The sequence below is a fragment of the Sminthopsis crassicaudata genome, chromosome 5 (genome assembly GCF_048593235.1).
Source record: "Sminthopsis crassicaudata isolate SCR6 chromosome 5, ASM4859323v1, whole genome shotgun sequence".
NCBI lineage: Eukaryota > Metazoa > Chordata > Mammalia > Dasyuromorphia > Dasyuridae > Sminthopsis > Sminthopsis crassicaudata.
Window position 1 is genome coordinate 219,198,507 of NC_133621.1, and position 112,249 is coordinate 219,310,755.

At 41.5% G+C, this 112,249-nt stretch overlaps 6 protein-coding genes across 16 annotated transcripts in view; 3 read left to right on the forward strand and 3 right to left on the reverse strand.

Annotated features, from left to right (window-relative positions):
- CS (citrate synthase) overlaps nt 1-251 on the forward strand; it is a 17,022-nt gene extending 16,771 nt beyond the window's left edge. The window contains exon 11 of the mRNA XM_074270013.1: nt 1-251. This exon is cut by the window's left edge and continues 1,375 nt beyond it. The gene's annotated coding sequence lies outside the window, so the exon portion shown is untranslated.
- A 977-nt stretch (nt 252-1,228) lies between these two features.
- Nucleotides 1,229-4,562, reverse strand: COQ10A (coenzyme Q10A). Its single transcript, XM_074270014.1, has 5 exons — nt 4,208-4,562; nt 3,624-3,770; nt 2,828-3,020; nt 2,566-2,667; nt 1,229-2,043 (listed from the first exon to the last, which is right to left on the reverse strand). The coding sequence occupies exons 1-5, from the start codon at nt 4,333-4,335 to the stop codon at nt 1,876-1,878; spliced, it is 738 nt and encodes a 245-aa protein (XP_074126115.1). The 5' UTR covers nt 4,336-4,562; the 3' UTR covers nt 1,229-1,875.
- A 37,551-nt stretch (nt 4,563-42,113) lies between these two features.
- On the forward strand, nt 42,114-53,668 carry ANKRD52 (ankyrin repeat domain 52). The gene is made up of 28 exons (XM_074270016.1): nt 42,114-42,275; nt 42,602-42,685; nt 42,946-43,024; nt 43,137-43,207; nt 44,120-44,320; nt 44,606-44,693; nt 44,857-44,999; nt 45,227-45,439; nt 45,816-45,894; nt 46,275-46,389; nt 46,527-46,609; nt 46,715-46,832; nt 47,032-47,100; nt 47,238-47,378; nt 47,477-47,557; nt 48,243-48,354; nt 48,516-48,587; nt 48,902-49,103; nt 49,852-49,939; nt 50,031-50,148; nt 50,968-51,187; nt 51,384-51,471; nt 51,582-51,665; nt 51,793-51,938; nt 52,198-52,280; nt 52,548-52,630; nt 52,794-52,885; nt 53,327-53,668. Exons 1-28 carry the CDS (start codon nt 42,249-42,251, stop codon nt 53,575-53,577), a joined length of 3,231 nt encoding a protein of 1,076 aa, XP_074126117.1. The 5' UTR covers nt 42,114-42,248; the 3' UTR covers nt 53,578-53,668.
- Nucleotides 53,669-59,020: 5,352 nt separating this feature from the next.
- On the reverse strand, nt 59,021-64,201 carry SLC39A5 (solute carrier family 39 member 5). 4 transcript variants are annotated; one of them, XM_074270020.1, is made up of 11 exons: nt 64,085-64,201; nt 63,598-63,714; nt 62,726-62,909; nt 61,667-61,829; nt 61,282-61,451; nt 60,902-61,021; nt 60,486-60,576; nt 60,206-60,382; nt 59,902-59,982; nt 59,519-59,709; nt 59,021-59,293 (listed from the first exon to the last, which is right to left on the reverse strand). In XM_074270020.1, exons 2-11 carry the CDS (start codon nt 63,618-63,620, stop codon nt 59,150-59,152), a joined length of 1,344 nt encoding a protein of 447 aa, XP_074126121.1. In that variant the 5' UTR covers nt 63,621-63,714; nt 64,085-64,201; the 3' UTR covers nt 59,021-59,149. The 4 variants fall into 4 exon arrangements, with proteins under 4 accessions (XP_074126121.1, XP_074126118.1, XP_074126119.1 ...); XM_074270017.1 differs by having other exon boundaries at nt 63,331-63,714; XM_074270018.1 differs by having other exon boundaries at nt 63,331-63,714; nt 64,081-64,188.
- An 828-nt stretch (nt 64,202-65,029) lies between these two features.
- Nucleotides 65,030-71,997, reverse strand: NABP2 (nucleic acid binding protein 2). Of its 6 annotated transcripts, none has more exons than XM_074270028.1 (7): nt 71,255-71,997; nt 69,677-69,775; nt 69,169-69,307; nt 69,009-69,080; nt 68,540-68,621; nt 67,675-67,738; nt 65,030-65,548 (listed from the first exon to the last, which is right to left on the reverse strand). In XM_074270028.1, exons 2-7 carry the CDS (start codon nt 69,753-69,755, stop codon nt 65,349-65,351), a joined length of 636 nt encoding a protein of 211 aa, XP_074126129.1. In that variant the 5' UTR covers nt 69,756-69,775; nt 71,255-71,997; the 3' UTR covers nt 65,030-65,348. The 6 variants fall into 6 exon arrangements, with proteins under 6 accessions (XP_074126129.1, XP_074126128.1, XP_074126127.1 ...); XM_074270027.1 differs by having other exon boundaries at nt 69,677-69,778; nt 71,255-71,392; XM_074270026.1 differs by lacking the exon at nt 71,255-71,997 and adding an exon at nt 70,118-70,291 and having other exon boundaries at nt 69,677-69,778.
- A 173-nt stretch (nt 71,998-72,170) lies between these two features.
- On the forward strand, nt 72,171-99,218 carry RNF41 (ring finger protein 41). Of its 3 annotated transcripts, none has more exons than XM_074270021.1 (7): nt 72,171-72,434; nt 75,274-75,458; nt 93,191-93,302; nt 96,653-96,924; nt 97,591-97,726; nt 97,995-98,098; nt 98,825-99,218. In XM_074270021.1, exons 3-7 carry the CDS (start codon nt 93,213-93,215, stop codon nt 99,174-99,176), a joined length of 954 nt encoding a protein of 317 aa, XP_074126122.1. In that variant the 5' UTR covers nt 72,171-72,434; nt 75,274-75,458; nt 93,191-93,212; the 3' UTR covers nt 99,177-99,218. The 3 variants fall into 3 exon arrangements, with proteins under 3 accessions (XP_074126122.1, XP_074126123.1, XP_074126124.1); XM_074270022.1 differs by lacking the exon at nt 72,171-72,434 and adding an exon at nt 72,454-72,693; XM_074270023.1 differs by lacking the exons at nt 72,171-72,434; nt 75,274-75,458 and adding an exon at nt 92,493-92,606.
- Nucleotides 99,219-112,249: the final 13,031 nt, after the last annotated feature.

A 112,249-nucleotide genomic window follows, 5' to 3' on the forward strand; every position in this document is an offset into this window, starting at 1 on the left:
TTGCACAGGATTTTCAGTGATTCAGAATGCTCTGCTGCCTCTTTGAGAAAAGACTGAAATACACTCCTCTCACTGTGTCCCCTTCATCCAACCTCTCTAATCCTGCCTGTGTTTGTGTGGATCCCCTGTCCCTAGAACCAAGCTGTTGAGATGGACATACTGTCTATGAACCCCTGGGTAACTGTCAAAAGTCCTGTTGCAGACTTAAGGTTGTTCTGTATAAACGCAAAATAAATGTTTTTATTAACAAAGCTGGGTCTCGGTGTCATATAAGCCATAGAAGTAAGAAGTAAAAGGCAAAGGCTTATTGATGTCTGGTTCAGGGGGTTTCCTTATCTTCCTTCGATATCAGGAACTTCATTATCAAACAGTGATTTCCAGTTTGTTGGCTGCCTTAGATTCAAGAAGATGCCATGGGTTTTTTGAAATTTCATGTTTTTTCAGCTGATATAGTTGTCATATGTGGGGAGGCTATGAACTTAGTCGAACAGAAATTCCACCAACTTCTCTTCTGACCATCCAGCTTACTGAGTGAAAGGAGTTAAATGAATGGCCTTAGGGGGTGAGAGCTGATAGTTCTGTCCCATTGCCAGAGAATGGTTATAGTATACTATAGGAATGGGGGAAGGGGAGAGGCCTCTGGTACACACAACAGTATTTTAACTTGGGTGGCAAATACTGTAATGCTTTAAGTTAACTTCTTTTAAACCAACTCTTGTAAGGTTATTAGTACTAGAAATCATCACTACTTTTATAGATAAGTAAACAGGTTTGGAAAGCTAGGTAGTGTTGGGAATGGCACTGGAACCCAGGTCTTCTGTTCTCAATGGGGTTCCAAGGTGAATTTCCTAGGACATTTTTCTAGGATTCTTTGTCATAATGCCATCACACACAGACACGCGCGCGCACACACACACACACACACACACACACACACACACACACACACACACACACGGCTCTTGTTCCTGGTCTGGATCCCTTCTTACTTGTGCCTCTAGCGCCCAACTCCTTCCCCCCACTAGGTTCCTGCTACAATTGACCTTCTGAAGAGAGGCTATAAATAGTGAAGAAGGGCCTGGATAGTGAGCCTCAGCCAGGGGAATGTGGGACTATAGTTAGCAGGGACAGTGTGTCCAAAGATGATGTTGTACAGCTACCTCTTTTGCCATTGCTTTCTCGTCCTACTCTGTATTTCTTACCTAAGAAGCAATTCAAAACCAAATTCACACAATTGGTTTATTGGCTCTTCATCAAAACACTCGGCCCAGGTGGAAGAAAAGGTCAGGCTTAGAAGTAAGTGCAGCTTTACTCACAGCCTTCCCCTCCACCCTGGAAGGGGGAAAAGAACTGAACATTCTATACAGCCAAGAGTTGGGGGAGGAATTTACTTTTTTGGAAAGCAGGCTTCAGATAGAACCTTGGATACCTGAATTCCAAACTAGAAGTTACTTTTCCCTCTTAAGTCTTCTTTATCAAGAAAATAAGGACTGCCTCATCCCCTTAGCTCCTTAACCAGGAGAGAAGAATAGTGTAATATAGTTTACTAAAAACCTGGGTCTATTTACTCTTCCAGAGACACTGAGGAACCATAAATTAGGCAGGGAATAAGTCCTAGCTAACAAGATATAATAAAAAATTGACAATTCCAGCAATCCTGAGTCCAGTTTTTGGGACATGAGCATATAAGGTTCAGTTCCTGGAGTCAGGTTAGCCAACTCTTCCTTATCCTTCAGTATCTTCTCACCCCAGATTCCTTTGTTCTCTCTTCCTGGAGAGCCAGAACTATTAGGGCAGGGAGGCAGACATAAACAAGACTTGCCCCAGAGGATGGGGCTATGGATCAAACCAAATAAATAAGTTACAGGGCTGATATCAAGTATGGTGCACCTCATGGAACATGAGTTCACGGGGGATGGCCGTCTCTGGCCCGAACTTCGTGGCGGCTCGACGCTCAAAGGCAGCAACATTCTGTTTAACAACCTCATCAAAGAACATGGTGGCCAGCTGAGAATGGAGCAGTGATCGAAACTCGAAGGAAATCTAGTATTGAAAGCAAAAAGAGAAACAAAAGCTTTAGCTTTAACATGGAAACTTTTTCGAATAAATTCAGAGATGCAATTCTACAAACCTTTTAACCCCATAGTTTCTATTCAAAAACATTTTGCAGTAGATAGAACCAGAAGTGTGACTTTGACTACAGGATAGTTTCCTAGGAAGCATACAGTTTAGGAATATAATAGCAATTAAGTTAAATGCCTTAGGGTCACACTGCTAGTGAGGTATCTGAGGTTGGATCTGAACTTAAGTCCTGATTCCAGGTCCAGCATTAGTAGAAACAAAATCCCTGATCAGAGAGCCTTAGAAAACCCAAATTAAATTTTAATTTTAAATTTTACATTTTTTGCATTTTAAAATTTTACATATTTCCCAATTATATTTTAATCCATTTCAGCCTGTACTGGTGAGTTGATAATAACCACTCAGGAAAATGCTTGCTGAATTGACTTGGAGCTAAGATAATACATCTAGCTACTGTTTCCTAGCTACAACACCTTAACTCACCGAAAAGTCTACTGTGCAAGTTCGGGAGTAGGCAGGAAGACCAGGGCTGAATCTCCAGATGGTCTCTAAGTGGTTGAAGAGTTTGCCATCAGTGCAGACTGCCTGGTAGGAAGGATTGTTGATGTATGATTACACTGGGCAAAGCTCAAAATGTGAAATTACAAAACAAGTCAATTTAAGGTTATGATTAATAATGGAACAGAGAAGTGACTTGTCACCTCACTGCCCTTGCCCTCAAGTTTCACTGGACTGTGTGTCTTACCTTAACCATATGAGGTTTGACCATGGAGACAGCCGAGGTGTAACGTTCCACAACAGGTGGGAAGCCAACCTCCAACTGGGCCTTCAGGTAACCTTTTCGGCTGGACACCACTATGGACTTCTTACACCAAGGCACAAATTCCCTGTACTCCTGGACATTGGACACCACCTCATACATCTCCTGCATTGAGTACCTGGGGGTAATTGGGGTGGGGTGGGGTTCAAAGAGAGGGGCCAAGGGTCTAGGTATTGGGTCCAGTGCCTGCCAACTTACTACAGACTGTTTACAGACATGTACATGTATACACAGCCCATCTATCCCAGGAATTTGGAGATCACCTGACCTCCCCAAACTACAGGGACGAATTCCCCTTATTCCAAACCTAGAGAACACATTGAAAATCAGGCCAACGTGACACTAAAAACTGGAAAAGGGCTGGTTATATGCTCAGGTCACTGGGAAACATGCGAAGGTCTTATGTCTTGACCTCTGATAATTTCGTAGAGGAGAGAGGAAATGAGAGTAGGAAAGATGGCATCAGTGCCCTGGAAGTTGAGAATAGAATAACTTGTTTCTAGAAGGGTCAGTTATCTAATCGTTGTATCCGCTTTCTGGCTAGTACTCAATCTCGGAAGTGAATCGGTATACAAGTTATGCCAGGTGAGCAGGAGCAAAGGCATAGCCACGGTGAGAGACCTCCACGGATGGGGGTGGGGTGCCCTTGCTGGCTCGGCTAGCTTGCATGCTTTTTTTTTTTCCAACACCAGGGGTTAGGGGACCGGCAGGGGAGTCTCACCCCATAATCCTGCGTTCCGAATACGCCTTGCGCTTGTTGGTGAATGGGGAAGCAAAGCCCATAAAAGAACGGCTGTGGGGAAGGCCAGCCTCGGCCCCCAAGGCCTGGACAGCTCTGGGCAGCAAGAGGCTGCAGGAAGGCAAGAGCCTGGGGAGAGAGGAAGGAGGCAATGTTACCCAGTCGGGGCGCCCCTGCAATGAGGGTCAACTACAAGCAAGACCGGACGAAGGGGCGTCTTCCCAGGGGAAAGGTCAGCTGAGCGAGCTCTCTGCTCCCCGCCCCCAGCACCAGCTGCAACCCGCCGAGCCCCCTTGCCAAGTGGTCACGAGTGCTAAAGGTCTGGGGCGGCTGAGGACAGGACCGGGGGAGGGGCTCGGACGCTGCCTGGAGGGGGGAACCGAGGCGCGGGGAGCCGGAGCGGAGCCCCGTGACCACAATAGACTCGCGGTCCCGGGCCACGGGTGTCGCGCTCGGTTCCGTCGGGCCCAGCAGACGCACTGTCCTGCGGGATGGGGCATAGCAGCTGCGCGCGAGCCCCTAGGTTCCCCTAACCCATTTCGGCTCCGACGGGAGAGCGGTCTCACCTCATTGGCTGCAGCCCTCGTAGAGAGCCTGGGGGCGGGGCGGGTTGTGCGCCCGGCTGGAGACAGCAGCAGCGCCGGGCCGCCGCGCGCGTTCCAGCGGGGAGCCGCCGCGCGCCCGCCATCGCCATGCGCGCTGCGCGCCGCGCGCTCCTGCCTTCTTCGCCCTCTCCTCTAGCAGCGGTCTCGCCCTCCCTGCCCCTGCAGGTTGGGAGCGGCAGCCCGGGGAGGAGGGTGCCCCGGGGCGAGGCCGGGCCTAGAGAGGCGAAGGGGTTGTGCTTCCCTAGCACTCCTCCTGGACAGCCCGCTTGGCTGAGACTGAAGCCGGCGGCCGCTGCAACTCCAATTCGGGTCCCTGGGTCACGTCACGCCGTTGCCATGCTACAGAGGGTGGGTGAAGGGTGGAGGAAAGACGGCGATCGCAGAGGCTTCTGGGGATTGTAGTTTCATATGCATATCGGTTAAAAGCTCGGGGCTCATCTAAATGTTTCCTCGTGGGATTCGTGGCTCTGTTCTGGTTTGCTGGACCCCGTGATGTCATTTCACAGGGTTTGGAATTCTGAGGCGTGGGCTTGCTCTTGTCCTAGGGTCGTGGAGGTGTGGTAATTCAAATGAAAGCTTACACTTCAGGCTCCTTGTAGCTCAATGTGAGGTCATCGATGGGGTTCTGTGGCAGTCAGAGGGTTGTGGAAACCTTTGATCGGAGGCGCGGGTCCTTCCTAAAAGAATTCTCGGGCCCGAAGAGTTTTAGGTGGCAAAAATGGAAGTTGTTGGAGGAAAAGCCAGCTCTGCTAAGAGACTGACTTCCTAGTGGCAGAGTCCTATTAGGGAAATGGAGGCTGGCACTGAGAGGAGCCTTCGCAACGGGCGGGGTCCTGGCAGCTACGCCCAAGAGGCAGAGCATGCTACTAAGGACATTCTGCTGAGAAGTAAAAGAGAGCAGAAACTTATTTTATGAGCAGATCTTGTGGGGGGAGGGGAGGGCCTGGGGCACCTTGAGCTGATCGGACCAGGATCTCCCAACTGAACTTTGAAGGCTTTTTCATCCTGAATTTGAATGGAGATCCAGCTATCAGTGGAGGTGATTTCCCTTAGAAATGGCCCAGCCTGAGAAGCTCTCTCACAGACTCCCACAGCCTGGGAGACCAGGAATCAAAGGGGACAGAATTTCAGTGTTAATTTCAAAAGGGAAGACAGTTCCACACCCCATCTCCATCACTTCTCTGGATTCATTATTCACGCTCACCTGAGCCTTATTGCTCTTCGGCCGGTCTAAAGCCACGGGTGCAGGATGGAGAGTCAAGTGAAGTGGTATCCTTGGGAGCTAGGTCTGCATTGCTGGGCCTGTACGTGGTGGGAACCAGCCTCCTCCATCGAGAGCCTCGGAGGCTTCAGCACTGGCCTAGCCCAGCTTGGTGCCTTGGCCAATTCAGCAAGATGTATCAGACAAAAAACTTCTCCTCCCCCCACCGTCACCTGCGGGTTTTTAACTTTATCAGTCTCTGTCTCCTTGGGTTCTAGGAAAAGGTCCAGGGGTACAACTTGAACATATTAAGTATCATCTCAGTTTCTCTTTAACCTAAGCTGGTGAGAAAAAAAACAAACATTGAGATCTCTTTTCCCTTTGACCATCTAGTTTTGTTGTTGTTTTACATAATTGTAAACAGCATAGGCATGAAAACAAAGGAATAAAGATTCTCAAAACACTGGCTGCTTTTTTCTCCTCCATCCCTCCCACAACTCCAAACTTGAATCTGGGGAAAAAACAGGAAATGAGCAATGAATTGGTAAATGGTAGTAAGTGGTTCCCCAATACCAGGGGTAGTGGGGGGGGGAAGAGTTAGTATAGTAAAACTATAACTGCTGAGGAATATTGAGTAATAACCCTCTGCTCCTTCAGCTCCTGCCACTGATTTGCTTCTCTGGGTATCTTAGATGGTCCACTTTTTGTTTCCAAGTAGCCAACACCATCCCCCCCTTACCCCACCACCCATATTCTCATCCTGATCTGTGCAGCTCTTCAGATTGATAAGGTGAAGTCTAGTTTTGGGGGTTCTCTTTCAGGGAACCAAAATATGATGAGGTTTAGGTTTGGGGGTTTCCTTTAGTAGGGAACCAAATGATGAGGTCTAGATTTAGGGAACCAAAATGAGATTAAGGTTTCTGATAGGGAGTTAAATGATAAGGTCTAGAGGCAGGTTTGGGGTTGGAGAGGTTTGGCTCCCCTACACCCCCTTGGGATTCAGTGCAAGGGTAGGGAGTTTTGGGAAACCCCCTTCTGGCAAAAGGGATTCTCTGTAAAGGAATTTACAAACCCAAAAACCTAGATCGATAAAAGAGGCTTATTGGGAAGTAAGGTTAGATATCCTGACAGAGAGGCATAAAGTTTCATTAGAGAAATAGGTGAGGGTAAAGAGGATAGCATTGGAAAAGAATATTATCCAGTGGGCAGAGGCTGCCTTGGCACAACATGGCATAGCATGGCATGTTTAGAACTTCTTCAAAGAGAGGATTTTAGTTTGGCTCTTTTATAATAGGAGCTTTAGCTACAAGCTGAAGGGCGCTGGGGGTGGAGTCCCAAGTTAGCTCATCTACTAACTGGGTTTCCACTTGAGCTGGAATTCGAGTAGAATTGAATGACTTTTTTTTTTTTTTTTTTCCCCCTGAGGCCCAGGGTCACACAGCTAGGAAGTGTTAAGTGTCTGAGATCAGATTTGAACTCGGGTCCTCCTGAATTCAGGGCTCGTACTCTATCCACTGTGCCACCTAGCTGCTCCTGAATGACTTTCTTTAATTCAATGGGGTTGCAATTCTTTTGCTCAGGACTGAACCAATCCCACCTAGATAACAGAATGAAACTGTTTGTCTGGTTTCCCTTGGGCAGGGTCCCTCACTGAGGCAGCGCTGAAGATTTTCTCCTTCAAGAAGTTTTAGAGTTTTGGGGTGCTTTCTTCAAGATCACTTGACTGGTGGCCTTGGAAAATCATTTTCACTCTCAGTACAAAATGAATGAACCAAAAAGCATCTAAACACTGACTATATGGAAAGTACTGTGTTATCCAAAGATGGAGAGAGTGCAAGGGAATAGTGGTGAATGAGAACTGAATCATCAGTTATTCACTGCTAGGAATGTAGAAGAGGAAAACGTTATCTGATCTCCAGGAGCTTACATTCTTTCTTTTTTAAAATAAGATTTTATTGATGTTATTTGGTTTTTTACATACCATAATTTTCTCTAGTACCCTTCCTTTGTCTCCCAGAGATCTATCCACATAATAATACTTTTAAAGAAAAAGAAAAAATCAAAAGACTGAAAATGTGTAATTGATGGGGGTGAATCCTGAAACTTGTCTCCTTTAATCTGTAAAAGAAGGGTGATTGGGGCCTCAGCCTCTCCCCTGGGAAAAGCATATCTTTCCCAGACTACAGCCTCTCCAAGTTAAGTGATTTTATTCAGTTGGAGATCTCAATCTGATAATCCTATTGAGTGGCTCAAAACTCCAAGACAAGTATTCTTGAAGCCTGAGCCTCAGACTGCTAATAAAAGACAACTCTGAACTCCGAATCTTTGCAGAAGTCCAAAACAAGAATTTGCTTTGCCGAGGAAGCTCTCTTCTTGGCAAAGCTGCGTCCAGGACTTTTGTCCACTGAGAAGATGTTCTCTTCTCAGTATTAACCTTTTTATTTCCTTTATAGGACTTTTGCCACTAAGAAGTCAGTCTTCCTAATGATGAAAGAAAGGAAAAGGGGAACCCCATTGGTTGGCGCAAAGATAGATAATCCCATGAAGTGCAGTGTTCCCTGTAAATGAATTTACAGGCCCCCAAACCTAGATTGATAAATAAAAGGTTTATTGTAGAAATTTGGAAGTAAAGTTCAGTTAGAAAGACGCCAGGGCCAAAGGTGGCCGATGGGCGGGCAGGAACCCTTACATGGCCGGAAGGATACCATGTGTTGGGGGGAAGGGCTCCTGCAAAGAGAGAGCTCCAGCTTGGCTCTTTTATACCTAAAAGGAGATTGTGGGCTTTTCAGATAAGGAAGAAACTGTTTGTGGGGCCTGAGAAAACCCAAGCCAGCTCAGATCCGGTGGGGGCTGGGCCGGATATTCAGCCATGGGGGTTGGGAAATCAGAAAGGAATCTTAAAGGAACCTCAACCCCTATCACTAACAGGCTGGCTTCTTAGTGAACAATAAAATTCCCTTTTGCTATACAGACTTTTCAGGTTTGCAAATTCTTTCACATTGGACCTGTGTCGGGGATTCCCACCCACTATCACTAACCTCATCATTTGCAACTCATCATAATGATATATTGGATTACTTGCCATGTAGAAGAAGGAATGGGAAGGGGGGAAATTTGGAACATGAGATTTTGCAATGATCAATATTGAAAAATTATCCATGCATATGTTTTGAAAATAAAAAGCTTTAATAAAATAAAATAAAAACTTAAAAGAAAAAAGAAAAGAAAAGAAAATCTATGTAATTCTTGTGGACTTCCTACCTCTTCAAAGATCTGGGTGAGGATATCTTCTCATATAACTTCTTTTCAGCCATGCTTGTTCTTTATAATTTTGCAACATTCACTTTTGATTTTTGTGTGTGGTTCTTTCCAGTTACATTGTTATAATCATATACATTAATTTTTTTGTCTCAGATTATTTCATTCTGCATCAGTTCATGTAGCTTTTTCCATACTTCTCTATATTCAGCATTTACAGTACAGTAATATTATATTACGTTCATGTACCACAATTTGTTTAGCTATTCTCAGTATATACATATCTGCTTTACTTCCAATTCTTTATTCTCACAAAAAATGTTGCTATAAATATACTGGTGTACTATATAGGGTTTTTTTCCTTTTCGAGGGCCTTTTTAAAGTACAAGCCTACTAGTAAAATCTGGGTCAAAGAGTATGGACATTTCAATCTCTTTGGATGAGAAATCAGTTTTGCTAAGAAACTGACTTCTTAGTGCCAAAGTCTTATTAGGGAAATGGAGGCTGGTACTGAGAAGAGAATGTCCCAAATTGGAGCTCATATTTTTTTTTTTTTCTCCTTGAGGCTGGGGTTAAGTGACTTGCCCAGGGTCACACAGCTAGGAAGTGTTAAGTGTCTGAGATCAGATTTGAACTTGGGTCCTCCTGAATTCAAGGCTGGTGCTCTCTCCACTGCCCCACCTAGCTGCCCCTGGAGCTCACATTTTAATCGGGAAAGAGAGCACGTGCAGGTTTCAGCTGTAAGTCCAATGAAAAGCCCCACTGATCCTTGGGGTATAATTATATAATATACCCCACTGATCCTTGGGGTATAATTATATATATACCCAAGGCAGATGGTAATACATTTTTGGTATCATTTCCATTGATAAAAGTGTAGATCCATATCTGTTTTTGATGTATTCCTTGACAATGCTAAAGGCCTCTGCAGTGTGAACTTCCTTTTCTGGGTTTTCACTAGCTACAACTGCTAAGAGGCAGAGTCTGTAGCACCTACAAGATTAGATGTATAGAAGGATTGCTCTTCTGGATAATGGCTGGGGGAAAGGAAAATTGGTTATGGAGTGAAAGTAGGACTAATGACCTGAATGCCACTGTTCTACACAATGATCTTGTACTTACCTGTCAATTAACAGTTGATTTTGTGTTGGTGGCAAGGATGATAGACCATTCTCCCACCCTTCTGAACCCTTCTGAAATGTTTACTTCCCTTGATGATGATTGCAAGGGTCAGGCTAGAGACAGGGCTAGTGGTATGAAGGAGCACTGATATTCCTTCTTGGTCTAGATCCTAGGCTGTCCCCCACAAAACCCATAGGACACTGGGGAAATCTGGGTATTGTCTATCTATCTATGGGAGGATGTTTCTGGCTCATCAAGTCTCCATAATAATATCTGATGAGAAGCAGGAATTTATGCCCTAACAGCAAGGACACCTTTCTCCTGATCAAAAAAAATTTAACCTGTTACAAAATCAGTTCAGAACTATTTGAAATTTGTGAATGTATGTTACAATCATAAAAATAAATATTATTTACAATAACAAGAGTGATTATCTCAATAACTCATGTAATCATCCCATAGGAATACCTATATCAGATCAATATTACCATGACATGAAAAATGTAATAATTCAGTGGCAAAAGGTCTAAATTACATGCAGGATATTCCAATTTGGTATGTTTCAATCCACATTTAAATCCTATCAATTCTTTCTCTGGAGTTGAATAACATTTATCATCATAAGTCCTTCAGAATTGTCTTGGATCTTTGTATTGCTGAGAATAGCTAAGGCATTTACAATTAACCATCATACAATATTTTTGTTAACATGTACAATGTTTTCCTGGTTCTACTTCACTTGCATCGATTCATGTCTTTCCATGTTTTTCTAAGAGTATACTGCTCATCATTTCTTATAGCACAATGGTATCCCATCACAATCATATACTGTAACTTGTTCGGCCAATTGATAGGTATCTCCTCAATTTCCAATTTTGCTACCACAAAAAATAGAGGAGCATAGTACTTAACAAATTTGTGATAATAGTCACAAAACCCTAGAAAAGCCCGGAATTTGACATGACCAATCCAAGAAAACTTTTATGTCCTCTGGGCCAATGATCATGTTTTTCTGTAATTCTATATGACCCATATAATTGAGGAAGGCTCTGAAAAATTGTTAGTTTTATTGTTGTTCTGTAATTCAGTTGTGTCTCACTTTTCAGGATCCCTAGATCATAATGGCAAGCCTTTTTTCTTCAGTCTTTCCCAATATCAGGGTCTTTTCCAATGAGTCCAGTCTCATTATGTGACCAAAGTATTTAAGTTTGAGCACAAGAGTATAAAGTCTGACACTGCTTCCATTTCTTATTCTATTTGCCAGGAAGTGATGGGACCAGTTGCTATGATTTGTTGGGTTTTTTAAACATTAATTTTCAAGCCAACTTTTAATTCTCCTCTTTAATTTTCCTCCTTTAATCCTCCTCCTCATCAAAAAGATTCTAAATAATGATTAGTAGGATGCATTTAGAAAAAGTTGAAAAGTTTCCTGAGAAGCCAATGCAAAGTAACATGGACTGTGTACAAAGTAACAGCAGTATTATAAGATCACCAGCTGTGAATGATTTAGCAATACTCAGCAATACAATGATCCAGGTAATTCTAAAGGACTTACTCTGAAAAATTCTATTTAGTATGAAAAATTATACATTGAAGAATATTTTTTTTAAACTTTATTTTTCTTGAGGATTTTTTCCCACAACTAATATGGAAATTTTATTTTATTTATGTTAATTATAACTTTTTATTGACAGAACATATATATGGGTAATTTTTAAACAACATTATCCCTTGTGATGAGGTTTATAATTGGGGTACCTAAATGAAATTAGGTTTAATTGAGGTCTAGTGGCAGGTTCAGGGTGCAGGGAGTCAAATAGAGCTCCCCTGCAACCCCTTTGGATTCGGCTCAAGGATACATAATTAAATGAGGTCTAGTAGTGGTGCAAGAGTCCTCTGTAAATAAAATATTAGCAAAGAGATTACGGAAAATCATCCCCAGGATAATACCCACTATCAGACCTGAAAACCTAGATTGATAAAAGAGGTTTATTATGGGGTTTGGAAGTAAGGTTAAAAGGTGTTAGGTAAAGAGAGGAGGGCACCAGAACCAGGGTTCCAGTGGGCAGAAATCCTTTGACATGCCAGACGTAAGGCTGCCATGTTTGGGACTTCTGCAAAAAGAGGACTCCAGCTTGGCTCTTTTATAATAGGGGGCTTTGGCTACAAGCTGAAGGGGCTTGTAGTGGAGTCCCAGGTTGGCTCCAGGCTGGGTCTCAGCCAGGGTTAGAATTTGAATTGAATTCAATGGGTTTCAGGACTGAGCCAGATAACAAAGATGAAATTGTTTGTGCTTAGGGTGGAGTCCCCTCCCAGAGGAGAGTCCAAGGAGGTTTTCTCTTTTAAGGATTTTTCAGAGTTTTGGGGTTTCCTCGTCACTTGCACTCACTTCTGTTCCAACTTTTCCCTTCCCTCCCTCTACCCCCTCCCCTAGATGGCAGGCAATCTTATACATGTTAAATATGTTATAGTATAATATGGAAATTTTTAAAAAGGCTTAAGATTAGAGGACAATTACAAGTGGCTGTAGTACTGGGCCAAAGCTGAAAGGAAGTTCAGCTGTGAAAAGAAGTCATCTGGTGACTAAAGGAAAGTCTGATGCTATAAAGATCGATAATGCATAGAAACTTGGAGTATAAGATCCATGAACCAAAGTAAGTTGGATATGGTCAAACAGATGATGGAAGATTGACATCTTGGATGTCAGTGAACTTAAATGAATGAATTTAATTTAGATAATTACTATACATACTATTGTGGGCAATAGAAGAGGCCTCATATTCAATAAAAGAGTGAGAAAAACAGTACTGAGTTATAATCTCAATAATGACTAAATAATAACGTTTGAATTCAAAACAAACTATTCAACATCAGAGTAATACAAGTCTATGTACTGCAACTACTGATGTCAAAGAAGCCAAATCTGATCAGTTTTATGAAAACCTATAAAATCCTCTAGAAATAATACCAGAAAAAGTTGTCACATTCACCACAGGGGATTAGAATAAGAATAGAGGGCAGCTAGGTGGCGCAGTGGATAAAGCACCAGCCCTGTATTCAGGAGGACCTGAGTTCAAATCTGGTCTCAGACACTTAACACTTCCTAGCTGTGTGACCCTGGGCAAGTCACTTAACCCCAGCCTCAGGGGGGGAAAAAAAAAGAATAGGAATAGGATAGTAGGAAATCAAAAGATAACTGAAACAACAAGTAAATTTGGTCTTAGAATACAAAATGACTAATATAGTCTTGCTAATCTTATTTAATATTTTATTTTTCCCAATAAATGTAAAAACAACTCTAATATTTCTTGTTTTAAAATTTTGAACTCCAATTAATCAATTCCCTAAGAAAAAATCCTAAGGACCAGATGGATTTGTGAATTCTATCAAACATTTAAAGAACAATTAACTCCAATACTATATAAACTATTTGAAAAAATAGGGAATGAAGGACTCCTACCAATTTCCTTTTATGATACAGACATGGTACCAATACCTAAACTATGTAGGAAGAAAATAGAGAAAGAAAATTACAGACCAATCTTCCTAATGAATGTTGATGCAAAAATCTTAAATAAAATATTAGCAAAGAGATTACAGAAAATCATCCCCAGGATAATACCATGACCAAGTAGGATTTATACCAGCATTGCAGGGCTGGTTCAATATTAGAAACTATTAGCATAATTGACTATATCAATAACCAAATTAACAAAAAAGTATGATTATTTCACTAGATGCAGAAAAAGCTTTTGATAAAATCCGGCATCCATTCCTATTAAAAACAACTAGAAAGTATAGGAATAAATGTACTTTTCCTTAAAATAGTCAGTAACATCTATTTAAAACCATCAGCAAGCATCATATGTAATGGTGATAAATTGGAACCATTCCCAATAAGACCAGGGGTGAAAAAAGATTACCCACTATCACCATTATTATTCAATATTGTATTAGAAATGTTAGCTTTGGCAATAAGAGAAGGAAAAGAGATTGAAGGAATTAGAGGGGGCAGCTAGGTGGCGCAGTGGATAGAGCACCAGCCCTGAATTCAGGAGGACCCCAGTTCAAACCTGGTCTCAGACACTTAACACTTCTTAGCTGTGTGACCCTGGGCAAGTCACTTAATCCCAGTCTCAGGAAAAAGAAAAAAAAAAAGGAATTAGAGTAGGTAATGAGGAAACCAAATTATCACTCTTTGCAGATGATATGATGATATAATTAGAGACCCTAGAGCATTAACTAAGAAACTATTAGAAATAATCCACAGCTTTAGCAAAGTTGCAGTATACAAAATAAATCCACATAAATCATCAGCATTCTTATACATCACTAACTAAATCAAGCAGCAAGAGATACAAAGAGAAATTCCATTTAAAATAACTGTGGATAGTATAAAATATTTGGGAATCTTTCTGCCAAGGGAAAGTCAGGAACTATATGAGCAAAACTACAAAAAAATTTTCACACAAATAAATTCAGATCTAAACAATTAGAAAAATATCAATTTCTCTTCAATAAATCAAGCGAATATAATAAAGATGACAATACTCCTTAAGCTAATCTATTTATTTATTGCTGTACCAATCAAGCTCCCAAGAAACTATTTTACTGAACTAGAAAAAATAACAACAAAATCCAACTGGAAGAACAAAAGGTCAAGAATTTCAAGGGAATTAATGAAAAAAAAAAAAAAAAAAAAAAAAAAAAAAAAAAGCAAATGAAGGTGGCCTAGTTGTACCAGATCTAAAATTATTATAAAGCAGCAGTCACCAAAACCATTTGGTACTGGCTAAGAAACAGAGCAGTTGATCAATGGAATAGGTTAGATTCACAGGACAAAATGACTATAGTAATCCCTTTTGGGATAAGAATTCATTATTTAACAAAAACTTATGGGAAAATTGGAAACTAATATGGCAGAAACTAGGCATTGACCCATACCTAACATCATATACCTAGATAAGGTTGAAATGGGTTCATGATCTAGATATAAAGAATAATATTATAAACAAATTAGAAGAACAAAAGATAGTCTACTTCTCAGATCTGTGGAAAAGGAAGGAATCTGTGATCAAAGAAGAACTAGAGATCATTATTGATCACAAAATGGAAAATTTTGATTATATTAAGTTAAAAGGTTTTGTACAAACAAAACAAATGCAGACAAGATTAAAAAGGAAGCAATAAACTGGGAAAACATTTTTATATTCAAAGATTCTGATAATGTCCTCATTTCCAAAATATATAGAGAATTAACTCAAATTTACAAAAATTCAAGCCATTCTCCAATTGATAAATGTCAAAAGATATGAACAGATAATTTTCAGATAAAGAAATTGAAACTATAGAAATAGTTTCAATATGACTAGAAAGTCATATGAAAAAGTGCTCCAATCACTATTGATCAGAGAAATGCAAATCAAGACAACTCTGAGATACCAACTCACACTTGTCTGATTGATTAAAATTACAGGAAAAGTTAATGATGAATATTGGAGGGAATGTGGAAAATCTGGGACATTGATACATTGTTGGTGGAGTTGTGAATGGATCCAACCATTCTGGAGAGCACTTTGGAACTATACTCAAAAAGTTATCAGACTGTGCATACCCTTTGATCCAGCAGTGCTACTACTGACTTATAAGCCAAAGGGATATTAAAACTCATGCATATGTACTGTCAAAATTTTTTTTATAATTATGAAATTAATAAAAAAAACCCAAAAAGATATTAAAGAAGGGAAAGGGACTCATATGTGCAAAAATGTTTGTGGCAGCCCTTTTTGTAATGGCAAGAAACTGGAAACGAGTGGCTGCTCTTCAATTGGAGAATGGCTGAATAAATTGTGGTATATAAATGTTATGAAATATTATTGTTCTGTAGGAAATGACCAACAGGATGATTTCAGAGAGGCCTGGAGAGACTTATATAAACTGATGCTAAATGAAATGAGTAGAACCAGATCATTATACATAGCAACAACAAGACTATACAATGATAAATTCTCATAGACGTGGCTCTCCAACACTGAGATGATTCAAACCAGTTCCACTTGTTCAGTGATCAAGAGAGCCATCTACATCCAGCCTATGGGGACTGAGTGTACACCCCGACATAGCACATTCATTCTTTCTGTTGATATTTGCTTGCATTTTGTTTTCTTTCTCAGTTTTTTTTAATTTTTGATCCATTTCTTCTTGTGCAGCAAGATAACTATATAAATATGCATACATATATTGGATTTAACATAAATTTTGACATATTTAACATGTAATGGACTTCCTGTAACCTAGGGGAAGGGGTGGGAAGAAAGGAAAAATTCAGAATAGAAAGTTTTGCAAGGGTCATTGTTGAAAAATTACCCGTACATATCAAACAATACTAATGCAAACAAGATTAAAAGGGAAGTAACAAATTGGGAAAATATTTTTAAAAGTAAAGGTTCTGACAAAGGTCTCATTTCCAAAATATATAGAGAACTGACCCTAATTTATAAGAAACCGAACCATTCTCCAATTGATAAATGATCAAAGGATATGAACAGACAATTCTCAGATGATGAAATTGAAACTATATCCACTCATATGAAAGAGTGTTCCAAATCACTACTGATCAGAGAAATGCAAATTAAGACAACTCTGAGATACCACTACACACCTGTCAGATTGGCTAGAATGACAGGGAAAGATAATGTGGAATGTTGGAGGGGATGTGGGAAAACTGGGACACTAATACATTGCTGGTGGAGTTGTGAAAGAATCCAGCCATTCTGGAGAGCAATTTGGAACTATGCCCAAAAAGTTATCAAACTGTGCATATCCTTTGACCCAGAAGTACTACTACTGGGCCTATATCCCAAAGAAATACTAAAGAGCGGAAAGAGACCTGTATGTGCCAAAATGTTTGTGGCAGCTCTATTTGTTGTAGCTAGAAACTGGAAGATGAATGGATGTCCATCAGTTGGAGAATGGTTGGGTAAATTATGGTATATGAAGGTTATGGAATATTATTGCTCTGTAAGAAATGACCAGCAGGAGGAATACAGAGAGGCTTGGAGAGACCTATATGAACTGATGCTGAGTGAAATGAGCAGAACCAGAAGATCACTATACACTTCAACAACAATACTGTATGAGGATGTATTCTGATGGAAGTGGAAATCTTCAACATAAAGAAGATCCAACTCACTTCCAGTTGATCAATGATGGACAGAGGTAGCTACACCCAGAGAAGGAACACTGGGAAATGAATGTAAATTGTTAGCACTAATATCTGTCTGCCCAGATTACATGTACCTCGGAATCTAATGCTTATTGTGCAACAAGAAAATGGTATTTACACACATGTATTGTATCTAGGTTATATTGTAACACATGTAAAATGTATGGGATTGCCTGTCATGGGGGGGAGGGGGAGGGAGTAGAGGGAGGGGGGGGATAATTTGGAAAAATGAATACAAGGGATAATATTATAAAAAAATATATATATATAAAAGAAATAATAACCTACATCATTACATAGTTTCTTCCAATTACTCAAATAAATTTACCTTTTTATAAAAAAAAAAAAAGAAAAATTACCCGTACATGTTTTGTAAATAAAAAGCTTTAATAAAAAAAATAAATTTGAGTCCAAAATCTCTCCCTCTCTCTTCTCTCCATCTCCCCCATTTGACCTAGTCACACAAAATTCATTTCTGTATAAGTCATTCTGTGAGAGAAAACATACAACCCTCCCCCCAAGAAAAATAAAGTTTAAAAAAAAGTATATTTGATCTACATTTTGACTATACCATTTGGAACCTTTATCACCTTTCAACATTAGTCCACAGAATTGTATTGGATCAAGCTACTGCTGAGAATAGTTAAGTTATTTATAGTAGAAAATCATAAAATATTTCTCTTACTGTGTTCTCCTGGTTTTGTTTTTTGAAAACATATTGCTCATAATTTCTTAAGTCACAATGCTATTTCGTCATAATCATGTAGTATAACTTATTCAACCATTCCCCAATTGACAGGCATCCCCTCAATTTCCAATTCTTTACCACCACTAAAAGAAGTGTTAGTTTTGTATATATAGGTGCTTTTCCTTTTGTTTTTTATCTTGTTTGGATATAGACCTCATAGTAATATTGCTTGGTAAAAGGAATGCATGGTTTTAGAGTCTTTTGGCCATAGCTTCAAATTACTCTCTTGAATTGTTGAATTAATATACAACTTCATCAATAGTACATTAATATTTTAATTTTCCTACATCCTCTTCAACATTTGTCATTTTCCTTTTCTGTCATATTAGCCATTCTGACAAATGCGAGGTAGTAACTCAGAGATGTTTTAATTTGCGTTTCTCTCATCAATAGTGATTTAGAGAATTTTCTCATCATTTTAGAAAGCTTTGGTTATTCTGTCAGAAAGACCGCCTATTTGTATGCCTGTTCATATTTTTTAAACATTGATCAGTTTCCAGAAGTGTTACATTTATCAGTTAAGGAATAACTCATTTCTATAAATTTGACTCAGTTTTCTATATGTTTGAGAAATGAAGTCTTTATCAGAGAAACTCATTGTAAACTTTTTTTGTTCACCATAATAATAACCAACTATATTTCCCTCCATCCTATTTTCCCCATTTATCCTATTTTCTCTCTCTCTGTTCTCAAAAGTGTTCTGTTTTGTATGATAAGATAGATTTCTACACCTAATTGTGTAGAATTACACACCTCTTTGAGCCAATTCTCATGAGAGTAATGTTCATATGCTTTCTTCCCTATTTCCCCCATTTCCACTCCACTGTAAAATCTCAGGCCTCTTTCATGTCAGATAATTTATCCCATTATACTTCTCCCTCTTTCTTTCTCCCAGTGCATTCTTCTTTCTAATCTCTTAATTTCATTAATTCTTTGATAATCATACCACCAGATTCAACTCATACTTCTGCTTTCTGTCTATATATACTCTTTTTAACTGTCCTAATAGTGAGAAAGTTTTTGCACATTATAAATACCATTTTCCCTTGTAGGGATATAAATAGTTTAACTTAGTGGTCCTCAAACTTTTTAAATAGGGGGCCAGTTCACTGTCCCTCAGACTGTTGGAGGGCTGGACTATAGTAAAAACAAAAACACTGTCTCCACCCCTCAGCCCATTTGCCATAACCCAACAGGCCACATAAATGTCCTCAGCCGGCCGCATCTGGCCCGCAGGCCATAGTTTGAGAATCCCTGGTTTAACTGATTGAATAACTTATGATTTCTCTTTCCTGTTTACCTTTTTATACTTTTTTGCATTTTGGATTGAAAGTCAGATACTCTATTTCTCTGAATATCCATTTTTTCCCTTGAGGGATTATACTAATTTTCTTCTGTGTAGATGATTCTTGTGTTGTAATACTATAAGGGAGAAGCTGCTAAATTTTTTGCTATAATGACTGTGTTCCACAATGTTTTCATTGTTTCTTTTTGGCTACTTGCAGTATTTTCTTCTTGATCTGGAAGATCTGGAATTTGGGTACGATATTCCTGAAGTTTTCATTTTTGGACCTCTTTCAGAAAATGATTGGTAGATTCTTTCAATTTCTATTTTATCCTCTGCTTCTAGAATATCATGGCAATTTTTCCTTGATAATTTTTTGAAAGATGATGTCTAGGCTCTTTTTTAGATTATGGTTTTCAGGGTGGTCCAATAATTCTTAAATTATCTCTCTTGAATCTATTTTCCTGGTTACTTGTTTTTCCAATGAAATATTTCACATTTTCTTCTATTTTTTCATTCTTTTGATTTTGATTGTTTCTTAATGTGTCAAGAAGTTATTAACATTACCCATTTCTAACTTTTAATTTATCTTTTAAATTTTATTTACTTAAAACTTAAATAGAAAATAGAAAAAGAAAGAAAGAAAAAGGAAAAAAACCCACAACATTGCCATATGCACAGCAGAGTATCAGAAGGAATTCAAAATATATAACAATAAATTTCCATTTCAAGAAAGCATATATAATAGTAGAAGACATTTGATTTATGACTGTCCATCTTTTCTTTGATTCTTTATAGGTTTTCTTTTGTTCTCAGTTATGTACTTTTTACTTCATTCTTTTTGTTCCCTTTCATTTCCTAACTTCTCCCAAGCAGGCTGCAGTTAAGCACAGATTTTTTTTTTTTTTTTGATTAAAGCTTTTTATCTTTCAAAACATATTCTTGGATAATTCTTCAACATCAGCCCTTGCAAAACCTTGTGTTCCAATTTTCCCTCCCTTCCCCCATACTCTCCCCTAGATGGCAAATAGTCCAATATATGTTTAAATATGGTGGAAATATGTTAAATCTAATGTATGCATACATATTTATATAATTATTTTCTATATAAGAAAAATCAAATCAAACCAGTAAAAAAAAAAAAAAAAAAGGCAAAATAAAATGCAAGTTAGTAACAAAAAGAGTGAAAATGCTGTGTTGTAAACCACACTCAGTCCCCACAGTCTCTCTCTGGGTGTAGATGGCTCTCTTCACTGAACAAGTGGAACTGGTTTGAATCATCTCATTGTTGAGGAGAGCCATGTCCATTAGAATAGACTATTGTATAGTCTTATTGCCATATATAATGATGTCCTAGTTCTGCTCATTTCACTCAGCATCAGTTCATGTAAGTCTCTCCAAGCCTCTCTGTATTCATCCTGCTGGTCACTTCTTACAGAACAATAATATTCTTTTTTTTTTTTAATTTTTTATTATATATATATATATATATATATTATAATATTATCCCTTGTATTCATTTTTCCAAATTATCCCCCCCTCTCTCTATTCCCTTCCCCCGATGACAGGCAATCCCATACATTTTACATGTGTTACAATATAGTCTAGGTACAATATATGTGTGTGAATATCATTTTCTTGTTGCACAATAAACATTAGAATCCGAAGGTACATGCAACCTGGGCAGACAGATATTAGTGCTAACAATTTACATTCACTTCCCAGTGTTACTTCTCTGGGTGTAGCTACCTCTGTCCATCATTGATCAACTGGAAGTGAGTTGGATCTTCTTTATGTTGAAGATTTCCACTTCCATCAGAATACATCCTCATACAGTATTGTTGTTGAAGTGTACAGTGATCTTCTGCAGAACAATAATATTCTATAACATTCATATATTCATAACTTATTTAGCCATTCTCCAATTGATGGGCATCCATTCAGTTTCCAGTTTCTTGCCACTACAAAAAGGGCTGCCACAAACATTTTTTCAAAGCACAGATAAATATATTTATGTGTACATATGTGTGTACACATGCATATGTATAGACATACATCTAAAACTATTAATATGACTGGCATAATATAGATTTCTTTCTATTGAATTTTTAATTTTGACTTTGAAATCAACGCTTACTACACCTACTTTTTAAAAAATAAATCATATTCTTGATCATTGTTATGTTTGTGTGTATTTCTTATTTTTTATTCTTGCTAATTCTTCTGCTTTTGTTCTACTCCTTAATCTGTCTTGCTATTATTTTTTCTCCCCTCCCCTAACTTTTAAGGAATTATTTTCTTCAGTGATCTTTTACACCTCCTTTTCCATTTGACCAATTCTATTTTTTAAGAAATTCTTTTCAGTGAATTTTTGTGTACCTTTTATCATTTGGCCATTCAGTTTTTTTAAAGAGGTTATTTTCTTTAATATTTTTTAATATGTGCCTCCTTTACCAAGCTGTTGACTTTTTTCATGATTTTCTTGTATCTGTAATTTCTCTTCCCATTTTTTCCTCTACCTCTCTTACTTGATTTTAAAAATTCTTTTTGAACTTTTCCATGGCCTGAGACCAATTCATATTTTTCTTTGAGACTTTGGATACAGGAATTTTGACTTTGTTGTCTTCTTCCAAATGTACATTTTGATCTTCCTCATCACCATAGTAACTTTCTATGGTCAGAATTTTTTTTTCTGTTATTTGCTCATTTCCCAACCTACTTTTTTTTCATTCTAACCCTATGCTAAAGAAGATTCTGCTTCCCAAATGGAAGGATCACTGAACTAAACTTAAGGTTCTTTTGTGCAGCTGTTTTCAGAGGTCATTTTGGGGACCTGTTAGTTTTTGACTTTTCTAAGGTGGTATGATGTAGGGAAAGGTGTATTTACTCCTCTCCTGTACTGTATACTGGTTTGTGAATAAACATAAGCATTCTTTTCAACCATGGAACTGTGACCAAGGTCACTGCTTCCCTGAGGCCACAAGAATTGCTGTGTTAGTGCTCCTTCTCACACTGGGACTAATCCAAATATAGATAATACACTAGAATCCTTTCCCTGGTACCAGCAAAGAGATCCCTGTAAATCTCCTTGAGACCCATTATCTGATCCCTTTACTGTCTATGGGCTAAGAGATCTGGAAATCACAGCTGCCACTGCTGGGGCCTGGTCTGCACTGGAAAGGCCTGCATTGGACTGTACTCCTCTCTCACCTTTTCTGCTAACCTTCTAAGTGATCTTTCTTGGGCTAAAGAATTGTTTCATTTCATATTTTTGTGTATTTTGCTGCCCTAGAATTTGTTTAGAATTGTTACTTAGAGGTATTTGGAGGGGATTAGAGGAGAGCTCAGGTAAGCTCCTGTTTTTTTATTCTTCTATCTTGCCTAATAGAGTTTTGGTAAGCTAATTCATTAGTCATAGCAAATACTCTTTCTCAAAAACCCAAAAGATGGATTCTACACAGTTGTAGAATACTAGATGGATTGTATAATTTGCAGGCAAAAATTGAAAAGCTCTATACAGTTAAAACAAGATCTGGATCTGATTGTGGTTTAAATCATGAGCTTCTTATTGCAAAATTTAGAGAAATTGAAGAAAGTAGGGAAAAATATAAATAACATCCCTTATGAACATAATGTGGATGTTAGGAACAGATTTAAGGGATTAGATATGGTAAATAGAATACCTGGAAAACTATGGACAATATTGTATAAAAGACAGCAACAAAAAACATTTCAAAGAAAAAAAGAGCAAGAAAGCAAAACAGCTGTCTGAAAAGTTAGCATTTGCTAATTGAAAGTTTCAGACAAGGAAGCAGCTAGGTGGTGCAGTGGATAGAGCACCAGCCTTGAATTCAGGAGGGCCTGAGTTCAAATCTGGTGTCAGACACTTAACACTTCCTAGCTGTGTGACCCTGGGCAAGTCACTTAACCCCAGCCTCAGGGGAAAAAAAAAAAAAAAAAAGAGTTTCAGACAAGCTTCCTCTAGTTATCAACACTCAGTCTCTTGCAATGTCTTTCCAAAGACAGTGAGTTTGTAGGTATTCATATCTCTAATCAATTTCTTCACCAGCCATTGGAAAATGACAGATACTCCAGTATTATGCTGGTAAATGCATAACAAACATGTCTGGGAAAGTGTATTTAGGGCACAAATTAAAGTTTAATATACATTATTAGCATTTTCCCTATCACTTTATTGTCTAGACAATAAAACAATATATCAAGTCCTCATTGGTAGCCTTTGATAATTTCCAAGGTATAAATGCTTATATTAAAAATTAGGGGCAGCTAGGTGGTTCAGTGGATAGAGCACCAGCCCTGAATTCAGGAGGACCCAAGTTCAAATCTGGTCTCAGACACTTAACACTTCCTATCTGTGTGACCTTGGGCAAGTCATTTAACTCCAGCCTCAGGGAAAAAAAAATTAAAAATTTAACTTCAATTCCTGAAAGCCAGTTCAAGCTGGCATGGCCTTGTGTGCCCCTAAGTTGAACTGAAACCTACATTTGAGGTGGAAAAATCTCTCTATATAAATAAATGTGGTTTTCTTTTTGTCTTCTTTCATAATAATTTTATAATACCCAATCCAACCATGAGAACCATTAAGTGACTGATGATAGAAAGGGCAACTTGAATTCTTGGCAAAATGTACTGGTCCACTTTGGTTCTCATATTCAAAATTCAATAGTCCATACATTTTCCTAGCTTTACATCCTACATGCATGTTAACATCATGGGTGCTGCACAAGAATAGCTGGACTCTGTGATGATGACATCGACCAGCAGTTTTTATAGATGGTTTCTGAACTCTTCAATTGCAAATAAATTTTTTTTTCTGATCTTTTTGGTAGTGGTTGGTGAGGAGGATGCTATGCATTGTTCCTTAGGCCTACTCTATATCCCAATCATAAAATGAGAATATTTCATCTTTCACCTGAGCTTTAGCCTTAACTTGTCCTTTCATCCTTCTAGTATTGGGAAGTCACCAAATTAAACTTTCAAAAATTCTCTTTTGAATTTGAAAATCTTGACAGGAAAAGATAGTGATGAATGTTAGAGGGGATGTGGGAAAACTGGGACACTGATACATTGTTTGTGCAATTGTGAATACATCCAACCATTCTGAAGAGCAAACTAGAACTATGTTCAAAAAGTTATCAAACTGTGATCCATCAGTGTTTCTACTGGGCCTATATCCCAAAGAGATCTTAAAGGAGGGAAAGAGACCCACATGTGCAAAAATGTTTGTGGCAGCCCTTTTTGTAGTGGCAAGAAACTGGAAACTGAGTGGATGCCCATCAGTTGGAGAATGACTGAATAAATTATGGTATGTGAATATTAAGGGATATTATTGTTGTATAAGAAACAACAGGGTGATTTCGGAGAGGTCTGGAGAGACTTATATTAGCAGAACCAGGAGTCATTATACAGGGCAACAAGATTATAGGATGATCAATTCTGATAGATGTGGTTCTTTTCAACAATGAGATGATTGATGCCAGTTTCAATGATCTTATGATACAGAGAGCCATTTACACCCAGAGAGAGGACTGTGGGAACTGAGTGTGGATCACAATATAACATTCTCACTCTTTTTGTTGCTTACATTTTGTTTTCTTGTTCATTTTGTTTCCTTTTTGATCTGATTTTTCTTGTGCAGTAAGAGAATTGTATAAATATGTTTCCACATATTGGATTTAACATATATTTTAACATGTGTAACATTAAAAATTTTTTTGAGGATCTGCAATGTTCACTAACAACATATCTTTTTATCCTCCTGCAGATTTCTTCACATATTGCTTGAGGGGTCATTGTATACAAGGTGCCAGTATTTGCTAGAACTAGGCTAGATTTATTTCAGTCAGTGAAGGCACTCTAATAATAGTTGGTGAATCTCAACACTAGAACCATGGTATCCGTGTTCCTGTGAAACTAACAATTTCCTTAGAGAACTTTAAGCTTATCCCTTTAATTTATCCCAATTTAGATAGTCTTTGTCACTCAATCTACCAAGTCCTAGCCCTTTCATAAACTGCAAAGAACATTTATTTAAATGTCTCTCATAGATTGATTAAAATGTAGCAGTCTATTAGGAGGCCACTTTTCTAACCTTGATATTTGCTAATATGCTATAACTTGAGTGAGCCAAACTTCTCAGGCTATTCCCAGCAGTTTCTTGACTGAGTAGATTTCAGATTTGGGATAAAAACTTACTTCTCTACAGGGAACCTAGGCTCAGTCTTATCTACAGGCAGAGGAGGCTTTTTCTCACTTAAGTTTGCCTCTATTTTTTCTGCTGGTAAGATGTCTCTACTCATTAAGGTTTCTACTTTTTAAATAATATTTTATCTTTCCCCAAGTGTATGAAAAAACAATTTTTAGCATTTTCTTTTTTAAAATTTGAGTTCAATATTCTCTCCCTTGCTACCCTTTTCCCTTCTTGAGATTATAAAGAATTATATGTAGGTTACACATGTGTCATGCAAAACATTTCTATTTTAGTCATGTTATGAAAGAAAACACAGACCTCTCTCCCACCAAAAAACAAACAAAAAAATTAAAGAAAGTAAAAAATAGTATGTTTCACTCTGCATTCTTTGGAAATGGATAGAATTTTTTATCATAAGTCCTTTGGAATTCTCTTGGATCTTTGCATTTTGAAGAACAGTTAAGTTATTCACAGCTATAATTCCCATCCCCTACTGTATACAATATTTTCCTGGTTCTGTTCTTCTAACTTCACTTTACATCAGTTCATATAAGTCTTTCCACTTTTTAAAGCCAGTCTTCCTCAGAGAGTTCTAAGGTTAGTTTCCCATCACTGTGTCAGGAATTTTTGAAAGGCTATCTTTTCAATAATTTCAGAGCCAACATATGAGTTATTTTTAAAATGATCAGGCTAGATTGGTACAGTCTCTTTCTTTTTATCTCTCCTCAGAAGTTCAGAAGGGTTGAAGATCCACGCCATGGACACATGATCACACTTAGTGTTGAAGTCCTGCTCCAGTAGTGATAAAAGGTGTGTAAAATTCCTTATGAAATCTTCCAATTTATTGGTCAGAGACACAAATATATATATATATGATTCCAATGTTTATAGAATCAATACATAGTACATCTTTGAATATCTTTGATATTCCTGTAGCTTTTCTAACAAACCCAATCTACTAAGATGCAAATGGTTAGGCCCAGATTTTGGCCATTTCAATACAAATGTAAATAGTTGTGATTGTATAATCACAGCAATCAGAGCAAAATTATCCTACCAATGTCTTCAAGTTCGTTTCTCCCAAAATGCCTGTGGTCTCCATTTTGGACTGCCTTTCTTGTTCTAAGTTCAAAGGTGTGTCTTTCATAGTCACAATTTCATGTCATTTTTTTTTTTTTCAATCTCTCTTGCTACTGTTTTTCTGAGAATAAGTTGCCCTGACTATAATTATGGTAGCCAAAGTATTGTATATGTTCAGGAGTGTCATTGCAACAAATATTTGCTGAACACAGACTTCAGTTCTGTTTTTCAGATATGTCGATTTTTTCTAACCTGAAATTCAACCAAAGAATTTAGCTCCATCTTTAAGTTCAAAATTCAACCTTTGCTAAATAGATTTGATGTGCACTGAGATCTTTTTTGGGGAAAATGATGTAACCTTTGGGGGGGCTGGATGTAAATTGTGTCCCCTTTGAGGAGACTCCCAAATCCTGGGAAAAGCATACCTTCCCAGACAGGCCCTTCCCAAGTGGTCTTATTCAATCAGAGAAAAGCCTTCAAATTCCCAGTTAAGTGCTTCTATTCAACTGGAGATTTCTGCCTGATGGTCCTCTATTGATTAACCCACACTGCTCCCAGCTCCAAGCCTCAGACTACTAATAAAAGACAACTCTGAACCCCAAATCTTTGCAGAAGTCTGAAACAGGATTATACTTGCTAAGGAATCTCTCTTCTAGACAAAGCTGCCTGCCAGGACTTTTGCCCACTGTGAGGATGTTCTCTTCTCTGTGATAATCTTTGTTATCTCCCTGACAAGACCTTTTGCCATTAAGAAGTATGTCTTCCTTATTATTGTTCTGTAAGAAATGACCCACAGGTGAATACATCCAGCCATTCTGGAGAGCAATTTGGAACGATGCTCAAAAAGTTATCAAACTGTGCATACCCTTTGACTCAGCAGTGTTACTACTGGGCTTATATCCCAAAGAGATCTTAAAGAAGGGAAAGGGACCTGTATGTGCAAAAATGTTTGTGGCAGCCCTCTTTGTGGTGGCCAGAAACTGGAAACTGAGTGGATGCCCATCAATTGGAGATTGGCTGAATAAATTGTGGTGTGTGAATGTTATGGAATATTACTGTTCTATAAGAAATGACCAGAAGGATGATTTCAGAAAGGCCTGGAGAGGCTTACATGAACTGATGCTGAGTGAAATGAGCAGGACCAGGAAATCGTTGTATACTTCAACAACAATACTATTGATGAGGGTTAGGGTCCCTTTAAGATTTCTTTCTAATTGCCCAACCCATGACTGACCTTGATTCACAAATCCTGGTCAAAGGCACCCTTTGAATATCTGTGCCTAGCCCCCTCAGCTTCCCCCAGCCCTCACCTGATCTGAGCTAACTGAAAAGCCCAACAAGAACTTAGGGGTACCGCCCATCATCTTTTGGGTATAAAAGAGGTGAGCCAGAACGCCCTCATTGCAGGAGCTCTCCCAGCCACACATGGTATCCTTCCAGCCATGTAAGGGTTCCTGCCCGCTGGCGTCTTTCTAACTGAACTTTACTTCCAAACTTCTACAATAAACGTTTTATTTATCAATCTAGGTTTTCAGGCCTGTAAATTCATTTTACAGGGGACACTGTGCCTCATGGGATTATCTGAGAAATGGGGTTCCCCTTTTCCTTTCCCTCATTACTATATGATGATCAATTCTGATGGATGTGACCCTCTTCAACAATGAGATGAACCAAACCAATTCCAATAGAGCAGTAATGAACTGAACCAGCTACACCCAATAAAAGAACTCTGGGAGATTGACTATGAACCACTACAGAGAGTTCCCAATCCCTCCATTTTTGACCACCTGCATTTTTTATTTCCTTCACAGTCTAATTGTGCACTATTTCAAACTCCAATTGTTTTTGTACAGCAAAACAACTGTTTGGACATGTATACATATATTGTATTTAATTTATATTTTAACATATTTAACATGTATTGGTCAACCTGCCATCTGGGGGAGGAGGGTGGGAGAAAGGAGGGGAAAAATTGGAACAAAAGGCTTGGCAATTGTCAGTGCTGTAAAATTACCCATGCATATATCTTGTAAATAAAAAGCTATAAAAAAAAAAGGTATGTCTTCCTAGAAAAGCTGACTTCTCATAGCCAAACTCTTAATGAGGTGTTTTGCCTACTAAGAAAGCTTCTAAGTGAACAATAAAATTCCCTTTTCTGCCATTCAGATTTTCGGGTATGCAAATTCTTTTGCATTTGACCTGTGCTGACCAGAGGGGATTCTCCACCCCAGTTCTCCATCTCTTCACTATCACTAGCCTTCTCATTTGCACCTCATCAGATTCACATTTGTGTGTGTATAGTATATATTTACAGATATCTATATATTCATATACATACATATTTATTTTACATATATTTAGATCTATGCATCCTTTTACACATTTTTGTATTAATATGTTCTATGTGTCAACATGACAATATAATTTTTTCTTATTTCTTTAAGTCTGAAATTTAATGAGATAAATTATAACTTACCTTTTTCATTCTCTTACCTTATCCCCTCTTCAGTATGAAACATATATAGTTCTATACATAATATTTTATTATTAAGTTAAAATGAAAAACAAAACAAAGGTATGTCTTTGATCTATTATATTGCCGAGTTTGCATTTTGCTTCAGTTAATAGGATCTTTATCAATGTATTAACAGGTCTCTCTCTGCTATTGTTTATTGGAAGGGAAATTGGTGAATCAAATTACAGTTTCAAAACCTAAAATGGACTCTTACCTCCTGGCCCTCTACAACATAGTACAGTCATCAGGAATTGAGCTTGTAAAAGAGAGCCTCCACCTTCCCCTATTCTCAGGTCCAATTGATGAGGGTTGGGGTCCCTTTAAGATTCCTTTCTAATTGCCCAACCCAAGGCTGGAATATCCGGGCCCAGCCCCCACTATCATCAGCTCAGCTTCCCCCAACCCTCACCTGATCTGAGCTAACTGAAAAGCCTGCCTAGAACATAGGGGTACCGCCCATCATATTTAAAAAGGCCAAGCCTGAGCCCTCTTTGCTGGAGCCCTCCCAGCCAACACATGGTATCCTTCCAGCCAACACATGGTATCCTTCCAGCCATGTAAGGGTTCCTGCCCGCCCAGCGACCACCTTTGGCCCTGGCGCCTTTCTAACTTAACTTTACTTCCAAATTTCTACAATAAACCTTTTATTTATCAATCTAGGTTTTCGGGCCTGTAAATTCATTTTGCAGGGGATGCTGCGCCTCATGGGATTATCTATGCGTCGAGAAATGGGGTTGCCTCTTTCCTTTCCCTCATTACAATGGCCTAAAGAATTAGGTTTGAAGTTTTGTTCTGTTTCATTTCCCTCTTCAATTACAAGTGCAGGAGGTAGAATCTTCCCAGTAGACCCAAATTTGAGTCACAGCAAGTCTTGGAGTGGCGCCCCATGTTGGGCGCCAAATGCTGGAACTCTATCTTCCCAGAAATCAGCGGGAGTCAGGATCATTAAACGTCTTTATTCTTGATCTTTACCGTCCCCTCCAATGCCAGGTCACGAGTTCGAGAAAGCGTGAGTTCCACGACCCAAGTTTCTTTTCCTCCTCCTACTCCTCCCACACACATCACTTCCCCCCTCTTTGTCCCACCAATCAAGTCAGCACAGAACAGCTGGGGAGGGTCAACCTTCAAACAAGTTAATAGGGAACTGTCCAATTGGCAATTAGTCTCAAGTGCTTCATTATCCAAATGCATTGCTCAGATCTAGCCCTTTACATTGGAGTTAGAGTTCCAGGCAGGATGTTGCTGCCAGGCTATCAAAGACACCATGAAAAGCTAAGATACCTGGGACTCAAACCCAAAGTGGCCTTGTTACTTGAGATGATATTAAATGGTAATGAGCTATACTTTTAACCTAATCCTTTTTCGGAGCATTAGAAAAAGGAAACATCCCCCAAAGACCAGGGGGATATTTTGTTTTCCCTTGCTATATATATCTTTGAAGTAAATATTCCTTTGTAAAAGCTAATGCAACCATTAAGTGGTTTAAAAAAAAAGGAATTGGGGTACACAACACCTTTAAAACTAGAAACAAAATTAGTAGGGGGTCTAGAGTCAATGGCAGAATGACAGGACAGCCCCAAACCCTCTTAAGGGTACCAGAGAAACATGGGGGAGGGGGAAGAAGAGACCAGCCTAATTAATATTACATAAACATCTGAAAAATAGAAAAGACAAAAAGAAAAAAGAAAACTAGACTAAGATTCAGTTCAAACTTTGAAGCATCAACAAAAAAGAATACAAACACACTTAAAAGGCAATTCAAATAATAAAAGAAAGCAGCATTAAAAAAAATTAGATAACATTCAAAAAATTGAAGAAAAAAATCCAAAATTCCAAGACAAATTTTCACAAATAATAGACCCCCATGATATAGTATATATTGACTGAATGGAGTGAGTGAGAAACTAGGCTCCCATTGTACCAGGTGTGTATACCAAGTGTGTGACTTTGGTAACAAGTTGGGATAGGAGCTACAGCAAGCTTCAGTCCTTTCAAAGTCTAGCAAAGCTGACAACAGCAATAAGCCTTACCTGGTTCAGTGTCAATGTTCCCTGAAAGACAATATCAAACCTGACTACCTACAGGGCTTTGGCCTTCCTCATCAGTCCTTCTATATGATCAGAACATAAATGTCATTAAGAATAACAAATATTCTATCATTGAATCTACTTCTATCTAGCCTATGCTAGGAAAAAATTAAAATCCCCTTTCCTTCTAGAGTTAATCTCTCTTTCCATATGATTCTATCCATCATGGGTATACTAGCACCTCTGCTGTAAGGGCTTCCTGAGCCCTTTTCAGGACTATTTATCTCCCTTTGATGTCTATCCAATTCATCCAACTTTCACCTGTGGTTCCTAAGAAGTTGTATAGCATGTGCAGAGCTCAAACCCCATAAAGCCCATCTTGTCAAATGAGCTAAACTAAGTTGAGGATAACTGATAAGTCTCAAACCTGTGGTGGAGTTAGGAGAATGTCTACCTCAAACAAATGAAGACTTTCCCTGGTGGAATAGGCAGAAAAGACCAATTTGTTCTCTGTGAAGCACTTAGCAAAAATACCGAGATCCTCCACTGCATCCCCAGCCATCATCAGTTATCTTGACTTTTGTCCTGCCACTAGACTTTGATGACCCAGGAAGAGAGAGTGAAGCTGAAGACTGTGCAACTCTACCTCACTTGAATTTAATTCATGTTTAAATCAACACATCACTCTATGATATCATTGATTCTTTGTGAAAACAACAGACAAACAACAACACTGCCCCAAAAAAATTCATAATAGAATTCAAAAGAGACTTTAAATTCAAATAAGAAAGATTGAAGGGAAAAAAAATCAGAACAAACCAAGAAAAACAAAAAGATTATGAAAAGAAAGTCAATCAACTAGAAAAGGAGACCAGAGTCTTAAGGAAGGAAATTGCTTCTTGAAATCTTTATCAGGCAAAGAGAAGCCAGCAAAGTAATGAGAACAAGAAATAATACAACAAAATATAAAGAATGTAAACTTCAGAATGTGAGACATCTCATAAGAAAAACAACAGATCTGGAGAACAGAACTAGAAGAGAAGACATAAGGATAATTGGATTACCTGAAAGTTATGATTTAAAAAAAAAAAAGAATCTTGATACAATAGCACAAGAAATAATTAAGGGAAATTATCCTGAAGTGTTGAAAGGGGAAAGTAGAAATAGAAAAAGAAAATCTATTGATCACCACCTGAAAAAAGATCCTACAAGAAAAGCCTACAGGGACATCATAACCAAATTCTGAAACTCCCAGATCAAGAAGAAAATTTTACAAACAAGGAAAAAACAATTAAAATAGTGGACAAGTAAAAGCAAGTCCTTTTGGGATGAAGGGGCTAGTTAAAGGACTGTGGATGGGAGCTAGATTATCTCACAAACTATTATTGTTTTGATCCAATCCTCTATTTATTTCTCTGGCTGGATCCAGCTCTTTCTCCCTTGATGACTTCTTTGGTCAATGATTCTCAACTTCTACCAATCTGATCACCTCCATTGTCCTGTAACAGTAACCATCTGATGAAAAATGGATACAAGCTCCAAACAAGATAGTCCAGATTGAAGTTCATAAAGGCTTTTTGTCTGCAGTCCTCTATGACTGTTAGAAATTGGGTTTGGGAGGATAGTGAAATTTTGATAATAATAAGGAAAGTTAGTAGAAGGGAGTATTTGGAATGAAATATAATAAATTCAGTTTTGGATATTCTAAGTTAGGATGTCTACAGGACATCCAAAAGATAACTGAAGATGTGAGATTGGAAGTCAGAAGTTAGGACTGGATAAGTAGATCTGAGAGTAATCTGCAGAGAATTGATCAATAAATGGAACCTGATGAGATCAAATGAAATAGTAAAGAGGGGGAAGAGGAAAAAAAAAAGGACAGAGCAATAGTTAATAATGACTTCAATAAAGATTGAGGAGGCAGAGAAGGAATGGTCAGACAGGTATAAGGAAAACTAAGAGAGCACAGTCATGAAAATTTAGAGAAAAGAGCACAAGAAGAGGGTATTTCACAGTATCAGAGGTCAAGAAGGATAAGGATTGGAAAGGACATTACACAAGTAATGAGATCATCAATAACTTTAGAGAAATCTGTTTGCATTAAATGAGGAGGTGAGAAGCCAGACTGTAAAGAATTGAGAGAGGAAAGGAAGTGAGACAGAAATGAAGAAGGAGATAGTGACAGAAAGCATCTGGAGATGTGAAATATGAATGGGGGTGGGGAAGAAAAGAAGGAGTTCTTAATGAATAGACCCAGATTTGCTTGTTTTTTAAATATATTTTTATTGTTTTCTTTTTTTCTGGTTCTACATGCACACTAATTTTTTTTAAAGCTTTTTATTTTCAAAACATATGCATAGATAATTTTTCAACATTGACCCTTGCATAGCCTTATGTTTCAGATTTTTCCTTCTTCCCCTTCCCAGATGGTAAGCAATCCAATATATGTTATACATGTTAAAATATATGTTAAATCCAATATATGTAAACATATTTATACAATTCTCTTGCTGTGCAAGAAAGATCAGATCAAAAAAGAAAGAAAATTAGTAAGAAAACAAAATGCAAGCAAACAACAAAAAGAGTGAGAATGTTATGTTGTGATCTTCATTCAGTTACCACAGTCCTCCCTCTGGGTGTAGATGGCTCTTTATCACAATATCATTGGAACTGTCATCAATCATCCCATTGTTGGAAAGAGTCACGTTCATCAGAATTGATTGTCCTATAATATTGATGTTGCTGTGTATAATGATCTCCTGGTTCTGCTCATTTCATTTTGCATCAGTTCATGTCAGTCTCTCCAGGCCTCTCTAAAATCATCCTCCTGGTCGTTTCTTACAGAACAATAATATTCCATAACATTCATATACTATAATTTATTCAGCCATTCTCCAACTGATGGGCTTTCACTCAGTTTGCAGTTTCTTGCCACTACAAAGAGGGCTGCCACAAACATTTTTGCACATACAGGTCCCTTTCCCTCCTTTACGATCTCTTTGGGATATAAATCTAGTAGAAACACTGCTGGGTCAAAGGGTATGCACAGTTTGATAACTTTTTGAGCATAGTTCCAAATTGTTCTCCAAAATGGCTAGATGTATTCACAATCCCAGCAACAATGCATCAGTGTCCCAGTTTTCCCACATCCCCTCCAATATTCGTCATTATCTTTTCCTATCATCTTAGCCAATCTAAGAGGTATAAATACACATTTCTTTATGAATCCTATTAGGAGAGAAAAATCAAAACAAAAGGAAAAAACTACAAGAGAAAAAAAAAACAGAAGTAAAAGGAAAAGAATGTGAACACAGCAGGTGTTGATTTACATTCATTCTCCAAAGTTCTTTCTCTGGATGAAGATGATATTTTCTATCCAAAGTTTGTTGGGATTGCCTTAGATTACTGGACTGCTGAGAAGAACCAAGTCTTTCATAATTGATTACTGTACATTCTTGAGGTTATTGTGTATAATGTATTCCTGGTTTTGCTTGTTTTGCTCAGCATCAATTCACATAAATTTTTCTAGGCCTTTCTAAAAGCAGCTTGTTCATCATTTTTTATTGAACAATAATATTCCATTATTTTCACATACCCTAACTTATTCAGCCACTAATGGGTATCCACTCCTTTTCCAATTTTTTGCCACAACAAAAAGAACTGCTATAACATTTTTGCACACGTGGATCTTTTCCCCTTTTTAATGATTTCCTTGGGATACAGACCTAATAATGGCATTGGATGAAAGGATATGCACAGTTGATGACCTTTTGGTCATAGTTCCAAATTGCTCTCCAGAATGGCTGGATCATTTCACAATAATTAGTGTCCCATTTTTCCACATCTCCAATATTTATCATCTTTTCTTGTTATCTCAGCCAATCTAATTCTATTTTACTGATTCACTACTCTACTTCTTATCTAGTACCAAATGTTTTGGTGACTGCTATTTCATAATTTTAGTTATAGTCTTTGTAATTATTTTCCCCATTAATTCCCTTGATATTCTTGATCTTTTGTTTTTCCAAATGAATTTTGTTACTATTTTTTCTAGGTCTATAAAATGATTTTTTGGCCATTTTATTAGTATGGCATTGAACAGGTAAACACATTTAGGTAGAATTGTCATTTTTATCAATTAGCTTGCCCTTCTCATGACCAATTGCTATTTTTCCAGTTGTTTATATCAGACTTTATTTCTGTGAGAAATTGTAATTGTTTTCAATATAGTTTCTGAGTTTGTCTTGTCAGATAGACACCCCAGTTTTTTCTATCTTTTTCTGCTGGACTTTATCAATAATATATTGAAATTCTAATTATTTGTGAGGGTTTATTTTATATCCTGCAACTTTGCTAAAGCTGTTAATTGTTTCAAGTAGGTTTTGGAATGCTTTTCTAAGATTTTCTAAGTATATCATCATATCATCTGCAAAGTTGTGTCTCCTCATTGCCTATTCCAATTCCTTTAATTTCTTTTTCCTTTATTACTACTAAAGCCAACATTTCTAGTACAATATTGAATAACAGTGGTGATAATGGGCATTCTTGTTTCATCCCTGATCCTACTGGGAATGTGTCCAGCTTCTTTCCATTACAAATAATACTTGCTGATAGATTTAAATAGATGCTACTTATCATTTTAAGGAAAACTCCCTTTATTCTCTTGCTCTCTCATATTTTTAATGGGAATAAGTGCTGTATTTTGTCAAAAGTTTTTTCGGTATCAATTGAGATTATCGTATTTTTGATTTGTTTGGTTTTGTTATTAATATGGTCTATTATGGTAAAGGTTTTCCTGATATTGAACCAGCCCTGCATTCCTGGTATAAATCCCACTTGGTCATAGTGTATTTTCCTGCTGATAAGTTGTTGTAATCTTTTTGATAATATTTTATTTAAAATGTTTGCATCAATATTCATTAGGGAGATTGGTCTAAACTTTTTCTTTCTCTATTTTGGCTTTTCCTAGTTTAGGCATCAGTACCATATTTGTGTCATGGAAGGGATTTGACAGGATGCCTTTGCCTATGGTTACAAATAGTTTACTGTTTGGAATTTACTATTGGAATTAATTGTTTTTTTAAATGTTTCATAGAATTTACTTGTAAATCCATCTGGCCCTGGAGATTTTTTTATGAGGGAATTCACTGATGGCTTGTTCAACTTCTTTTTCTAAAATGGCGCTATTTAAATAATTTATTTCCTCTCCTGTTAATCTGGGCAGTTTGTATTTTTGTAAATATTTATCTATTTCAATTAGTTGTCAAGATTTGCTGTCATGTAGTTGGACAAAATAGCTCTTAATTATTGCCTTAATTTTTTCCCCCTCGGTGGTAAGTTTACTTTTTTCATTTTTGATGCTAATGTTTTTTCTTTTCTTTTTCTAATCAAATTGTCTAATTTATTATTGTCTAAACTATTCTAATCAAACAATTTTATTAATTAGTGCAATAATTTTCTTAGTTTCAATTTTATTAATCTTTTTTTTGAGTTTTAGAATTTCTAATTTGGTATTTAATTAAGGGTTTTTAATTTATTCTTTTTTTAGCTTTTTTAGTTGCATACCCATTCATTAACCTCCTCTTTCTGTATTTTATTCATATAACTAATTAGAGATTTAAAATTTCCCCTTGAAACTGTTTTGGTAAGTTTTAGTATTTTATCTCATTATTGTCATTCTCTTGGATGAAATTATTATTTCTATGATTTTTTGTTTGACCCATATATACTTTAGAATTAGCTTTAATTTCCAATTGGTTTTTAATCTATCTATTTTCTATTAATCTAATCTATCTATCTAGGATTCTATTAGCCTCCCTAGTTTCTTTCTTGTTTATTTTGTGGTTAGATTTATCTAATTTTTGGATTTACACACATATATTGTGTCTAGGTTATACTGTAACACATGTAATATGTATGGGATTGCCTATCATCTGGGGAGGGAGTAGAGGGAGGGAGGGTCAAATTTGGAAAAATGAATACAAGGGATAATGTTATAAAAAAAATTTACTCATGCATATGTACTGTCAAAAAATTTTTATAATTATAAAATTAAAAAAAAAGATTTATCTAATTTTGAGAAGGAAAGGTTGAGGTCTTCCACTAATATAGTTTTGCTGTGCATTTCTCTCTGTAATTGGCTTAACTTCTCTAAGAATTTTTTGTTTGTTTTGAAAATATAAGGAGAGGTTTTCAGCTAAGAGGGTGGAAAGGAGGATCTATGGAAAGTTCAAGGAGGAATGAAAAGGTTTGGAAAAATTGCTGTGATTTGTGAGATATTGAATCAATTGTGGATTTGTAAAAGGAATCCCTTCTGCAGCCCATGTTTTATTGCCTAAGTACCCCTGCCCATTGTGATTCTCCAGTCATAGAGCAAGGAACAAAATTAACTATGACATAGACCATCTCTATGCAGATTATTCTCAGAACCTATGTCCTCATTTGCATTATACTCTGATTTAACTATCATAGATTTCCTTAGATCCCATCCCCCATTATCCTACCAACTTAAATGTTTACAATCTTTCCCCAAAAAATATGTCTGTTAATTACTGCCCTTTGTACTTTCACTCCTAAACTTCTTGCCCCTTCTTTGCCAATTCTGTTAACCATGTCCTGATTCAAAATTCATCTTCTCCAAGAAACCTTCCCTAATTAACTTTACTCCAATTTGATTATCTCAATCTTACTCACATCATCTCTTAATATTGTCCTTTATGGCTTATGTTATTTTAACTAGCATTTTATATTTTATTTTATAAGCCTTTTCTAATTGTTTCTTATGTGTTTATCTCCTTAAGACTAAAAACTACAGTAACAAGTTGCAGTGCTCTGCATACAGTAGTTTCTCAAAAAATAGTTATTGAATGCAAAAATAAATAACTAAATGAAAACTGAGACACAGAAAAAGCAAAATACTCACCTATTTCACTAACTCTGAAATAGAACCCAATCTCTAGGAACAAGTGTTCATAGCTGCTTTGAACTTGAAGTTTTAAACTTGAGTGTCCTTACACTCAAGGACACTTGAGTTACACATCCCCATTCCCACCCCCATTTTTCCACTGGGCCCAGGAAAAAACAGTGTTTATTATCCTCTGTTCCTTTTTTTTTTTTTTTTTTTTTTTTTTTTATTGGTGAATCTTCTTTCTGGGCTGTTTGATGATAAAAATAACTCTTCCTCTTCTTCCAACTGCCCATGGAACCCAGTAAGTGCCTTCTACTCACCTTCACCCCATCCCAGACCCAGACATGTGACCCATGTTCATCCTCTAACAAGAGTTCCTCATATTTCCAGGGGCTATTTTGGGCCACGTCTTTGGGCCAGTCCTGAAGTGATATAGCTAGTTCACTGGTCTCTCCTCTGGGAGATGTCCTTTCTCCTCTACTTCATCCACTCCTCTTTCTGTCTTAAACTCATCATTATTTATCAATATACCAATTATTAAATGCTGAAAAGGAACTAAGAGATTATCCAGGAAAAAATTGCTCATGTTGCAGATGAAACATCTGAGTTCAATACCACATGCTCAAAACCTTGGATGTCAAATTGAAAAGACTCCCATTCATATGATTATAGTCTAAACAAGGGGTTAGAATAGACACACATAAAAGTGATACACAAATGAATGCAATATAAAAGTCCTGTAGCATACATGGCCCTTATATTCCTTGGGAGAAGGGTATTGGTCCAACTCTCACTTACACTAAGGTTTTAAATCCCCCAAATGTTGGCTGTGTATATTTTCCCCTCAGAGTTCTAAAGACACCCCTGAGGAGGAAATGGGTATCTTCCTAATAATATTAGGAGCTTGAGCCCACATTCCAGTGTATCGTTAGTATCACTGATTAGTACCTAAATATCATTTAACTAATCAACAACATTAACTTTTACAAAGGAATACTTATAAGACATAGGAAGAACAGAAATACAAAACATTTTCCCCAATAGCTAGGGACTTAGTCCAATAGTATAGTTTTCTTATGGAGTCATTAACTTCTATGTTTTTCATTCTAATTTTCAAGGACTTTATTCCTCAGATAAGCTCTGTAACTCTTGTGCTAAGTTTTTAGTTGTCTAAGACTTTCTTCCATAGCTCTCATTTCTTTTCCAATATTTCCTTTAACTCTCTCATTTGTAAAAAATAGTTTTGTGATCCTTAAAAAAAAAACAAGGAAAAAACCCATCTTGCCTCATTTATTCTAGGAATTCTAGTTGAACATGTGCTCAAGTTGTGTTTAATTTTGAGCTATGCATGCAGATATTTTGGAACCATTCTTTTTTTTAGTTTGTGTCTAAGGTGTCTCTGTCACCATAAAATCTCTTTGTGGTAAGATTCTATTTTTCTTTCTTTTTAAAATAATAGCTTTTATTTTTTAAAATACATGTAAAAAGTTTTCAACATTTACCCTTACAAAGCCTTGTGTTCCATGTTTTTCTCCCTCCCTCCTCTCTTCCTCCTCTAGATAGTAAGTAATCCAATATAGGTTAAACATGTACAATTCTTCTAAACATATTTCATGCTATCATGCTGCAAAAGAAAAATCAGATCAAAGAAAAAAAATGGGAAAAAACAAACAAACAAACAAGCAAACAACAACAATGTGATCCACATTCAGTACCACAGTCCTCTCTCTGGGTGTAGACTGCTCTCTTCATCACAAGAACTGGCCTGAATCACCTCATTGTTGAAAAGAGCCACATCCATCATAGTTGACCATCACACAATCTTCTTGATGCTGTGTACAATGTTTTCTTGGTCCTACTCACTTCACTCAGCATCAGCTCACATAAGTCTCTCCAGGCCTTTCTGAAATCATCCTGTTAATCATTTCTTATAGAATAATAATATTCTCTTATATTTATATACCATAACTTATTTATCCATTCCCCAACTGATGGACATACGATTCTATTTTTCTTTGCTCATTCTAACTGAAATCTAGACTTAACTTCTGGATTTCAGATTTTGTGTTAGAGTCTTGGTATAGGGTGAAGTCTTATTGTTTCCTTTGTGATCTGAGCTGTGCACCTTCTAATTTGGGTTTGGGTCTGAGCAACACAACTGTGGTCTTGCTCTTGGTCAGAAATCCCAGTAGAAAGTTACAGGATTCAGCTACTGTCAGCAATCCAAAAAACTCTGCAGATTCAGAGTGATAGAATTGCAAGCTTTCCTTTGTCTTCAGACTGATTTGGAGGTAGGATCTGAGACCTGTTGCACTCCCAGGGTCAGAGACACACAACTGCTATTTGCTTCTGTTCATGTTCCTTTTCTACTACAGAACCACAGCCTTACAGGCTCCTTGTTCTGGATGGGCCCAGGTTGTCCTTTCAGTCTGCAGTAGATCTATGATCCATCTCTGGAGTATGAGGGAGCCAGCTCTTCCTGCCCTAGTGTATAGTCACTGGCCCTCATTCAGTCCCTGCTACTAGAAGGCTGTGCACTACGTCCTCCCTAGTTAGGCCCCACCCCCAATATCTGAAGACATTTCTGTTTTCCTGTACCGAGGTTGGAAAACTCAGTGATTTTTTTTCCTTTGGATTTGCCTGTCAGGATTCATTTTGGTACATTTTCTAGATTTTTGTGGAATAATTATAAGGAGAAGACGGCTTAGATTGCTTTCTCTTTATCATCTTGTCTGGCTCCTGAAAATTTACTATGCTTAATTCCTGCAAGCAAAATAATGTCAAGGCCCCTTGGCTCTACATGGTTCATAAGTAAGCTGAGCAGGGTGAAAGCTTTGCACTGGCCCTACAGATCCCAGGCCACATAGAGGAAAATGTGTCCCCCAATTGTTGGGGGAAAGGTTTTCTATCTCCTTGAAGTCTGTGCATCTTAACCCTCTGATTAAGGTATAATCTTGTAAGAAGGGGTCTTCCTGGCTTTCTCCTAGGAGGACATAGTTTGGTGGAAAGAGCACTAAATTTGGAGCCAAGAAGGGGCAGCTAGATGGGGCACCATGAAGTCAGGAGGATCTGAGTTCAAATCCGGCCTCAGACATTTGTCTAACATCTCCTAGCTCTGTGATTCTGGGTAACCCTTAACCCCAATTGTCTCAAAACCCCCAATGGATGGGGTTCTAGTGGCAGCCAGAGAGGTGCGGAAATCCCCCCTGATGGGAGGCGCAGGTCCTTTGTGAAAGAATGGAAATTGCTTTTGGATGCAGGGACACTGCGGTCCTGGGGGCAGAGAGAAAGTCTTCACAGCGGGAAGGCGTCTGGCCCGCAGCTTTCCCAGGGGACCCGCACCGTCCTGCTTCGGACATTCTGCAAAGAACTGGGTGCACAAAACGTACTTTACGAGCACCTGGGGGGAGGGACAGAGGCAGGCCGAGCTGACCATTAGACCAAGCTCTTTTTAAGAGGCGCCCCCACAAAAAGATCAGGGCCTGCTTTTGACCAAGGTTTCCAACTGCATGTGATGTTTCACTTGTCTGGGAGCAAAGCTCTCCCTCAGACTCTGGGGCGTCCAGAAGGCCAGGAATCAAAAGGGACAGACTTTCAGAGTGTCCATTTTACAGACCAAAAGGGAACACAGTCTCAACCCCTCCCCCATTAAAACCATTCCTTCCCCAAGAAACATTTGGAGTCTGAAGACTTGAGTTGGAATCCCAACTTTGTTCCTGGTTGTGTAATCCAAGTGCCTCAGTCTTCCCTTCTGTACAATGGACTGCCTGGTGACTTCAGAGCGGCCCTTTGGCCACTCGGGTTCCTCATCTGTAAGATGATGGGACTGGACTAGATGGGTTCCCTTTGAGGCCTGTCATATGACTGAGAAGTCCGTTCCAGTTTTAAACCCTAGAAGGCTAGATTTCCAGAGCTCCTCCACCACTTCCTGATCCTCTTTTTGATCCTGGGCCCTCTCTGGGGGAGGGTCTGACCCACAAGTGGGGCTGTTTGGCCACTAGGGGCGCTGCTGTCTGGGGTTGGCCACCAGAGGGAGCTGTGCGCTCGGTTTGACCGCCAGGAGCACTGCGGTGCTAGGTCCTGCCGCTAGGGGGAGCCTCAGAGTCGGTTGCGAGACGCTGTGGAGCCAGAATTGGCCGCCAGGGGGCGGAGCGCAGCCAGGTCTGTTCGCCACCGGTGCTACGGGACGACGGTGGGGCCGGCAGGCCCTGTCGGGAGGTCCGGGGGGCCGGAGCTGCGGGGCCCGGTGTGGCCGCCAGGGGGTGCTGCCGGCTCCCGCTCGCCCGCCTCCCGGTAGGCGGGGCCCCGCTCTCCCAGCAGCCGCTACCGTCGCTGCCGCCGCCGCCGCCGCTGCCCCGTGTCCCCGGTGGAGCCGCCGCCGCTGCCGCCGGGAGCTCGATGCGGACGGAGCCTGGGCCGGGCCATGGGGATCCTGAGCATCACGGACCAGGTGAGTCACCGTGCTGGCCGCCGCCCGCCGGGCGCTGCCGCCACGCGAGCTCGGGGATGTGCGGCCTAGGCCTAGTCCGCGCCCCGGCCTCCCGCGGCCCCGGCCCCCCGCTCCTCGGCCCCCGGGCCGGGTCGCGCCGGCCTCCCCGCGGCCCGCCCCGCCCCGCGCCGCCCCGCATCGTGCACACCCAGCCCGCCCGCAGGGCCGGCCGGCCCCGCCTCCGCGGCCCGCTGCCCTTGCGGCGGTGACAGGGCGCCCGCCGGGCCCCTCGAGGCGCCCTCCCGGCCAGCCCCCTGACCCACCCGCCCGCCGCTCTCTCCCCGCAGCCGCCCCTGGTCCAAGCCATCTTTAGCCGGGATGTGGAGGAAGTGCGCTCCCTCCTCTCGCAGAAGGAGAACATCAACGTGCTGGTGAGCTGGGGGCGGCCGGCCCCCACCCCCGCCCCCGCCCCGGGGGGAGGTGCCCAGAAGTGGGGGGCGGGGGGCCGGCCCCGCCCCGCCCGGGGGACCCCCTTCTGGCGGGGTGAGACAGCATTCCCTTTTCTCCCTGTGCACTCCCTGGAACAGAGGCCAACACGTAGGAAGGTGCAGGGCTAAGGCAGGTGATGGAGGGCCCGCCGGAGCGGAGGCGGCGCCAGGTTTGACCCGGCTGTGGCCCTTTCCGTTTCTAGGACCAAGAGAGAAGAACCCCTCTGCATGCTGCTGCATATGTAGGAGATGTCCCCATCCTCCAGTTGCTACTGCTGTCAGGTAAGCGGAGCAGGGCAGCCTCGGGGCTTCTCCCAGAGCGCTCCGACCGCGGGCTCTCAGGCCTCCTCCCCCTCCCCAGTCCCACCGATGGGCATTTCTGGCTTCTCCCCAGGTGCTAATGTCAATGCTAAGGACACTCTGTGGCTGACTCCCCTACATCGAGCTGCTGCCTCTAGGAATGAGGTAGGGTCAGCTGGCTGCTTGTTCCCGCTCCCTTCTGCCCCAAAGGAATAGCTAATGAGGTGGATGGTGGAGCCTCATTGCTGTCATCCCCCTTCCCCGGTCTCATCTCCTGTGCCATCCGGGGAGGAAAGTCAGATCTTGGCTCCTCCCTCCTGACCTCTGGGCAAGGCTGTTTATGGGGGGGGCCGGGCTCTGCCAGCTGATTTGACGTCAGGGGCAGCTTAGCACTCTGCTGGCAGGCTGCAGGGGGCTCCAGTGCCAGGCCTAAATGACTCATCCCTCCCTGAGGGGCCACCCGAGAGCTTGGGCCCCTTTTGGGCCCCTCCCAGGGCTACCCTGGCACTCCCCAGGCCTGAGCCATCATCCAGAGGTCAGGGCGCTGTGCTCAGGACAGTTGCTGAGGCTGATGTGTTGAGGGGTAGAGGGCTGGCTCCATTTTCACTGAGGAATGTGGAGGTCGTCTGTTTTCTTAGGTTGATATTGGTGTTAATTTTAGTGCTTGTGGAAGGGTTGAGAAGGTGGGTGTATACATGAAAGTGGGAGGTTTTATTTCTCCTGGAATTCCCATGGGGGTTGGGAGGATCTGGGAGGCTTTAGGATGGCTAAATTTGCTGGGGGAAGGGATTGAGGGGTATGAAGACTACCACATTTGGAAGAGTAAAGTTAGTTGTGCTTCAAGAAGGGGCTGGGGGATTTAGGGTCTGTGTGTTTACTCTGGAAAGATGAGGAAGGAGGTTCCACTAAGATGGCTGTCAGTATGAAGGTGGTTTTCTTGTTTTCTTGGGGGAATTGGGAGTGAAATTGTGTGGATGAAGGGGTTCTGTGTTTACTGGATAGATGTAGTTGTTTTCAATTTCCCCCCCTCACCTCTTATTCTTTGTTCTTTCTGTCTGGACAAATTCCCACTCACAGAAAGTACTGGGGCTGCTCCTAGCACATTCCGCAGATGTGAATGCTCGGGACAAGCTATGGCAGACACCGCTGCATGTGGCTGCTGCCAACCGGGCCACCAAATGTGCTGAAGCCTTGGCCCCGCTGCTGAGCAGCCTCAACGTGGCCGATCGAAGCGGGCGCAGTGCCTTGCACCATGCCGTGCACAGTGGGCACTTGGAGGTATGGATTCCATCCACTCACTGCCTGATGATAATATGCTTGGGTTGTCCAGACACCATGGTTGTGGGGCATGGTTTTCCATGCCCATCCCTTGGTCCTTTCTCTTTTCTAGTCTTTGCTTTCCCCTTTAGTCCCTGTCCATGGTCCTTTCAGCTGTATTTTCAGTCCTCTCTTCAGTCTGCTGGGAAAGTGGAAAACCTTTAGTATAAGATTGCTGGGGACAGTGAAGGCTGGAAGGGAACTTATGCCAAGCTCTGAACAGCAATGTTCCCTGTTCTCACACAGATGGTGAACCTGCTTCTGAACAAGGGGGCCAGTCTGAATGTCTGTGACAAAAAGGAGCGGCAGCCACTACACTGGGCAGCCTTTTTAGGTGAGGAAGATTCTAGATGGAAAGAAGGTGTTTGGTTTACATAGGCATAGTTTAGAGGTTGGGAGTTCTGGGGTAGTGGTTCTGGAACAGAGTTTATTCTCTGTTCCCTTTAGGCCCACAACGTTTCTAATTTTCTCCTCATTTTCCTTCCCTTCCCTCTTAGGGCATTTGGAGGTTCTGAAGCTGTTGGTGGCCCGGGGTGCAGATCCTAGTTGCAAAGACCGGAAGGGCTATGGGCTGCTCCACACAGCTGCTGCCAATGGCCAGATTGATGTGGTCAAGCACCTGCTGCGGCTAGGGGCTGAGGTCAGGGACTTAAGAAGTGGAGAAGAGGTTGTGTGGGGAGATAAAGTCAGCATAAGGAAGCTTGGGTTTTGTGAATCTGTGGGCAGCAGGGATTTTTGGGAGGGTAGTATTGACAGCCACACGTGGGAGTTGGGGACCTAAGCAGACAGAAACTGGAGCACTGGGATTCTGGGTTTTCTTGGCCAGACAGAACATCCTCCCTATTTTGGCATTCCCCACTATTCCAGATTGATGAACCCAACGCCTATGGGAACACGGCTTTGCACATTGCTTGCTACCTGGGCCAGGATGCTGTGGCCAATGAGCTGGTGAACGCAGGCGCTAACGTCAACCAGCCCAATGACAAGGGATTTACTCCATTACATGTGGCTGCAGTCTCCACTAATGGTGCACTCTGCTTGGAACTATTGGTCAATAATGGGGCAGATGTCAATTTCCAGGTGACTGGGAAGGAGGAGGCGCCAGAAAGAAGGGAACTGAATTATGGTACAGGGATTCAGTTTTGCAGAGACCAAGTTAGAAGATCTTGATCAGGCAAACCCGGAAAGTTCCCTGGAAAATTATTAAAATCCTGGGAAGAACTTCTAGAATTTAAAGCCATAGTTACTCTCTCTCTTCCAGAACTTTATGCAATACTCTGCTGGTCTCTAGAGAAATGTCTACTTATTCTTTATAGTGATCTCACTAAGCCAGGGGCTCAGGGCATAAATGTCTGCAAATTTATTTGACTTTTCTGAACCCAAAGATTGGTCCTCTGGGGGGGAATGTGAGTTAGGTTCTTCTCCGCTTTATACTAACAGATCTTATTTTCTACAGAGCAAGGAGGGAAAGAGTCCCCTGCATATGGCTGCCATCCATGGGCGTTTCACCCGATCTCAGATCCTCATACAGAATGGTAAGTATCCTAGAGATTATGAGCTGTTCTCCTTCCTATAGGAATGCTAATTTTTATCCTCTTTGGGCTTTCAAAAGATTCTGTTATGTTAGTCACTCTTGCCTGTCTTCTTTCTTTTAAATAAGTTTTATTGATAACTTTTGTTTTTACACTGTTTAAATTTTCTTCTGTATCTTTCTCCTTCCTTTTCTCAGAGAGCCATCCCAGATAATAAAGAATACTTATTGCCTATCTTTTTTTTTTCTAATTTTATCTCTTATTTTATGAGCAGGCCCTTTCTGTTATCTGATTTTTTATAGGTTTGCTCTCCATAGCTTGTTATTAATCTTAGTTCTAAGGTCTGTTCTATGTCTGAGTTAGTATGTATATAATTTTCTCAGGTAGTGAGATTGACTGTGCTGACAAATATGGGAATACGCCGTTGCACGTGGCTGCCCGCTATGGACATGAGCTGCTCATCAGCACCCTTATGACCAATGGTGCTGATACTGCCCGGTGAGCTACCTCCCTCACCCCCAGATTTCAGAGGCTAGCTCTGCCATCTTCCCAGCTGTTTGCCAGGTGTATGGTACTGGGACAAATGAGTCTTTTTCCTAACCCACAGGCTAACTGATGTCCTCTCCTTTCTCTAGGCGAGGCATCCATGACATGTTCCCCCTGCACTTAGCTGTTCTCTTTGGATTCTCAGACTGTTGCCGTAAGCTTCTCTCCTCAGGTACATCTTATTTTGGATTTTTAGCTAGGAATTGATGGCCAATAGTATCATCCTTTCTCTGATTATGCCCAGAGGCCTGAACTATGTATATTCTTCCCCTTCCAGGTCAGCTGTACAGCATTGTGTCTTCTCTCAGCAATGAACATGTTCTCTCTGCTGGTTTTGATATCAACACACCTGATAACCTTGGCCGAACCTGTCTCCATGCTGCTGCTTCTGGAGGGTGAGAGCTGGACTGGGTCCTAGAAGTTGTTCTTTTCTCTTGCCCAATCCTATTTATTTGCTTCCAATGATGGAATCTGCAGGGAGGACATGCTTGCTGTTTTTTCCCCATTCTTGGTTCTTCCTTGGGTGCCTGCTTCTTCTAGAGAGTTCCCGGTTTGAGTACCTTAACCCTTGCTTATCCCTCCCCCTTTTCACAGGAATGTTGAATGTCTTAATTTGCTGTTGAGCAGTGGAGCTGACTTGAGAAGGAGAGACAAGTTTGGAAGGTGTGTGGGAAGGGCTAGGTGGGCTCTATGGAGTGTGGGCTGCGGAACATGAGGACGGCTTCTGACTTGATTCTTAGCAGAGTTGAGGTCTTTGTTGTCCTTTGCTTCCCCCTCATCATCTTACCATGCTCCACCAGGACCCCATTGCACTATGCAGCCGCCAATGGCAGCTACCAGTGTGCTGTGACACTGGTGACTGCTGGAGCGGGCATCAATGAGGCTGACTGTAAAGGCTGCTCCCCTCTGCACTATGCTGCCGCTTCCGACACCTATCGGAGGTAAGTCTCCCTGTCTTGTCTCCCCCTGTACCCTGAGTCCCAGCTTCTGCATCCCACCCTCCCTCCGGACTTCACCTGAATCTGCCCTTTATGCCTAGAGCGGAACCGCATGCGGCCGCCAGCCACGACCCTGAAGAGGATGAGCCACTGAAGGCATCCCGGAGGAAGGAGGCCTTCTTGTGAGTAGCTCCAAGGACCCTCAAGTCTCAAGCCTCACTTCTGTCCCTTGTGTGCTGTCTTCTCCTGGACTCTCCCTAGTCTCTTTCTCTACCAATACTCAGTACACATCGAGCAGGGCCCCAGGATCCTCAAGGAGGATGAGGCAAGGGGCTCATGTTCTAGTGAAGATTGAGGAAGCATGAGGGGTCTACACTTGTGAAATATTCCACAATCTGGAGGTGCTTTTAAACAGTTGTTTGTTTGACCTTTTGAGGCATATGAAGGAGGCAGTGTGTGGTCATTGTCTCCATTTTACAGATGAGCAAACTGAGGCTCAGAGATGTGAAGTGAGTGGCCCAGGATCACTATGGTCTATGAATGAGGGCGTGAGACTCACCCACTCATCACTCCAGCTGGAACTCTAGCTTTGGGACACATGAGATTAAGGGAGGAGACCAGGGAGGGCTGGTTTTATGGACAAGCTGGCATCTAAGCTGGCTTTGAGATAGGGAAAGGTATTCCAAGTGTGGGGAGCTACCTGAGGGAAAGGAGGGAGGACGGCAGTGAGCACAGTAGGTGAGAACTTAGCCTGTGTCCTGGGGGTAATAGAAAATATTTGTTTGCATCCTATCCATCAGCCCTTATCTCTAGCCTGTGTTCTAAGTTCTCCTAGAGTCCTTCTCTCATATGCTCTCTTCCCCTCAGCTGTCTGGAGTTTTTACTGGATAACGGTGCAGACCCTTCCCTGCGGGACAGGCAGGGTTACACAGCCGTGCACTATGCAGCCGCCTATGGCAACAGACAGAACCTTGAGCTGGTAGGTAGGGGGCAGTACTGGAAAAAGTTGAGGAGCTAAAGAGATCTGACATGATCCAGGGAGCTTAAATCAAGAAAAGGTGGGGTTCAGGGTGAGGTGGGAGACCCTAGGAGCATCCCTCATGCAGCTCCCCATCCTCACAGTCACTGTATCCTTTTCAGCTCCTAGAAATGTCTTTTAACTGCCTGGAAGATGTGGAGAACACCATTCCAGTCAGCCCTTTGCACTTAGCTGTGAGTCCTTCCTGTGGTCTCCTTCTCTTCTTCCCTACCCAAGAGTGTACTCATAGTGTACTTGGTTGCCAGTGCAGGTTGGGAGCTGGCACCTCCAAGCTCTCTTTCTAGCTTAGATTCCTTTTTTTTTCTTTGGGGGAGTGGCCTTGAGGGTGGCAGTCTGGGTAGGCATAGATGTGGGAAAGAAAAGTAACCAAAACCTGTGGTGTCTAGTGGTTTGGGAGAAATTTTATCAGGGCTCCTCCTCGTTAGGGGTAAGTAATTGGTCACATACATCACTGAGAAGCTCCATTTTGGTTTCCATGCTCTCCCAGGCCTATAATGGTCACTGTGAAGCACTGAAGACACTGGCAGAGACGCTGGTGAACCTGGATGTGAGGGACCACAAAGGCCGGACTGCATTGTTCCTGGCCACAGAACGGGGCTCCACTGAGTGTGTGGAGGTGCTCACGGCCCACGGAGCCTCTGCCCTGGTCAAGGAGCGAAAGCGGAAGTGGACACCCCTCCATGCTGCCGGTAAGGACCTCTCAGAAATTCACTCAGCCATTCTGTACAAGAGAGCAGTCAAGACAGGTCAGGTCAAATGAAAATAGAATTGGAAAATATTGAACAAAATAAAAAAACTACAATAGAACATTGGTAATATCAATATGTGCTTTTCTAAGGCACCTTGCGGCCTGCAGGCATTCTTCTATATAGTTTAATGGTGCCTCTTTTCTGTTTGACGGCACCGCTGGATTCACTGGCCTCGGACTCAAATAGAAGTCTGCTGCTATGATTTAGAAAACCACAAATTAGGATTATCTAATTAAATATATTTTTATTTATTTTTGTTAAAAAATTCCCAGTTACATTTTAATCTGGTTCCAGCAACTGGGGAGTTTTTCAGGTTAGCATTTAAATGATTCTGCTATACCTTAGCAAGTCCCTTTTTATGCAAGTCCAGTGTGGATAGGGGCAATCTGGAGAACACTCAGAACAATCTTTGTCAAGTTCTGTGTCCATTTTCTTTGGTGTTATTCTGAATCCTGTTTTAAAAGGATGTTAAGTTCCAGTGCTGGATCATCATTCTACATCTTCCCCAGAAGAAGCCCTAATGAGAACTCATGTACCTTAACACTACCCCTCTTATGACTTGATTCTGCCTTATCTGGCATTTCTCTCCAATTATCTCTTTTCCTGGTTCCTTTTTCTCCCTTGGTCTGGTCTCCATTCCTCATTTTTTGTCACCACTTAGCTCTGACATGCTTCCTTTCCCCCCCAGCTGCTTCTGGTCACACAGACTCCTTGCATCTGCTGATTGACAGTGGAGAGCGAGCTGATATCACTGATGTCATGGATGCCCATGGACAGTGAGTATAGGAGCTAAGGGGCCAGATGTTTGTGGCAGACCTTTTCTCCTCTTAACCTGACACTTTTCCCCATTTCCTCCCCTGCCTTCAGGACCCCACTAATGTTAGCCATCATGAATGGCCATGTAGATTGTGTGCATCTCCTGCTGGAAAAAGGATCAACAGCTGATGCAGCTGATCGCCGGGGTCGAACTGCCTTGCACCGTGGGGTGAGTGACAGATCTTCCTAGGCAGGGCCACTTTAACAGGTAGAAGATTTAATTGCATGAGGCTGAACTATGTTGTAAGTCAATCCAGGAAGTCCCTGAATGACCATGGACAGTGAGCCCTCTTATCATCTTATAGGTTGTTTATTAAAACCTCCATTCTATTTTCTTGACAATCTGCTGAGGGTCCACATAGTATAATAGAAGGAACATTAATCTTAGAATCAAGAGATTTTGGGTTCGAATCCAGTCTCCCAACACTTTGTCATCATGGGCAAGTCATTTAATTTCACTGAGTTTTCTCCCTCAAATGGATTTATTAACTCTGGCAGAACTTATCTCACAGGGCTATTTGGAATTTATCTTAAACCTTGAAATTATGTGAGATACATATACACACATGTGTGTGTATGTGTATGTGTGTATATATGTATATGTATACATACACATATAATCTATATGCTTATGGACATAGCTCACACACATCCATACATCCCCATCACCCACTTTTCCTCCAAATACTCTTGACCTGTCCTATGGATCAGCCCACTCATAGACTTTAAAGGCTTCATTGCTGCGTTCCCTGTATTTTCTACCTCCTCAGCTACTTCTTCTTGGAGCCTTTCTTCTTCCTTGTGTTATATTTTACAACTCCCATGTCAGAGCCTTGGGATGAATCCTTTTTGTGCTGTTTGGTTTCCATTGATAGAGTGATGGGTGGTGAAGAAAAGGAGTATTTTATTCCAGTATTCAGTGGTCAGGCTCAGGCTCTTATTCTTTGGGATGAGAAATAGGTTAACTCCCCATGTTGCTGGCTTATAGGCGGTGACTGGCTGTGAGGACTGCCTGGCTGCCCTTCTGGACCATGACGCCTTTGTACTATGCCGAGATTTTAAGGGCAGGACACCTATCCACCTGGCCTCAGCCTGTGGCCACACAGCTGTCTTGAGGACCTTGTTGCAGGCTGCCCTTTCCACAGATCCCTTGGATGCAGTAGTGGACTACAGTGGCTACTCTCCCATGCACTGGGCCTCCTACACTGGTCAGGGGCCTAGGGATGGGTGGGCACTGGGGATTAGGGGATGGGACTAAGGCTGAATATGCTTCAGGCTTTGAGAGAGCTAAACTGGGACCTGGGAGTCTGATGGGACTGATTCGGGAGATTGCTGGATTACAGACTGAATGGAGGGAGCTTTATTCTTTTTCTCTGTCTTCCTTTTTTCTTCCCCATCATTCAGGACATGAAGATTGTCTGGAGTTGTTACTTGAACACAGCCCGTTCTCATACTTGGAAGGAAACCCCTTCACTCCTTTGCACTGTGCAGTGTGAGTGACCTCCCTCCTATCCCTTCCCCAGAGGGCAATGACTCAGCTCTCAGAGTCAGATGGCCAATTTCTCTTTCTCCTCAGTAAGACTCCTTTTTCTCTTTCCTCAGAATTAACAACCAGGACAGCACCACAGAAATGCTCCTGGGAGCACTGGGTGCCAAGATTGTGAATAGCCGAGATGCCAAAGGACGGTGAGTGATCAAATCCTGGGGAGTGAGAGTGTAGGCCCCTCCATTAACTCTGCCCCGTCTCCACTAGCCTTACTCCCCTAGGCTGAGTAGCCTCCCCTGCTTTTTCTACTCCCTCCCCCACCTGCAGGACCCCCCTTCATGCTGCTGCCTTCGCAGACAATGTCTCTGGGCTCCAGATGCTGCTGAGGCACCAAGCTGAGGTGGACGCCACTGACCAGGCTGGCAGAACGGCTCTCATGACAGCAGCTGAGAATGGGCAAACCGCTGCTGTCGGTGCGTGTGGCCTAGGGGGTGGCGAGTGAGCAGGAGAAGCCCAGTTGGCATTTCTAGCTGGGCTGGGCTAGCCTCCAGCTGAGAGCAAGAGTTGGGAGGGTCGAGGGTAACAAACTGTGGTCGACAATTAAGAGTATCTCAAATGGCAGGCAGGTGGGTTTGATGGGAAGGCCAGTGCCTATTAAGTTTGGAAGGGCAGGGTTGGCTCTGTGGCCTTCAGTTGTGTGGTTTGTGATGATGTCTCTCTTTCTCCCGGCAGAGTTTCTGTTATATCAAGCAAAAGCAGACCTTACTGTGCTGGATGGGAATAAGAACACTGCCCTGCACTTGGCATGCAGCAAGGTAGGGGGCAGCATCCCTGGCAGGAGGTACAGTGCCTGTGGGGACAGCAGCAGGTTGTCAGCACAAGGAGAGTGCTGGGAAAGCTCATGTGTTGGGTAGCTAGGACAAGGAAACTGGAAGTGGCTTTGGGGTGTGTTTTGAGAGGTATGGGGGGGTCCCCTGGAACTAGTCAGACTCAGGAATACCTGTGGTTTCCCCATGCCCCCAAGCTTGTTCTCCCTTTAGAAGCCATCCTTTTATACCCTCCCTTCCCCCCCTTTTTCTCAGGGCCACGAGAAATGTGCCCTGTTAATCCTGGCGGAAACTCAAGACCTTGGCCTTATCAACGCCACCAACAGTGCACTGCAGATGTGAGTGTTCCCACCAGAGGGCTAAGGTGGGGTGGCAGATGGGAAAAAGTGGGATGTTTTCAGGGGCCTTGTTATTACTGCAAATGCCTTGCCCCGCCTCATTGGCATGCCAGGACAACTGCGTATCCCACTAATTCATTCCTCTTCTTTTTCTCCCTCCAAGGCCACTCCACATCGCTGCCCGGAATGGCCTGGCTTCTGTGGTGCAGGCGCTGCTCAGTCGTGGGGCTACAGTGCTGGCTGTAGATGAAGAAGGTGGGGTGGGGCCCAGAGCCCCCCCTGGGTTGGGGTCAGGGACACTTTATAGTAGACAACTTCCTGACCTGGGGTGTGGAAGCTTCTCCTCCCAGGGGAGCTGTTCAGGGTAGGGTAGGGGTAGGGGCCTGGGCTCCCCCATCACTCATGTTCTGGGGCCACTGAAAGGAGGCCATGTGACAGGGTTTCCTTTGGGGGTGAAGCAAAGGAGAACCATCAGAATCCCCAGGAAGGCCTGCTTTCTGCTCCTTTCTTTGCTCTCCTTTCTCCAGACACACAAATGTACACACTTTGTTGAATAAGGATGTATTTACTTGCACACTTAACCTTCTAGGAAAACTTGACTGCCCAGGCTCCCTTCTACAGATTTGTGGGGAGCCTTGCTAATGGGGGAGGAGATTTAATGGCCTGTTCCTCAGTTTCACCTGATCTGCCCTGCAGGTCACACTCCAGCCCTGGCCTGTGCGCCCAACAAAGATGTGGCGGACTGTCTGGCCTTGATCCTCTCCACCATGAAGCCTTTCCCACCCAAGGACGCCGTCAGCCCCTTCAGCTTCAGCCTGCTCAAGAACTGTGGCATCGCCGCTGCCAAGACAGTGGGTGGCTGTGGTGCCCTACCCCATGGGGCCTCCTGCCCCTACAGCCAGGAACGGCATGGCGCCATCGGGTTAGACGGCTGCTACTCAGAGTAGATCCTCCGCTGGTCTCCCCACACCGGTGACCTGATATCTTATTCTATTTATTTAGAAAATGTCTATAAATATAGGGCACTTTAAAGGAGAACACGACTTGGGTGATGGGGGGGCTGGGAGTGGGGAAAAGTTAAGGGAGAAGGAGGGAAAGAGTTGGAGATAAAACTGCTCACCCCTCTGCCACCCAAAATGAGCAGGGTATTAGTGGGCTACCAGGGAGTTTCCGGATGCTCTTGGTGCCCCCAGGGCAGGCCCTTCTGCCACTTAATCTGAAAAAAATTACTAAATGCCTGGCTCCCTTATCTCTGCCCACCCTTGCCCTTTTTCTTACCTCCTTCCATCTCCCCCATCCTGCTTTCAGCTCGACCTCTCTCTTCCTCCCTCCCACTCCCTCCTTTTTTGTCCTCTCTCCAGTTTTCCTGCCTCTGGAGCCAGGCAGTTACCTGTTCCCCATCCTGATCACTGCCCTTCCTGCTCGGCTAGCCTCTCTACCCCCGAAGCAGTGAGAAGCCTTAATTTCTGGTACTGTGTGAGCACTCTGGAGGTTCCCCCCACTTCCCATAGGGGCAGCTGGGTGGTGGAGGGAAGACTTTTAGCACTGAGGCCTGGAGCTTCTTCCTCTCCCCTCCAATCTACCCTGTCTCCCCCACCCCCTCCAATTCAAATGCAAAACACTTGAAGCAACAACTACTGTACCTGGGACTCTAAAACCTGCTCCCTTCTTTCCCTACTTCCTCATATGCAAATCAAGGGCTGGCTCTGCCCCTTCTCCCCCAGCTTGGCCCTTCTTGGTCCCCCCTCCCCCCACCATGCACTTTAACCTTGCTTCTTCATTTTAACTCTTTTTGAGGGAGAGCAGTGTCTATGGCTCCTTCCTCTTCTTTAGCTTTTCACTTTTAGGCTTGTCATGAATTTTTAAGTAAGCATTTACCCTTTAGTGGAAGAAACAAATGAATTTCCTGTCCATTTCAAAGTCACAGCCCTCTTGTATTCTCTGTGTATGTTTCAAGCATGCGCTTGTATGTGTGTGTGGAAGGAGGGCCATCCCTATCCATAGCTCCTCTGGGCCTCCCTCTTTGCCTCGACCCTCCCCTTCTGTCCAAGAACACCCCCAGCCCCAATCACTGCTGATCTGAAGCCAAAGATGGTGGGAGGGGCAGGGACAAATTCGAGACCATCTACACCTGAGACTCAGAGCCCTCCTCCAGAGCTGGAGCCCTGGGTTTAGGAGTGGGAGGGTAGACCCTGCCTCCCAGTGACAGGGGTGTGGGAGAGGGCCAGGGCCCCACCCTAAGCACCAAACTAGGGAAGGTGAGGGGGGCACATTTTATCTAAATGTAGCATTTAATTTGGCCCTGGTCCCCTTAAATGCCCTAACCATCCATCTCCCAGCTAAGCCTTCCAGAATATTTCCCTGACCCGCTCCATCCAGCGTTCCCTTCCTCACATGCAATACCTCAGCCAGGAGCCAAGACACATAACTTGAACAGAGGCCATACCCTGTCCCTTCCCTCAGTATCCCGAAGTTGAAGTCGCCATCAGTATTGTTTCCTAAAAACTGGACTGGCCTCGTTTACATAGTGCTTTTGTCGTCCCCCCCCCCACAGAGAAACACAAGGGCCCACCCCACCCCACTCCCCAACTTTGCTTGCATTCTTCACAATTTTACTTCCTTTTCTGTATTGGACTTAGGTTCTGCCATCTCTGCCTAGAATGATGTTGGGGCATTAGGGGACATCCCAGGGCCCCCTTCCTCTCCAACACCCCCAACTTCTCATTTATTCGGTTCTCTGTAGCTTGTCTGAGACTTCATCTCTGCCATTCCTCTCCGTCTTTTTGTGTTACCCATTATCTCTATGTTCCCCCTGACCCTCTTCACCTGTCCTCCCCTCTCCCCCAATCACTGTTCTAAAACCATTTCAAAGCTTCTAAATGACCATTATTGGTGAGAAGGATTGTGCAGCTTTTAGTTTTCGATCCTGTTAAAGCCAAAGGGCCTTGTGCTGCCCCTTTCCCCCATGTCCTTCCCACATTCCCTCCTTCCCTAAATGACAATCAATGTGACCTCTCTCTAAGGGCTGCAGCCCCTCCCCTCAAAAAAAAAAATCCCTGCTGGCTTTTTAAAGTGCACTCACCCCTCTGATGATTTTCTTCTCAGCCTTCTCACTCTCCCTTCCCATTCTCATTCTGATGCAGGGAGTTGGGTAGAGGGGACAACACAGATTCTCCAGAGGAGCCCATCTGTGTGTAGTCGTGTTCTCCTTTATTGATGCTCAACAACATCAGTAAGAATCTGAGTGTTTGCAAAGCGCCCCATTATTTTGCTAAAAGAGATTTCTGGTGGCTGCCCAGCCTTTGCCCCTTCGGCACAGTGTCAGCATTGCTGGGGAAATAGGGGGAAACCCTTTGCCCCTCCTCATGTCATTGGTGAGGGGGCCTGGAGGATGAGCAGCCTCCTCTCCTTATGCCAAAGGAAATTCCCTGCCCCACCCTGGGCTCCCAAGCCCCTGTTGTTTTTGAAGCATCTTGTCCCATACTCATGGCCACTGCATATTTATTTTGATTTTCAGGGTTTTTTTAAACCTTTTTTGACTTAAAACGGGTGTGGAGAAATTAGACAAAAGCAGAATGGCCCCCAGTCCTTCTCCAGGAAGGGGAGGGAGTAGACCTCTCTTTCTCCTTCCTTCCCTAGGCTCTCCTCTCTCCCCTCCCTTTTCTCCCCCCCCCCAAAAAAAAAAAGCTCTAAAGCACTTGCTTCAAGTAATAAGCACTTTTGTGGAAAGGGCCTCTCTAAAGAGGTCCTGGAGAGCAGCCCCATGGTCCCAGCAAAGAGCGCTATGGAGGAGACAGACAAATGAAATTGGTAGGAGAATGGAAAGACAGCTAATGAGAGCCAGTTTTTAGTTTCTTATTTTGGGGGCTTTTCTGATTTGAGGGACATTGGGCAGTTGGAGGGGGATGGTCCCTCTCCCCCAAAAAAGAAAGGCACAAATCGTGGGTCCTGGTATAACAGATAGACCAGGGTCACTGCCACTTGTCCAGCTGAGACTGATGGGGCTACCTCCCCCACCCTACAACCCCCGAGCCATAGGACTGCTGAAAACCACTGAATGTACAGCCCAGGTTGGGGTGGGGAGCAGCCCACAGGGGAGGGGCTTCTATTCTTCTTGTTTGGTGCTGTGGGGGGTGGGGGAGATAACATTGAGGGACCCCCACCCCCAATAAGACGTGTTTCTTGGGGTAGAAGAATGGAGGAGGGCCTACCTTCCTTCATCTCACCCCAAGACCCTTTCCCTCTCTTCACCCCCTCCGTTTAGACTGTAAGTCCAGCTCACCTTTGCCTTCAATATGTAACCAAAGGAAAACTCAATACTGTTTCCACCAATGTCCACCAATGTTGCCCCACTGGACCACCCATATGTTCCCTTGGCCTTGAAGGGGAAATGAGGATATGAGGGCCATGGGAAATGCTCTGCAGAGCTCCCAGCATCTCGTCTAGAGTCCTTAACGTGATTCTGAGAGCTGGGCTCCAGAGCAGGGATGGGTGGTCAGTTGGAGGGGGGAGAGTGAATCCCTGAATATTATGCACACAAGTGTTTCTTTGGTAACAACAGCTCCAGCAGACCTCATGTTCCAGTAAGGAAGTCCTTCCCTCCTTTCCTCTCCTCGGCCATCCCCAACCCCAATCCCCATTGTGTGTTTATCCTCTCTCCCCTTCCCTGATTCCAGCAAAGGAAAATAGCCTTACAGACAATAGCCCAGAAGCTCCCCCTTGGGGGAAATGATAATTTAGGGATCTCCCCACTCCTATATCTTCAGAATGTAGGGGATGGGGAGGAGAACAAAGCAGCCCCTTCCTCTGCCTGGTAAAAGTGGTTCCAGCCCTCTCCGTCCAAGAGTTCCTTAGCATGGTCAGGTTGGCACTCCACTGGTGAGCTAAGGGTAAAGGCAACAAACACTTGAGGTCTAAGCCCAAAGGTTTGAGAGGAGGGTCTGGCTTGTCTCCCCCAAACCCTTTCCCAGAGAAGTGACCAAATGCCAGGTTTGGAGAGGGCAGGGGCTGGGAGGGGTGGTAGTGGGGGTGCTGCTTTTTTAACTACTTGAAGGTACTAACTCCAAGGCTGCTGTTGCCCATTTGTGTGAAGTGATAGAAACTGTATAACTAGCACTTGGGAGGGCATGTAAGAGTGAGGGTGGATTCTTCCCAGTCCCATTGTCCCCACCCCACTCTCCACCCCTCACTCCCCCTGGGCCTGAGCACTGGACTGCCCATTCTGAGCCTCCCTTCCCTCAGGAACCAAGAAGCTTGTCTTGACTCCTAGGGAACTGGCTCTCCCCTCATTCTGGGCACCATCTCCAATTGCACTAAAGTAGCTTTTGTGCCAGTCTTGCCCCCACTCCAGGGTGGGGTCTCTGCTTCCAAACCCTGCTCCTCACCCTTACTCTCCTTATTCCCTTGTCACACCTGGATATCTCAGCATTGTGTATGTGTCCAGGGCAAAGGGAGGGGGGAATCTGGCAGGAGAGGGGTCAGTTCATGAAGATAGGAAACGAATGGAGAACAAAATCCTCCCTTAAGCCATGGGAGTCCAGGAGTGAGGGTCTTTCCCCTCAATGCTATGTGTCTTGCAGATGTGCCAAATTGGGGTGGGGGTGGGGATGAAATGGGGCTGCTCTGCTAGCAGCCCCTTCCCCCAAGGTGGCTCTCTCAAAGCAATACAGTTCCCCCTTCCTGGGAGCCAAGCAAGACAGGGGAGAGGGAAGAGTGGGGGCCTAAGGATTCCTCATGTACAGCTGTGTACATGGAGGCACGTGAGTGTTCTTTGTACGGTGCCCATTGTGGGTGTCTGTGTGTCTGCTCCTCTCCCCTCATGACCTGCATGACCTGTGATGCTGCAAACACCACCATCCTGTGTGCAGGTGTGTTGGGGGCGGAGGGGATGTACCATGTCCCTAACTCCCCCTGTCCCCACCCCATAACCCATGTACTCGGTTGTAGGAAGTAAAGAGAACTGAGCACAATTCACTGGATTCATTGAATCTTTCTCTAAGCAATTGTCACACCTGCCTCTCCTCCCTGCCCCAAACCCACCCCGTGGTGCTAGTGTTGGAATCGGGGAGGGGTCTGAGGGAGAGGGTGTAGAATTACTGGGCAACAGTTAACAGGTATGGGATCTGCCTGGGATGCATGCACCCAGTGTGGAGGGCAGCATGGGCAGAGAGGGAGCTGGAAGGGCGTCACACGCAGCCCCCCTAGCCCTGGGGTAAAGCACAAAGATGCCCTGAAATGGATGTACCCATGCCCCCATCAAACCTGGGCTGGGGCTGGAGGGGCGGGTGGAAGAAGGATCCCTCCTTTCCCTCCCCAGGGCCTGCTCAGAGATGCAGGCCAGACCTTGGTTTTCTACCCTCTTGGTGTGAGAACAGCTGTTAAGTCATCATGGCTTTGGGATGGGTTCTGTTTATTAAAGTCCTATTGCTCCTATTGGCCCTGTGTCCGGCCTGTGTTCCTGGGATGGAGGGGGGTGGGGAAGGGAGAGAAACTGGGACCCCTTCTTTCTGTGGTTCCACTTTAGCCATCTAAGGACAGGGGAAGCAGCTGCTCCTCAAACAGGGCAATAGTCAGCATGAGACACCCCCCCAGCAGCAGTCCCAGCCCTTGCAGCAGGATGTGAGATGTAGGCAGAGGGTCTGTGGGGTGAAGCAGGGTAGGCAGCTGAAGGAAAAAAAAATGGCAGTCAGATTCATGGCCTTAGGCAGCAGAAAAGGGCTAGAGGTGATGGTGACCCAATAGAGCTTTTCACTGTGTTCATCTATCTACCCAAGGGGGAGAAGGTGGGAATGGAGAATCAGGACCACCCAGCCACCCACCGCTATCAATTTATATCACCCCCTTTTTAATCTCCATTTTTATCTGTGCCAGTCCTGTCCCCCCCCTTACCATATCCACAAGTGACACATAAAGGAAGACCCCAGCAGTGATCCCGAAAACCCAGGGAGTAAATGGGGCAGGACCCTGGCTGAGACCCACTCCCAGGGCTGCACCAGCCAGCCCCAGGGCCCCTGACACCAGGCTCAACAGCAAAAGCCTTTTGTAGGGTAGCCCAGCCTGGAGTAGCATAGCAAAGTCACCTGTTGGCAAGAGGGAGGTCGAATTCAGCCCAAGCTCAACCCATTATCTCCCTACCACTACCACCCAAGACAGGCCTTTTTTCTTTTCCATCACTACCCTCCAATCCCAAATCCACAACTGGGTTGGGTATTTGTATGTAATATGATAGTTTGGAAGTCTCCATTATTGCCTTATTTCTGTCATTTCCCTACCCAATTCATGGGGAAGTTCATGGCACAAGACGGCCAAGGTAGTGCTGATACCACTAGAAAAACCATCAGAGAAGGCAACTCCTGAAAGGAAGACAAGATGGGATCATGAATCAGTTATTAGCCAAGAGGCCCCGCATTATCAGGGTTGCAGCTCTGTGCTCTACCCAAAAGTTCACCCAGCTTCACCAGTTGTATAATTTCCTTCTGGTATTCCTGTTCCCCTATTTCCTCACCAGTACCCAGGGCATCCAGTCCCAGCCCTCTAAAGTCATCCCACCCCCTTTCCAGTGGCCCTCTCTTTCACCAATGGCAAGCCCATCTGTGAAGTTGTGGAGTCCATCTCCCAGCAGGACCATCCATGTGATTTGAGTATTCCCATTACTTGGGTGTCCATGGCTGTGTCCGTGGTGCTCATGTGTCAGAGAGAGTGGGGCTGGAGAAAGTTGGCCACCCAGCTCCTGTGGCCCTTCAGTCACTGTATCTACAGGGACAAAAATAAAGGGTTGGATGCTACTTCTGAATTCGGGGAAACTCAACTGCTGTTTGTTCTTTTCCCCTAAAATCTTGGTCCGACTTGGACTTACCTGGACCTTCCCTCAGAGGCTGAAGAGTTGTTCCTCTACCATTTTCTAGGTCCTGACTTCCAGGACCTCTTCTTGTTTGCTTACAGCATCTCTAAAACAGAAGTAAGCTCAAGACTTAAGAGAGTAAAGCCAGAGTTCTAAGGGGCAAAATCTGATTCCATTATTGACATCTGTGGGCCATCTTCTTTTGGTTTCTGGTCTCCCTCAGAAAGGAAAAAGAGGATGGATGTCTGGACATTGTCAGGAAGTAAGGTGAAAGGAACTGGCACCTAACTCCCTCACAAAGTGACAGATTTTATTGAACAATGGCAACTTGTAATGGGAGGAAGATATTACCCTTTATTCCTCCCCACCCACCATCTCTGCTTATTTTGTGAACAGTTGAATGAGTTCTGAGCAGGAGGGGAGTTACTCACCGATCGTAGCCCACCATGCCGAAAAATCCCAAGTAAATTCTCCAAGACAAAGAGGAGGAAGAGACCTCCTAGCACAGCCAGCCCGGGGCCTAGGTCCCCACCATGACGCCCTCCCTGAGCCTGAGACACCAAAGTTGGAAGATGAATCGGGGAAGCCCAAAGAAGAGTCTCCACCCCAGAAAGGAAGCCTTGCCCAACCCCTCAGAGAAAGACAGGTCCTTCCCCCAACCCATGTTTCTCTCTAAAAGCCCCCCTGGACATAAATGGGGCATGGAGAGAAGGGGGTACACCAAGGGAACAAGGAAGGAAGATGCTCAAAAGCAGTTGGAACAAAAAACAGAGAAACCCAGGGGACAGAGGTGGGGCTTTATGTCACGTACGTGTGGCAGCAGGTGCAGGAGAGCATCTCCACAAAGTGTGCCCACAGCCAGTGCCCCCAGGAAGCTCAGCAGAGGATGCAGCAGCCAGGACCCCAGAAGTCGTAACAGTAGTATGGAAAAGGGAGCCAGCACGCTGAGCACCAGGACAGCCAGAGCACTATGACCCAGGGCTGGGGATGGGCACAGTCAAAGGTCAGGCTGGGGCCAGGAAGGTCTCAAAGTAGAGACAATTGGGAATAAGAAGGGGGATGAGTAAGGGATTTCAGTTTGATCTCTGCCCAAGCACAGCACCCAACTCTCCACAGAGAATGAGATATCCAAGTTTAATGGGGACATCACCACCACCATACCCCCAGTGAAATGTCTATCCATCCAGGTCACTGACCTGACAGTAAGTCCCCTTGAGGTGCAGGAGCTGGGCTCTGGATACAGACTCTGCTGTCAATCTGGTAGAGCAGGGCTGGACACAAAAGGGCAAACTGGCGGGGGGTCAGAGGAGCAGCTGGGCTTAAGCCAAAGTTGACAAGAAGCTGGGAGCCATTTAGACACTGGGGAATTTGGAGGTCAGAGGTCAGGGAATCCTTGGGGACAGCAGTGACTGAGGATCTTAAAGCTTTGCCTCCAAGAGCACCCCTCCCTCACAGTTTCAACTCTTGGGCCAAGGGGCTCTTGAAACCCTTAAATAGCATATACCATGTCTGTCCCGATCTTTTAACACGAATGGACATGGGAATTGGGAGAAAAAGGAAGATTAGATGCATTCAGAGGTGAGGGAATACTGGCTAAAGTTTTGTCTCTATATGCTAACAATGGAAATTTCATACATATAATCCCCGTTTCTGTCAGTGCAGATACTTTCTGTGAGTTGATGATTCTTTTGTCTTACCTATTCTGAAATTTGAGAGTACTCAAGTGACAAGGGTCCTTAAAGTCTATTTAGACTATAGTAATCTCTAGTGGCAGGAAACACTCGGTCAATTCAGCCCAATAATTGGAAAATCACTTAAAAATTTTTTTTCACTCTCCCCATATTTACTGTCCATTTGTGTTATTCTGCTCTCTGAACAATTTACCATGAGACATCCCTTTGGATACATGGTGACAGCTGATTATGCTTTCCTCCCAGTCTACAGCCTAAAAATCATCTTCATATTGGTCACCTCACTCTTGCCCGAACATTCTCTACTTTGTCATCTCCTTCAAGTTCAGTGACTAAACTTAGACATAAATTCTCCAGACTGTTGTTAACCAAAAGGTTATAATCCTAATGAGCATCCTATTATTGCAGATAACATAATATTTCTATGCTCTGGACATCATCCTTCTGTTAATGCAGAGTAAGATGACTTTATTAGCCATCTTACAATTGTACAATTGGTTCATATTAAACCTGTGGTTAATGAAAGCCCCCTAATTTTTCCCTCCTCAGGGTTCCTCTACTCACATCCTCATTAAGATGGTCAGACAGTGAATGGTCCACTAGCAGTAGCCTGTGAAAGAGGTCAAGGCCAGAGGCTGGTGGCCCCTGGGGCAAGTGGGAGGCCCCTGGCTTCTCTGGGTCCCTCCATTCTGAGGATTCCAGGGGCAGTCCTGTCCAGACATCCACACTTATCTCAGGGTCCAGTGGTCTGAAAAAGATGGCAATGAGGCAAGGGTCAGCTGTGGGTTCAGAAAACTTCTTCCAGAAATTGTAGAAAATCACTTCTTAAGAGGAAGTCAAGAGAGCATGAGATTGGAGGTGGGAAGGTAGGGGGTGGGATCGGGGCTATAGCTGCCAGTCTAGATATTAAAGATTGTAGCACTGGGGAAGATCTGGGAATTCACAAATAGAAAACAAGGTGAGCTTGGATGGGGAAGATAGTGGGTACTTGGTATCAGTGCAGGGGAAATTAAGGAACCACTCAAAATGGAAAGCTAGGAAAATGGTGATCAGTTCTGAAATGGGGACTGAGAACTGGGGAGAACAGTACTGAGAGGAGAGACCTGAAGACCAGAGAGCCTCAGCACACATCAGAAGCTAGGTGATTTGGTGCTCTGGGGACTTAGTACCTGTGTGTGAAATTGTCCCCAGGGGAGGGCCCAGCCCTACCCCCTGTGGGGCCCGAGTGTCCCAGTCGAAGTCCCTGAACCCGACCCAGGCCTAGGCTATGAAGAAGCCTGGCAAGGCCACTGACACTCAGAGTTCCATTCTCTCCATATAAGCCAAACAGCTGTGCCAGGTAATGTCCCTGCTCCTGCTCAGCAGGACCCAGGGGAGCTGGAGGACCTGTAGAAGGGTCCAAAGCCCCCACCCACCCCAGAGCTACCCAAACACACAGTCCAGCCAACAGGAGCCCCATGGTAGAGCAGGAGGTTGGAAAGGTAGCCCCCAAAGCCGAGGTTTCAGGTGTTGGACTTCTATTCCCCCTGGGGCATCCTGGAGCCTAGCCACACCTGAGAGAACAAGGGTAGAGGGGAATTGAGAGAAAACTTCCCCCCACATTCAAAGCTATTTAGAATCGCTCTGCCCATCTTGCAACACTCTCATTTGTTCTTTATTTTACTCGTGGCCCCCACAACCGAATTTTCCATTCTAGCCTACCTTTAGTCCAGCCTACCCCCATTTCCCTCTTTCCCAGGATCTCCTTTTTATAGTACAGCACCACCCCCACCTGTCCAGGATTTCTGGACCTCCCCTTTCCGGACCCTTATTTCCCCAGCTTTCCTCCTCAGAGGGGATCCTACCCCCCCCCCATTCTCCATCCATTTTGCCCTTTGCCCTGTTCAGGCCTCCCTAACCCCACCTTCCCAGGGCCTCACCCACATTGGCAGTGCAAGAACCTTCCACGCAGGTCTGTCTGGTTGTCTTGGGGAGCTCTGTGTTTGGGACTCCAGTGAGAGGAAGCCTCGCCTTAGCCTCCCGTCTCCAGAGTGGAGTGTGAGACACGTAGAACTGACACCCTAACACACCTGTCTGGGGGCGGAGTGAGGGTAGGAGGGCTCATATCTGGAGTTAATGGTTCACTTGACTCTGTGCTAGGGTCGAAGGGCACTGGACAGGGAAGGGTTACCCTCTGCCCCTTTTGGGGAGCCATATGGCTAAGGCAGGCCAGTTTAGGGAGTGCAGGTCTCAGATTTTGAATCTACTGCCCCACCTCTAATCCCTGCTTTGCCACCTCCCATATATACCTACTGCTCCCCACTTTGTAGTTCTTGCTCCAAACATACAGTAGCCACCCCACTCCCAAGGTGGAGAGAAGAATATTAACTCATTCGTCTCTGTCACCTTGCTTCCAGGAATTAGTTTGGACCAGGACCCAAGTATCTCGGACCAAGGATAATCAGGCTTAATAACCCCAGAAATCCCAGCCTGCCAAGAAGGCCACAGTTCTTTACTATTTTCTACCCAGAAACATCTAGACATGGGGAAGCCCTGATGCAGTGCGGAGGCTAGGTTCCCTTTAGCATTCCTCACTTCAGGCCTAGAGCCCAGCATTACCTGACCACAGCAAAGATAGGAGGAGCCCTAAAAGTAAGAGGACTTCTTACTTTCAGCAAAAGGGGTGGGGGGTGTCAGCAGCTGAAAGCTTAGGGGAGGGACATTACCTTAAAGGGGCAGGCCTGCCTTGCCCAAGGTGCTTTTCCTCTCCTTTCTCTCCTCAGACTTCTCCCATCCCAAGGATACCCCAACCCTTTCCAAGTCAAGAGGCAGTAACTTTCTGTTCTCCCCCATACATCGAAGCCACAGAAAGCACAGAACCAGGCAAACTGGGTGTAAGTATTTATTAGGCAAGTTCCCAATATCACACACATTTAACATACTCACCCCAAGTTTGGTTTCTAAAAATGGCAAGGTTTGGAGTGCCCAGAATGAAGGGGCAGGAGACAGAGTACTCTCACTTGAACAGGGGAGGCTGGCTTAAGAAATGAGATAACTGCCCCCCCCCTCTACATCACCTCAGAGAGTTTGAGGCTAAAATACACTCCCCCATTCCATACACACAGAGCTAGCTCCCAATGGGCAGTCTTTGTTCCTAGTGGGGAGACACAGAAGAAGCTTGTCTTCAGTGAGGGAGAAGGGTGTGCTGCTATCTCTTGCTGCTCCTCCGGGTCTCTTTGCCGTTGCTGACAGGGTTGGAGGAGGGGCCTGGAGGCCCCGAAGATGCATGGCTAGGCTGGCTTCGAGTAATTCGGGTGCTGATAGGGTGAAGGGGTGCGTGGGGTGCGTGGGAGCCACTGCCTGGCCCAGGGGGGGTGGTTATGCCGTTCCCATTCTGATTCTCTGAGGCTGGTTTTAGGAAAAGGAGAAATACAAAGGAAGGAATTAAAACAAAGGACTCTGTTTCCCCCCAGCACTGCCTTTTCAAAAGAAGCAAACACAGGTATAGATGAACCCACAGCCATAACCCCTCTGGGAATGATATAAACTGACCTAAGACACCCACAGAAGGGAAGGTGGCCTAGGAGTTCTAAAACATAAGGTAAAGAAGGGGGGACTTGAGAGGTGGATGTCCAGCAGGGCAAAGTGCCTTGTCTCCTCTCACCTCTGTGGCACTCAAGTTCCCCTGTGATTGTTTAATTCTGTGTTCAAGAGTATGGCAACATGCTCCCTCCGTTTCTAGAGTCGGGGCAGGCAGACAGTGAAATCTTAAATGTTTAATCGAAGTTAGGTGAGCACTGCCTTGAATGTGATGGGCATCATAGATTCTTGAATCGAGGGATCTGCATCCCAGCACAATGGTGATCTGGGGAGGTAAGAAACTCCAGAGCTAGAGAATTCTTGAAGGGAGGGATTGGCAAAAGAGAAATAAAAGGCAAATCAGATCCAGAGCACAGCCCAAGAAGTGAGAAAACACAGTAGTCAAGATGAACTTGTGGAGCCTAAGAGCTAGGGATGCAGTTGGAGGGGAGGGAAAGAATAAGGAGATGACATTCTGAGGGACACCACAGTGGTTTACAGTGAAAGACTACAGAGCCAGTTGTGACCTAAAGTCAAAGGAAAAGGAAAACTCACTCTTTTGAACACCCAAAAAGAGGCTAAAAAGAGTAAAGGAACCTCCTTTTCTTTGCTGACTATGGGTGTGAATAACTGTATATACTGTCAAGACTTGCTTGATGTTTTGTTTTGGTTTCTTCTTTTCCCCCTTTCTTATTCTTTGTTGTAGGGAATACCCTGGATTTTTCTTGTTATTCAGTCATAGCCAACTCTTTGTGACTCTATTAGGAATCTCTTGGCAAAGAGACTGCAATGGTTTGCCATTTCCTTCTCCAGCTCATTTTACAGATGAGGAAACTGAGACACACAGGGATAAGTGATTTGCCCAGGGTCACACAGCTAGTGTCAGGATGGCTTTGACTTTAGGCCTAGAGCTCCATTCATTTTACCATCTCACTGCCCTGGTTTCCTGGATGGGGTTAGATATATTTGGAAAGGGAGGTGATCTAAAAATAAAAGATATTGATACAAAAAAGAGAGAGCCTAGACTAGGTCCAAGACCAGAAGATTAAAAGTATAACCTGAAGGCCAAATCCTAAAAAGGGCTCAAACATTAGACAGAGTTTAATAGTGTGGTGGAGAGTGCTGGACTTCAAGTCAAGACTCCAGTTTGAATCCTGTCTAAGACAAGATACTAGCTATGTAACTCTGGAGAAGTAATTTAAGCTTTATCCTCATTTGCTTCATCAGTAAAGTAGATCTAATAACAGCAGTTGTTTCAGGGTTATTGTGAGGATCAAACAAGGCATTTGTAAAGAGCAGAGCCAACAGATGATGGTCTTCACTGGCCAAAGAGAAAACTAAGGAATGCAGGGGAATTTGAGGGGTAAACAATATATATATAGCTGATGTAAACGAGCAAAATTTAGCTTTACATCTAAACTACAAAGGACTATCATGAACAGTGTGGGGTAGAACTGACTGCCAGAAAAAAAAAGTTTCTGTGGAAGAATCTGGTAATAAGGGGTTTTTCTTTAATAGCAAAACTTCCAAGTTTTTTTGTCCTTAGGTGGCAGCAGTGGGATGCCTTAACACCTACCAATGGACCAAAGAAGGTACCAAACTTTGTTTCATTCTAGAGGTTTAGTGGAAGTAAGCAGAAGTAGAAAGGAAAGAGAAGAGTTCTGGGAGGGTAAGCCCAGAATTCTGAAAGATTCCAAAAGGGGTTGAGAGGAAATAGACCATCATTCCTCCAGAGGGAGGATGAAGCAACAAAAGATTCAGACCGTCCAGGGCATTTCCCCAAGTCCCTGGAAAAACTGAAGAAACAAAAGAAGGGTATGGATGTCACTGTCACCAAAAACAAAGTGAGAATTCACATCTTCTATGGACTAAGACCAAGGGATGGGCTACAGGGGAATGACCTCTAGAGGGCCCCTTCTTCATTCACTGGGATGGAAGGTCACAGAGAATTTTACCTGGAGGCCCAGCAGGAGGGCCAGCTGGAGACTGGGCAGTGGCAGAGCTGCTGTCATTCTGTACCTAAGGAAACCAAAACCACATTTATACTCTGTTCCCTGCTCCTCAATTTGAACTGTGAATCTTGATTTGAGAAAACACCCTGGGTCAGCTACCATGGTCTTTTCAAATCTTGCTTGGAACTTTCCTTGTCTTTTGAGTCCCACTGAAATCCCATCTTTTACAGGAAGCTTTCCCAACCTATCCTAATCCCAGTGTCTTCCAGATGTTAATCATTTCTTATTTATTCTGTGTGTAGCTTGTTTGTATATCTTTATTTGCTTGTGGTTTCCCCTATTAGACTGCAAGTTTTTTGAAGACAGAAACTTTTTAAATCTCTTTTTATATGCCGGCATTTAACACAGTACCTTGCACATAGTAAGCACTTAACAAATGGTTACAGAGTGATCAAAAACCAAAGCAGCTCAAGATATCTCAGATGACTGTATCAAACTCAAATAGATTCCTGTGGCTACTTAATGACTTAGAAAATCAAGTTAACATTGTATTGTATTGTATTTTTATTTACTTTTGTAACATTTCCCAATTACATTTTCATTTGGTCTGCTGCTCTTAGAAGTTTTGCTGGGAAACTAGCAGCCAGAAAACCTGATACCTCTCTGCCAGACCACCTGTCCCTTTGCCATGAACACCCCTCCCTGTCCCAAATCTTCAGTCCCCTCTTATAGTTTGTCTTCTGCTAGAATTCAAGCTCCTTAAAGACAAGGGCTGCTTTTCTTTTTGCTTTATCTACTTACTGATCTCTTTGTTAAAGCAACAATATCCTTCTTTTTCCTATTTTTCACTAGGATCTCAGGGACTCACCGTTTTGCTGGGTTGTTGCTGGGCACTGTACTCAGGGTTTGGTTCACTGAAGTTGGGGACCTCAGAATAAACCATACAGAATCTGCCAAGAAAGGAAACAATCAAAACGTGAGTCGAATCCTTGTGGGCCAGTCTCAGAGGTATGGGAAAAAACCCCCAATAACACAGAATAAGATCATACTTTCGGAGCTAGAAAGAACCATACTCTTCATTTTACAAATGAGGACACTAAGACCTAGAAAGATGGTTTGTCCAAGTTTATATAGGCAGTTAAGTGCCACAGCCAGAATTAGAACAGCGATATGAGGACTCCAAAGCCATTATTTTACTATATCTTAATGCTTTCTCTAACTCAAGGTATGAATACTCCTTCTTCACTACCACCTTCCTTAACATCACTGCATTCTCCTCTTCCTTAGGAAAGAAATGCTTCTTCAACCCAATCCCATCACTCCAATCTAGGCCTTACTCTCCAATCTTTTGCAGATCACCCCCACGGCCAGTGTAGAGCGTCAGACAGCCTTTAAATACTGAAGCGTACCTGCGAGGAGAAGACACATCAAACTTCAGTTCCTCTGCCTTTACTGTGACTCCTACATCTAGATCAAGGAGCGTTTCACTGGCCTTACCCCTTGGTGAGTCGAATAATGTCCCCAGGCTGGATCAGGTTGCCAACATCATCCCAAACAGATATATTGATGCTACCTGTTTTGTCCGCAACTTTGCAGGTCCTCACCTCATGTCCATCTTTTGTCTTGGTCACTCGGCCTGGAAAGGGTGGGGAGTTGAGGAAATTAGAGATATTGAACAATCTCCTTGACAAGATAGCTTTCAGCTCCTTCACAACATGGAAGTTTTACCCCAACACCACTGAAAGGGTTTCATGAAGACCAGTGGTACCTTGAATACATTTGATGCTGGATTCTAGGGACAAGGGATAGATGCCACCTTCACCTTCCCTTCCTGGCTCCCCCCTCCTCCTTCCAACACTCTGACTTTTGCTCTGTATGAGCAGGGAGGTGGGTTATGTAGCCACTCTGAATTGTCTTGGGCCAAATGATTTTCATCACCAGACCCCAGTGTACAGCCCGATCACAAGTGGTTATACTTCCCGAGCCGGAGCCGCCCCTCACCCACCTGTCTCTAGCACAATGAAGATGAGATTCAGATTCTTAAGTCCTGGCTTGATATCTTTCACAAAAGTCTCCGTCGTCATGCTGTTCAGGCCTCCACTCCCTGCTAATGGAAAGAAAGGGGTGAGGATGGGGGAATGCAGCAGTCTACTGTCTAGTCTTCCAGAACATTCACCAGTCTCCCCTCATTGTTAATAAACTAACTGCTCTTTATTTTGACTATCTCCCAGATCAGGAGTGGGGATCCCGGAGTGGGTTGCCCCAAAGCTTAGAGGCGGGGCGCCTAAGTATCCTGGGCCCGGGCCGGGGTGAGGGGGGAAAAGTGGGGGGGACCCGAGGGCCTTCCCATTCTTAGGAAGGGAAGGAGTAGGGGGAAGGAGAACGGGACCCCTCCCTTACCCAATGGCCCGGACCTGCCTCCCTCACCCCCCAAACTACCACCCACCCAGCGGGGAGGATGGTGCACGCCGCTTAGCCACCCCCAGGGGGAGCCAGGGTCCTGGCCTCGGCCGGATGCAGCCCAATGGAACGTAGAGTCTCGGACATTCCAGGAAGTATCCCGGGTCCGGCGGGTGAGGGCCAATCAACGTGCTCGAGACGCCGTTCCGATGCGCGCGACCCCTCCTCTCCCCGCGTTCTCCCTCCCTCCGCAGGCCGCCCCCAGGCCCCGGCCAATCCGGGATTCGCGGAGTCCCAGGTCGGGAAGGGGCGGGACCTCAGCGTTAAAGGGACCTCGGAAAGTTAAAGCTCCAGCCGATGGAAAGCCAACCCATCTTTTGGAAGCATCGCTCCCCCGTCCATCGGTCCTTCTCTTCCCCGTCGCGGGCCCTTTAATTTCCCGGGTCCACAGTAAAAGGGACAGGCCTGCTGGGCCGGAGCGCCTGCCTACCCGGAGGAGGAGGAAGACCCTGCCCTCTTGCCCGGCCGGTCTGGTCCTCCGAAGGACCTCCTCTCTGCTCCGCGCTCCGCACAATCGCCCCTCGGACCCCCCGGCCGGAAACTCTCCCTTCTTATCTTCACCTCCTGGCCTCCTTAATTAATCCTAGTGTCCTCCATGGGTGGCCCCCCTTTCCCCCAATCTATCCTGGATGTCGCTTATTTTTACATAGTTGCTTGCATATTGTCGCCCCCACGAGGCTGTCAACTCGTTGGGTACAAGTACTGCCTTAACTTTTCTTTGTATCATCAATGCCAACACTTAATGTAGGCACTTAATGTATACTGACTTCGATGCCAGTCATTTACGAACTGTGACATAACGGACTTCCTGGAGGATGAGCCCCTCCTTCCAAAGGGTCCAGTCCCTCCTCATCTGGGCAGAGGGGGGAGCTTTAAGGCTATTCTTCGGGCGTAGGTGAAGCATAAACACTGGAACATTAACATCTCTCTCGTTTCTCCACACTTTCATCTCTTCTGCTGGGAGAGGAAAAGGGGGACTGAATTCCTTCGTTTACCCTACAACAATCATTGACAATGTGCCATCTGGGAGTAAAAATGTCTATATGCTTAGTAAAAGTCCAAAATTATCATTTATCTTGAGAAAAACAATCACAATACCACCATGGGTTTACAGGACACCTACCTTCTCCAGTAGAATTTAGTTCCTGATTCAATTTTTGGTATTCCACAACTTTGTACACAGTAGGTGCTTAATATATGCTTGCTGAATTGAATTCTCAGAAATCACGGTGTTTTACACTGGTTACCTTCGGAGCCCGATGATCAAATGAGATTTATTTGTGAACGCTTAGCAAAGTACTAGGGCACCCAGTAGGCCATCGCTCTCCATTCTATTCCCACAGGTACGGGCAGGGGAGGGATCGACCTCAGTTCCTCATTGTCCCTACATCTGCTTCCCTGAGACCTCTCCGAGCATCGGAGGGAACATCTACGAGCGTCCACAGGGAGGAAGTGGCTTGGAGGATCATGATAAGGAAGTACGGCCTCCGAAAACGGCCGGGGACGTCTCTTGAACGCTTCACCAAACTTATGCTGGGCTCCTTGGGAGACAGACAGCCCTTATTCTCAAAACCAGGGGGATTCGACCTCCGGCTGCAGAGATGAGAAGGCTGGCGGAGCCAGCATGGGAAGGCCAGAGACCAGCGAAATACTGGATGGCAGAGAAGGCCCGGCGCCCAAAGGGGAGAGCCCAGAGGAGAGGAAGTCTCAGCACAAACGTGGCTCTTTTCGCATCTTCCCACCACACCTCCAGCCAAACAAGCCAGCGAGGCGAAACACGTGCAAACGAGCTGCTCCAAAAAGAAGTCCCGCCCCCTAATGACACCCTCCGAGGCATTTCTAGTAACAAATCATCCTTCTCAGAGTGGAGGGCGGGGAGGGGAGGGGACGATTTAAGAGTCCTTTCCCCTCCCAGTCAGATACGTAGTTCTCTTTCGGAATCATAAAAACTTCCGGTCGGGGGAGGCGGGTCTAGCTAGAGCTTCCACCTTTCTCATTGGCCAGGAAAGATCTTCCTCCCCCCCCTTTTTCCGGCCAGAGAGCCATTAGGAGGCGGAACGTGGCGTGGCGACGTGTTTCCGTTGGGATGCGTAGCAGTGGTAGGCGGAGCGAAGAGTCTAGCTTGGACGGATCCTGCCTGGGTACAGAGTCTTTCCTTCCCATTCTCCTTTCTCCTTGGAGCTACGGGGAAGAGGCCTTTAGAGCCTAGTCTGCGGCCGCAGTCCCTTCTCCAGCAGGATCCCGGAGCGCGAGGAGGCCAGGCTGAGCCCGGGGAGCGACGGGTCCAGACCGCTCCCAGGGCGGTGCGTACTGCGCCTGCGCGCGCAGGGTGTCTGGGAGGTGGGGTTGGAAGAGTCGGGTTTTGGAGGGGTGGACGGTCTGGTGGGGAAGATCAAAATTGAGGAGGGGCGTTGGCTGGGTGAAAGGTGGCAGGGGCTGAAGTTGGGGGAGGAGTCAGGATGAGCCTGCAGAGGTAGAAAAAACTGGAGGAGAGTGGGCAGAAGAAGCCGGAGAACGGGGTGATGTTAAGTGGGCAGCGGTTCCAGACGCTAGGGAGATGAGGCAAGTCTGAGTCTGAACTCCTCTCCCCACTTGGGACCTCCGTGGATTTACTTCCTCATCCATGTTCCACCAGTGGGTGGTTGCGGCTCTTTTCCTTTCTTCTTGCTTTGCTCCCTCTCTTCTTTCTATTCCAGGGAGGAACCTCACATTTCTTCGATCCCTACTGTTGGCTTTTTGCCTAACCTTTAAATACGAGTGCAAGGAAATCTTAACAAACCGGAGGCTGAGCGGAAATCAGTGGGGGCGGGGGAGGAAAGGAAGGATTTTCTCGGAGACTCCCAGAAACATGCAGCTCATTTTGCCCAATAGTACTCAAGTAACCCCAAAAGAAGTTGTTTAATTAGGCCAACGAGACGAAAACACAGGAAAAATAGAAGGGTTTTTCCTAGCTCAACTTGCAGTAGGGGACTGTTGTAGAACCAAAATGAGTCTACGGGATGGAATTTCAGAGAGATGACTTGATTCGTTATGTTGTTTTCTTTGAGCATGCAGCCAAGGTTACCTTCCAGTTCAAAAAAATAAGCAACTTTTTTCAACCATTATTCCCCTTGGATCCCCCAGCACTTGTAGGGTAGATGGCTAGGATTATATAGGTGATAGTAAGGTGAAATTCACAGATAAGTTGATGTCAATCACCTTAAGACACAGGAACACTCCTAGCATTTACAGTTGACTATAAATAGAATGGGCTGCTTTAACGTTGATGAGTTCTCCACTAAAATTCATGCTTTTGATGGAGATTGGACTAAATGCCCTTTGCAGGCAAGCTGCCCTTCCATCTTGTCAACTCAAATTTCTTTTGCATTGTGTGGATAAAATAGGAATGCCATCTCACCTGGCTATATTATGTAGTCCTGTGCATTCTTCTATTTCATTGAATTTCAGAACAATCCATATAGTTTGAAAGTAGTGTTTTCATTTGATAAAATGAAGAAATAGAAATATGAAGGTATTAATTGACCCAATTGAGGTTAGACAACCAGTGGCAAAATCAGTACAACAACTCTGATCTCCGGCCTTCCAGTTTTATGCTTTTTTGGAAAATGGTAGGGTATGTGGTACCTAGGGAAATATTGACTGGGGGGAAGGGAGGGGCAGAACGAGGCTGGTTTACACTGTAAGCATGATGAGTGCTTGCTGAATCACCAATTTTAGGTTTCTAATTAGGCTTGGGCCATGAACTGAAAAGATAATCTCTGGAACTGATGGGGTGTTGTGAAATAAAATGAAATTTCTGAATGAAAAATATGACATCTGATTTCCTTTGGTACTGGAGAGGAGAAAAGACCCTGTTTTGTCATTTTGTGGAGTTTTCTGAACCAGAGAACCTGTGTCACTGCTCTCACCTTTTTATCAAAGTCAGTTTATAGTTTAAATAGTGCTACTATTATGTCACTACTTCAGACCAGTGTCGAGCTAATTGACATTTACTCTAGGCTCAGAAGATGAAACATACCCTTTATTATACATAATAGTAATAATTACTCTGCCATTTCCCTTTAAGGTTATTTAACAGGAGAAGCATGTGTTTAGCATAAAGATAAATGTACTTAGAATACAAAAAGTGTGATTGGGTCTTATCCCTCTTGTTTGTGTACCTCTTGTATATGCAGCTGTCTCAATAACAAATTAACCTCTTCACTTGAATTATTTGTTCTTCTCTAGCATTTTGGGACTACCCCCTGTATTACCTCAGCTTTTCTTATTCTAAAGCCTGTCCATCACTTTCTAAGTAACTGGGAAAATGGACATTTCTATCTGAACCAAGCATTCTTCAACATTATTTCATTAGTCTATTCCCTCTCCTTAACTTTGACTCCTGGCTTCTTCAAGAAAGAACTCAAATCCTACCTTTTATTCCTTCCTCCATTCCCTTTCCTCCCTTTAAGGTTATCTTCTGTTTGCCTTGCATTACGTGGATTTTGACTGCCCCATTAGAACGTGAGTTCTTAGGGGGCAGAAAGGTTTTTGTGTGTGTTTCTTGTACCTTTACTTAGCACAGTATTTTGATGAGTAGGAAGCACATAATAAATGCTTATTGGTTGGCATGTGAGCAAGTTCATAGCTTGTGAGAAAAGTATCTTTTGTTTGGAGGAAGGATAAGGGCTCTCTACACGAAAGAATAAATACTAATACATTTGATAAACTAAAGAATGACAGAACTCTGAGGTAGTATAAAATTTAGGTAATGTCTAGGAGAAGGCTCATGGCCTTTGGCAAAGGTTACAGTTTTTCATAGAGTATCTTAAAACACAAATGGTCGTCTATTTCAGATAATGTCTCTTCTCTCCCTTTTTCCATTCTTTAATTTGTTCCTCCTTCCTATCCTTTTACTGAACCTGTGTTTAAGTCTTCCTCCATAGGGATTGCGATTACATATTCAAACCTCTTTTCCTGATAGTGGGGAGGCCTTTCACTGGAATCTCTTATACTTGACCACAGCTGCATCATCCTTCCCATTTGGTTACCAGTTCTAAGTCTGTTTACTTATTCAACCTCACCTTTTCCTATCCTCCACCCCCACTGAGTATAGTCGAGTTTTCCCTGACTCTTCTTTCTTTTCCTTGTTCCTATTAATAGAGCAATCCTGATTATGACATCACGACCATCCCCTTGGTGATGGAGCTCATCATTAGGATGGAAGAATGAGTCTGAACATAACATACAAGATGGGTTACTGGGAGCATGTCATGAGAGGCACTGAGTGGAGCCGTGAAGGGGCTGGAGCCTTGTGAACAGGGACCCTGCCCCACACCACCTGCCAGGTAAAGACAGATCTTGGTTCAAGACCATGATGTAAGTTTCAGCTCTCTTCTAACAAGCCGTGTCCTTTCTATTCCTCAAAATTCAGTCTTTCCAGTCAAAAACCCTAATTCCTGATTCACTCCACAGAATTTTGCTTGTTTTTTTGTTCTTCATTTTCAACATTTTACACTCTGGTACCTATGTTCATTTTCACTTGTTTTTATTTGCCTAGGAAATCTTAATGATTTTCACATGTATCTGTCTTGTCTGCCAACAGGCCTTAGATGATAAATCCTTTGGAAAAAAGGGATTCACTTAGATTCCTTTTATCATGCCCTTCTACTCTCCCACCTTCTCAAACACATTGCTGGAAGAGTAGGAGAATTCCTATTCCAGTTTGTTTCATAATGTTATTTAAGAGATAAACAGCTGATCTTTTGATGTAGTTGTCATTTGTTTTATGTGTTATATTTTTCCTAGAAAATGGTATACAAATTGAACTCATTTATGAATGGGATTACATTTTATTCTATTAAGGGAGCTTAATCTCTATAGAGTCCTATTCTCATGGAAGCATGGCAGTGATCTTGGGACCTTTTAGGCTAGTAGTGTTAGCAGATCGTAAATTTCAGTCAGTATACTATGGTAGCAAGATTTTATATATGATAGTCTGACCACTAGAAGAGGAATTATTTGGCTGTGGCAGCTTATGAAACAAAATTACAGAATGGCCTTCAATCCTGTTGGGCCATCTTGCTCTCTCTAGTGATAGTGGCAGAAAAAGAAGCAAGGCACTGTTAGACTGTTAGAACTTTCCCTTGGCTGTTGGTATTCTAAATGAGAAATCTTAATCCTGTAATCATTACTCATTCATTACTAAAAGAGACAGATCATATTGATCTTGTCATTCTCCTTAAGACTGAAACAAAAAAAAAAAAAAAAAAGTTGCTTTAAGCTAGAGGGATAGCTTACAGATTTTTTTAAAGAGAGTCAAAGTCAAGGGCAGTAATATCATTTCATAGGACATCCAAAATTTGCTCCCAAATCACTGTAAAAATGGTTGCAACTATGCACCAACATTAGTTTTAGGAAAAATTAGACACATTTTTTTAGAAAAACTTAATGTTCTTATATTGAAATCAACATCTTTTGATACATAGTAATTTCATTGTAAAAATTGGAATAGGTGATTTTGGTAAGAAATATATGAGTTAGGTATAAAGGGATAGAGAGAATCATCTAGAACTGTGAAGCTTCTGTGTGATCTTATTTCATTGATAACTTATTTTGGAAAAGAATCCAGATATGATGAACACCAAATAACATCACAAAACATTAAATAGATTATAACTCAGCAGCCCACCAAAGAAGAGGTACTGTTTTAAAGCACTTAGCATAGTGCCTGACATATAGTAGATGCTTAATAAATAATTATTCCCTTCCTCATTTCTGGTTAGATTGTCTCAGTACACTCAGATTGCTAAGTTTTCAGAGCAAAGGTCAAACTTAGTTTAAAGCTACAAGAAAAAAATGATAAAAATGAAAGATATGGAATATAGTCTTGACTTAAGTAGTTATTGATAATGAAAAATGATAAGGAGCAAAGGAAAAGAACAATGGACATTGATTATAATTTCCTACAAAAGTTTTTAACTAATGTAAATCTGTCACTACAGTGAGAATACAAAATCAACCAAAAAGTATGCCCTAGTAAACAAACTTGTGACTTGGGGAGAGTAATGATGCCTAAAGCAATGCCATGTTATTAGCACACACACAATGTATACATATGAAGAAAGATAATGGAAGATTATGAGAGGATAATAAATAAAGAAGGATAAGATCTGTTTTACTAAAGTATAGCAAGGGACCTAATTAACCAAAGCCATTCTGAAACTATTTAAACAACAAATGGGGGGGGAAATAGATCTGCAAATATTTTATGAAATATTTAACTTATATCAGATTGCTTGCTGTCTTGGGAAGGGGGAGGGAGCTCCATAAAGTAGGGAAGGAAAGAATTTGTAACAGTCTTACAGAGATGAATGTTGAAAACTATCTTTTTTGTATCTGGAAAAATAAAGTGCTATTGGGAGGAGGGAAAGAAAACAGATACTTAAAAAATAGATTGTTGTCAGGGGGTGGGGGGGAGATTTTATGAAAAGCTTTTCACTAACAGGGCCAGTAGAGCCAAGACATGTGGACATCAACATCATAGACCTGGATGTACTTCTAAAGGAGGTAGAAACAACCCTCAAATGAACAGAGAGAAGGACAGTGGATTAGATTCAATTCAGTTCAGTAATTTTATTAAGCATTTATTATATGCTAAGTGCTGAGGATACAAAAAGAGGCAGTAGACATTCTTTGCCCTCAAGGAACTTGTAATAGATTGTTGTACATGGAATAGATATATCTTAAAAAAAGGCATTGAGAGATCATTTATAAAGTGTCTAAAAGATAAGAAACCAAAGTTGTGGAAAAAATTTCAATCATTTATTAATCCTGGAAAAAAGACTAGCTACAACCTACTTTTCTGAATGTACAAAATTTTCATGAGAATTCTTTCTATACACTGTTTAAAGAGAACAGATAAGCTTTTCAAATGATATTCCACAGTAGGTTTTAACTTTCCATCACACAGTATACTGAAGGCTGTTGAGAATACAAGTTCCCACTATGCTTATCATTTGGTTAACAAAATAGCACTTAATTTGGTAGGGCAAAAACCATTTTTAAGGCTTCCATTCATAACATCTGAATCATTTAAGATTTCTTAATAGATTTAACAATAGAACCTTGTTCAACGTGCCTCTGAGAAAAGCACTAGGTGAGGAATATAACAGGAAGATGTATGCTTGCCAGCAGTATTTGATACTTCTCATGGAGAAGATACATCACAAAAAACAATGTGAATTGGATGATATGTTCTGTTTCTATTTGCTGATAAATGATGCTAGTGTATCAAGCTTCAGAACATATCTAAGCCTTATACGAAAGATACATAACCACTTGGAATGATTTGGCTTGATTATAGTATCAGGTAGGTAGGTAACAAATGTCTGTTGCCCAGATCAACTTGAAGTTGGATGGACTTTTCTAACTTTATGTATATCTGAGGAGGAAAGAATAGTACAAATAGAAGCAAATTGAATTGGATTCGGAAGCAAATGGGAAGAGTGGCTAGATTGACTTCAAGAAATTACAGAGTTCTTTTAATAACCCCAAGCTTCTTCAAGAAATAAAAACCCTTTTTTTATTACCAGTTTTTACTTGTTATATATCTGTAAGATGTGGAATATGTCTCCAAAGAATCAAAAATGAGTATTACTGGCTGTATCAGAGAAGAAATAAATAACTTAGAAGAGCAGGAGTGAAAGCTGTCTGGAAATTACAAGATCTGAAGAGATAGTGAGAGGAAAGTAGGTAGACAGCTACAGGGAATTTGTGAAAAAACATGAATTAGTTCAATTGGTCTATATTCTTAGAGTCAGATCACAGTTCTTTTTGAGTTAAGAAAATTTTTACTGTTTTAAAACTTGAGGTAAATCCTTTTTTAAAGTAAAATGTTAGAACTCAAAGGTACTTGATTTCAGACAACCTGTTTTTTTCCTTTGAGACCCAGAAAGATTTTAACTATAGAAATTCTTAGCTGTTGGGTCAGAGCTTTTGTGATTTGGGGGTGGGGTGGAGGGAAGGAGGAAGGGAGAGAGCAATGGAAGTAGGAGGGTGGTAGTGTCTGTGTATATATGTATATTTAGGAGGGTACATATCTCTACTTAGTCTTTGGTTTTCTTGTGTAGTTTTTCTTCATTCTAATTAAGGGTGGAAAAATACTGTTACATATTTTGAAAATACCTATGATTTCCTTAAACAGCAACCATTTGTATTAAAATAGCCAGTTTCTCCCTTGGCTGGAGCAAGTTGTCTGATGTATACAGGAACTCTTATTTTTCTGAGGCCTAAGATTGGTAGAAGGTGAGGGGAAACCCAAAATATGGTTCTCCAAAGAGAGCACTCTGATAAACTGAGGAATACAGAAACCTGTGTGGTAGCCTGCGCCTGTATGATTGGGTTCAGGGTGTGTTATTCTCTTCTATGATAATACTGGAAAGGATCCCAAGAGATTTTCTAAACCTTAGAACTGATTGAACACAACAGCCCTAGGATTCCTGCCTCTTTAGGAATAGGCTTGCTTCCTTGAAGGATTAAAATATAAATATGGAGCTTCTCTTTCTTTCCTGAATTTTCTAGTGGCAGACTAGACGCATTAGGAAATAAATAACCTTTCTTTATCAAACCTTCCCCAACTTTGAATTTTGATGATTAAAATGTGTATGTCATATCTCCCATTAGAATGTAAGTTTCTTGATAAGGATTGTTTTTTTTTTTTCTTTGTGTTACCTGAACTCAGTATAATGTCTAGAATGTAGTACTTACAAATGCTTGTTGATTTTTTTAAAAGATGTCATTAAAAAGAAAGGTTATAGGGAACAATTTAATAATTTGCCTTTTGTCTTTTTTTTCTAGTAAAGTTATTTTTAATACACATTACTTTATGATGTTACTTTATGAATCGTATTCTTATTTTGAGAAAAGGCAGAGCAAAATGGAAAAACTATGGGAGAGATTGAAAAAAAAAATAGAAAAACAAAGTGAGCATAACATGTGTTGATTTACATTCAGTCTCTTTAGTTCTTTTTCTGGATTCAGGTGGCATTTTCTGTCCAAAGTCTGTTGGGATTACTTTGGCTCACTGAACCACTGAGAAGAACCCTAGTCTCTCATAGTTGATCATCGCATATTCTTGCTGTTATTGTGTACAATGTATTAATAATTCTGCTTATTTTGCTCAGCATCAGTTTATGTAGATCTTTCCAGGACTTTCTAAAGTCAGCTTGTTCATCATTTTTTATAGAACAGTAACATTCCATTATCTTCATATACCACAACTTGTTTAAACCATTCCCCAATTGATGAGCATTTACTTACTCCTTTTCCAATTTTTTCCCCCAGAAGGAGAGCTGCTACAAACATTTTGGCACATGTGGGTTCTTTTCCCTTCTTTAAGATTTCCTGGGTACAGCTAGATGGTGCAGTGGTTAGAATACCAGCCCTGAAATCAGGAGGAACTGGGTTCAAATTTGGTCTCAGACACTTAACACTTCCTAACTGTGTGACCCTAGGCAAGCCACTTAACCCCAATTGCCTCGGGAAAAAAATTTCTTGGGATACATGCCAGTAACAATACTGCTGGGTCAAAAGGTATGCACAGTTTTGTAACCCTTGGGGCATAATTCCAAATTTTGGCTTTTGTCTTTAACTATGTCCTCACCAGATGGTAGAGGGATTATATCAAGACTCTTGGTTGTTTTCCACTATTTCTGCCAAAGTAAGTGTGTGTGTATGAGAGAGAGAGAATGTGTGTGTGTGTGTGTGTGTGTGTGTGTGTGTGTGTGTGTGTGTTTTGATATACTTGAAGGACAAGAAGTGACTAAAGATAAAATTTTCCAGGTATTCTTATCCTGTTGCTCCAGAAGCAGATTAGAAAAGACAGGTTTAATCAAGGGCTATGAGGCTATTGGAGCTTCATCTGTGCCAGCAGTCCAAGAAGAATTTCTGACTTCTCTGTTGAGTTTTAGAAGTGTCACCAGATTCCGGTGTTCACCTGGTTATACCTTGAACCTTAAGAATGGGGAGTAGGAAAAATTACCCATGCACATGTACTGTCAAAAAAATTATAATTATAAAATTAAAAAAAAAAAAAAAAAAAGAATGGGGAATAGGGCTAATCTGTAGTCTCTCACCTATTTGTCAGAACTCATGGGCCTCATTCTGGAAAGATGCTTAATAGATATATTGCTTGGGGCCATAAGTGCTTTTGCCTCAGGCCAAAACTGTCTCTTTTCCTGCCTGCCTTTTTGATTTATATATAAACCAAAGCAAAATAAATTCCAGCATTGGTTACGCTTATTAAAGCCTGAGAGTAGTGTTTGCATATTTCATAGATCCAGAACTTTTGTCTTTGATTTTTTTTTTTTTTTTTTTTTTCCCCAAAATGCTTCCCCTGACTTTGAGGGCCATGTATCTACTCTTCTTTCCTTTAACTTTTTGTAACTCAAGTACTTTCTTCTGGACGATAGAGGAAAATATTAAGAGGATATTTAATCTCCTGAAGTTTGGTGTGTGCCTCCTTCCCTTTCAGGCATTCAGCTTTTTAGAATAAGCTTTGTGGGGGAGATAGTTGATTTTTGTAAGTGAAAGCAGCGTTGGACCCTTTGTACTCCTCATCTTCCTGTCAGCTTTTTCCAACTTTAGATAGTCTGAGCTAGCTAGCTAAGATTCCCCGAGATCTCTCCAGATCTCCTGGTATTGACATTGCAGGAGTCCAAGTATCTTATCTTCCACTAGGGAAGATTCATATCTCAGGAATTATATTAACTATAGAAAAGCTGCATAGGCAGGGTTTTACCCAAACCACTGAAATTACAGATTTAATTTAATTTAGGAGATTCTCAGGTTGAAGGGGAGAAAGAATGTGTCAGGGAAAAGAATTAACTAGATGCCAAGCCCTATTAAGTTTTGCCTAAATTGGGGAAGTAAATTGCCTTTAAAGTTGAGATATGTGGAGTTCTTTTTACTCCCTAATTTATTTATTTTTTATTAATTTTATAATTATACATTTTTGACAGTATATATGCATGAGTAAATTTTTTTTTTTACAATATTATCCTTTGTATTCATTTTTCCAGATTTTCCCCTCCCTACCTCTACTCCCTCCCCTAGATGACAGGCAATCTCATACATTTTACATGTGTTACAGTATAACCTAGATATAATATATATGTGTAAATCCAATTTTCTTGTTGCACATTAAGTATTGGATTCCAAAGGTATAGGTAACTTGGGTAGATAGACAGTAGTGCTAATATTTTATATTCAATTCCCAGTTATCCTTCTCTGGGTGTAGTTGTTTCTGTCCATCATTGATCAGCTGGAAGTGTTTACTCCCTAATTTAGAGAGACCTCATTGTGATATACACTGTGTTTTGTCCAGAGCAGGTCAGCCTGAAACCTTAGATGAAGGCACATTGCATTTGAGATGGAGAGTTGGGTTAGGTAATATCTAAATTTATTTCTAGTTTTAGATTTTTTAGCATTAGTCCAGAAGATTCTTTATAGTCACTTTTTTTCTGTAAAAGGGCACTCATATTTTTAATACTCTTAATGAAGTTTTTACTTTATTTAATATTTTTATTTTTTCTCAGTGACATTAAAAACAATTTTTTACATTTGTTTCTAAAACTTTTGAGTTCTAGATTCTCTCCCTTATCCCCCCCCACACTCCCATTAAGAAGTTATGCAAAACAGTTCCATAAAAGTCATGTTGTGAAAGAAAACATAGAATTCTCCTCCTCCATTTCCCCTCAAAAAAGGCTCCAGAAAAATAAAATTAAAAAAAAAAAAAAAAGTATGCTTCAGTCTGTATTCAGACACAATTCTTTCTATGGGTATAGACAGGATTTTTCAAGCCTTTTGGAGTAATCCTAGATCATTTTATTGCTGAGAATAGCAAAATCATTTTTAGAATATTATCAATTAGAATATTGCTATTACTTTGAATGTAGTATGTTTTGCTTTGTTTGAATTCATGGAGGACTTTCCAGGTTTTTCTCAGCACATCCTGCTCATCATTTTCCATAGAACAATAATATTCTATTGTAATCACATACCATAATTTATTCAGCCATTCCCCAATTGATGGACATCCCCTAACTATCTAATAGAAATTTAGTGTCCAAAACAAAGGAAATGGTAGTCCTATATCTTGTTTCCTGTGCTGGTCAGACTACGTTTAATATTCTCTTTTGGACACTGATATGATGAAGAGAGCAATCCCTCTTTGGTGAAATATACAGAACTCAGATTTATAACTCACATTTGGATGGTGCTTTATAATGGTTGAACGAATTGGATATGTTTATCTTGAATTCTGTAACAAAAGGTAAATAATAAAGTGTCTTCATATTCTTGAAGAGTTGTTATGTAGAAAGAGTGATTGTATTTCTTTAGAGAGCCAGAAGATGCCTGGGGGAAACGTGCTCAATCTTTGGGGCTTCATATGCAAAAGATGGCGCAATTGGACTGGATGTTGCCTCAAAGATTTTTCCAATTTTAGGTGATCTCTTGTCTTAATAATTGGATAATAGGACTGATAAAGAGTTAAAATGAGATACTCTAGAGATTTATCCAGGGTCAGACATTAAGTTGCAGAGCCTGAATTTGAAGTTTTTTTTCCTCTAATACTAGGGACAGTGCCACAGATGGACTCAATAGGAGGGGGTGGGGGGGAACCCTCTATGTCCTATCTATTAATAACTTCCACCACTTTTTCTTCAGGTGGAAGGCTAAATGAAGTGACCTCTAAGAACTTCAATATTGAGTCTCAAATTCTTAGGAATTTTATTTAATTGATGCAAGCAACTTGTGTGTCTTGGTTATTTCTTTTTAAAAAATATTTATAAATTTTAAAACTATATATGAAATATTTTTCATTTTTTATGTAAAGATTAGCTCTTAAATTCAATAGGGTAATCAGTTATTGGGATGTTTTTGTTCTTTGGAAAAAGATGTCAGTAAAAACAAGTTGTTGATACAGTCTTAATGTATATTTTTACTAACTTAAATAGTTATTCCCATCAAGCCATTCTCCAATTGATAAGTGGTCAAAGGATATGAACAGACAATTTTCAGATGATGAAATTGAAACTATTTCCACTCATATGAAAGAGTGTTCTAAATCACTATTGATCAGAGAAATGCAAATTAAGACAACTCTGAGATACTACCGCACAGTCAGATTGGCTAAGATGACAGGAACAAATAATAATGAATGTTGGAGGGGTTGTGGGAAAACTGGGACACTGATGCATTGTTGGTGGAGTTGTGAAAGAATCCAACCATTCTGGAGAGCAATCTGGAATTATGCCCAAAAAATTATCAAACTATGCATACCCTTTGATATCCCAAAGAAATACTAAAGAAGGGAAAGGGACCTGTATGTGCCAAAATGTTTGTGGTAGCCCTTTTTGTAGTGTCTAGAAACTGGAAAATGAATGGATGCCCATCGATTGGAGAACGGTTGGGTAAATTATGGTATATGAAGGCTATGGAATATTATTGTTCTGTAAGAAATGACCAGCAGGATGAATACAGAGAGGCTTGGAGAGACTTACATCAACTAATGCTGAATGAAATGAGCAGAACTAGAGATCATTATACACTTCAACAACAATACTATATGAGGATGTATTCTGATGGAAGTGGATATCTTCAACAAAGAGAAGAGCTAATCCAATTCCAATTGATCAATGATGGACAGAATCAGCTACACCCAGAGAAGAAACACTGGGAAAGGAATGTAAACTGTTAGCATTTTTTGTTTTTCTCCCCAGGTTATTTTTACCTTCTGGATCCAATTCTTCTTTGCAACAACAACAACAACAAAATTTGGTTCTGCACATATATATTGTACCTAGGATATACTATAACATATTTAATATGTATGGGAATGCCTGCCATCTAGGGGAGTGGTGGAGGGAAGGAGGGGAAAATTCAGAACAGAAGGGAGTAGAAGGGATAATGTTGTAAAAAATTACCTATGCATATGTACTCTCAAAAAATTTTATAATTATAAAATTAATTTAAAAAAAAAGAAGAAAAATAGTTATTCCCACCAAGACTAGATGCTGTATCTGTAAAGATTGCTTAAATAATGAAGGTTTCACTGTACTATGAGGAGTCTGTGAGGAGACTGAATTTGTCTTTCCTCAATGACTATTAACTATGATTGCTAAAGATGAGAGGCTGAGGGAAAATGACTAAAAGGGAATATATAGCCAGATCATTAAAAGGAAAACTTGGGTATGGAACGAATTTAATTTTCTTCCTTCCTTTCTTGTTTAAAATCGGGGGAAAATGTTTCCATTTAAAATTATTTTTAATTTAAGAATTATTTGAATGTGGAAATATGTTTAGAAGAATTACACATTTTAACCTATATTAGATTACTTCCAGTCTAGAGGTGGAGTATCTTTGTATGTATTTTGAAAAATAAAAAAGATATTCATATTTTTCAAAATTATTATTATAGGAAAAAAAACTAATTGAAAACCAATAGCTAACACCCTTTACCATGATAAGGTCAAAATGGCTTCATAATTTAGACAAAAGGGGTTATACTTTAAGCAAATTAAGAGGAAAAGGGATAGTTTACCTCTCAGATCTGTGGAAAAGAAAAGAATTTATGGCCAAAGAAGAATTAGAGAATATTATGAAATACAAAATGGATAATTTTGATTATATTAAAAAGATTTTGTACAACAAAACCAATGCAGCCAAGATTAGAAGGGAAGCAGAAAGCTGAGGGGAAATTTTTATATCCAGTGTTTCTGATAGACTTCATTTCTAAAATATATAGAGAATTGACTCAAATTTATAAGAATACAAACCATTCCCTAATTGATAAGCGGTCAAAGGCTATGAACAGGGGGCAGCTAGGTGGTGCAGTGGATAGAGCACCAGCCCTGAATTCAGGAGGACCCGAGTTCAAATCTGATCTCATACTTAATACTTCCTAGCTGTGTGACCCTGGGCAAATCACTTAACCCCAGCCGGGGGTGGGGAGGCGGGGAGGCTATGAACAATTTTCAGAGGAAGAAATTGAAGTAATTTCTAGACATATGAAAACTGCTCTAATCACTACTGATTAAAGAAAGTCAAATTAAAATAATTCTGAGCCATGACTTCACACTTCTCAAACTGGCTAAGATGACAGAAAAAGATATTCATTCTCTTATTCATTTATTCATTGAGTGTTGGAGAGAATGTTGGAAAACTAGGACACTAATACATTATTGGTAGAGTTGTAAAATGATCCAACCTTTCTGGAGAGTAATTTGAAACTATGGTCAAAGGGCTTTCAAACTGTGTATACATTTTGATCCAGCAGTGTCTCTACTAGGTCTATATCCCAAAAAGATGATAAAAAAGGGAAAAGGATACAGAAATGTTTGTAGCAAGGAACTGGAAATTGAGTGAATATCCATCAGTTGGGAAATGACTGAATAAATTATGATATATGAAGGTAATGGAATAAATATTGTTGTTCTATAAGAAATGAGTAGGCTGATTTCAAAAAAGCCTGGAAAAACTTCCATGACTTGATGCTAAGCGAAGGAAATAGAACCAAGAGAACATTATACACAGCAACAAGAAGATTGTGATGATCATCTCTGATGGATGTGGCTCTTTTTTTTTTTTTTTTTTTTTTAATAGTTTTTGTTTACCAGATATATGCATGGGTAATTTTACAACACTGACAATTGCCAAACCTTTTGTTCTAATTTTTCCCCTCCTTCCCCCTCCCTCCAGAGGGCAGGTTGACCAATACATGTTGAATATGTTAAAGTATAAATTAAATACAATATATGTATACATGTCCAAACAGTTGTTTTGCTGTACAAAAAAGAATCGGACTTTGAAATAGTGTACAATTAGCCTGTGAAGAAAATCCAAAATGCAGGCAGACAAAAATAGAGGGATTGGGAATTCTATGTAGTGGTTCAGTCTACTTCCAGAGTTCTTTTGCTGGGTGTAGCTGGTTCAGTTCATTACTGCTCTATTGGAACTGATTTGGTTCATCTCATTGTTGAAAATGGCCACATCCATTAGAATTGATCATCATATAGTATTGTTGAAGTATACAACAATCTCCTGGTCCTACTCATTTCACTCAGCATCAATTCATGTAAGTCTCTCCAGGCCTTTCTGAAATAATCCTGCTGGTCATTTCTTACAGAACAATAATATTCCATAATATTCATATACCACAATTTATTCAGCCAATCTCTAATTGATGGGCATCCACTCAGTGTCCAGTTTCTGGCCACCGCAAAGGGGGCTGCCACAAACATTCTTGCAGGATATGGCTCTTTTCAACAATGAGGATTCAAGTCAATTCTAATAGACTTGTGATTGAAAGAGCCATCCACATCCAGAAAGAGAACTGTGGGGACTGAATGTGGATCAAAGCATAGTAAATTTTTTTTTTAAATTATAGCTTTTTATTTACAAAACATGCATGGTTAATTTTTCAACACTGACCCTTGCAAAACCTTCTGTTCCAAATTTTCCCCTCCTTCCCCTCACCCCTTCCCTTAGATGGAAGGTATTCCAATACATGTTAAAATATATGTTAAATCCAATATATGTATACATATCCATAGTTATCTTGCTGTACAAGAAAAATCAGATCTAGAAAGAAGAAGAAGAAAAAAGAAATCTGAGAAGGAAAACAAAAAGGCAAGCAAACAACAGAATGAAAATGCTATGTTGTGGGCCACACTCAGTACTCTCCCTGGGTACAGATGGCTCTCTTCATTGCTGAACAATTGGAACTGGTCTGAATCAATTTATTGTTGAAGAGAGCCATGTCCATCAGAATTGATTGTCGTATAGTCTTCTTGTTGCCATGTATAATGATCTCTTGGTCCTGCTCATTTCATTCAGTATCAGTTCATGTCTCTCCAGGCCTTTCTGAAATCATCCTGCTGATCATTTATTATATACAATAATATTCCATAACATTCGTATACCATAATTCAGCCATTGCCCAATCGATGGGCATCCATTCAGTTGTCAGTTTCTTGTCACTACAGAAAGGGCTACTACAAACATTTATGCACATACAGGTCCCTTTTCCTTCTTTAAGATCTCTTTGGGATGTAAGCCCAGTAGTAGCACTGCTGGGTCAAAGGGTATGCAGAGTTTGATAACTTTTTGAGCATAGTTCCAAATTGCTTTCCAGAATGGTTGGATGTATTCACAATTCCACCAACAATGTATCAGTCACAATTTTCCCACATCCCTTCCAACATTCGTTGTTATCTTTTCCTGTCATTTTAGCCAATCTGAGTGGTGTGTGGTAGTATTTCAGAGTTGTTTTAATTTGCATTTCTCTGATAAATAATGATTTGGAGCACCTTTTCATATCACTAGAAATAGTTTCAATTTCTTGGTCTGTAAATTCTCTATTGTCCTTTGACCACTTATCAAAGTATAGTATTTTCACCTTTTTTTGTTGTTTGTTTGCTTGAGTTTTTTTTTCCCTTTATGTTTTTTCTTTTTTCCCTTTTGAGCTGATTTTTCTTGCACAGCATGATGAATATGGACATATGTTTAGAAGGATTGCAGATCTTTTATTGGATTGCTTGTTGTGTGAAGGCGGGGGGAAGAGGGAGAAAAATTTGGAACAAAAGGTTTTGTAAGAGCATATATATTGGAAATGAACTTTGCATGTATTTAAAAATATATATATTTTATTTACAAAGAGAGAAAAATTTAAGCATTCAAAAAATTTAAAAGCATATTTCCAATTAAGAAATTGGAGTGGCATGATTTTATTTTATTTTTTTTTAATATTTTTATTTTCACCAGTTAGATATAAAAACAATTTTTTAAGGTTGTACATGTACATTTGGGTTTTTTTACATATATCCATATGAATCTCAAGAGAGAAATCAAGAGAAAAGTGGGGGAAACTACAAACAAAAAAAGTTCAGAAGAAAAAAAAGATGAAAATAATGTGTTGATCTACATTAGTCTCCATAATTCTCTGATTGTGGTATTTTCCATTAAAAGTTTATTGAGATTGCCATAGATCACTGAATCATACTCCATTGTTGCACAATCTTACTGTTGTTGTGTATAATGTTTTCCTGTTTCTGCTTGTTTCACTCAACATCATTCATGTAAATCTTTCCAGGCCTTTCTAAAATCAGCCTGTTCCACCCACTTGATGGGCCTTTACTCATTTTACAATTCTTTGCCACCACAAAAAGAGTTGCTACAAAACTTTCTGCACATGGTTCCTTTTTTATTCTTTTATGATTTCTTTGGAATACAGAACTAGTAGTGGCAGTGCTGGATCAAATATTTATTTGTGTTTAAAGTAATGACTTTTACTCCACTTTGACTCCGTGGGAGGAGTTTCAGTCCTGACTTTTTGCTCTTGTTTGGTACAAACAACAGGGTTTGAGTTACTTTCTCCTCACGAATACTATGCCTTCTTCTCAACAAATCAGGAACACAAAATCTTTTATAAGAGATTCTAGGTTGGAGTTTTATTTTGTGTTCTTTTAAGATCACCTCTTAAACATCAGCAATCATTATTTGTAGATTGAAGGATTATTATCGTTGGTGTCCAGCCTGCATCATTCTCTGTTAGAAAGCTCTATCTAGAAAGTGAGATAATAGCTTTCTGGATCTGAAAGAAAGAAAGGTAATGTCAAGTCACTTCCCATCATACACTGCAAACATCTGGGTGCCAGTTGCTACTTTGGCCCAAGATGCCTTCCTCTTTCTGATTTATTCCTAAGTTTGATTAGGCAAGTCAATAAGCATTCTTCTCTTTGACTGGAACCCAACTATTTCCTTGTATTCCTGAGGCTACAAATAAAAGCAATAATTAGCAATCTGCTCTTAGCTCCCTGTTAGAAGGGGGAACAACATGTAAATACCTATAATCTAACTAGCCATTGACTAAATAAACTCGAAAGTGTCTGTTGGAGAAGGAACTAGCATGGGAGAAGCTTTTTACAGAAGTAGCTAAAAACTGAAGGGATCCAGGAAGTAGAGATGAGGGAGCAGAGAATTCCAGGCAGGATAAACAACCCTTGAAAATGTCTGTAAATGCCATGTTTTTAATGAGGAATCAAAGGGAGGCCAGCATCAGTGATTTGTAGCATACAGGGAAAGGAGCAAGTTGTAAGAAGACTAGGAAGCTAGGAGATGATAACAATATAAAGAGGTTTAGACGCCAAGGATCCTGAAAGTGATTGAATGAGAGAAGTCCTAGAGAAGTCAGTTTGGCAGCTGAGTAGAGTCAAGACTGGGATCTGCAACGTTGAACTTTAGGTTTTAGTCACAGCTTTTAGAGGTTTACTTAGCTTTTTCCTCCCATTCCCAACTTGAACCTAGAAGAAATTCCTGGTCAGATTCACAATGTATCACAAATTAAAATTGTTGTCTCCAAAGTGTACCTCTGGTTGACAGAAACCTTTTGTTTCCAGTCACTCCTATCTGATGGATCACCATCTCTAACCTCTCTTGTTTTCCTGTGAATTAGGCCATGTGCTTGCTTCATATCTGAAAATCCATTTCCAGGTATCTGTACTGGAAAGTACCAACTTCCCCCCCCCCCCCTTTCTTGTTTACTAGTTGCCAGCCAAAGATCATTGGGATGATACAAGCAGCTATTTGAATGGTAGTTTCTAAACCACATGTTTAGGTGATGACTTCTAACACATCTTTCTCATGCTCCTTCCTAAGACTAAAATGGTCAGATTTGAATTTATAAAGCTGAATGGTTTTTTCACTTGCTTATACATACTTACATAATTTGTTTTACATTGTTAGACAAGGCAAAGTATTCAGAAACCAATAAGTATATATTTAGACTGGTAGACCGTTCTTCGGGACTCAAGAAAATCCTTGGCCTAAAATTTTTTTTTTTTTTCTCTCAAATAGTATTTTATCTTTTAAAAATATTCATTTTTAAAGTGTAAAATAATGTAAAATGCAAAAATAGTTTTCAATACTCATTTTTGTAAGGCTGTGTGTTCCAAATTTTTCTTCCCTCTCTCCTTTTCATGCCCCTCCTCCAGAGAGCAAGCAATATGTACAATCCTTTTAAACATATTCATATTTGTCATGTTTTGCAAGGAAAATAAGACAAAAAAGGAAAAATCATGAGAAAGAAAAAGCAAAAAAAAAAAAAAACAGTTGAAAATACTGTATGCTTTGATCCACATTGAGTCTTCATGGTTCTCTCTCTGGATGCAGATGGTATTTTCCATCCCAAGTCTATTGGAATTGTCTTGAATTGACACATTGTTGAGAAGAGCTAAGTCTCTTATAGTTGATCATCACATAATCTTTTTTTTTTTTTTAATTTTATTTTATAATTATAACATTTTTTGACAGTACATATGCATGGGTAATTTTTTACAACATTATCCCTTGCACTTACTTCTATTCAGATTTTTTCCCTTCCTCCCCCAACCCCCTCCCCCAGATGGCAAGCAGTCTTATATATGTTAAATATATTACAGTATAATTTAGATACAATATATGTGTGTAGAACTGAATTTTTTGTTGCACAGGAAGAATTGGATTCAGAAGGTAAAAATAACAGTTTACATTCATTTCCCAGTGTTCATCACATAATCTTAATGTTACTATATAAAATGTTCTCCTGGTTCTGCTTACTTTCTCAGCATCACTTCCTATAAGTCTTTCTAGGCTAAGCCTAAATTCTTTGCCTCGCCCTTATTAGAATTCCTCTTCAAACATTTCTGACAAACTGTTCGGTTTGGTTTGTTCAGTTTCGTACATGTGTACTAGATTTTCTTTCCAGCTATAGATTAAAATTCCATTCGAGATGAACCCCATTTTTTTTTCTTTTGTATCCTTACTCATCACATAGGTGAGCTTTGTGTCAGTGATGCTAATTGACCCTTTTTCTAGGTACCAACCCTGAAGGAAGAGGATGAAACCTTAAGGTGAAGTGATTCTCCCCACATTTCCCAGCTCTTTATGTTCTTTAATTATGAGTGCTTATATGTTCCTCTACAAATTCCCAGAAGTTGTACTTCAGCACTTCTTTAGAAAATGAGGGGACTAAAAAGTACCTCCCTCCATTCTTCTCAGCATGTGTGGAGAAATAAATAAAGCATGTAGTAGACAAAGCAGTCACTTCCAGGAAACAGGATCGACACTGTGTAAGAGAGAAAAGGCAGGAGTTGAGCTGAACTAACCAATCTGTCTGTACAAAAGGGGTTGAGGAAGAATCTCCCTTCCCTCAAGTCAGTGAGTTGTATCTAGCATTGGTGAGAAGCTAAATTACTAACTCCAGCTCCAGAGTTGGAATGTGTTGGAGTACACAGGAGCTATTGAAATACACGGGAACCACCTGACAATGGCTACTGGAGATCCAGCAGCTTTTGTGTATTCCAATATATGGCGCCTGAAGGTGGGGCAAGAATTACAAGAAGAGCCAGAGTTGCTTGTGAGAAGGATCCTTCCAGAGTTAAGGAAGAAGAGCCCCGGTAAGACTTTTTTTAGTCTGGGTAATTAAACAACACATCAAAGGGCCGAGCCAGGAGACTGATGAGAGACTTAAATGCCTGTTCTGACTACAGCCCTCTTCTCTGTTTGAAAGTTTGCCTCCTTGATATTTCACAAGATCAACACCTGTTAAAACCATCCAGAAGTGATAATGCTGCTTGCATTCCTCAGTGTGAGGGCCATGCTGTGGGGGGGGGGAAATAACAGCCAAAAACAGGGAATTGTTAAGGGACAGGACAATTCTCCGAGAGCCTCCACAGCTGTGCATCATAGCATCTGAAGGAGTTGCAGGGCACCCTTTGCTGACACAGGTGTTTCGGATGGTGAATGAAATAAATTGGAGGCAGAAGGAAGAGGAGAGAGGTCAGACAAGGCAACTGCCTTTCAGTCTCCTTGTATCATCCTCTCACAAGAGGAGAATCATTCTGAGTTGGATCTCCAGCAGCCACTGTCAGGTGGCTCTTGTGAGTATTCCAACACTTAAGAAGGCCAGCTTGGCTTGGAGAGATGTGGCCTGGCTATTTGTAGATGACCCTTAATGCTGTTTTGCTTCTCTTCCCTGCAGGGCCTGGTCTCGGTGATGAGACATGGGGTATGATGTAGCCCGCTTCCAGGGGGATGTTGATGAAGATCTTATCTGTCCTATCTGCAGTGGAGTTCTGGAGGAGCCAGTGCAGGTGAATTGGCAGAGTGGAAGAATAATGGGTGTGGTGTTTGTATCATTCACATGGTGCTTGTTAAATTGGGATAATGAGAGATAGTATTATTTTTCCAGGCTTTGGTTCTTCCTGAACCAGTTTTTATTGAGAAACAGTAATAGCGTTCATGGAATGCTGAGACCCAGAGAATGGAACCCCCATGAGTATCAAGAAAGTTAACATTGAACTACAAGTGTTCCAGTTTATGGTCTCATTTCCCCTAATATAGATTGGATACCAGAAAAGCAGGGAGAGCCCATTATGGGCTGCTTAAATAGGTGGAATGCCTCGGGATGGGAATGGGGTCCCTTGATTTGTTTTTTAAATTGAGAAAAACTATTGAACTTCTGTTTCCCTCAACTACTTTATTGAGTATTAATTGAGAAAGGAAAAAGATCCAAGTACAGTGGATAGAGACCCAGCTTTGGGAGCCAGGAAAACGTTGATTCAAATCTCATTTCTGAGATACTAGTTGTGTGAACCTGTGCGGATCACCTAACTTCTCAGTGTTCTATTTAACTGTCTCAGAGAAGGAGCAAATGGAATTTCCTTTTTTGGGGGTTCTCTCTATCAATTTAATCATGTCTCTATTCCTGTCAGATTTTTCTGGAACTATAATTCAAATATTGACAGATGAATGAAAGAAACAAAATACTATATGTCATATGCTGGCAGAGAAGCAATAATTAAGCATTAAAGTTGTGTTTAAAGTAACCAAAGAATCCCTATGGGGTGGAATCAAGTAGATATGCAACCATCAAGTAATATAGCTGCCAACCTGAAGAGATGGGTAGGATGAAGAGTTTGTTTCTCTACAAGCAGTTATGTGAATGTCAGTTATGACGCTATGCTTAGATTTCCTGACAGGTTCCCCTTAAATATATTCTCTGTTAATATGGCCAGGATCTTCCATGTAGACTTTCACTTCCTATCCATAGCTTTATCTCTGGCCCCTGTAAAAAAAGCAACTCTGATTTTATAGACTTTGACAGGTGAGAATCCTTTTGGTGCTCTGCCCCATGCCCTCCTGTCTGCTGGCTATCTCTAATGATTATTTATCTCCTGTCTTCAGCATGTGTGATGGGAAATGGGATATTGGGATTCATATAACCTCTTAATTGGCCATTATCATCTTAGGTCTAGAAATCATACTGCCTATGTTCCTTCCCCAGATCTATCCACAGAACCTACTTCTATATGCAGTTAGTCAGGATTAGTGGAAACAGAGAAAGAATCTACTTCTGGCCATTAGATCAGTCTTTTTTATACAGATCAGTCATTTGTGTCTGACATATGGCATATTACAGAACTATCCAGAAAGCCTAAGTAAGATGAATTCCTAATCTTAACCAATAAGCTGCCCTGTTGTAGAATCCTTGGGGTTCTCACTTAGTTAAATACCAATTGAAAGTATGCTCTTGTACCATGTGGACTTAGGGCAAGAATATATGCATTTCTGAAACTAGTAGCTCCCAGATCCATAGAATCTCAAGTAGGAAGACCACTTAAGAGAGATCTGCAGCTCCCATAATTTTATCCCAAAGGATCCTCTGGTTCTCCTAACCCTGTGGCTTAAGCTATTATATTATCTATTCTCTGTGTTCCTTCAGCCACCCAGAAGAGCAGTTTCTGAACAAATTGAATTGCAGCCTAATTGAAATAAGCCTTGTCTTTGCAGACTTTGCTGTTTCATACCAAAAGTAGTAGTTTAAAGTGGGAGAAGGTTCTGAGACTGTCAGGAGGTCCTTGGGTCTTTGTAAGTTTTTTTATCTCTTCTACCCAAGCTGAGCTGTTTGTTTTCAGCTACTCTAATATGAATCAGGTGGATATGAAAAAAAAATGTCTAGTTGTCTTCCATGCTTGGAATACTCTCCCATCTCCACTGTGACTTCCCTGGTTTCCTTAAGTCTCAGTTATAAAATCCCTTATTTGAGAAAAGAACCTTTCCTGAACCTCTCTTAATTCTAGTGTCTTCCCAATATTATTTCTTGTTTATCTTGTATATAGCTTGCTTAGTATATATATATTTATATTTATCTTCCCTATTAGATTGTAAGCTCCTTAAGGGCAAAGAATGAGTTTTTGTTGTTTGTTTTGCCTCTTTTTGTGTCCTGTGGGATTTAGAACTATGACTGGTACTTAGTAGGTACTTAATGTTTTTGATTGATTGATTGGTTAAAATGACAGATGAGTGGGTGCCCCTCTTATCCAGACAGGACTTTGATTTGAAGAACAAATTGAGCAAATATCCCCCTCTTTCTAGGAGAGAGAATCAGTGATGTCGCCTATATATGAGACTCTCCCAACTCTATTAGTAGTATAGAGCATGGCTGTCCTCAGCCTTCTTGTAACTTAGGGACCTCTTGCTACTTAGCAGAGTCTGGTTGTTAAGTGATGACCTCATAAAGGCCCATGGGTTTGTCCTACTTCAAAATTACTGGCCCCTAAGGACTTTGAAAGCTGTCTGGGCAGCAGGGGCAGCAAGAAGGGAGAGGGCAAGTACAAGAGGAACCTTTCTGTGTCTTTTCTGGAGTGGAAAATATAAAGCCAAGGAAGAGTCTGGTCTCAAACCTTCTCCTCCCCACCCCCCCACTGTCTTCTTTGTTGGGGCTGATACGAAGTGTTGGATATCAGCAGAGGAGTCTCAGGTAGAAAGGTAGCAAAGTGACCTGCACAGTAGGGATGGGGGACCGCCAAGCCAGGGATTGTGTTTCAGGTAACACGTAGGAGTTGTTGGCTCTCCTCAGGAAAAAAAAAAAGCCTTGTCTGCTTTGAAGGAGATGTGTCTATCCTCAGCAAGGGCAATCCTTTCTTTATTACATCTTGTTTTTACCTCCTTCTTCCATCCAAATCCTGCCCCTTCCAGAAACTTCCACTCACTAAAATTCCCTCTGCTTATCAATTATCCTAACCTCTTATATCAAGTTTTTTTTTTTATATTTATTTGTTAATCATGTAATAACTTGACATCGTTTCCCTTGTGTTAATTACTTAAATCCTTGTTATTTAACTTTTATTTATATTTCATCTCCCTAGATTGTAAGCTTCTTGAGAGAATACAGTGCAGTTCTTTGTCACGTCTAGAGTGTAAAGTGTGTTGTAGATGTCCAATAAATATTTGTTGATTTGACCTGACTCCAGAAGGCACTCGGTCTTGGTTGGCTAGGTCAAAAATCCAAAAACTGGGGGGAGGTAGAGAGAGCCCTTATAATTCCTGGGAACTGTTGAATAGCATTACCTAAGAGAGTTCTGACCAGCTTGGTTTATGGAAATGGTACCAACTGGGCTCTTTGGCCCTGCTGACTGCTGGGTAACTCTCTCCCTGCCAGGCCCCTCACTGTGAGCACGCCTTCTGCAATGCCTGCATCACCCAGTGGTTCTCTCAGCAGCAGACGTGCCCCGTAGACCGAAGTGTAGTGACAGTTGCCCACCTGCGCCCTGTCCCCCGGATCATGCGGAACATGCTGTCAAAGCTACAGATTGCCTGTGACAACGCTGTGTTTGGCTGCAGTGCCGTTGTGCGGCTGGATAACCTCATGTCTCATCTCAGTGACTGCGAGCACAACCCCAAGCGGCCCGTCACCTGCGAGCAGGGCTGTGGGTGAGGATTTTCACCCGACTCCTGCCTCCAGTCCATAGTTAGAGGTTCTTCCATCTCCCCATTACTAAGCCCTTCATCCAGATAAATGAGGGTTGGCCTATTTGTACCCCCTACCTCTGTGCCCAGTGAATGCCAAGATATGGTGGTTGTTTTTTTGGGCTAAAAGATCTTTAGGCAGAGTGGTGCTTGTCTTTCTTGGTTCCCCTCTGCCCTCCCATGCTTCTCAATTGGGATACACTTTCCAAAGTTTAACTTTCTTAAGGAATTTTTGATACTTTCCCTCTTGTTCTTCCCTTAATTTATATTACAAAATTCTCAAACTCTGCAGAATAATCTTTTAGAGCCATGAAAATTGAGCATACATCTCCCTTTTCTCCTTCCCCCCCAATCAAGGGATCTCCTTATCTGGTTTAAGTTCTACCCTTCTCATCCTCATCCTCTTGATTCTCTGCTCTTCCCAGCTCACAAGGGTAGGTGTGGTTTGGGAATGTGGAAATGCAGAGTGAAATGAAGGCTTTGACTGGGAGATGGCTGTAGTCTACATAGCATCTTTCTGCAGTGAAATGGGACTATTTGCTCACAGTCTCCTTGTTGGGCTGGCCATTGGAAGCCCAATCTCTGCCACTGAACCCCCTATCATACTCTCTTCCTGCTCTGGGATTGCAGCCTGGAGATGCCCAAAGATGAGCTGCCCAACCACAACTGCATTAAGCATCTACGCTCAGTGGTACAGCAGCAGCAGACGAGAATTGCAGAGCTAGAGAAGACATCCGCTGAGCATAAGCACCAGCTAGCAGAGCAGGTATGTCTAAGGGGTTTGGGGAGAGGATTATTTAAAATAACTGTTGTCACTGAATATGGTGAATATGTGTGACAACATGTGATGGAATGTGGAAGGATAGAGTCCTTACTGTTTCCCTCTTCCCCTTGTTATTGACAAGAGTCATCACCTTAAACAGTACTACAGTACCACCAGCTTTACGGTTTATCGTATAAATCCCCTGAACTGCTCTTTAGCTTTTTGCTTGCTTTTTGCTATGACTCGTCCTGATCCTTCTTTCTTCCAACAGAAGCGGGACATTCAGCTCCTGAAAGCGTACATGCGTGCTATCCGCAGTGTTAATCCCAACCTTCAGAACCTGGAGGAGACCATTGAATACAATGAGATCCTTGAGTAAGTGGAATCCCAGATTTGAAGGATATCTCTAGATAGATAAATCCTGTCAGCCATTATTAGCCTCTCACACCTAGGGAGGGAAAAAAAGGCAGCTTGGCTGGGGTGATGTGTGAGGCAAAGATAGGAAAGAGGAGGAGGGGTCTTCAGTTTCACCCAGAAGTCCCTTGATTTAGTTTTGGGTTGGATTGTCCCATTAATAAGTGGTAGCTTTGCTGACATTGACCACCAAGGATCCTGTTTTGCTGCTTTTGCCCCACTGAAGCTTATAGTCTAAGGGAAGACGGTAAATAAGACAACCAGCATCTTCATATTCGAAATACACTTTAAGCACAAATAAGAGTGAACATTTTGGTTAAGGTTCTCTTCTAAATCTGAAAGTTTAATATGTGGGGGGAACAGTGTTAAGAGGCGGGTAATCAGGTAGGACAAAGTAAGGAAAAACTCCTGGGCCAGTTTTGGAAAGAAGGGATAAACACATGTTAAGGCTTGTGTGTTATGTAATAGTAGTTCACATTTGTGTGGCCGTTTTAAAGTTTTGAAAAAGCATTTCACACATCTCATTTGTGTCTTACAATCCCACTGATGTAAGTGCTACAAATGAGGAAATTTAGGCTCAGAGAAGTTATAAGATGTGCCCATAGTTTATAAAACAGCATCGAATGCAGGGCAGCCTGGATGGTAGGAGAGGGCTTAGAGTGACTTCCTCAATCACACTCCACACAGGTGGGTCAACTCCCTGCAGCCAGCCCGGGTGACCCGCTGGGGCGGCATGATCTCCACGCCAGATGCTGTGCTGCAAGCGGTCATCAAGCGCTCTCTGGTGGAAAGTGGCTGTCCAGCCTCCATAGTCAATGAGCTAATTGAAAATGCCCATGAGCGAAGCTGGCCTCAGGGCCTAGCCACACTAGAGACACGTCAGATGAATCGGCGCTACTACGAGAACTACGTAGCCAAACGTATCCCTGGCAAGCAGGCAGTGGTGGTGATGGCCTGTGAGAACCAGCACATGGGTGATGACATGGTGCAGGAACCAGGGCTTGTCATGATATTTGCGCACGGCGTGGAGGAAATCTAGGAAACCACAGCAAGACTATAAAGCGAGAAGGAAACCTGAAAACCCCATCACTCCACTGGGCATGTCCCTCTCACCCCCAGTTGCCTATATTTCAAGCCCCAGTTTCTCAATCTCCTGGCACTAAAGTGCCCCAGGGCATTAGTTTCTTCCTCCCTCATACCTCTAGCCCCCTGTGCCCAAGAGGGAGATCCAGATATGGATGCTGTTACTCTTACTTCCTTTCCCCCCCAGATTTCTGTACATTTTCAGCCTGATTGGAAGGGCCCCCAACCTCCCTGGGGTCCATATGTTTGCAGAAGGCACACAAACATCCATTGCTCCTAGAGGAGAGGGATGATGTGTGACCCCACCTCAGACCAAGGGTTTGGAGCCAGTAGGCATTCTGGTCCTCAGCAGGAAGGATGGGGACATCTGAAGGGGAGGGGCAAGGTCAGCAGAAAAGACCTAGGAGTGGTGAGTGACGCCAAATAGAAACTGATCAGCACTGGTGGCTGTGGGGGGTGGGGACATGAGCTCTGTGCCAAGCAGGAACCTTTCTCCACCCTTGGGGGGGGGGCAGCTTTTAGCTGAATGGGTGGGGGAATGGGTATTGACATGTCTCAGCTGAACCTCTCTTCATCCTTTCCTTTTCATAAATAGAATGATGGGTTCTGGAAGTTGGGGAGTGGGGTGGGTTGGTGCAGCCAGGAAAGAGCCCTTCCCTACCTGGTCTTTGCCAAAGTGGGGTGGGCTGATATCCTTTATGGATAGGGCAATGGTAGTTCCTAGATTCCCCCTTTCCTCCCTTTGTGATTGTGGTTCAGTATTTTTTGTAATAATTTGTTTTTAGGTTTCATTTTATATTTTTCCCCTTTTGGTGAGTTTTGTGTTTGAAAAGAGTGAGCCACCTCTGGCCTCTCCCATTTTCCACTCAGCCAAGTGTTGGGCATTTAATTTATTTACATTATTTTTTTCTTTCCTTTTTAAAATTTATTTACATTATTTTTTTTTTCTTTCCTTTTTTCTGCTCTTCAAAAAAAAAAAAAAAAAAAAAAAAAAAAAAAAAAGACCAGAAAAGCTACCCTTCTTTTTCTCACCCAAACTCTTCCCTCCCAAACCCACAAGAATTAAAAGCATTATTCCTTTGCTGTTCCTTTGTGGGGAATCATCCTGGGTGTAAGGGTTGGAAATGGGGTCTGTTTTTCCCCTTCATTACCTCTAATCTTTTACTTGAGCAAGGTGAATACAATGGTCTTTGGTTGATAAGAGTGCTATGTGTCCACTTCCACAATATTAATTTCCCAGATTAGTCTGTCTGGTCCCCATCAAAATCTATTGAAAGATCAACACAACTGCCATTTGAAAAGCTGGAGCCTCTGGTCCTGACAGTCCTTGAAGTTTGTAGCATTAATTTTTATAAACAAGCTTCTCTTCTCCCTTGAGCTGGGGCTGAGTTGGAGCTACTTTAGCCACTATGTCATTGGTTAGGTTTAAATTGGTCATGTGGGTAGCTCTCACAACTCTGAATTTGGCTACTAGTTTCTTGGAAGCTGGTGGGTGAAGAGTTGATTTGCTTCTCAAAGCACGGCTTGAGGTTGGTCCTTTCATATCCATTTGTTTTTTGTTCTCCTGAAACTTGTTTTTTAGACCTTGCAATTGGTGAGTACCCTCCCCTCCCATTGGGGTGACTTTAGATCTCAGTGGGGATAGACATGTGTTCCAACTCCCATCAGGAGCTCAGAAATTAGAAAAAGCTTCATCACTACACATAATTATTGCACCTAATAAGTTTCTATTTGACCCCAAGACTTCAACCCTTTTGTTTTTCTCCTGAAACTCAAAAAAGAATCAGAAGAGGGATTCGGGCAGTCTCTACTCTTCACTGTGGTGTCTACAGGTTCTGGCTGTGTTTGTGTGTCATGGTATTGACTGCATAATAAACCTTTTATTCTATTCACCAAATTCTTAATTCAGCCTTTCTACCAGGATTTCTCCTCTGTGCCCTCTATTTCTGGACCCTTTTTAATACTCTTTGCTATTTTTGCTTTGTAACCTTTTTTGGAGAAAAGTACTAATATGTTTATGGCATTTTGGGGGCGTTTTTCTTAAATCCTTTTCTTTCTTGCCAGCTATACCTATTTTTACCTACAAAAAAATCCCCCCCCCCTTTTTTTTTAGCTGTGAATTGTATGTCCAGGGCCTTGAATCCTACCTTGAACCCTCCCCATGTCTAATTGATACCTACAATGGGATCTTTCCCCCTTTCTGTCACCTTTGCTTTGGGAACCTAATTTTTGTACTAAAGGGAACTGGGACCTCCTTTCCCTTGATCATTCTTATGAAAGGGACATCCTGAGGATACAATAAAGTAGGAGCTGTTCCCTAGAGGAGTGTGATGTACTCAGTAGAGCTGGCTTCACAGCCACACAACTTGCTCTGAGATTCAGTGCTGGTTGTGTGACCTGGGCTCAATGCTCTATAAACAACAAAGGTTTAGATTTGCCAAGAACGTCCTAACCAGTATGAACAGTAAGTTTCTTTATACAGGGATTCCTGCTAGTAGTAATCCTAAATTTTGTCTCAAGAGAGTTACAATCTCTGGTGCTACAATGCAGAAATGAGATGACCAAAATGTAGTTACTGAACCCATTCCCTTAAAATGTGGTGATGTGATCAGGAGCAGGGATGTGGACCGAACCTGTTTTTGAGTGAGGGTGCTGCTGCTCAAAACAGCTTCAGAATTCAAATAACATTCAACATACCTTCATTTATAAAGAGCATATTTCTCTCTCCCTCTCAAACCCTGTCCCCTTCCCCCAAAAATGGAAGTTAAAACTGGTAAATGAGGGGTTAATTGGCCTTTTTTTGGAGGAAGACTTGGAATTTGTTGGCCAAGGACCAACGTAGCTCAGTTTGGAGAGACTTATCAAAAGTTGGCTACTAGGTGACAACACACAGCAATTAGAGAATTGGGAGAGACTATACAAATGTGATGGTAAGATTCTGCTTTGATAAGTGTGAAAAGACTTGTGTGGGCACAGCATTGGAGTCCAGTGGCTGGTTCTAGTACTGGCTAGCTAAGTGATCCCTTGGGAAAATCATTTAACTCCTTTGGGCTTCACTTTCCTAATCTGCAAATCAGAAATGATACTTGCACTGCCTACCTCACAGGGTTGTTGTGAGGAACATGCTTTGTAAGCCTGAAAGAAAATTTTATGGTTTACAATATAAGTTATTAATAAATGTGAGTTAATTCTAAGGAAAAGAGATGGCATTTCAGAAGCCTTTTAGAGGCTTGAGCTGGATCTCATAAGATCTCATCCTTTGGTATTTGAAGGATGTATATATAGAAGTGGGGGAAGAATTTATCAGTGGGGACTACAAGCAAAGGACACCAATTGTTTGGGGAAGCAGTGAAAATTTTAACTTGGTTGTAGAACTTGAATGCTGAGCTCAAGTTTGGAATTTTCTAGGAAATTGCATCTCTTTGAAGTTAATGTGATGAAAGTATTTTACAATCTGGCAGAAGCAAATCTAGAAATGAAGAAACTGGAGACACAGGAATCAAGTTAGAACATTAAAGATATGATGCCCTAGGATGAAGTCTAAAATGTTAGTGTCATAGTATTCCCCTCCCCACACATTTGCAGAATAATGGAGTAAAAACTACAGGGGAAATACTGGAAAAGATAATAATGGTCCCTTAGAAGGCAGAGGCCAACTTTAGAAGACTGGGGTCTTCTAGCAAAAACTACAGTGTGAAAGGTTCTAAACAAGCTCCCTTGAGAAACACCTCAGGAACAAAGTTTTAGATGACACAGGTTCCAAAAACCAGAGAAACAGAAGTGAATACATTTATTCATTCCAGGACCACACTAGGAAATTGCCTGAAACCTACAAACATCCTAGTCAGGGGAGAGCCCGAAGCCAAAAACACATTTCATCCAGTAACAGGCAATGTGGTGGAGGCTAGTGGAACCCCACTAGGCAGGAGAAATGGGAACAAACTGGAGGTTGCAGCAGGAGCAGTATTTAATAATGTTGATCTGAAACTTGCAGACTAGGATCCAAAGGAGCCCAAATACTTTGCAAAACACCCCAATAAACTTTAAAGTGCACTTTTACGTGAGAAAATATGGAAAATCAGACTCAGCTTGGGCTGGAATCCCACTGTAGTTCTGAAGTAGACAAGTCAATATATGCTGGCATTGCTGCGAAAAGCTGCCTGGATCTTTCCACCTGGAAATAAAGGCCTCAGACAAAGACTAGCCCAGGTAACCCTGAAACTGGGTGAAGAAAGTCAAGGTGGGAAAAACTGGTCAGAGCTAATGCAAATGTCTTTCCTAGAACCCTAAGGTCAGGAGGCCCTAGGCTGGGTAAAGGTAAAGGTCAAAAGGAGCCGGAGCAGATTCCTTTGAAGGAAGAACCTAATCTTGGATGCCCCAATAACATTCAGAAATTAAGGAAAAGTATCTGACAAAATCCTCTTATGCCTTAAGCCGCCGCCCCCCCCCCAAAAAAAAAAGACCAAATCATATACAATGAGGACTTTGGACTGAGAAATATCTATAAGACCCCTGAGACTCACCCCAAAAGTCAATGAAAATCTCGGAAAAAAACTAAGGATAAAATCTGAGAAAAGGATGTGCTAGAGAGGAAAGGAATGGTAAGGAAATCTTAACAACAAACTAAGTGCCCAGAAAATTAGAATGGGCCAAAGTTACTCAAAGAGATGAAATGTGTGTGTGTATTTGAAGCTAGCCTTCAAAATAGGTTGAGGAGAAAGATAAAGCATTATCCACTCTGATTTTTCTTGTGCAGCATGATATTTGTGGAAATAATGTATAGAAGAATTGCACATATTTAACATATATTGAATCACTGGGGAGGAGGGGAAGGGAAGGAAAAAATTAGCACACAGGGTTTTGTAGGAATGAATGCCAAAAATTATACATGTATATGTTTTGAGAATAAATTATAAAATTTAAAAAATTTTTTAAAATATCTACCATCTGAAAATTGTGACCCATAATCAGGTACATGTCTTTCTAATATCTCTCCCCAAAATGCCTAGGTACATTTCAAGAAATAAAAACTGCCCAGGACTTTTTGAACTGGCCAAAATGAAAATAGAGTAGTTGAATATTCAAAAGAATGCAATACTCATATTAACAAAAACTAGCCATAATCAAACTGCCAAAGAAAAAACCCAACTACATGGTTTTACAAGTGAACTTTATCAAACATTCAAGGAACAAATAGTTTTAAAATTGCTGCCAGTAATAAGAAAAAGACATTGTTCCAGTCTCTATAATACAAATATTGTCTTGATACTTCAATCAGGAAGAAAATGGAAAGAATAATAAACCAATGTGTATGAAAAATGTTAAAACAAAAAAATTTAAATAAAATAGTGAATAGGCTACAACAGATTAGGAAGATTACAAGTCATGATCAAGTTGGATTTAGGAATGAAGGGTTGGATTTTATAAAGAAGACTGAAAAGACAACTTTTCAGGGGTTCAAAATGTCAGTTCTAATTAAGGCTTAGTGACTTTCTAACTGAATAAATCATTTTTAATACAAATGAAATATGATTGCATCACTAGATGCTGAAAGGCTTTGGTCAAATCTGAAATATATTTTTGCTGAAAACTAGGAAGCATAGTAATGAATGAACTTAGGCAAGTCACTTTAATGAGGGTCTAGTGGTGGTAGAGAGATGTGAATTGAGGTGGGGAATCCCCTCTGGTCTGAGTGCACAGGTCAAATGTGAAAGAGTGAACCCAAAAAGTCTAAATGGCAGAAAAGGAAAGTTTATTACTCTCTAAGAAGGAGTTCTCTTAGCAGGCAAATTCCTAATGAGCAATTTTGCCAAGGTGTGTTTGACAGACCCTTGTTTTATGAGCTAAATGTTGGCCTGGGGCTGGGAGCTGTCTGAACTAATCAGTAAAGGATTATCAGACAGATCTCCAATTGAATGAAATCATTTTGAAGGCTTTTCCCCAAAGTCTGGGGAATTTCCTGAAGGGGATCTGGGCCACCGCCAAAAAAATCAATGGAGGGTGATTTGACAAAGATTTCCAACTGAATGAGACCACTTAACTTGGGAAGGTATGCTTTTTCTCATGGAGAGTGAGACCCCAATCTAGTTTCAGGGTTCACCCCCATAAACTTGTTTGTCTTAATCCACTGGAGAAGGGAACAGTAAACCACTCTAGTATCTTTGTCAAGAAAACCCCATTGGTATGCAATGTTCCAAGAGGTCATGAAAACTTGGATGTGACAAAAACTACAAGTGAACAGTACATATAATTAAGAAAACGGGGGTTTAAAAAAAATATTAACACTAATTTCATGTTATTCTAGAAATGCCATATTAATAAAAAATCAAGGAAAGCAGAAACAAAATCTGTCACTTAGAGATGATAGTTTACTTAGGAAACTGAAATAAAAAAATACTTTCAGCAAAATTGCTGGACATGAAATAAATCCATATAAACCATAAGAAATCTTATATGCTACCCAGCAGAAAAAGACATAGCATTTCAAAATAAAAACAGAAGCAGAATTAAGATGGCAAAAAGGCATTTAAAATCTTGGTATTCTCTTTTCCCCCCCTCACCAGCACTTTCACAAAGATCTAGAGAATCCAGTAGACTGAATTCTGATCAAGAAAGTCAAAAAGTCACAATGAGTCATTTTTCCAATCCGAATGGCTTAAGGAAACCAAAAGGTCTGGAGATGGGGAGTGGTTCTGGCCAAGAGTGCTTGAGATATGGAAGGAAAAGAGGTCTGAATTTATACCATAATTCCTAAATACTTAAAAGGAAAAATCAAAATTAGTTACAGGAAAAAAATAGCACAAGTGATAAGGTTTGTATCCCCTTGATTTCAAGTGATGATGAGGTTAGTGACAATAAGAGAGTTGTCCATGTTCTGGTTGGTCTCGCAGGTTCACAGTGAAAGAATTCACTTATCCTGAATTATTAATGACAAAATGAAAGTTTATTGTTGGATAGAAACCAGTTTGCTAAGAGGCTGATTTCTATAGTGGCAAAGTCCTATTGGGGAAATGGAGTCTGGCACTGAGAAGAGAACGCCTTCTTCTAGCAAATTGCTTAGGCCTCTGCAAGGAGTGAGTTTAAGGAAACCTGTTATATGGGTAGCTCTTGGGGGAAGCTGGGACAGCTTGAGCTGATCAGACCAGGATTTCTCAATTGAATGAGAATTTAAAATTTCAAAAAGATTAATAGGAGTTGATTTGCCCTTGAAGACTGTTGCTTTTCTCAGATGGGTAGGATAGGCCCTCTCTCTAGGCTCCTTAGAGCCTGGGAGATCCTGATATCTCAGATCAAAAAGGGGACACAATTTTAATTCTAAAGGGAACAATTTCAGTAAAGGGACCACAGTTTCAGAGTGATAATCTTAAAGGGAACCCAGCTTCAAGAAAGGGAACAGTTTTCCTCCCACTTCACAAGTATAACTTATAATAGTGGGGAACCTCATAGATATGATCTAACCAAAATGAGAAAGAAATTAAGAAATATTCAAAAAGGTAATAGATTTCTAGAAAATATTGAGTGGGGAATAAAAAGAAATATACCTATTCTCAGGTATGTATAGCACCTTCACAATAATTGATGATGTATTGTATTAGGGCATAGAAACTCTAGGAATGGGGGAAAAGCTGATATATGAAATTTCATCTTTTTTTCTGACCATTATATAATATATATGATTATATAATAAGAATTATTTCAATAAAGGACCTTTGAAGCAGAAATTAAAATTAAATTTAAAAATTGGAAACTAATTGGAAATTAATTGGAATTGTAAAAAATTCTAAAGAACAAATTCTAAAAACATTAAGGATAATGATTGCAAAAATATGGCATATCAAAATTTGTGGGATGTAACCAAAACAGTATTTAGGAGAAACATTTATCAAAAAATAAATAAATTGGGCATGGAACTAAAACAATAATAACTAGAAAACCACAAATTAACACTCTTCCCTTTTAAATATAAATATAAAAATAGAAATTTTGAAAATCAAAAGAAATATTAAAGCAAAGTAAAATTTAAAAATTCTTGAATAAAACTAGAAGCGGTTGTTTTGTTTTGTTATTTTTAAAGAAAAAACAATAAGCACAGCTAGGTGGCAACAGCTTTGAAGTCAGGAGGACCTGAGTTCAAATGTGATCTCAGACACTTAACACTTCTTGTGTGACTCTGGGCAAGTCACTTAATCCCAATTGCCTCAGTAAAAAAAAAAAAAAGAAAGAAAGAAAGAAAGAAAAATCAGTAAAATAAATTATTGGCTAATTTTATTTTGAAAAAGTAAAAGAGAGGTGGAGCCAAGATGACAGAGTAAAGACAGGAACTTGCCTGGACCTCTCCCCAAACCTCTCCCAGATTCCTTTAACTAATGACTAAACAAATTTTAGACTATCAGAACACAAAAAGATAGAGTAGAACATTTTCCATTTGAAGACAACTTAGAAGGTCAGAAAACGCCTATGACACTGGGATAGGAGTTTAGCATGCAGTCTCGGGGGCAGCCTCTTCCAGTGCCCTGTGCCAGTAAAGCAGGAATAGGTCTAGGGACCTCTGAATCAATAGTTGTAGTGGTGGCTTTCAGACCTCTCAGCCCAGAGACACCAAAAAATGATGTCGGCACATTGAGAGGGTCTTGGGAAACCAGCAAACCAAGAATGGGTGCCGGCAAGTGGTGGCCCTGGCAGCTCCCTGAGGCCTCAGCCCACAAGAGGTTTCCTTATGAGCAATGAAGGTGTCTGCTGCTTTAGCATATGAGATCTTAGTTATAGTGGGGCAGGGATACTTCTCATGTTGAGGTTGGGAAGGTGACCCCAAAAATTTGGGGTTGCAGACTGGGGTCTCAAGATGTCTCAAGAATTTACAGGCTTAAATTCATTTCCTAGTAAAGGGGCAAAGTTTGTTGTAATTGTTAAGGCTATTACAAGCGGGCTAAGTTTTTACAGAAATTAGCAAAGTCCTAAGAGAAGACCCCTTTATCCATCTTTCTATCATTATCATTAATATGCTAATTCTATGGCCCAGAGGAGTGGTCTCTGGAATTTGTTATCACTGACCAACAGATTATCTTATCTGACAGTCAGTAATGAATTGAGGAGTGGTCTATTCAGAATCAGACAGATTGGGCATAGGAGTTTCCTGAGGCAGACTCCAAAACCAGAAGATTTAGAATTTATTAATTTTTTGTTAGAACGGAAGATTCTGTCCCCCAAATCAGGAGACCTCAAATGCTATGTTATATCACTAACAATTCCAGGGCAGAAAAGAGTGCTTGTGGTCAGGTCCCTAGAAGTGATGGCAGTGCAGAAAATTGTGGGAATCCCCTTTTGGTTGAAGGCGGGGGTCCTACATGAAAGAATTCACAAATTTGATACATTAGTGGCAAAAAAGGAAGCTTTATTGGCACTGAGAAGTCAGTTTTGCTAGGAAGACTGACTTTCAAGTGGCAAAGTCCTGTTAGGGAAATGGAGGCTCTAGCAGAGAAATAGAGGTTAGCACTGAGAAAAGAAGGTCCCTTCACAGTGGGCAGGAGTCCTGGTAGGCAGCTATGCCAAGAGGCAAAGCATATTACTTGGGACTGCTACAAAAATATGGAGTTTAGAATTGTCCTTTATAGAAATCTGAGGCTCAAACTCCCAGTTGAAAATTGATCCAATGCCCCCAGGCCTATCAATGCTTATCAATATCAGACCCAGATCTCTAATTGATGAAAATCACTTTGAAGGCTTCCTGGTGAGGATCCTGCTACCAATGATTTGCCTCAGAAAAGCCCAGTTGAATGGCCACTTACCTTGTCTGGGGAGATATGCTTCCCAGGAGGACCTGAGACTCCAAATCTCCTTTCTTTACAGATCAAAGGGGACACAGGTTCCAGAGTAATTATTTTACAGATTAAAGGGGACACAGTTTTTTTTTTTTTTTAATTATAGCTTTTTATTTACAAAACATGCATGGGTAGTTTTTCAACATTGACTCTTGCAAAACCTTCTGTTCCAAATTTTCCCCTCGTTCCCCCCACCCCTTCCCCTAGATGACAGGTAGTCCAATACATGTTAAATATGTTAAAGTATATGTTAAATGCAATATATGTGTGTGTGTGTATACATATTATATATATATATATGTGTATATATATATATATATGTATATTTCTACAGATTTCTGCTCAAGAAAGAGCAGATCTAGAAAGAAGGTAAAAAAAATCTGAGAAGGAAAACAAAAATGCAAGCAAACAATAACAAAGAGTGGAAATGCTATGTTGTGGTCCACACTCATTTCCCATAGTTCTCTCTCTGGGTGTAGCAACTTCTCTTCATTACTGAACAATTGGAACTGGTTTGAATCATCTCATTGTTGAAGAGAGCCATAAGGGACACAGTTTTCAGAGTTCACCCCTGTTAGAAGAATTTCTGAAAATAGCTGCACAAAATCCACAAAGTTTGGGACAATGAACCCTCTACCCTGGAAACAGAGCCCTACTTTAATCAAAGAGTTTAAAAGCTGAGTGATGGGCTAGGAAAATGAGCAGACAACAGAAAAAGTTTCTGACCATTGTAATGTCCTGGTTTATCCCCTACCCTCCCAACATAAACATTCTCATTATTCAACAGCTGTTTCATGCCTGCTAATTCTGGTTTTCAAAACCATGGTAGCATTAAAAGTATTAAAGCTCTCCTTTCTCCCCAACCTGACAAAAAGAGTCATTTACCTTAAGATTTATCTACATTCACAGTTCTGAATGCACATGAACTATTTAGCATTATTACATAAGAAAAACAGAGAATCAGGAGGTACAAACATTCTATACAAGTCTGTGGATCAGAGATTTTTTTTTCTTCTGAACAGATTATCTATCTGACAGTCCCAATGACATATATCATACAAAAATCACTTCAGACCATAAAGAGTTTCTGTTGTTTGCATTAGTTTTGTTTGTGCAGAAACTTTTTAATTTGGTGTAATCAAAATGTTCTATTTTGTGATCAATAATGGTCTCTAGTTCTCCCTTGGACACAAACTCCTTCCTCCTCCACAAGTCTGAGAGGTAAACCATCCCATGTTCCTCCAATTTATTTATGATTTCGTTCTTTATGCCTAAATCTTGGACCCATTTTGATCTAATCTTAGTATGTGGTGTTAAATGTGGGTCCATGCCTAGTTTCTGCCATATTAATTTCCAGTTTTCCCAGCAGTTTTTGTCAAATAATGAATTCTTATCCCAAAATTTGGGATCTTTGGGTTTGTCAAAGATTAGATTGCTATTTTTATTCACTATCTTGCCCTGTGAACCTAACCTATGCCACTGATCAAATAGTCTATTTCTTAGCCAATACCAAATGGTTTTGGTGACTGTTGCTTTATAATATAGCTTTAAATCAGGTACACTTAGACCACCTTCCTCTGACTTTTTTTTCATTATCGACTGTTATTTTGAATGGAATTTCTCTTTGTATCTCTTGCTGTTGGATTGTGTTGGTAATGTATAAAAATCCTGAGGTTTTATGTGGATTTATTTTGTATCCTGCGACTTTGCTAAAATTCTGAATTATTTCTAATAGCTTTTTAGCAGAGTCTTTGGGGTTCTCTAAGTATACCATCATGTCATCTGCGAAAAGTGATAATTTGATTTCTTCATTTCCTACTCTAATTCCTTGAATCTCTTTCTCGGCTCTTATTGCTGAGGCTAGCGTTTCTAGTACTATATTGAATAGTAATGGTGATAGTGGGCAACCTTGTTTCACTCCTGATCTTAGAGGGAAAGGTTCTAGTTTATCACCATTACATATGATTTTTACTGAAGGTTTTAAATATATGCTCCTTATTATTTTAAGGAATAGTCCATTTATTCCTATACTCTCGAGCGTTTTTAGTAGGAATGAATGTTGGATTTTATCAAATGCTTTTTCTGCATCTATTGAGATGATCATATGGTTTTTATTAATTTGATTATTAATATGGTCACACATTCTTAAATATGGTTACACCCTCTCCGCTGCTCCTGGCTTGCTGCCAAGACGGAGTATCCACACTGGGGCAAAAGCCCTTTCACAGAAACGGCAGAGATCGCACCCCTCCCCCTCTGGTCTGAGCTGTGTGAGCTGCCAGTCTTGCTCTGGCTGCCTGCCCTCAGTCTGCACCCAGTCTGATTGACCCTCCCCCGAGCAAACACAGACCTTTTCTGGCGACTTTCAAGGATGTCTTCTCTTGGTGATATTTTGTGGATTTCTTTCTGGGTCAAGCATTAAGTCAGAGGCTTGTCATGAAGTAAGTTCTGAGAGAAAACGAGGAGCTCAAGCAGTTGTCTGCCTCCATGCTGCCATCTTGGCCGGAAGTCTCGATTTAACATATATTTTAACATATTTAACATGCATTGGACTATCTGCCATCTAGGGGAGGGGGTAGAGGAAGGAGGGAAAAATTTGGAACAGAAAGTTTTGTAAGGGTAACTGCTGAAAAATTACCCATGCAAAAAGCTTTAATAACATTTTTTTAAATAAAGGAAAAGACTTATATGCATAAAAATATGTGCAGCAACTCTCTTCTCAGGACAGAAAAATGGAAATTGAGGGGATGCTCATCAATTGGAGAATGGTTGAATAAATTGTAGTATGTGATTATGATGAAATATTATTTTATGGGAAATAATGAGCAGGATGCTCTCAGAAAAACCTGGAAAGTCCTCAAGGAACTCAAGCAAAATGAAATGTACTGTGTAAAAAGTAATAGCAATGTTCTGAGATGATCATCTGTAAATGACTTTGCTATTCTCAGCAATACAATGATCCATAACAATCTCTGCATATCCATATGCAGAGAAGGAACTGGTTGTATCTGAATACAGATTGAAACTTTTTCTCTCTCTCTTTCCCTCCCTCCCTCCATTTCTCCTCTCTTCTTTTCTCTTTCTTTCTCTATCTCCCTGTCTTTGTTGCTGTATCTCTGTCTCTCTCTCTTTGTTTCCCCCATTCCTTTATTTTTCTTGAGGGTTTTTTCCCAGGGTGGAAAATCTGTTTTCTCTTACAACATGACTTTCA

Bases quoted from the DNA above. Each gene is read 5' to 3' on its own strand.
- RNF41 (XM_074270021.1), top strand. From the start codon at position 93,213: ATGGGGTATGATGTAGCCCGCTTCCAGGGGGATGTTGATGAAGATCTT. The intron at 97,727-97,994 runs GTATGTCTAAGG...TTCTTCCAACAG, and splicing joins AGCACCAGCTAGCAGAGCAG to AAGCGGGACATTCAGCTCCT. The intron at 98,099-98,824 runs GTAAGTGGAATC...CACTCCACACAG, and splicing joins GAATACAATGAGATCCTTGA to GTGGGTCAACTCCCTGCAGC.
- SLC39A5 (XM_074270017.1), bottom strand. From the start codon at position 63,620: ATGGGGCTCCTGTTGGCTGGACTGTGTGTTTGGGTAGCTCTGGGGTGG. The intron at 61,022-61,281 runs GTACGTGACATA...TTGGTGTCTCAG, and splicing joins TCCTGCACCTGCTGCCACAC to GCTCAGGGAGGGCGTCATGG. The intron at 60,577-60,901 runs GTGAGTAACTCC...CTTCTGTTTTAG, and splicing joins GGCATGGTGGGCTACGATCG to AGATGCTGTAAGCAAACAAG.
- ANKRD52 (XM_074270016.1), top strand. From the start codon at position 42,249: ATGGGGATCCTGAGCATCACGGACCAG. The intron at 51,472-51,581 runs GTGAGTGACCTC...CTCTTTCCTCAG, and splicing joins ACTCCTTTGCACTGTGCAGT to AATTAACAACCAGGACAGCA. The intron at 52,281-52,547 runs GTAGGGGGCAGC...CCTTTTTCTCAG, and splicing joins TGCACTTGGCATGCAGCAAG to GGCCACGAGAAATGTGCCCT.
- COQ10A (XM_074270014.1), bottom strand. From the start codon at position 4,335: ATGGCGATGGCGGGCGCGCGGCGGCTCCCCGCTGGAACGCGCGCGGCG. The intron at 2,668-2,827 runs GTAAGACACACA...CCTTCCTACCAG, and splicing joins TCAAACCTCATATGGTTAAG to GCAGTCTGCACTGATGGCAA. The intron at 2,044-2,565 runs GTGAGTTAAGGT...TTTCAATACTAG, and splicing joins CTTGCACAGTAGACTTTTCG to ATTTCCTTCGAGTTTCGATC.
- NABP2 (XM_074270028.1), bottom strand. From the start codon at position 69,755: ATGACGACGGAGACTTTTGTGAAAGATATCAAGCCAGGACTTAAGAAT. The intron at 68,622-69,008 runs GTAAGGCCTAGA...CTTTCTTGGCAG, and splicing joins GATCTGCAAAAGATTGGAGA to ATTCTGTATGGTTTATTCTG. The intron at 65,549-67,674 runs GTAAAATTCTCT...TCCTAAAACCAG, and splicing joins CCCTCCTGCTGGGCCTCCAG to CCTCAGAGAATCAGAATGGG.